Source organism: Clytia hemisphaerica, unplaced genomic scaffold (assembly GCF_902728285.1).
Source record: "Clytia hemisphaerica strain Z4C2 unplaced genomic scaffold, Clytia hemisphaerica genome assembly, whole genome shotgun sequence".
Classification (NCBI taxonomy): Eukaryota; Metazoa; Cnidaria; class Hydrozoa; order Leptothecata; family Clytiidae; genus Clytia; species Clytia hemisphaerica.
The window spans coordinates 981,459-1,109,068 of NW_027103627.1; the positions used below are offsets into that span (position 1 = coordinate 981,459).

A 127,610-nucleotide genomic window follows, 5' to 3' on the forward strand; every position below is an offset into this window, starting at 1 on the left:
GAGGTCCAAGATTTCACCATATTTTTTGAATTATGATTCTGAATTTGAAATCCGTTTTTCTATATCTCTTACCCATGCTGGCCCTGGCACATTGAATAGCTTTTTTGTGATGTGATCTCTTTTTCAGATTAAATCAGTTTTTCATGCTGATTCCGAATTTTTATCCTTTGGCCTGTTATTATGAGACCGTTTTTTTGTCCAAAACCTTTTAAACCGAGGAAAATTGATGTTTCGATTGAGAATTTTTGACTTAATGAAATTTAATGACAACAACTTGTTTTTAATCAATTTTTGATGCTAACTCCAAATTTCAAATCAGTTTTTGCGTATCTTCTACTCCTGGCCTGCTAAAAGCCCGACCACTTGAGGTTCCTCATTTAGAAAATATCGCAAAAATGTACCAAAATCAATATTTTTGAAAAGAGGTTCATCATTTATGTCAATACAAACTTTTGCAAGGTCGAAAACTTAAATTTACGACATTTAATTTTGGAAGAAAATATTTTTTGTGAGCATAATCTTTAACGATTCGTTGAAAAACAAAAATTCATGAGAATTTTTAACGAAAAATGGCTCAAAATGACTAATGTTTCTTGAATCCAATAGAAAACAGTTGATTTTTGACTTCAAAAAGGCGTCAAAGGCTAAAAATATGCTGAAAAGATTTTACAGTTATTACGATTTTGAAGTTTATAGATTTTCAAATGTTTTTAAGTATTTTTCGCGGGCATAAACTTTCTATAATTACTCTGTTAAGAATTTCCAAAAAGACATTAACTTTCGCGAAAAAGACCGAAATTCGCGAAATTGGATCAATGCATGGTTAGATTATTTGAAAAGATTTTACTTTGCCTGGTTGCTTATAAAAAATGTGTACTTGCCGACGGAAATCGAACAGAAAAATAACTTTTTTCACCGACTAAAATTATTTTTTCTCCTTCTTCTAAATTCTATTAAAATGATGATAAATTACAAAATATACTTTCAAATAATTCACCCAAAAAAATAGAGACTAAAAACTAGAGATTTTTTTCTTATCATAATAAAATTCTAAATTCTTAATGATAGAAATTTTAGTAATTATTATCATGGATTGTGTATAATAATGTAAAATAAATATGGAATTTTATAACAAATATAATAACTGTACAATTCAACTATTTGAAACAATTTTTTGAGATTAAAATCAAAAAAATAAACCTATAAATTTGGGAATATCTCGTATTTGTCACACATGTGTCTTAAAAAATAAATGGGACATATTGAAAATTGATAAAATTTGCGATTCGAAAAAAATTGTGCATGACCAACCAAATCAAATAGGAGAATTTCATGTTTTTGATAAGCGCGAAGACTCTCTATTTCGTAGCTCCATTGTTCGAGACGTTCCCATATTCGATGTAAAACCGCCAACTGTATTTTGCTTCCATGTGCAGGCCCAACATTAGAAAATTTCCTTTTAATGTCGAAATATTTGAGAGACACTCAATGACAATCTAAATAAAACTAATAAGAATAAAAACTGCATGTACCTAACTGAAAAACAGGTCTAACCCTTTCCGAACAGGTGGCAGATAAAGGAACGAAACTTAAAACCTTCAAAGTTATGAATTAGATAAGTCTATTCGGAGCGTGTTTCTGACTAGAACATCGTCTCTCATACATCACTCCTCTTTGCAAAAACTTCTGTGTTTACATTATAACCTCTCATTCGGAAAAGCTTAGAGAAAGGCCAACAAATATAAAAACTTGACTGAATTGAAAAATCGACCGCATCAATTTCAACGACATCAGTCAATAGAATATATATCATTTGACTCGGTAAATTCATTTTAACGTGTGTGATTCGTGACATAATCCGAAAGCGTAATCCGAAAAACAAGGTAGCACAACAACGCCAAATTTTTCACAAAAATGGAAGAGCGTAGAATAAAGATCTTACTTGAAACTAGCATCATGAAAAGTGAGCCACATATCATTCACGTTATTTGTACCTTAATGATGGTTATTTTTCTTATCGAAACTAGATGCACATTAACACAAGGTTATGGAGAAGTGAGACAAATGTTTAAGGCGCAGACTTTTTAGCACAAATTTACTAACGATATGTGAATCTTATACTACTTTAAGGGCAGAAAGTTTCGCGGGAAGAAAGTTTCACGAAGTTAAAAGTCGCGAAATTTAGCGAATTTAAGTTTCGCGAATTATGGTTTTAGCCGAAATTTCACAGATAAAACTTTCGCGAATTCATATAAAATTTACCTTTTTGGTAGACGATGTTATCGTCCGTTACAGTGATAGTAAAGGCGGCGGGAAAAATGGCGGTATGGCGTTATGGCGATATACGGAAAAAAATCGGCGGGAGAGTTTCGAAGAAAGACTGGCAACTCTACCGACTGTAAACTCTTTTCGGCAAAAAGATCCGTTTACGAATTTTCTTCGGCTTTGGGCTTTTTTCTTAGATAGTGATTCGTCTTAGACTATAGCATAGTCTACTTTTTTGGTAACAAAAACTCATAAAACACGCAAAAATTTAGCAAACAGTGAAAAACTGAGTAGGAAAGTTTATTTTTCGCGTTTTCAGGTTTAATTTCTTACCTGACAGAAACTTTTGCGAAAAAGGATCAAAATCGCGAAAAACGCGGAAGTTTCTGCCCGCGAAAGTACATATATGGCCGCAGAGAAATGAGCTAAATTCAGATTGCAACATCTCTAACTCAGCTTTAGTTTAGACGGCCCACTTTTCGCCCTACCTATTCTAATTGTGAATTAAAGTGGACACAAAGTTAGCTGTCTACAGTAATGCATTACGATCTTTTGACGTCTTTTAACGAATCTTTTCCGAGCAAGGATTTTACTTTCTGCCACTTTTGGCCAAGTTTAACAATTAGGATGGGCAGGGAAAAAAGTGGACCGTCCAATCTAGAGCTAATAAAAAAAATCATTATAAACCATCAACTTTGGGTGGCACCAGTTTTGCCTGCTGTTCTTGTTCGTATTCTGCATCTTCGATATTGTTGAGAGCGGCGTGGATTCGGAAATTTAAACGATTTTCAAAATCATATCCTGAGAATCCATCCTGTTGAGGAGAAGGAGTAGAAACTATTTAGACCAATAGACCTTAATCACCTTGGTAATGGTTTCAAAACGAGGCAGTCTTTGCACTTAAAACAATTTATGAATAGACAAAATACCTTCAAGAAATCAACTTTAGCTATTGAGCCTTGAAATGGAAAAAGTTTTACTTGACAAATTAAGTAATAGAGTTTAGTTTAGTTTTGACTATGAAAATGCATTAAACTGTGTGAGTTTATTTCACGTGGATAGCCCAGTAATCTAAGAATATAGAAATATAGACAGTTTTTCGATCGCCCAGCCGGCTTGGCTATCTATGAATGGAAGGAGCGAGGATTAGAGGCGTTAAGTTTGAGGCACTGATGCATTGACCTATTTGACCATCGCTCCTTAGAAATATTCAGTAGCTGATTATGTATACCTTAGCTTTGTATAGCAGTTCTTTTGCTCTGTCAATTTCCTGAAAATAAAGTATATTATTTTGATGTAGCAAACTTTGATATCCTCTGTTGGTTAGGCGCGATATCTTAGGGGGGTTTTTTCGAGAAGTTTAATAGCAGGAAGCAAAGTGTTTTCAATCCCAATTGATTTAACTATGTTGAACTGAAGCGAGCTTCTTCAAAAGTCGGGGTGTAAAAGTTATTGAAGACAGGGCCAAATCAGCAACACCCTGCTACACAGTCCGTACATTTTGCTGAGTCACTAATTTCCATTTGCATATGATTCCCCTTGAAAATCCCCTTATGTATACTCTCTATATTCGAATATCTCTCTCTACTTCGAACAAATATGATTCCCCTTGAAAATCGAATTAGAGGGAGTCAACTGTATACCAAAAAAAGTAATTTCAAAAAAAATTTCAGGGATATCAAAAGTCGTACGTTCATATTAGTGGAGTGTGTCATTCCCATTTCATACATTGCGTACGGGACAACGTGAGCGTCCGCAGGTTTGCCATCCGGTTTACGCGATGCTATCTGGAAATACTGAAAGAAAACAAGGGTTTTTCTAGGATAGGTTACTGTCCCAATATAGAATTAAACGCAATATTCATAGGCCATTTCACAGTCGAAATGGATCATGGGTAATCAGGACTGATTGCACCTCCATAACAGGTTTCTGTTGGCTAGACGCAAAAATCTTCTAATTTTTCAAAACTTTGGACCAATAGTAAGTCGTCATTAGCGCGCAGTGGTCCTGATTACTCATTATGCTTTGCGAATGTGAAATGGCCTATACGTGAACTGCAATGAGACATATAAGACAAATAATGAAAGGGTTTAAGGCGTTGCAAGTGACCAAACAAGGGAAAGGTCCACCCTCGATCCCAGGTCAAACTTCAACGACGTTTTCGTTATTTGTTAGTTTTAGCCCTGGTCTTGACTTTTTTTAAAGGTTATATAATCACGAAAGGTTTATGTCATGTCTTTTATAATTAAACGGAATAACGTCTATTTATGGAGCACGGTTGCAAATAATCAAAGGGTTTAAGGCATTGCAAGTGACAAAACAATCGACAGTCCCACCCTTGATCTTAGATCAAACTTCAACGATGTCTTTGTTTTAAACGGAATTGTGTCTATTTATGGAGCACGGTTGCAAATAATCAAAGGGCTGAAGGCGTTGCAAGTGACAAAACAATCGACAGTCCCACCCTTGATCTTAGGTCAAATTTTAACGATGTCTTTGTTTTAAACGGAATTTTGTGTTTTTATGGAGTAGGGTTGTAAGAGAAGGAAGAAAACGTTGACAAACCTGCATGGACGTTTCTCTTTCACCATTGACTTGATATAAAGAACCCATGATCAATAATTTCAACGGTTGCATTGAAGGTACACCACAGCTTTCAAGTTCTGAAAGATCGCCATTTGAAAGTTCAATAACGAATTATGACAGAATACAGAAAAGACTCTAGTCAGGTTTTCAAAAGCTAGATTTCCATTATATAAATAAATCAGAGAACAAGTGATACTTTATGGACCTAATTCGATGATCAACAAAGCCATTTTTGGGGGTAAAAATCGAAATTTTATTCCAACGGCACAAACCTGATATATTTTGCCCCTCTAATTACCTGATCAGGACGCGGGTCCTGTACACAATACCGTAAGTTGGTCTAATTTCGACACCCCCTTCTAATTTCGACACCCTTCTTAAATGTAGGAATGATAGGAAGGTCTGGATTATTGATAGACAAAAGATTTCTTCCACTTTGATCGCTAAGCAAAGAAAATAGTTTCCATCAGTTATTCCGACCGTCATTTTATTCCTATCTCTGGAGAAGGGTGTCGAAATTAAAAGAGGAATGTCGGCTATAGGCAAACTTACAGTATAACTTAAACAAAAAAACAAACAAACCTTTTAACATTTCTTGTACAGTCTGTGGCGAGCATTGCGGTAACGCGTTCCAAAGATATAACAATTCCAAGCCTAGTATCGCATATTCATTACGGGTCGGTTCTTTCTTTTTGTACATTGTTGCCTGTAGAAAAATGTCAGTAAAAGTCCATTGTACTTCAGATCGAAAATTGATAATACAGGTTTTTTATGAGAATACACAAGATTTTTTGAGACCTTTGGATTTTCTTAACTTTCTGAGTTTAAGCTTAAAAATTATGTGGTATAGCTTTGAAAAAGGATTCTTGGGTCGAAGAACCACATGAAATTTTGAAACATTTTTTGAAGATAATTGTTCACTTCATGAAATACAGATAACGAAAACAGAAATGGTGCTGTTTAAATTTCGGTAATTAAACACTTTTTTATTGAAAATCCTGTTTGTAAGGATTGGTAATCGACGTCACCATCATAAAATGCCCAAAAAGGGGTCGACGAGATGGAAGAAATTTAATTCTACTGTTGACACTCTCAAATTCAACTTTTTCCAGGGGACTAGATTTTCTTCAAATAATGGAGCAAATCGAATAGCAGAGCGTGGAATTAAAACTGTATTTTTTACCTTTCTATTCAGGAAATTTTCTAGTTGTGTTTTCCGCACTACGAGTTTGGGTACTGACTTCAAATATTCATATGCCACTCCACTTCGCCCTAAAGCTCCTTCCGTTACTTAAAAAGAAAAGCAGAATGTGTACAGTATATCATAAGATGAATTATTATAGTCGAATTATTAAAAATCCATAATGACTCGCTGGAAAGATTAGAACAGAAGCATAACTCAAACACAACCTTTAATAAACCCTATCATTTAAAGGTGTTTTGATTTTGTATCCGCTGAATACAGTTTGTTTACAAATTTCGCAAGCACTGTTATGTCCCTTTAAAGGTTTCCAACCATTTAATAATATTAAGGTGACCCCTTAAGTTGTGAACACGAGTTTGTAGTTTTCACCACAGGCAGAAAAAACTATAGATCTCATGCAGCTAATAGAATTTAGCTCGGAAATGAAGATTGAAATAAGTTTAGGATTCCTACACCATTATGCCCCCTGAAACGATTCCAGCAGTCGACCTGGTTGACCTTTCAACCCCCCCCCCTCAGACTAAGGGTAAGGGTTTCAGCAATGGGAAGATATATAAACAGACCAATAAAAAGAAATAGGTTAGTTTAATTAAAACACCTACCTGCTAACAGATAAGTATAATATGCTTCTGACCAACGAGATTGCTCCTTCAACCTGCAAACAGAAGAAAGATAAAAACTCTACAACCCATCAATAACACGTCCACCGCCCAACCTTTTTCAGAAATCAGAAATTGAACCTTTTGGAATTTCATGGAAAGTTTGACTTTCAGAGGCTGCTTGCCGATGCCGCAGTTTTGCTTTATATACCTTAAATTTATACAACAATCGATCCAAAATTTCACACAGATTTCAAAAATTATTATAAAAAGCAAGCTAAAGTTTTTGTACCAAAAGCCGTGTCCCTTTGAAGTGCTGCCGGTATTTTGATCCCTCTAATACCGGCAGCGACATTACTAAGTCATTTCCAAGGCATACTTCAAAATGCAATATCATGAAAAGGATTGGATGCAATTTTCGCAAATTATTTTCTCTCCATGCGGTGAAAACCGTTAGGTAATCCATGTGAAAATCAGGATGTGACAGAAACTCAGTTAGCAAAGTCTTATACATTGGAGTCTCTCGAACCTCTATTATTCAAATATCTCCTTAACTCGAACAAGTTTTGTGGTCCCTTTGGTTAAAAATGCCGTATAAACCTTACTGCACAACTCGAAATTTGCGTCACTCGAACAAATTTCAATTCCCCGTGCGTGTTTGAGTTATGGAGACTCCACTGAATATGAAATTCAAATATATGCTTCCATATAAACAATACGCTTTACAAGATCTTACTTTGCAAAACATGGTGCAGCACTTTCCCATTCCAATCGCATCAAGTGGCACCATCCTATCAAAAAAAAGAAGAAAATTGAAAATAACTCCAATTATACTCACACAAAGCGATAGAATATGTGTAACCATGTGATTATCCCTTTAATTTACCAGACCTTTTCATAAATTATGTCACGAACAATGGATATATCGTTTTCAGAATATTGCTATGGTAATTGATTCCGAGGGTGTAGTTCATAAGAAGTCTACTCTATTATAAAATGTAACACTGAAAGACTCGAGGGATAATAACCTTGGTAATGGTTTCAAAACGAGGCAGTCGTTGTACCTTAAAGGAAGAAATTTTGGCGGGAATTTAATTTGGCGGATGGACGAAAAAACTAAATTTGGCGGGAATTTAATTTGGCGTTTGCTGAAAAATTTATCCTTAAAATGGCGTAAAAACAGCAAAAAAAATGCAAAAACACCTTAAAAGAGATCATATTTTCAAAATGTTTAATTTGGCGGGAATTTAATTTGGCGGATGGTGGAAAAAAGAAATTTTGCGGGAACTTAATTTGGCGGATTTCAGTCAAATCCGCCAAATCCGCCAAATTTTCTTTCCGCCCAAATTTCTTCCTTTAAGGCACTCAAAATAGTTCGTGAAATGTCTTAGTTGAATACCTTTATCGTAATGACACAGTAGTGCAATTTCTCTCTGTTCTTTTGATGTTTCCATTGTTTGATCCAATATCTTCAATGCTTCTTCCAGTTGGCCCTACACAAGTGAAAAAAGAGAAGTTTTCTTTAGCTTGTTTTAGAGCCCCTTTCTAATTACCTAGGGGCAGAATGGTGAGGCCACATTATCATTTGCCGTTGTCAAGTTTATCAGACATGTGAATTCTGACTTCATCTGTCGATGTGTGTGTATTGGAAGGTTTTATCAACTTTTTTATTTTTCCCATCTTTTTACAAACATAATTTAAATGACCAATAGCCAGCAAGGGACTCACTTTTTTTAAATATCTGGCAAAAAGAGTGGAGAACGCATGTCGGGTATACCCGACAATGAGAAATAAAATAGAAATACGCATGTCAGGTAAACAAGACATTGGAGCGGGAAGGCGGGATGAGCTATGTATGGGTGGGCAAGGCAGCAGACAATACAAGTTTCCAAAGGAACACTGACCCAGGTCGGTCATTATTTCAAGTGAAGAAAATATTTCGACTTTAAACTTACCCTCAGCCGACATATTAGAGCTTTAAAATATAAGAAGATGGCTGAAGTTGGGAATTCTTTTTCAGACGCGTCCAGAATGACCGAAGCCTCTGCTAAACCTAAATGTAAAAGAAAAACATTTGATTTAATAGGGCAAATCACTTTCCTTCTGACAATATATGACAAACTATGATTCTTGCTTCATAACAAAAACTATTTGGGTGATGCAAGCAGTCAACGATTACTGGCAAAGGAAACAGTCTACCAACTTAAATGTCGACGAAACTGTTGAATCATTCTCCATAAATAGAACAAGCACGGGGATCACAACTTTGTTCGAGTCAAGCAAATTTCGAGGTCACTTGAAGTAAGCGTTAAGGTTCGGGAGGACGGGAGGAAAAGGTTCACGCAAAAGGGCGATTTTTCATATTTTGAAACTGTAACAAGCCGTTTCATAGGCTTCTGCTCATTATCTAACGAAAAAGGTTTCTATATCTATATCTATAGAGTGCTGCAAATAAGATCATCATTTTCAGTAAATAAGAGTTTGGTACAGGCTAAATCCGAGTGAATGTGAAAATTTACCTTTTTCGATATTGTTTCCGTCCAGTGCACAAAAAGGTCGAACGACTGTGTGATACCAAAGAAGTGTTAATCTAACGATGAAAAAAAATTGATTCAAAAATTAAATCGAATAAAGAAAATCTTTTCTTGTGGTATGGAAAGGATCCGCACTTTATGCTGACATAGCAGAATTATTACAGAATTTTCTCAAAGTTTGTGCTCACACTGATCGTAGAAAGTTGTACTTTCCCTTTGTTTTAAAATACTGAAGATACATTAAATGGTGTCCTTATAACTACTTTTTATGGAAAAAGGAATCAAAAATATAAAACGGTAAAGAATAAAATGACTCAAAAAATTCAAAAATACCCCTTAAAATGTATTAAATTTCTTTTGCTTTCGAATTATTCCGTCATTTGCCCGTCAGTTTATAGGCTTTCAGAGCCATTTCTAAGGTCATAATTTACAAGGAAATAAACGTGTTCTTATAAAATCAGAGAAGAAAAACAAAGTACCTTGCTATTGGAGCCTTCATATCTGTACTATTACTGGAAACTGTCAATGCATCCAAACCAATATCACGGTTAGCTTGGAAGCCGAACACTTCACAAACTTTTAAAAGGGCTGTAGGAACGATGGAGAAAGCGACTTGAATGAGCCCGTAACCAAATGATAGCGCGGCTTCCAATATTATTTTATCTTCAGCGGATACTTCAACGGGTGATGGAGTTCTGCTGCTTTTCTATTGCCGGATAGATAAGATAGATTTATTAAGCACTGCTCTTGTCTTAATATTGAATTTTTCAGTTTACATCATCGCATGAAACAATGGAGAGTTTCGAAAAGATTCTTTTATTTGAAATCTCTATTGATTAACTTCTATCGTTAAAAACATCTACTATCTATATATTAATAGCGGTATTCTGTATGTCGTTTTGTATGTTTGTCTGTTTTACTTTCGTTTTCGCACGCAATGTTTTTGTTCTTCCAAAAGATAACTTTTAGTTCTTGCTCCAAAAATTTGTTTAACGATATTCGCGCCGTTTTATAAAGACTTTGTTTTGATTGATAGATTGATAGATTTTTTCTTTCTTTTTTTTTGTTTTATGTTTTCGAATGTAATTAACGACCTTATTTGATTTGAGACATTCGAATTCTTTTCAAAACAAAAGAAAATCTTTTAAACAGAATCTGTTAAAGAAAAGAACAAATATAAAATAAAACATAAGAATCACAAGACAAGTTTGTTACAGCAACATTAAAAATAAATTCAAAAGGCGGTAAAAACTAGAGTTCTTTCTTCGTAAAAAGGGACCTTTAAACATCTATGTCGATAATTATTTTGCTGTAAATCTAAGTCATTGTTGAATTTGAAAAGTTATCGAAGTTATGACGAAGTTATTTGATAAAAAGCAACATAAAATTGCGCTATCACGCTTTTTTGTCTGCGTGTCCTAGCTGCCTTCCGGGGGGACTATGGTTGCGAGCTGACATTCGGCCCTGCCCCTCGGACCCTTAGCAGAATAAAGAGGAGAAGAAACAAGGGAAATTGTGTGCATTTTAATTAATTTTTTGGAACTAATTTGACCAAATTTCTATCTTTCTGGGGGCGAAAAGTTGAAATTTTCCTATTTTTCCGATTCTTAGTGGGACTGAGGTTTGATTTTCCGATTTTTCAAACTGCCATTTTTCAAAAAAGGCACCCTTAAGGCCGGCACATACCCATACCCTTCTCTTGCCTAAGTACCCCCCCCCCGGGCTGCCTTTTTTTCGACGAATCTCGTGTCATGTCTATTATTTCACTCCGCTTATCTTGACATCAAAGTTTTCCTAAACATCAAGAACTACGGCAAATATAACGCGAGCGAAGCGAGATCTGCTTTCTGATCATTTTTGCCACAAAAATCTTTTTCAAAATATGGTTAAAAGATACGTCACCCGGGAGGGATAAAGTCAAACTTTGAAGAGAATTCTTCCCTTTTATTTTGATTTCATCGTGTTTAAGCCACCTTCCCAACATCCAAAGGACTTTAAATGCGTTCAGCAAACAGCTAAACCAGCGTGCGACGCCGGTCACCGGCTAGTGTTTATTTAATCTTATTAATAAGCGAATTCCAAGTGGGGTCACTGGTGGCAAACATTCTATTTGCGTAAAAGAACGCCTCCACAAAGTTTCTTCGACCACGGACCTTAACCTAAAAAACAATACCTTATTCTTTTTGTTCTTTGATACTTCTGGATCAACGCCGTGAATTTCTCGATGACATTTTTCATACATTTTCCACGCCCGCCGCATGTGGTATCCAGCTTTGACGAAGTCTACAACACCTTTGGAAAAAAATAGATAGATCATCATCATGGTGGGTTAGTGTAGCGGATATCAATATCGTCCAGGAGGTCGATTCCCACCAATGTTCACAGGTCTTAAAAGTCACTGAACTTGTTACCTAGTGTTTTACACAGGATTAGCTGACACTGTGTGTCATTGTCTCGCAAGCTGGCAGATAGTATAAATTGCAGCGTAAAATGATTCTAACGAGACGACTTCTAGTCCACTCAATACAGAACTACAAATGACATGATGACTGGCCTCTATTTACAGAGAATGTGTAATGAACAGCCTAGAAGTAACCTTATTAAAAACATTCTTTGAGATCCGGCTTGTGATATAATGACCAACAGATTTTGGCTTGATCTACCCAGTACCCCTCATATCATATGGTTCGGTTCGGCCCGGGCGAAGGTGAATTCACTTGCCAAGCGAATCACAGTACCGAGTGGAAATCGAACCCCGACCTCCCACATGGCAGTTAAGATTGGTAAAAGCTGTATAATTCAAATATATAACAGTCAGCGCTGAAATCAAAGACTGCTTTAGGCGTACAAACTTTCGCAAGCAGAAACTTTCACGATTTTCGCGAATTTTGGCCCTTTTCGCGAAAGTAAATGTCTTTAAAAATTCTAGAAAGGGGCATTTGCGAAAGTTTATGCTCGCGAAAAATTCTTGACAAAATAGAAAATCTGTGAAACTTCAAACTTTGAATAAAATGTAACTTTTATGGCACTTTTTAGCCTGCTAAAAGATAATAAGTCAAAGGACAAATGTGTTTCAAGCCAATCCAAGAAGTATTTGTCCCTCTAAGCCATTTTTTCATGTGAAAATTCTCAATTTTACGTCTTGATTCGCGAAAGTTTTTTTTCAATCAAATTCGCAAAAGTGAATGTTGTGAATTTCTGCTCGCGAAAGTTTGTACAGTGTTTGGTAGACATGAGAAAATAACGGACATGGAATATTCATTTTTACGTAGCGTAATTTCGCTAACATCCTAATGTGTTACGCCAATGTGTACATGAGAAAATAACGGACATGGAATATTCATTTTTACGTAGCGTAATTTCGCTAACATCCTAATGTTTTACGCTAATGTGTACATGAGAAAATAACGGACATGGAATATTCATTTTTACATAGCGTAATTTCGCTAACATCCTAATGTTTTACGCCAATGTGTACATGAGAAGATAACGGACATGGAATATTCATTTTTACATAGCGTAATTTCGCTAACATCCTAATGTTTTACGCCAATGTGTACATGACAAAATCGTCTCTTTGAAAACCCCCTAAAGTAAAAGTTACTTTATTTTCATTTTGACGTCAAATAAAAACTGAACGGATGTGTTGTTAAAAGATGTAAAGATGGCGGAGAAAATTCAGGAAAATCTACGAAAACAACCGAATTCAGCATCAATTTACGACCTTTGCAGCCCATCTGAATGTGTTACAAGTGAAGAAGGAAGATCCAAAGGCACACTTGAATGTAAAAAGTGCAATCGAATCGTACACTACATTTGTTCAAAGCTCCCCGTCTATCAAATCCAGTTATGTCTAACATACAAATCGAGAGCTTTTGTCTGTCAAAACTGTGTCGTGATCACCCCTGATCTATTGGAACGGGTCAATTCATGTGAAACATCAACAGTTTCAGGATTCCGAAAGGAGATAAAAGCTTGCGAAAATATGATGAAAGCCCAGGACGTAGAAATCACTCAACTGAAGTCCAAAGACGTTAATACAATGATCAGCGAAATAAAGGATAGCTTTGAGACCAGAATGGCAACGATCGAAAAGAAGATGGAAGACATCGTTGAGAAGAAAGGAGAAAATAGATCACAAAGCTACGCAGCAGTCGCGTCGAGGCAAATCGAGAAAAACATAGAAAACGTACTTCGAAGGGAAAAACAGGAGGAACGACAGATTCAATCCACGGCGTGCAATCTAATTCTTCATGGTGTTGGCGAATCCACTGAAGATTCAGAGGAGTCAACCAAAATCTACGACGAAGAATATCTAAATGAAACAGTCTTACCTAAGAAACTAAGCTTAAGGAATATAAAGATTGAAGAAACTCAAAGAATCGGAAAATTTTCGAAGGAAAAGGAAGATGAAAAACGCTATCGACCAATAAGAGTCCGATTTGCAAACGAAGAAGACAAAAATACAGTGTTAAGAGCAATCACTAAAGGAGAAAGATTGCCCTTCCGTGTGACAGAAGATCTTACGAAAAATGAAAGGAAGACAATCAAAGAGTGGTGTATGAAAGCCAAAGAAATGAACACGTCACTAAAGGATGCAAACTTTAAATTCAAAGTCAGGGGGAGCCCTAGGAAAAAACTCTATTTTAAGAAAATTGTAAACCGAACAAAGAGCGGTTCATAGAGGCCCATGTGCTCGCACGGTGGCCTGCGAACTTGTATAGCATTATTGTTTATAATTGATCAATTCCTAAATGATAAACCAGCACATCCAATAAAGATAATACCTCAATTTACCGTTATCAAGATTGAAACACAACTAGGACTTAAAAGGTTCTTTTTAAGCTCACGACAGGATATTTCAAGCACAGATAAGATAAAAGGGTCTTAAAACAAAAGAAAAAAGTGCGATTGACGACTTCTTCCCCTTTGGAATTCAGTTTTGAATGAGAAATAAGTTCATCCAGTTTCCGCGAAAGCAAAGTCAATGAGAAAATAGATAGGAATCAGACTGAAGAAATCCAACTATCTGCTGTCTCTCTTTCTTTACACTTAAACAAAAATAAAAGATGACCGCTAAATAAGAACTTTTTGATGACAAAAACATCATCATTACATAATTGTAAAAGGGACTAAATAAAATGAATTATAAGAAAAGGAAAAAATAAAACTGATTGAAAAGCGAAAATATTTCTCACTCGTTTTTTAGATTGTTTGTTTGAGACCTTTTGAATTACTACTCCACATAAAATAAGTGATGTATGGAAGTTTATTGTTAATGGTAATATTTGGCTTGTAGTGGCGTTGTGTCTAAATTCCAGTAAAGGATTGGTATGGTTAAAAGAAATTTTTTTTATGGATAGCTGTTTTGTTTTGCTGTTTTTTTTTCATGATTTCTTTTTATTTTGACCAATCTTATCTTAAAACCATCATTATCAATATTATTGGTCGACCCTGGGAGACATTTCAAAGGCGATTATAGTTTAAGGAATTTAAAAATAAAACATTTTGGTATAAAATAAAATAAATTTTTCGATATGCTTAGGAGTTACATTTAAATGTCGACTCACTATTGGACTTCATTTGCTTTGTTTTAAAAATTGTTGGATGATACCTCAAAGAAAGATGTTGACTCTCCTTAAAACTTTATCTGACATTCGTGTTGGAGTTTCCTCCCACACGCAAAAGCTCTTAAAAAGGTCTGCAAATTTTTCAACATCTTAAAAAAAGGTTTGGATTACGCATTTTCGCCAAACGGACGTTGTCTACCCGAAGGAAGCCTAACCCATTGATTATTTCATCATTTTTCATGATTATGTCTCGCTTCTGTTTTATTGAACCGTAAAAAACTCAATTTCCGAACACACCTATCTCGGTGCTTCGTTAGTGGCGACGAAATTTTTTGTATTTTCCAATGTGAATTGAGGGTTGTCACCTTTCTTGTACCCTCAATCCTTCCCTTAATAGCTGAGCACCAAGCAGTGAGGTATCAAGTATAATTTATCACCCTCCTCGGGAGTGTCGTTTACACGTTTTTTTTTATAAGAACGTCAAAAAAAAAGCCTTCGGATGTTCTTAGTTTTTTGGATTTGAAGCCTAAAAATGTTCTTAAAATGTTCTTATTATCAGCATTTTTTAAGCATTTTGATGTAATTTCTTAAGGAATTGCATGTTTTTAAGTCTCCAAAGCCTTAGTATGTTCTTAGAATGTTCTTAAATTTTTGGGCCTCGAAGCCTTATGTGCTTATATAGTTTGTTGTTATAAAAAAAAACGTGTATATATTTTCAATCCATCTATAAACGACTACTTGGAGAGACATTCAAAATAAAAAGAATTCAAATACAAATATTACTTACTCTGTTTAAGAAACATCAAAAAGGCGAGAAATAGTTCACAGTCAGCCCATATAATCATCCGTTCTATCCTTTCAACTGGGCTCCATTTCTCTGACGGTTTCTTTGATAACACTCCTTCATATAGACTGTCAACTTGACACATTTTGATGGTTCCTTTCAAACTATTCAATGCTTGTGACATCTTTTCATCTTCGAAAGTCATAGCAGCCGTCTGAAAAGGTCGAGAGGGTTAGACGAAGTAAATATAAACGGATATTTAGCCCGTGAAGTTTTTCCCTAGCGATAACCAGCGCGGCAAGAATTATAACTGGGAAATGCTAAAAAATCGAAAAATTCAAAAGTTTAAAGTCTCAAATTTAAATCCAGATGTATTATGTCAATTAAGTCATGAGACTTCAGTGCAGTTTCTTATAACGTGATCCATCCATTTCAACCTAAACGTACAAGACCCCTGTTCGTCTGGCTGACATTTTCTTTTAAACTGAAATAAACTCACAATGAAGTCAACCAAGCTTGCTCCTGCTGACAAAAGTGGACTGCATGACCTATATCATGATAGAAAAGAAAAATACATGGTGGATGTTAAAAAATACGTTCTATGTTGATGACCCTCAACATAGAACGTATACGTAAAGATTTTCTAAATATTTGACACCCCCTCTCCCCTTGTACGCAGAGGAGTTTTATGGAAAATATTGGCCTTTACACCTATCAAACCTTGGCTGTGTGGTCGGCTTTTGAGGGGTCTGGTAATGAATATACAAGGAAATGACGTCAAAACTCGTTCTCTGAGAGAATGTCAATGCAACGTCTTCACACATTTTGACGTCATTCCTTCCTGATAAACTCGAACCTAATCTCCTCACTTTTCAAAGATTGATAGGGTGTATATTATGTTACATTTCAAAATAAAAAAAAGGAAACTAGCCAAACCTGAATTTTTTGAATAATTGTTGAGCATGGTTTACACCACCGTTCAATAAAACGTTAATCCCTTCACGTGCAAACCAATGTGCATTCATTCCTGGTGGTAAGGGAATCTCATTTGATTGACTGTCATATTCTCGTTCCGATTTTGCTGCGTTTGCCATATTATTTGAATTGTTTCTGTTTTCTTTAATTTTGTATTTTTATCTACCTTCACAAGGTTTTATTATTAATCTCTGTTTGACAAACAAGAAAAAACCTTTCAAATATGATCCACAAAACATTTTCAAACGCTTTTAGCGCACCATTGAATGTTCAAATTATATTATAACCATTAGAAATCAGAACTTGCTTTTCCTGCAGTCAAGAGGAAAATAATGAGCGACATTTTGTTGTTTTCTGTCTTCTTTTCAAGGGACACTTTCTGATTAAAAGTGATGGTCTGAACAGTAAAACTATTGTAAACCGATTAGTTGAAATTAAAGTAAACTTGCAGGTAGACTCAAACCTTTTTCCAGACTTTTTAGAGATTAGAGCAATTGGAAAGTTAGCCAACTGGATGGTATAAATTATGAGAACCAGAAAATTGTTCAAATTGTAAAAAAAAAACAAATGTAGAATAATTCTATTCCTGGCATGTTATTGCTATGAAAAGATCGTTAGATTTAAAACATCCACAAATTTATGATAAAACACAAAATAATGATCAAGTGCTGGAAAAATCATAACATAAACTCGAAACAAACTTTACTGCAGCTATTTGAAAACACCAAAATGATCCATTACCATAATTCAGTTAAAATGTCACAAGAATTATTTTAAATCCTCCCATTTTAATCCCGTTTTATTGACCGCTAAGCCATGGATGGTATTGCATTCTTGTCAAACAAAATGCAATTAGTCTGAAAAATCAAATAATATTTTCTAAAGTTATTTTATATGAGATGGTGCATCTCGATATCCAGGAAAATCAAAGACTTTTTGTTTTTAACTGTCTGTATCACTGAATATCAAAGATCTTTAATGAAACTGATAAGAAATAAATATTATCATAAAATTATCAAAACATAAATAAAGAGCCTTTCCATATATTATAACACAACATCTCTTTTTTCTCAATTTTATCATAAAATGTCTTGAAAAGAAATGTCCCAGAAAATAAAAAACATTGAGATATGATGAATTATTCAAATTTTATACTATTATAATTTTAAGATGTTCTTTTTAACCCTTATACTTTATTGCAGTTCATGAACAGATTTTTTTCAAGGTCAAGGACCAAAAATTAGGAGTTAAAGTAAAACTGGATTTAAAAATCAGTTTTAAAAGTCTGCTATTCTAAAAGATTGGCAATAATGTGTACATTTCCAAAGCATTGCTTTTGTCTTGATTGGAAAAAGATATCATTGAACAAAGCATGTTGTTGAAAAGATAATTCCGAGTAGTTTGATTTCAAAGGATTAGAAAATTTTCTAAAATTTGAAAATGAAGATGAACAAGCTGTCAAAAAAAGAAAAATGCTCATATAAATTAGAAAATCAACAAAAAAAGAGTTTGAAACCCAATCTGAAATAGAAAAGATAATTTCTAGTAAAATTAAACTAATTTGTTGTTTATAAGCAAAACTAACTAATATTATCTACATATTCATGATAGACGATAGATTCATAGATTAGATGCCCTAGAATTATTTTAGTCATAGAGGTTGAGGCTATCTGTTTCATAAGAAGAGGGGTGGATTGCTCGTACGTCTTTCCAAAAATCCCAAACAAATTCCAAAAATCAAAAATTACAACTTTTAAACGAATCAAAACTCATACTATTGCAATTTTGTGTTGATTGAATCACAAGGGCCCTAAAATAAGTAAAAATGACGTTAGATCACAGGAAAAATCTTTAAATCCCAAGCCTGGGAAATGGCCATTCTTAGGATGGGAAATTGTTTACTAAATTGTTTAAAAATGTATTTGATCATTTTTTGAGCATTGGCTCGATAGCTCCAATTCGTTTGTCATGTATTTGCGCTACTTTGAGAATCCCGGCACTTTTGTCACAACAGTGGAGCTGCACCTGAGAGCCAACTTAACGACCTCAAACCCGTCTCACCAATCCACTAAGCCAATGCGACGTAAGTCCATTGCGAACGAATGAGGCTGCCCTTGCAGGACGCCTCACCTTAGCTTTGTGTTACACACTGACCGAATACAACCATAAAATGTTTTGGTTTAGATACAATCTGAACACTTTTAACTAAATAACCACTTATGGTTTTTTCTTGAGCATACGTACATTTTACATCCCAAGAAATTCCAGGCCTGGGAAATACCCATTTTCTAGGTGGGTTTTCAAATCTCTGATTTTTTGAAAAATAAATCCAACTCTGAAAATGACCATTTTACACCCTGAGAAATCCCAGGCCTGGGAAATGCCCATTTTCGAGGTGGGAAAATTTGCATAAAAATTTTCCCAGGATTGTAAAATGACCAAAATCACCCCTTAAATTTAATCGAAATATGTAATTGTTAAAAAATCTCAGCGCTAAAAAAAATCCCACTCCGAAAATAGCCATTTCCCAGGTCTGGGATTTGAGATTTTTTCCTGTGGATATCAAAAGGGTAATAAACTTTTTAGTTTACTGAAATAAATTTCTTGCTGCTCCAGGAGGTGCTATCGATGATTACCAATCCAATGAGGGGTCAATCATTGCTTAAATCTTTCTCAAACTTAAAATGTCGGATTTTTCAGGTTTTGATGACGTCGTTGGACCCCAAATGCCCATAATTTTAGCCAAAGTTGCCCTTAAGCCTTCTCATTATTATCAATAAATTTTTCGATCTAAAGAGGGGTTAGCCATCTAATGTATTTCTCATCATTATTGAAAATGTCAATAACTTTGCAACTCCTCTTCAAACTTGAGATATTGCATTTTGAAGTTTTTCCCAAACCTGTGACGTCATTGGATCCCATTACCTCCAATGTTGCCAACAGTCAATTCGGGAATTTGGGATTTTTTGTGGTCATTGGGTACTTCACACACCATGGGTCCCAAAAAAACAAAAAACGTAAATTATTTCCATGAAAAATGAGTGTTTAATTTTGCCAAAGGTAAAGATTGACTCTACTGTACAACAACTTCTTCTTAAAAAACACTAATTTTCCCTTGACGACTTCGGCTATCCATTGAAATTGAAACATTCCAAAGGCTAGGCAAGGGAGAATACTGGCAAGAGAAAAAAAACTGAAAAAAACTGAATTTCATTTTAGGGACCCGCATTATTGTGAATTAACATGCATGTGCATTTGCCAAAACAGTAACACTCCGCTCTCTATATGCGTAATTAATTTGGAATTGGAGAGCACTATCCACAATCAAAACAACTGCACGCGCATATTTTGCTGTTCTCCTTACACTGTTTGGTCTCTGGAAGTAAACAAACCCATTTTGCCTATGTTTCCTTAGGGGAAAGTTGATATTTCTGTCCTACAAAATCCTGCCAAGTTGAAGCTGGAATTCCAGCCCTAATCCTAGCCGCTTGCAGGTAAAAAAAAGCAATGGTGAAGTGGGCATTTTCATAAAAAGTTTGAATTACCAGGAAGGTGTATTTATTGGGATAAAACTGCATGTAAAAAGAAATCCTCAAAACCTGAGAAAAAAAAACTCAAAATAAAACTACCAACATATCATTCCAGGTTTTTTTAATTCTACAGGGAAAGATGTGAGTAATTGTATTCATCTAGAACGTTACCGTCTATGAAACTGCCTTTTCTTTTATAGAATTTCTCATCTGAATTTGAACCTTTCTAGGGTTAGTTCAGACAGGTGGGCGTAATTATTTGAAGATTTTGTTTTATTGCAATTCAGACTAAAATGATAATCACAAGCAATCTTTCTTCCTTGAAACTTTAAAGACTTTAAGGACACACTCACCAATCACCACAATTACGACGACCGTTATCTGATCCATCAAAGTCGGTTGCCTTTAGAAAATCAAGCTTTTCTGTTATAAATATCTTTTAAATCAAGTTCTAAGAGTACAAGCAATTTATTCTTTCTTTTTAAATGCAAGCAAAGGAAGTTAGGATGAGGATCTTCCTTTGTAAATGGATGGGAGCTGAGAAAAAGAGATCATTTCGGCAAACAGAAGTTTGTGGCGGCGATTCCCGCTTGGAATTCCAGAGCAGTATCAATTAGACAACAAAGCCAGAGGTGACGAGGTAGGCTAAGGCTGCTCATTAGCAAACTCTTTGCTTGGAGAGAAAGAAAATGGAGGGAAGATTTAGCAGACCGTTCTGAATTTCCCTAAAACAAAAGCTTCAAAGAATTCTGCCACACCAGCTTGACCTGGCTCAATCTGAAATTAATCTTTTGGTCGCCGTCGAGTGCAGACGTGTTACAGATTTTTTCAAAAACTTTGATTTCTGGATTTTTGGATTTTGGATTTTGGTTTTTGAACTTGATTTCAAACTTTGCTTCTAATTTTTGGTTTGTTTCCTGTTTATCTCGACACATATCTTCTTGGATCATTGTATGCAAAAGAATGGATGAAAATGAGACTAGTTTTGAAAAAGAAATCAGACAGACTGAAGCTTTCATCGACAAACAGTTCACAGACGCTCTGAAAATTGAAGTTCTTGATGAAATAAAGACATTCGTCTCAAGAAAAATAAAAGATGAACTTGAGTTTCTGAAACCGTTGAATCATGAAAATTCTTCAAGACATGAACAAAGTTACCATACTGAAGAAAAATTTATTGACCACTTGAAAAGGGAGGTAGAATTTTTAAGGAGGCAGCTTGAAAATCGGGATGATATCATCTACACGCTTCTACAAGAAAAGTCCTCTGTAAATCAAAACATTAAAAAAGACACACAAAATGACGAATTTCTTTTACCGAAAAATCCTATTAAGCCTATTAACAACGCTCAACTTGGAAAAATAACACTTGATAATCGATATGATGCACTTTTCATTCAAGAAAATGATAATGAGAATTTAATTGCTTCGGAACAAAATGATAATGTTACAAGGCGTAAGTCTCGCAATAATAATAACAAAAAGAGAAACTCTGTTAACAATAATAATGATAACAGAAAGACTGTTGCGGTTGTTGGTGATTCAATGATCAAATACATCAAAGGTTTCAAACTATCAAATAAGTCGAACAAAGTTGTTGTGAAAACTTTTCCTGGGGCTAAGGTGGATTGTATGAAACACTACATTAAACCAACACTAGATAAAAAGCCGGATGCTGTTATCATACACTGTGGGACAAATGATCTGAAGCTAAAAGAGCCTGAAGACATAGCAGAGAACATCATAGGATTGACGAAAATGGTGAGCGAAGAAAGTAAAGAAACTTGTATTTTGGTATCTGGCATTATCCCAAGAGGTGATGATTTAAATCGAAATGTTAAGAAGGTTAATGAAATTCTGCAGAAAAAGTGTAATGAATGCAATGTTGGCTTTATTGACAATGAAAATATCGACCCTGAAAGACACTTAAACAACAGCAAATTGCATTTAAATGTACATGGAACCAACGAGCTACAGAAAAATCTACAATATTACATTGATTGTTGACATGACCAGCATGAACTAAATGGACCTAGCCTCGATGGTAAGACAAAGTCTGTGAATCCTCTCGAAAATCTTAAAAATGAAAGTGGTATCCTTTTTACTTATCTTAACATTGACTCCTTGAGGAACAAAATTGAAAACGTCAAAGATAAAATCCTTCCTTTTGTAGATATCCTGTGTGTCGCCGAGACAAAGCTCGACTCCTCTTTCACCGAATCTCAGTTTTTTGTCAAGAACTTCAAAAAACCAATACGACTTGACTTTTCCAAAAAGAGTGGAGGTCTTTTGCTTTATGCCAAAAAAGATCTGCCACTTCGACAGCTAAACGATAACCTACTCTCGCAGGGAATCGAATGCTTGACGCTTGAACTAAATTTGAGAAAATCAAAATGGCTTATTCTTTCGATTTATCGAAATCCAAGCCTTCAAAAACTTAAGCCTTTTCTTGAGGAGTTGACTAAAGTTCTCGATCACTACGGTGCCTCGTATGAAAACATTTTAATCTTTGGCGATTTTAACGAGGAGATATCAGATAAAAATATGTTAAAATTTTTAGATTCTTTTTCCTTAAAATCTCTAATAAAAAAACCGACATGCTTTAAATCAGAGAACGGTAGATGCATTGATTTGATCCTTACAAATCGGCCCCTTTGCTTCAAAAAAAGTGGTTCCTTCGATACAGATCTCAGTGATTACCATCATTTGATATATAGCATGTTCAAAGCTAGTTTTAAAAAGGCCCCGCCTAAAGTTATAGAATATAGATCTTTTAAAAATTTTGATGAAAAGTGTTTCCGGTCGGATCTTTGTCGAAACTTTGATTGCGACTTTTCAGATTTCGAAACTTTTAGCAACACCTTTGAAAACATTCTTGATACCCATGCACCAATGAAAAAGCGAACCATCCGGGGAAATCAAAAACCCCATATTACAAAAGCTGTTCGAAAGGCAATTATGGTTCGCACCTTCTACAAAAACAAAGCAAAAGCGACCGGAAACACACATTATAAAATTTTATATCGCAAACAAAGAAATCTTGTTGTAAATTTAAATAGGAAAGCAAAAAGAAAGTACTTTCATGATCTAGGGACATCGCAAAGCTTTTGGAAATCAGCGAAGCCCTATTTTTCTGAAAAGATCCAGAATCATGAAAAAATCTTTTTGCTTGAAAATTCAAAACTGATAGACGATGAAGCCACCATCGCTAAAATTTTTAACAACTTTTTTGTAAATATCGCGTCAAATCTTGGTCTAAAAACTTCAGATTCCAATCTTCCCACAGACCTTGAGATTGATTCGCTGTCGAACCATCCAAGTATTATACGTATCACTGAATCCATGTCTAAAAACAAATCTTTTTCCTTCAGTGATGTAAAGCCTGAAGACACACATCGTGTCATACTCAAGCTAAATCAAGATAAATCTGTCAGCGGTCCTTTCTCAGTGAAATTAATAAAAATGGTTTCTGATATACTGTCAGAACCATTATCAAAACTCATAAACCTTGCTTTCAATTCATGCAAATTCCCCCAAAGTCTTAAGAAGGCAAGGGTTACTCCTGTTTATAAAAAGGAAGATAAGTTTCTGAAGAAAAATTATCGACCAATTAGTATTTTACCAGCTTTTTCTAAAATTTATGAGAGAATAATTCATAACCAACTCTCTTCCTACTTCGATGACATTTTCGATTCAAGACTCTGCGGGTTTAGAGCTAAACACAGCACTCAGCATGCATTAATACAAATGATTGGTCAATGGCATCAAAGTCTTGATGGGTCCGGAAAGGTGGGGGCAGTTTTGATGGACCTGTCGAAGGCTTTCGATTGCATTGATCACAAACTTCTGGTTGCAAAGCTCAAAGCCTACGCAATTGATACAAAGAGTCTTGAACTATTGCAAAGTTATCTGAGTAATCGCTATCAGAGAACAAAAATCGGCTCTGAATACAGCGAATGGCAAGAGATCACTCTAGGTGTTCCACAAGGCTCGATTCTCGGGCCTCTTTTATTTAATATTTTCATAAATGATTTATTTCTTTTTATTGTAAAAGCTAGCATTTGCAATTTTGCCGATGATAATACCTTACACTCGTGTGCTGAAACTCTTGCAGAAGTCATCTCGAATCTAGAGTTTGACCTAGAAATAATCTTAGACTGGTTTTTAAACAACTACCTTGCTGCAAATCCTGGTAAATTTCAAATGCTAGTTTTAGGAAATCAGAATATTCCTATAGAAATCACTGTCAGAAATGTAACTATAAAATCTACGAATTCTGTTGAGCTTCTCGGTATTACCATTGATAACAATCTCACTTTCGAATTACATATCAATGATCTTTGCTCTAAAGCTAGGTCGAGAGTCTGGAGTCTGAACAGAATTCGCAATTATTTAAATTTTGATCAACGAAAGTTGATATTTAACGCTTACATCATGTCAACATTTAACTATGCACCAATATTTGGATGTTTTGTAATAAAACTACATATGAAGAAATCACCAAAGTCCATAAACGGGCATTGAGAACATTACTTTGTGATTTCATAAATGACTATGAGGTTTTATTGCAAAACGCCAAATGTAAAACGGTTCATGAAATTCAGCTTTGCTTTCTACTTTGTGAGGTTTACAAATCTGAAAATAAATTAAATCCAAAGTTCATGCAACAAATCTATATAACGAAGGAAATAAAATTTAACTTCCGAAACAAAGTTTTGATGACAATACCTAAGGCTAAGTCTCAACGTTTTGGAACTCAATCCTTTTTATTCCGAGGAAGCCTGATCTGGAATCAAATCCCAGAAAAAATTAAGCTCAAACCATCAATCGATTCTTTCAAATCCTCGCTGAAAGAAATAAACCTTACAAATGTTTGTCTTTGTAAAATATGTATATAAAAAAAATTTTTTATCTTATATATTCTTTATTATAGTATTGCGTATTTCTCTACAGTTGGTATTAATTAGTATTTTATTATAACTATGTCAGACCAACATTAAATAAATCGGAAAATAAAAAAAAATAAAAAAAATAATCCAAATGCAATGGGCAATCCTGAGAAAGAAAAGGCAGTTTCAAATATACAGTGACATTCTGCTGAAAAACTAAAAAATAAACTTAAAATTTCACCACTTTCTTAAAAGTTTTGAAATGAGATGAAATTAAAGTAATTTTTTATTCATATTATACGTAATAGACCTTTTGTAGGATAAAATGTCATGTTGAAAAAAGGTCACATATCAAAACAAGGTATGTTGACTTACACACACAAAGTTACAGCAACAATGAATGAACGACCCATGGTATATAGTATGGCCCAAAATGACCTTTTATTTTCTTTTATTTTATTTATTTATTTTTTTTTTCTTTATTGAAACATAAACACAGGGTACATTACGAACATATAATACAAAATACTACTAAACATTAATATAGTCCCTCCCTCCGCTAGAAACTTAAGTTATATCGCCAGAGGCAAGGCTATGAAGAAAGGAAAAAGTAAAACAAGGTGTGACGTGGAGAGAGCTATGGTTGTAGTAGACTAAAATAACGCACCACTGAACCTTCCAGATTCATGGATATATTCAACGACAGAAAAAATTATAGTTTGATTTAAAATTAAAGTCAAGCTTTCATCACCGTATAATAAAAACCGACAAAAATAAGAAGGGTTCAGTGGGAGGAAAATAATACCTAAGTCTTGTAGTTTGTCGAATAGAGATTGTCTCGCAAGGGAATATATAGAGCAGTGCAGAAAAAAGTGCTGAGTATTTTCAACTGAGTTAGTTCGACAACCACAAAAAGGGTCTAAAGTATCACGAAAACCATGCCTAAATTTGTGCTCGTTCAGATGACTGAACCCTACCCGAAGTCGATTTAGAAAGACTACACCTTGATTGTCAGAAACATCAAAAACACGAGATTGTTTGGGTCTCAAAAATTTTAAAATTGCATTCTTAAAGGTCTTAACAGAAGGTAGATCTCTTATATTCGCGCCCAGGACATTCCACTGTGATATGCAGTAAGGAAAAAAAGTATTACGAAAACGCTCAGTTCGTATATTAAGAGGATAAATAGGATTTCTTGTTCTTATGTTAACTGGCTCTGTAAGCCTTGCTGGCAGATAGTTACGTAAGTAAGACGGAGCTTGGTTATTTATGATTTTATAGAAAAATATCATTCTTCTGGCAAAGCGTCTGTCAGCAAGGCTTTCAAGGCCAAGTTCAGAGTATATTCTCTCCTGAGACGTTCCACGAAAGCAACCTGTGATAGCTAAGCAGGCATTATATTGAATGGATTCAAGCTTCTGCACAAAAGAGGCATTTCCTGGGCGGTCATATATGATATCACCGTAGTCAAGATGAGGTCTAATGTAAGATTTATAGATGGTAAGAAGAGATCTTCTAGGCACATGTTTGCGAAGTCTGTTAATAAGGCCAATACCTTTATTGTTTATTGGCCTTTTTTATCTTCTCCTCAAGATGGTAATCGAAAGAAAGTTTTGAATCTAAGATAAGACCTAGATGTTTCTGGTGCTCACTGACAGCGATGTTAGTGTTATAGACCTTTTTTTAAAGAGGCAACCCTGTTGAATAATTATGTAGTCCAGCATAAAAACAATGATACAGCCATGCATAATTACTGTTTCATGCATATTATAATAATTATGCATGGCTATATCATTGTTTTTTTTGCTGGACTACATAATTATTCAACAGGGTGGCCTCATTAAAAAAAGGTCTATTGAAGGAGATTACTGGAGCATTAGCAGGAGTGATTCTGATACCAGTCTGGAAAGGAGGGAAATGTTACGCCGGAGCTGCGCCAACTTAACTTGGAAAAGCCAAAGGCAACAGATCTCAAATCTCAAATCTACGCCGGACATATCCGGCGCACACGTCGCAATTTCCAGACTGGTTCTGATACCTTTTATTTAATATTATCTCAGTGAAAAACCCTTGTTCAACATTCGACAGGACCCTGCCGACGCACCGGACTGTCCGGTGTATTTGTCCGGTGGCAAAAAGTATCCTTTCGCTACACCGGACGTAATAAGTCCGGTGTCAGTCCGGTGTTGCATACAGGGAATTTTGGACGCCGGACATTTATGATAGAAAAAATTAAGAAACACCGGACGCACCGGACTGGTCATGTCCGGTGTTTTGATTGTCCGGTGGGAAAAAAATCCTTCTCCGACACCGGACATCCGACTTCCTTAAGTCCGGTGTAGAAATTGTCCGGTGGTAAAAAAAATTCTCTTTTACACCGGATTTTCGCGTGTCCGGTGTTCGTTAAGTCCGGTGCGTCGGCAGGGTCCTCATTCGACACTCTAAAATCTTTTGTTTTCGGACAAAAGTGACGTCGGAAAAAAAGACTTCTATATTGTGGATTTATTTTATAGATTCGGACTATTTCACTGTCGGACTAGAAAGTGTCAGACTAGACATGCAACCGTTCAGAGAACACAAACAGAGTTAAATACCTCAAAAATATCATACAGGTAATCTACAGTACCCTACTCCCCTTTTACATCCTTAAAATAACCTACAGATTAACGGAACCAATCAATTGGTATTGTATCGAGAAAGTCTGCAGGGTCAACAAAAAAAAAGATCGAATTTTAAAAGATGGCTGAAAGTAAAGATCCTCACTGATTTTTGGAAGTTGGTTTTAGAAAGGAAAATTATTGGTCCTTCGAATTGCACAGGCACATTTCAATTCGTCTAAAAAGTTACAGGAGAGATAGTAAAAACATATATGATACCTTCTTGGGCCCAAAAAAATACCAAAATTAATTTTCCCAAAGTGACGTTTGATCTCCATTTTGGTTTTTTGAGTGATTGTTTGGTTGGTTGTTTTGAAATCGGAAACTGTGATTACGTCATAAAATTAGAATCCGAGTTCCGGATACTCTAGAGTTCAACCGGGTGGTCTGTTATATTCCGGGTCGGGTAGTCCTGACTCTCTATTGGGACAAATTTTACCTATTTTGACCAAATTATGATCTTTCCGAGGGTAAAAAGTTGAAATTTTCCTATTTCTCCGACCCTGAGTATTAGTGAGTGAGACTGAAATTTGATTTTCTGATTTTTCCGACCCTCAGCCGGATTTGGAAACTCGGGTGAGTTAAGGGCTCTTGACATACCCAATTTTTCGATTTTACACCAACTTCAATGGCAATTTCTACATTTCGAAAAGATTAATGTATTGCTTTTTTTGCATGTCCGGTTAAACCTACCTTTATAGAATTTAAAAATCGAAAAATTTAAATGAAAAAATTAAATGAAGAAGAAAACGAAGAGTTTTTCGAAGAAGAGTATTTCACATTTCAAAGCCCTAATCTCGGTAAAAATCAAACATTTTGGAATTTTTTTTGGTTCAGGTGATGTATCTATTTAGTATCTAAAAATACAATTTCGGAAAATTTTTGTGGAAGTATCTATGCTCGAAAAAACCTCATTTTTGGCAATTTACTTAAATTCATTTTTTCAAAAGCAGTTTGTTCTTAAACATGTCAAAGAAGCGAAAACATAAGGTTTTATTTTCAAATTCTGAAATTGATTTTTCACTATGACCAGAGCCCTAAAGGAAAGTCCAAAACCTATTTCCCGATTTTCCCACTGATTCCCGTTGTTCCTTAACACTCGCATATATATTATCTTTTGAGCTACAGTTTGACGCTCTCTAATCCGATCTTCAAGGGGGATTAGATTTTCATCGAATAAGGGAGCTTATCGAATAAGGGAGCGTCGTTTATGAGAGTTTCTTGTTGACGGGGACTTTAGATTCTATCGAATAAGGGAGCCTGTCGAATAGTAGAATGTCGAATTAAAGAGCGTCAAACTGTAGCTCAAAAGAAGCGTATTAAAGAGATGGTTACGGAAACTACTGGGTCAAAAATTTAAACTAAACCGATTTCAAGAAATCGGTCAAATATTAAAGCAATCAACACCAAATCCTTTCGATCATCATCATTAGTAATTCTCATCTTTCAGACACAGCTGTTTCATTTCAAGTTTATATTTCTATTTGGTTAAGTTGCAGCTAGCTTTAAAGCCCATTTTCGCTACTACGCTTTCAATGCGTACCCTGTCAGCATCATGGATTAATTACCCAATCCCACATGGTATGGTTTGATTGACCCGGGTAAAGGTTCACACACACACACACTTGCCAAGTGAACCGACTGCGAGAGGGAATCGAACTTCAGTCACCCAAGGTCAATGACCACTATACCACAGCTTCTCTTCTGCTTTAATTTCCCGTAAAGTTATCGAACATGAATCTCTTATTCCTTGGGAATTTCCAAGTGATTCGTGACTGATTGAGATATATTCCAATAACCAAATGAGATCAAAGCTAGCCGCAAAGAATGTTAATAATATATCAATTTGAACGTCCACAATAATTAGTAAGTAAAATAATTTGCAGTTGCCAGGGAAGTTGCACAAAGTGAAATATCGACAGCGCAATTCCTTTTTACATAAGAAACTTAGAATTTCAGCAGTATAGACTATTTTTTGCTTAGGTACGTTTAATACGAGACTAATTATGTTTAATTGATTTAACCAAAATCACTGAATACCCCAGATTACACAGCCCCAAAGAGTAAAGGTTATTATAAGAGAGAGATCGGATACTTTTATCTAAATGTATCAAAACTAGCGATGTGTGCTTTTGAATATTAATAGCAGCCATTTTGGAATTTAAATATGTCATTAATTAACAGATCAGCATGAACTTGTTAATTGAAAGCAAAAAATAATATCTCTTAATCAAAATTATCAAGCTGAAGTAGATTTGTCTTGGTTTAAAATAATGAGTTTCAAATTATTCGACAGATAAATTTTTCTTTGAAAAAGAAAAGAAATATTTGTGTTGTATTGTAAGTTATTCTGGGTTTCTCTGTTGGTGTGTCTTGTAAGCTTTTTTACGTTATATTTCTTGGTGAAAAATATTCGGCTACATCAAATATTGGTCGGTAAAAATCTCGTCATTTGCCAATAATTTCGTCACGTTTAACCAATTTTATCGTCAGTATTTAAATGAATTGAGGCTTAAAAACGCCAATAAACTGAACAATTTTTTGCACCGCTTTAGTTTTTGTGGTAATCTTTACTGTCGTTAGTAGTCTTTAAAACCAAAATTTTGCTTAAGTTAGTGTTCAATTTCAAACAAAAAATTGTTCGACGATACCAACAGATATCGTCACAAAGTGTTTTTTTCGTAACTCGTTTACCGATAAATTATATGAGGTACAAGGAATTTCAGGAAATCTACGACAATATGAGAGGAAAACAATCTTTTATCAAGCGTTTACCCACGGGGCAAGCGAAATCTGTTTTTTTTGGAACGAAATGGTGGAATTTGACGAAAATTTTGACGGAATTTCTGAAATTAGGTCCTCATTATAGTGTAGAAAAACGGAATTTAGGAAAATGTTTTATCAATTTTGAATAAAAACTGTGAATTTCAAAGGCACTTTCGGTGTCGGATTTTTCTTTTCAGACGGTTTAACGGATTTCGGTGAAAGATTTTGATTTTTGGGTACCCCCTGAAACTTAAACCTCAAAAACCTCAAACTAAAATTTTATTTACACTCATCTTTTGGAGGTAAAGGGCCTCTACATGATGAAAGCGTGACTTTTGGTGAAATACTTAGAAATCGGTTGAACATCTATCTCAATGCAACACTTGTCACAACGGGAAGCAGTATATCTCAAATGAAATATAGGAATCTTCAATAATTGAATACAGGGATGAACTAATCGGGCCTGGCGGAACGACCGTAAAAGTGGGGAGGCTGAAGTCTGCCCAGTTTCCCAACTTGCTAACTAGCCAACCATTCTTTGCCCACGGAAATAAAATTAGGGTTTTTGACTATTAAGAAAGGCCTTATTCCTTTTTTTCTCTAGCAAAAGATTGGATTGTCACTATTATGGGTTTATATTGCACCAAAAGATTGGGTAATGCTTCTGCCTATCAGTCTAAATCTTTTCGATATCCGCATGAACAAAACGAAGTGTGACATTTTCGTCACAACCATGGTTTTCATATGATAATGAAAATGTGTTAAACTAAAGCAACGATAAAATATCAGAGATTGCATAAATGCAGTTTTCTTTTATATCAATACGAAGATCTAAGAAGGAGCCCACTAGAAAAGAAAATGGAAGTCTTTCTTTTTGAAGAAAGAAAAAAGAGACCAACGCCTAAAATTACCACCGGATATTCAAAAGAAGTGAAAATGGATAAAAGGACGTCAGTGACCTACTGTTCCAGAAAATAAATGTTTGGCACATTAGGGAACGATAATTAAAGCTTTGCCGATCTAAGTTGGATTGATTTGAATTTGACACACGATAGTAGAACAGTTCACGATGTTGAAACTAATTTTTGGTCTAATTGTAGCTAATTCTTGGGGCTTTTTTCTTCTATTTTGAAAGAATAACTTATTAATTGACCTTCTAATTAGACAAAGGGACATCCTTCAAGAATAACTATATAAAATATATAAACTGTTCCCAAAAAAAAAATGGTTTTCCGTAGAATCGACATCTCTCTTTAATTAATTCCATATGGTTCATTCCATGGTTCATTTCTAAATTTCCAACAGCTTTGGTAAAAGATTTGTTGTTGTTGAAATGTAATAAGGTTTTTGTCTTCCTTGCTGGAAAGAGGTTCGACTTTTTGTCGTGCGCCATTTTCCAGGGGCAACCGAGCATACTGTGACACCTCTGTAAAGCATAGAATGTGGCTTGGCAGGGGGGTTCAATTTTCAGCGGGGACAAAAATTGGAGTATAATTCTCCACTGGGGATGATATCTTTCCAGTGGGTCTGTGAGAAGGGGGTGTGAATGAATAAACTATTTGGATTTTATTCGTCTTTCAGGAATACCAAAGAAATTCTATAAATATGTTTGGTGGATGTAATGTTACCACCCTGGCAGAAACAGATCAAATCGATATTCCGGAGATTTCGAAAGCGTTCTTCGTCGTTATCTTTACACTACTATCAATAACAGCATCCGTATTGAATATGTTGATCATTTATTTGTTTCTTACTAATCGTTCGTTGAGGACAATATCCAATAAATTTATCATATCACTAGCAGTTGGTAAGTGTGGTTTCTTTCTAGTTTATCAAAAATATAATCACCTCAAATCTCGGGGAATACCTATTCTGAAACACAGACCTCTACAAAACTGTATGTAATATATATTAGCACAAATCCTTTAGTGGATACCAGCAGCCTTCCCCTTAGCTCACCTTTTTAATGGTTATGATAGCTTTTGTTCATCCAAATGCTAGCAGATTTTCAATTTTATCTCGAGAAATGTCTTTAAAAAAAACGAGTGTCATATATTCAAGGCTAGTCTAGAATGCCGAATGAATAACTCAGACAAAATATCATCGTATTACGCAGATCATAAATGACTAAATTATTCTACAAGGCGTAAAATTAATTCTTATCTTCGTTCTTTCCATTTTAGGAGATGTTTTGATGGGTACACTTCTTGGTCCGTCCAAAATATTTGCTTTGCTCAACATTCAAGATTGTTCGTTAAAAACTCTCGGCCAAACAGTGACATCCACAATGGCTGTATCAGGAGTGACCATCGGTTGTATCGCTTACGATCGCTTCTTATACGTTAAATCGATAAACCATTATAATAATAAGCGAACTCAGCAATATTTAATGATTCTGGTCATCGTACCTTGGTTCATGGTCTTAGTACTACTGGCAACGAAACTAGCCTCTGAGCTGAGTAATGCAGTCATGGCTTTATGTCTAGTTCTTGGAATCTACGCCTTCATTATATTTTGTTATACAAAACTCATTCAATTGTTACGTAAGAGTGTTCAAATAGCTGCTAAAAACGAGACTACGACATCAACGACTGCGAATACGGAACGGAACTTAAAAATGGTCAGTTTTGTTAAACTTATCCTCGTAACGGCTATTGCTTTTACATTCCCAATAGTTATAAATCGAACAATGCATATCATATATTTATCCATGGATAAGAACTGGATTTTCTACCAGCGCCGTCAGACCCTAATAATCCTCATCACGCATTGTTCGTTTATACTCAATAGCTCTATTAATCCAGTATTATACTGTTGGAAACACCAAGGCTTTCGTAAAGCATGTAAAAGAACGTTTAAGAGGCAAGACCAGCAACGAGTCCGATTTGCACGGACGCCGAAAATTTATCCATTGGATAATAAGATGGATGGAAGATTAGTAGCAGAGAACTCTCAAACATCTTAAAATTAACATAATGACAGCACTGAACTTGCAGAACATTATGAATTGGGAAACAAGACAATATTTGTATGAAACAAATTGGTGAAATTTGGAAATTTTATTAGACCCTGATTATACCAACGATCTGAAAAGTTTTTTTAATAAGTCCTTCCGAAAATTTTTAAGCCTTCGGATGTTCTTATCTTTTTGGATTTTTAACATGTTCTTATTTTTGCCATTTTTGAGTATTTTTGCCCATTCTCCTGAGAAATTGGGTGCTTTTAAGTCAAAGCAAATCATTAAGATGTTCTTAACTTGTTCTTAATAATATTTTGACCATCGAATCCTTATGTTCTTATTATCATACATTATGTTATACCACACAGGTTTTTTCTGAATTCGAATACGATAATTATTATGGAATACCCCCGCGAAACCCATGCCTGGATAATAAATATACTTGATAATCATTTTCTAGTCAAAATATTAAGGAGGGACTTTTCTAACTGTGCACAGTTGGTTATACATAAAGAAATGCAAATTTTGTAGGAAATTAAAAATTTTAATTAGAATTTTTATTAATCGAAATGAAATTTTAAGACTCATTTTCGTCACGTCTTGTATGCTTCTAAAAAATAGTAAGTGTTTCTAAATCATCTTCATTCACATGGTACTAGACCAATTTATATAATGGCAGAAGAACTTGATTGAGTCAAATTCTTCCGCGTGTCATTTTTAAGACAGTAGGCGAAGTTAAGTCATCGTAGTGCAATAGTAGGGCGTTCGGCTACGGCGTGCAAGTTCATGGATTCAACCTCCGACCGTGTGTCATACCAAAGACTTAGTACTTTTTTTATAAAAAATGAAAAATGACCCAAAATAATAGGGTTCTTCCACCTAAAAATAAAATGTTAAAAAAAGTTAAACAAATGAAAAGTTTAAATACCTTAAGTGGATAGATTTTGGCGTGGACTTAATTTGGTGATTGGCCAAAATGCAATTTTTGGCGGGGATTTCATTTGGCCAAATTCGCCAAATTCGCCAAATTTAATCCCCGCCAAAATTTATCCATTTAAGGTAATAAGTTAATTTTTAGAATATAAAAAAAATCTTATTTTAAGTTTTATTTACAAAGTTTATTTCCAAGAAGACATAGATAGATCAGATTGTACATAGTGCCAAATGGTACTTCAAGCCTTTCCGCTTGAAGTTGCGTTTCTTTTCTGAATTTCAACGACTAGAAGCTATTTCCCTCAAAAAACGTTGTTTAATTTTACAACTTTTTTTTAGGTTTTTGAGAATCCATCCAACTTTTTTGACTAAATGATATTTCATAGTAACATTGAACACGGGAACATATAAATAAATGAGCATTTCTAAAAACGCAATAAACAGAAAGAAAAATAAATGCAATCACGCACGGGTCAGACATACAGAATTCTGTATGTCTCTCCTTACGATTTTAGGTGAAGAAAAAAAGGCGTTGGAAGAAGCTTCTAGTCGGTTATTTTCCTTTTCTCTCATGCGCGCTGAATATTTAATTAGTGTTTACATTATTTGATTGACAGTTTTATTATAAGGTTATAAGTAATAACCGACTGGTTTACTAAAGTCTATTCACGATAAGTGTGCACTCTTTTTTCTTTTACCTATAACTTTTGAAGGAATTCTTCAATCTTTATAAATTTGGTATCGTTGGAAAGATATTAGTGAGTGGAACAATTTGAAATAAAAAAATCTTTAAAAGAATTCTAAAAATGAAGATGAAAATGAAGAAGAAAAAAATGAAGATCTTATAGAAAAGTGCTATAACTTTCATTTTCACTGGAGAGATTCTTTGATCTTAGGAGATCATCACTGTGAAAAAATTTCATTAAAATATTTATTCAATATAAAGTTATGATACAAAGTTAATAAGTGGTTGACCCCAAAAAACAGCAAAAAACTGCAGAAAACAGCGTTTTTAGACGTCAATCAGCTTATAACTTTGTTTGATATCTTTTGACTGAATGATTATTTTTGAGAATTTTTTTCACAGTGATGACGTTCGATGATTAAGAATTCACTTCAGTGAAAATGATAGTTATAGCACTTCTTTACAAGATCTTCATTTTTTTCTTCTTCATTTTCATCTTCATTATTATAATTTTTTTAAAGTTATTTTTATTTCAAATTGTTCCACTCACTAATATCTTTCCAATGATACCAAATTTATAAAGATTGAAGAATTCCTTTAAAAGTTATAGGTAAATGAAAAAAGAGTGCACACTTATCGTGAATAGACTTTAGTCTAGTTTGATGGTTATCGAAAGAAAAGACTTCGGCTCGCCTCCAACTACGCAGGAGGTCGCAGACTTATCTACTATTCGACATTGATATAGACGAGTGTTGTGGTAGTCATCTCTCTAAGTGGTCTGAATTTGATAGCTTTTTGTTTTTGTTTTTTTATTTCTTATTCCGTATGGTTCATTCCACCTATGTTTCCTATGCATCCGTAATTCAAGATCTTATATCTCGATGTTGATATTAACCTGAAATTGATGTTGAAATATCATCATGGGGTACACTTTAAGGGAACTCTGTTTGATACATTTGGCAAGATTTGTTGAAATTCATCAGAATTACTTATATACACCCCTGTCTCGCAGCTCCGGTGGAACTTTTTTCCTCAGTGGGGATACAAATTCCTAATGAAATCCCAATCCGAAATTATCGTCAGGTTTTTCAGTGGGGCTGGGGTCCCAGCGGGTCTGTGACACACAGGGGTGTTAATACACTATACTTCTTCATAATGTTCCAAATTAACCCATTATTTTTATATGCTCATTTTTAAACAAAACATAATCGACACCTGGAGTAGCACAGCGTATGAATATGTAACAACACTGTGACGACGAACCCCTTTTCTATTTGGCAGATTCCGCAAATACAAAAGTTACCATGACAATCTTCACCAAGATCTTGGATGAAGGTTTACCAATAAAATTATTGGGTTTTGAACCCGGTTGGGGGGATTCGATTCGAAAGGGCCCAAAATTAGGCCTTTGAAATCAGACCCTTACAAAAATTTATCCAAATTTGAGTGAATTTGGGCGAAAAATCGTCCCTTACGGTTTTTTAGAAAAAGTTTCAAGGCAAAATGTAGTCAAATTTTACAAATTTACGCCATGAGAGTGTACCTCTTCCTATCTTTGCTCATTTTGACCCTTATAGTGCACTTTGGAAGCAAGGGTAAAATGTAAAAGGACCCTTAAGAGCCACACGTACGGTCGGTGCCCCCCGGGGGTTTTGAATTAGCTGTACGATCAATATAAAGGGAAGAAATCCAGTGCTAAGTGAGACTCTTTCTATTTCTATTGCTATACCCTAGTCAGATGAACCACATGACCAGAAGTTGGAATCAAAAGAAGAAGGAGTGAAAAAGCCATTGATGTTTGAAATAAACTTTATTGTTAAATCAAACAAAAATTGTTCATAGACATTACTCTTTCCATTAGAAACATCGAAAGGGCCATCAAAAGCAATAAACATGGTTTCGAATAATATATGTCAGGATCTTCTTTTTCGTTTAAAATAAAAAAATAATTGGAAAAATTTTCGTCTGATGATTAGGTTAAAAGTAGATTTTTTTATGATCTTGTGAAGGTAAGTTTTGAGGTTTAGATTATCATAGAATTGGAAAAATAACCGGGAGGGGGGGGTGCTTAGGCAAAAATGGATGATGGGTATGTGCAGACGGTAAGGGTCGGTTTTTTCACCTTTCAAAGTCTCTCTAAGGGTCGGAAAAATCAGAAAGTTTTAAATTAGTCTCTCTAAGGTAAGGGTCGGAAAATTCAGGATTTTTAGGAAATTTTTTGATTTCCAGAGAAAAAAATTGAAGTAAAGTCTCTCTAAAGGGTATGACTTTTTTCAAAAATCAAAAAAAAAATTGTAATAAAGTCTCTCTAAGGGTATAATTTTTTTCAAAAATCGAAGAAAAAATTCAAAAAGTCTCTCTAAAGGGTCACCTTTTCAGCAAAAATCAGTCTGTAAAGGTCGGCTTTCGGAGTCCCATCCGCACATACCCCTCATTCGCCAACCCTAGGGGGGGGGGTACTAGGGAAAAATAATGACATCCCTGTTTCAAAGATCCCGTGGCACTCATCCCCACCGAAAATTATGGTTATTAACCTTATTCTTTAAAAATACGAGTAAATTTTGGCTGGACTGTTCTGAATTTTTTGAAATTTTCAGGCTTAAATGTTCTTATGATGCTTAAAACGCTTTGTTTCTTTACTTAAAAACTTAAAATGAGTTAAAATCAAAGTTGAATAAAGTATTGTCTTAGTAATTTCTGAAATCTGAGGTTCACATTGTTCTTAATTTGTTCTTAGGTTTTGATCAATTTTCAGCCTCCTGTTCTTATAAAAGAAATGTGTAAATATGAAAAAATAAGTAGAAACAATTTCATTCTGTTATAAATAAACAGACGCTGATTTCACTGAAAAATTGTTCTATCTTTTATAGATTAAAATAAGGAATTTTAAACACCCCTTCTTACAGACCTAATGGGGGAAAATGGCCAAAATATCGTCCCTGGTGGAAAATTGTCCTTCAACTTTTTATCCTCACTGAAAATAATCAAATAAACCAATCTCACTGAAAAATGTTATGGTATTTTTCCTATCCCAACTGAATTTTCTGGTTTGACAACAAAAGATTTTAGATCGCTAGGCATAAAAATATGGGAATACCAACCCCCATCGTGTTTCATTCCGTTATTTTTACCCCTACTGGCTGAAAAAATCATACCAGGTCTGTGAGAACTGGGTGTCTTTAATAAAATAAACAAAAAGTTTAGCATGATTCAAGTTCCATATGGATTTTGTCAAAATATGTTAATGGAATGGTTTATACTTCTTCTCCTCGTGTTAGACAAACACGAAATTCTTTCTTTTGTTTTTCATTTAATTGTTATCATATAAAGTGAAACTTTTGCCTTAAAAGCATTTATATCGGCTTGGGCCTGATTTAGCGGGCCTCTCTCAAAAAGTTCAATTAACTCACTGGAACGAAACCTAGAGAGGGAGAATAGAACATATTATGGCCTTGCTTGAACGCAGTATAGTGTGAGCTGAAAAAACATAATCGAAGGGGTTTGTCGATTGATTAATAGAAAATCCGTTTCTAATTTATCTCAAATTGCGCTTTTAGTTTACATAAACTATTTGCAGCTTGAAGTGACCAAGACGATCGAATTTTTGCATATCTATCACTAAATTGGGAAATTGTTAAACCTTTTAAATAAAGAAAAGAAAAACAGAAAAATAATCTAAAAATTATTAGTTATTTAAATATTTTGATTGTAGCTATGGTCCTAACTTCTGGTGTAAAAGAAAGCACGAGCGACCAGATGGTCTTGTCTCGTGACTTTTTTCATGTATTCCGTTTTATCTAACAGGTGACCTTGCAAAAAAAAACTCAAAAATTTATTTCACAACTCGTGGAGACTGCACGGGACAATTAAGGTTTGTTGCTGGGGCTGTAAAGTTTTCTGTTTAAAACTAGTCTTACAAATACAGGCGGAGTGCAGAGGGCGGCTCATAGGTAAAGAGACTCTTTCTCCCTGGATTGTTCTACTTACCATTGATCCTTCTCTTAATCTCTGAGCATCAATCATAGATCTATCAAGTACCATTTTGGTCTTTGGTATGAACTGAAACATCCTTAAACCACATAAACATACAACATAAATTTAGGCCTTGGATCCGAGGAAAGTCTACTACCAAACTGTTAAAATATTTTTCTTTCCAATTTTCAGCTTGTTTTAGAGACTTAGAAGACGAAAGAAGACGGCGATTTTAACCAATCACCGTCGGCTAATATGGCTGTATTTATACGCTTCATCTTTACCATCCCAGCGTTGCTTCATTTCGTTGGAATCATACTTTTATACAACATCCGATCCTTGACTTCACATAAAACACATTTTTGGCATCTTACAACATTGGCAATATCCGAAATGATCTATTCGACCACCTTAACAGTTCGATATATGTTCATGGAAGATCTAACTGTCTTGTACACGATTATCGTTGTTAGCGATGCTGGGCTTTTGATTTTTATCGATCTTATCATGCAGTTGATACTACTAGATCGTTTTTTGGAGATTTTCCTCAACATCAGATATCCAGTATATTGGTCTGTAAAAAAAACAAAAATTTGTATTCTGGTCTGCATTTTATTATCCATAATACCAGTACTAAGTGTAATGGTGTTGTACTGGCTTGACTTATCGACTGTTTTTGGCGTCCTTGCTGTCTATCTTTATCCGTTCATAAGCTTTGCTTTCCTCCTGACGTCATTTCTAACATATGGTTACATCATCAAAAATATATTACGTCATTTAAAACACACTAATCGCGTTCAATCGACCGTGAGCCGAGAAAGTAACCTTGTCGTGGAGCAAAGGATGAGACGCAGACTACGCACTAGTATGATCTTGCCGACATTACTCATTGTGACGTATCTAGCTTTCCGCGTTTCACCCGCGTTATTGTATTTCTACCGCGGTTTGAGAAAACATTTTCCAACACAAAAAGAGATTTTGATAGCACAATTATTGATGTTTACAGCTTTAGTATCAGACGCTCTGATTTATCTTTTCACTTACAAACCGATACATAAATTTCTACGAAGAGTAAGGGATAGACAACTGAATGCTTCATCGATAGTCAGCAGATGATAAACTCAACTAAGGTTCATACCAAAGGCTATTGGCGAATCTTCAACCTTTCTCGCTTAAACATAAATGGTGTAGATTGAGCCTCTTTTTGCTTTTGAATTAACACTTTTTTGTTTTCGCGTTTTACATTTTTCAAATTCTGGCTGTAAGTATCACTTCCAATCCAGCGTTTGTATGAAGACTACGTGGGCCGTACAACTTATGTAGGAAATATAATTTGCTTCAAATCCTACGTAGGGGTTCGGCTATTATTGGATAAATTCATAAAACTACGCTTACCTCGTTTTCAGAATATTTTCATGGTAATTGATTTGCTCACTCAAACTCGAGGAATTCGATCACCTTGGTAATGGTTTCAAAGGAAGGCAAAGGCATTCGTAGTACTCCGGACTAGTCTCGAAGGGGCTAGAGATGAATCTTCAACCTTTGTCAAGCAAGAAAAGTGAAGCCTTAAGAATGCCCCGCATTTGGAAATCTTATTTGAAAAACACACGGGTCACGTGTTCAGGATGGGAAATAAGTGGCTTCATTTTTTATCGTTGATGAATTTCGGATCCAGCCGCTTCGGGGCTTTGAAATCAATGATCGGGGTGATGAATGCCTAACAGCGGCTTATTAACTGGTTGAAGTAAAAGCCGGTCAATACAAGAAAATGCGCTATTTTGATTGGTTCTCTAGCGGTCAATATTAATACAATAATAACTGGTTTGGAGGTAGCCTGTTAGACGAAAACCGCTTTTTTATCGCGATTTAACGTCTGTTACTTTTTGCCGTGGAATCGAATGTTCTTGGACGGGAAAGTCCGTCCAAGATTTTCTCTTCGGCGCAGCTCATTTTGCCGTGACTTTGGACAAGCTGCACTCCATCGCGTGTGCTTTTTTCGTTTTTTAAGAAGTCGCTGCATTGCTTCGATCGGTAAAGTTCAAATAGATTTTCGAACTTTCGAATTTTGTTATTCGAATTTTGTGATTCGAATTTTGAATTTTTTTTTGAGAGAACCAAAATCATTTGTTTTGAAAAGTTGAAACCGAACGAAAAAGAAACAGTATCAGTGGATGGAGGAGAAAAGAAGATGGAAATCCTTTTTTTGCATCAACAGCAGCAGAGTTGTTGGGTTATTTCCATAACAGGATTGAAGAATCCCAGAGACTGTAAACATTGAGAATGAAAATTATCAAATCAGATTAGATCCTATCCTACCTAGAACCATAAGTGCTGCAATCCAATGATGATTGAAGACGAACTTGTACTTTTTGTATGCTTTGGGATGGCAACGAATATTTTTTGGATATGGCATGAAACCTGGAAGAATTTATTTTGTTTATTCCTGGCCTATTCCAGTGGAAAGAAGAACTGTTTGTTTGTTATTGTTTTTATTGGCTGTTCGATGTGGTCTCTATCTGGTCGCTAGTTTGAAAATATTCCATTAATAAAATGGTGGAAAGTAAATTGACATATGATTGAAAGTAAAGTAAAATTTGATTGTATTCGATTCGAAAGTTTGCTGGGAATGGAAATGAAAAACTTTCTTCACAGCTGTCTTCACCAGTGACATAGACAAGTCTTGACAATTCTGGACAATTGCCAAAACTTGACACTATTTTTATGATATTATTCTAGAATTTTTACATTTTAATGTGAAGAGTTTGGTCCTGTATAATCAGAGTTAAAACTACTAATTAATTTTGAGATCTCGAGCAGATTTTAGATTTGAATTTCTCAACTAGATAGTAAGCCAGTAAAATGTGGAGGTTTTGCTTCGAATTGTGACAGGAATCTACCTAAATTTTATTAGTTTTATCTAACTTTCCTATAAATTTATATTTTTAAGATGTTATAGTCATTGAGTTTTATTACAACTTTAGAACTTTGCTAAATTTTTTGGCAAATACATTAATGATATATTTCTATTATTTGTACCTCTTAATCCTGAAATTGCACGAGATCGACTCATTTCCATCAAATGATAGTCTTGGAATCCTCATTATTTTTTATTTTACATCCCTGTATCAAAAACTGGCTATGGCTAGTGTTGAGAGTTTTCTTTTATTTGATTTTGGTTGCTTTTCTCTACAAGGAAGAAAACCTTTTGAAGAAGTGGGATTATCTCATTACCTTTCTAAATTAAGAGCCTGTTGACAATACCATTAATTGGAGCTGCTTGAAGACTTTTGGAAACTTTTTTGCTTCTGTAGTTCTTTCGTTATAATAGGGGTGTATCAAAATAATTTCAAAAAAAAACATTTTCAGCTCACCAAACTCCATCCCGATCCCGAGGATTCTTTTGTTTTGATTTTAATGCACGGAACTAAAAAATTGAGACTAGATTGAACATCAACGCACATCCTCTCCTACCTATTCGATTGTTCGTTCCAGTCTTTATTTTCGAGTTCCGTGTTTTCCCGCCCTTATGCACTCCGCACGGGATCGACGTCACCCTCCACCACAGTGCGATAACTTTCGACAAACGCTTCAAAGTGTAACTGACCATAAAACAAAGAAAAAATTTGGTTTGTGGGAAGGTACTAGCTAGTTTGGAGGTCAATACAGTAAAATATTGACCGCAGCCGAAGTACAGACCGAGCTTGGGAGGTCTGTGCGCAGGATAAGGTCAATACGTAAAATATTGACCTTATCCTATGCACAGACCTCCCAAGCTCGGTCTGTACTTCGGCTGCGGTCAATATTTTACCGTATTGACCTCCAAACCAGTTATTATTGTATTAATATTAAACAATTTTAGCGCAGTCTTGAGATAATATGAACACAACTATTTATATCAGTCTCAATGTCAACTAAGCAAACATGATCTGTGCCAAATGTAGTTTACCTACGTATCCTAATAAAGATAAAGCTGTGATAAAAATATAAAGTTTGGTTCCTTTTCCTCCTGGTGGTGTGATCCAGTGGTCTTTTGTGGAAGGGTTAGTGTTTGTAATGTTTTTATTGTTTGTTTGTGTCACCTGATTATAGAAAGTCATCGTATTTCTTTGTCCCCAATAGGCTTTCGAACCTAATGACGCCATGACGCCCAGATTAACGTATTTCACACAAAGTTGAAAGGCGGGCATCTACTTTTTTTCTCAAACCAATCGTCTGTAACGAGCTGTAATGCTAGCCAAACAATCTAGCTCTGACTATTTTATGTTATACTGTTGCTGAGAGAGCTAGCTAGATTACACCTACACATTCTTTATTTCTCATAACATAACGACTATGAAGTGTCATAATTTTAAACTTTTTTTGAAAAGTTTTTGATCTTTTCATCTCTAAAATATTCTTTGGTGACGTGATATAAAGTATTTCCCAAAAGCCATTGAAAACTGCAAACTGTGCTTGTTATAAACGGGTTTTCGTCGCCAGGTTTCCGGATTTCTGTAATGCCAAGCCAAAAATTAAATCTAAAACAGAAGCTTACGTTATTGATCTTCTTTAGGATCCAAATGCATGTGAATGGTCCGACTAAGCTAAGAATATGACATCGAATCCCCTCCTCTCCCCTCTAATCTAATATCCAAAGAAGTTGAAGTAGAAATCTTGAAAATGTCATTCTCGCCCGAAATTCTGCAAAAAAAAACGCTAAAGTAAAATATCAAGAAAGGCCAAAATATTCCGACCACCATATTGTAGATATTCAATTATCACGATCAAAATTAGTTTGAAGAAGAACTTTGCAAGAAGAAGATTCATGTGAAAAGACCACACTAAGACACTCACCTATCGTCAACTGCTCTAACTTGGGACGATTGGTCGAAACATGGGACTGTTGATATCTGGCCTGTATTTTCACTTACTATTAAATCTCTTTGACAACAAATTTGTTTTGATAACTCCACCAAGTTTATCAATCATACTTTCTGTCATCTGTCATGACATATCACGATAACTTTCACTGATAGCGCGCCCTTTTTAACTTTTTTGCTTTCATTCAAAATGACCGGACACCGATTGGAGAATTAGAGAACGCCCGCCGCCTAACCGCCTATCGCCCGATGGGATTAACAAATACCGAGTGTGTGTAACTTGCCGCGTGAGTGACGTCGAGCGATCAATCGTTTTGCCGCTAATTTGGTCTTCTTCGTTCCACTACGGATTTTTTTCCTATTTCGATTTAAAAGCCTACTCGGTGCGGCAAATTTTTTTTCCGTAAGCGATCAAAGACATCCAATAGATAATTTTCGACGCAAATTGAGTCGAAGGTCTTGGATAGCTAAAGTATGATAGATTTCTAAGTCTTACAGGTCTTTGATAGTTAAATCAGACCTTGAATGGCTATATGCTTCCACGGGGCAAAACAGGTAGGTCTTGGGTAGCTAAATCAGGTCTTGGATAGCTAGATTTTGCGCTAAAAATTTTTTGGACGGAGGTCTTTGATCGCTTACGGAAAAAGAAATTGCAATAGGATCTATTTTCTATATGTTTCCAAACCACTCTCCTGCGGCAATTTCTATTTTTTTATAAGAACTCTTTATTATAAGCACTTTTCCCGCGTTGCTGTGTCCAAGGAAAGACAGACGCTTGCTAGTCTAGAAAACCTTAGCCTATACTAGACGTCGCCCGCGTTTTTTTACGCAATTAACGTCCAGGGTCGGATACAGGAGGTAGGCTATCTTATTCATGGAGAGTAATTAGTTTCCATATAAGGTAATACGATAATAAAGTGCACTCTCCTCCATTGGTTATAGCCTCCCTCTGTATTCAAGCCTGACGTCTATTCCACTTTGCGACTTTTTTTTTTGTTTTGAGCCCGGGTTTTCGGGCTCTAAACATTCGATTTTTTGACGTCACTCTTAACTATCGAAGCTCCTGCAGTAGCAAAATCAATTGTAAAAGGGGTTACGCACGATACGAAAATCTCGTGTTCGCAAGCGAAAGGTTTTTTACACTACATACCGTAGGATTGCTAAACTTCCTTATTATTCCCAACGAAACGTTCCGATCGCTAGTGTACAACGGAAAAGGACCAAAACGCCACAAAAGTAGATTTAACACCGATTTTAGCCGGAGACGCCTAGAAGCAAAAAGATCCCGGAGACGGGACAGGCATGTTTTCCCGGGAATGAGCAAGTTAGCCATTTTATGATACAATTTTAAAAAGTTGTACCCAGCCGTTTGGGTGAAACAATTTGAGGCATGATTTGGGCTATTTTCACGATATTTGCATGGTGAACAAACCTTTTTTGGTAATTTTCATGATCGTCACGAGAGCAAGGGAAATTTCTATCAATGGGCTCTTCCAGTTAAAGTCCATTATAGGGGGGTGGACGACAGCAGAATTCCGAGGCAAAATGTTTTTTGGAAATTCCTGGATTTCCGATACAAAAGCAATTGAAACTCCTGGATTTCCGATACAAAATCAATTTTTTGGTGGAAAAATCTGGAATTTCCGATACCTTTTTCAAAACTTTGACAAATTATGTGGAATTTCCAAGAGGGTTCAAATAAAAAATTGAGCAGAATTTCCGAAGCACTTTGAAAAATTGACTGGATTTCCGAGTGCTTTTTTTATCTGAAAATTCCCGTCATCCACCCCCTATATCAATTTTTTTCTGGAAGAGCCCAATGCATTTTAAACATGTACAAACTCTGGTGAACCAAAAGAAATTTGATTCTATTTTCAAAACAAACTGCTTTTTTGAAGTTTTTTTAACTCAAATATCTTAAAATTTCAACCTAAAATACTTTTTCTCTTTTCTCGTTTTCTTAAATCAGGGGGTAATGTATATCTACAAAAATTGATCTTGTTCATCAAAAATTGAGAATATTTTACAATAAGAAAACCAAAGGAAAATTTATATTTTCAAAATAGATGAAATATTTTGCATATACTTTCATATATAAAATATTGGAAAAAAGGTTTAATATATAAAATATTGAAGAAAAGGTAAAATACATAAAATTTAGAAAAAAAGGTAAAATATTTATAGCATCCAAAAGTTATATTTTTTGAAATGCATGTCAAAAAGTAAAAAACTTTCAAAACAGGGAAACAATTTCATAATTTCAAACATACACTTTTCTTAACCCTTTCAGTCCCACGCGACCGCACTGCGGTCCCTTTGGACCCGTCGTTTTTTCCCAGAGGATTTTTCCCTGATTTATTTTTTAAATTGTGATGTTTTGGCGGGAGATAAAGAGATGTCTTTAAACAGCTTTCAAAGAAGATAAGATAGCGCGTCGTGTGCAAAAGACCGCGTAAAAAAAAGCTTGTTTGAGTAAAAAGTTTTGTTTACAAAAGTATTTACAAAGATTTTTGCAAGCAAAATCTGTAAGGCCGAAAATGGAATTTTTTACAACTTCTATCAATCATTATGATTTTTCTATGAGGGCTAGTCAATCAATTCTTTTTTCAGTTAGTAGATACTGTTGTGCTAAACATTTATCAGGAGAATGAATGGGTTTAAATCATTTTTTCATAAAAAAAATTACCATTGAATGGCAAAAAAATGCTGTTTTCAAATTTTTTTTGGCCTTTCTCTGGTCACGTGACACGCTGATGACGTCATTTTGCAAATTTTTTTCTATCAAAATGATCCTCATACTATAAGTGAAAAAGGGTAAAAACTTGAGAGGACTAGGTTTAGTGATTTTAGAGATATTAAAGCATGAGTAAATGCATTCAAAAACTCGTTTTACGGCTCTGGGAAAGTAGCTGTGAAAACTCTGGGACTGAAAGGGTTAATATAAGAACAATTTTATAAGAACAACAAGGCTCAAAATCGCCAAAAAATAAGAACAATTTTTAAGAACGATGCTGAGCCTGAAACTACTCAATTTCAATCAATTTAAGGGTCAAAGTAATAACAATTGGGTATAATTCCTAAAATACCTGACTTACATCCTATTAATAAGAACATGATAGAAGCTCAAAGTGCAAAAAAAAAAGAACAGTCGAGGCTCAGAAAAATTTTACTGGTTTTTATATAAAAAATGTGTAATGCAAAAGAAGAAAAAAAAATCTCATATATACCGTACTGGGAAACATTTTCATAATCTGAAAGAACGTCAAAAGGAAAAAATCCCCTAGCAGAAGGCATTTTGTAATTTTCGAAAGCATGCTGCAAAAGCAAAAACTGTCACATACAGTAATTGGCAATCATAATTTCCAAAATTTCCAAAAAGAAAAAAAGTCTTCATGCCAGGATATTGGTTGAAAAAACGGCAAGTACAAAACGCCTACTACCTACTACTTAATACTTACTACCTACTACTTACTACCTACTGTAAAATAGCTCAAAACGGCTCGAAATTACCTTTAAAATATTCAGCATGTTAAAATTAGCAAAATCTGAAACTTTGGTGGTAAAAAAGTTAAAACTTCTTCTTTTATCGTACTTTGAAGACTTCAAAATATTTTCTCTCTTTTATTTTGTTTATGACTTTTTCCCGCGCTTTTTCTATAAAGTTTACAGACGCACTTCTTCGTAGAAGAGAAAAATATTTCCTTCGCACACTTATTTATTCATGTCAGTTTTATTTATAAGAATCGATCAATCTAAAAAGTTAAAATACTTTAAGTAAGTAGAGCCCTATGTTTCACTTGGTACTAGCTGAAAATCCTTTGACATGTCTTTGAAATTTATTTGACAAAATGACCCTTTTGAACCAAACTATTAACATGGTCGTTAAATATGACCTTTGTAGACTTTATTTTACCCTATGTAGCAAAAATTCTTATTGTGCTCAATAAGATGTTTTCAATATCGCAAGGTAGAAATTTTCAGTAGGAAAATACTACAAAGAGCTGTTTTAGAGGTGTCAATTTGACCATGTCAAAGTATTGACGAAATGAAATTTTTGATAAAAATATTAACACAGTTAATGAATATTAAAAGCTTCGCAAACCAATTCCAAGAAATATTCATAGGATAGAGATAGATTGACCCCCTATTTATATTACAGAGCCTTTTTTAGACATTTACGTGTATTCTTCTTATTCTTATCGTCTTATAATAAGAGTCATAAGAGGGAGTATGTTTAGGAAAAAGGAAAGTTCTTATAATAAGAGCGAATAAGAGTCATAAGAGAGAGTAGGTTTAGGAAAAAGAAAAAATCAAGATAATGGCCTTTTGTTTTATACTTCAGTATACTTATATGAGGCGAAGAGAATATTTACTCACTACGTAAATATGCTAAATATTCTTTTAAATAACACTTTTTTCAAGTAAATATAAAGCACAGACTTGTGTGTTAGCATTCAGATATTAGAAAAACGGCAGGTACAAAATGCATAAAACATAATGCATATTGCATAATGCATAATGCATAATATTTGAAAAATATCAATTTTAGAGGCTATAATAAGGAGAATTTGAAAGATAATACTTTCAACAAAACAAATATACCATTTTCTACCAGAAAATAAAGGGTAGAAAGCTGTAAAATTGAATTTTGGATGATAAAGAAAATCCATGATCCTCTGAAAATGCTCGTCGCCATTTTGATTTTCATAGTTGTATTTTACAGAACGTAGTATAGTGTAGAAAAAACACGAAAATATCTCCTCCGTATATTACTTTTCTAACTCAAAAACGTAAATTTTAAAGCAAGATCTTTCTGGGTTTTCTCAGAGATTTTTTCGAACAATTGCTAATAAATTTCAACGGATTTTCCCTCTTACAAAGCATTAACCATGTGATGCTTTTTGTTAGATAAGCCAGTATCCAGCCAATATAAATTAAAGAGCTTCATCCGGAAGCTAGATCAAAGAAAATAGACTTTGAATCTTTCACATTCGAATGCTTTATGTGTTTTTTTTTTATCTGATCTGTTGCATCTTCTTATCATTTATATTGATGGAAAACCCTATGTTGTTATGATTCGAATATTTTCTCTTTCATTCGAATTCGAAAAGTAAATATTATGTCTGGGGAAATCCCTCTGATTGGAATGTTTACAAGAAACTCTATCGTAAAAAGGTTTTCTCGGTTTAAGCCTCTGCAAAGGAGAGTTTTAGAAAATATAAAATCGTTCTGTAAATTACACAATACTATTATGCATTATGCAATATGCATTATGTTTTATGCATTTTGTACCTGCCGATTAGAAAAACCAATTTTTTTAGAATAGAGATTTCGAACAAGCGAAGGAGAGTTCTGGTCTGTAAAGTATACAAACTGAGTAGGTAGTAAGTAGTAAGTAGTACAAGGTAGTAAGTATTAAGTAGTAGGTAGTAGGCGTTTTGTACTTGCCGGTTGAAAAAATGTTCATTTGAGGCGAAAATAAAAAAATGTGGCCTTTCTGGAAACCAACCGGGTGAAAAATAATAATTTTCTGATCTGGCCGCAGACTATGGGTTCATCTATATACCCTCATTATAAAAAAAATCAAGTTGGAGCATTTAAGCTATAAAAGTAGTTTGGTTAGATACTCCCACTTGTAGATCAAGAATTGTTTGTTAGTTAATAGTTGATACATTAGTATATTCAGGGCTTACTTCATACTGTTTGTACATAAAAGTTATTGTTAAAGTTCTATTTCAATGATCTTATATATTACTTAAGTCATCAAAAAAATCAAATAAAAAATTTTTTTCTGGCCGGCTGCATCAAAGCTTCTTTCTTCCTGCATTCCGGAAACACTACATTTTTTTTTATTTTTGCCTGACAGCAAAACTTTTCTACATTTTTTAAATGCATGTGGAAGAAAATGTCAAGTTAACGACAAACATTTTCCACATTTTAAACGCACAGGGAAGAAAATGTCCAAGTTCACAGCAAAAATTTCCACGTTTTAAAAGCGCGTGAAAAAAATGTCCAAATTCACAGCAAAAATTTCCACGTTTTAAACGCATGTGGAAGAAAATATCCAAATTCACAACCAAAAGTTTTCCACGTTTTAATCGCACGTGGAGGAAAATGTCCAAATTCGCAACCAAAGGTTTTCAACGTTTAAAATGCATGTGGAAGAAAATGTCCAAATTCACAGCAAAAGTTTCCACGTTTTAAACAACGCACGTGCACTGCAAGAAAATGTCCAAACTCACAACCAAAAGTTTTCCACGTTTTAAACGCACATGGAAGAAAATGTCCAAATTCATAACCAAAAGTTTTCCACGTTTAAAACGCACGTAGAAGAAAATGTCCAAATTCACAGCAAAAATTTCCACATTTGAACCCACATGCAAGAAAATGTCCAAATTCACAACCAAAAGTTTTCCACGTTGCATTTTTAAAACATCAATCATCAATCAGTAAATTTTGCTCTGGGTTTAAATTTTTACATCAAAGCTAACCAGTTCATATCCAACCACAACCATTTACTTGGGTGTCGCATATACCATATCTGACCATCATCATAAAAAAAGTGAGTTCAAACTTTTTTGATGTCGCAAGATTTTTCAAATATAGAATGGTCAGATTCATCCACAAATATTCAGTCAACTGCCTTGTTAGAATTTGTGTAAATACATGGGCAAAATTGAAGTTAATTTGTTGTGAAAGTTGATAAAATATCGACCGGATAAAATATCCTGTTTTTCAAGAAGAGATTGCATCAATCTCTCATGCCACAACCAAACGAAACATCAAATTCAGATGATTTGGGCTATTTTCGCGATATTTGCATGGTGAACAAACCTTTTTTTGGTAATTTTCATGATCGTCACGAGGAAAATTTCTATCAATGCATTTTAAACATGTACAAACTCTGGTGAACCAAAAGAAATTTGATTGATTCTTTTCAAAACAAACTGCTTTTTTGAAGTTTTTTTAAGTCAAATATCTTAAAATTTCAACCTAAGATACTTTTTCTCTTTTCTCGTTTTCTTAAATCAGGGGGTAATATCTAGGTAGGTAGTATATCTACCAAAAATTGATCTTGTTCATCAAAAATTGAGAATATTTTACAATAAGAAAACCAAAGGAAAATTTATATTTTCAAAATAGATGAAATATTTTGCATATACTTTCATAGTATATAAAATATTGGAAAAAAGGTTTAATATATAAATTATTGGAGAAAAGGTAAAATATATATATTGAAAAAAAGGTAAAAAAATTATAGCATCCAAAAGTTATATTTTTTGAAATGCATGTCAAAAACTTTCAAAACAGGGAAACAATTTCATAATCAAACATACACTTTTTTAATATAAGAACAATTTTATAAGAACAACGTGGCTAAAAATTGCCAAAAAATAAGAACATTTTAAGAACAATGCTGAGCCTCCCTGAAACTACTCAATTTCAATCAATTTAGGGGTCAAAGTAAATAAAACTGGGTATAATGCCTAAAATACCTGACTTACATCCTATTAATAAGAACATGATAGAAGCTCAAAGTGCAAAAAAAAAAATGTAGCCTTTCTGGAAACCAACCGGGTTAAAAATAATAATTTTCTGATCTGGCCGCAGACTATGGGTTCATCTATTTAGTTCATTATAAAAAAAATCAAGTTGGAGCATTTAAGCTATAAAAGTAGTTTGGTTCGATATTCCCACTTGTAGATCAAGAATTGTTTGTTCAGGGCTTACTTCATACTGTTTATACATAAAAGTTATTGTTAAAGTTCTATTTCAATGATCTTATATATTACTTATGTCATCAAAAAAATCAAATAAAATTTTTTTTTCTGGCCGGCGCATCAAAGCTTTTTTCCTTGACCCGCATTCCGGAAACACTACATTTTTTTTATTTTTGCATGACAGCAAAACTTTTCTACATTTTTTAATTTATGCATGTGGAAGAAAATGTCAAGTTAACGACAAACATTTTCCACATTTTAAACGCACGTAGAAGAAAATGTCCAAATTCACAGCAAGAATTTCCAAGTTTTAAACGCACGTGCAAGAAAATGTCCAAATTCACACAACCAAAAGTTTTCCACCACCACGTTGCATTTTTAAAACATCAATCATCAATCAGTAAATCTTGCTCTGGGTTTAGATTTTTACATTAAAGCTAACTAGTTCATATCCAACCACAACCATTTCCTTGGGTGCCGCATCTACCATCTGTATCTGACCATCATCATAAAAAAAGTGAGATCAAACTTTTTTGATGTCGCAAAATTTTTCAAATATAGCATGGTCAGATTTATCCACAAATATTCAGACAACTGCCTAGTTAGAATTTGTGTAAATATACAGGCAAAATTGAAGTTAGTTTGTTGTGAAAGTTGATAAAATATCAACCGGATAAAATATCCTGGTTTTCAAGAAGAGATTGCATCATCTCTCATGCCAAACCAAACGGTTTGTGTAAACCGCAGGTTACAGGTCGCAGGTTGCAGGTTACAGGTCACAGGTTACAGGTCACAGGTTACAGGTCAACAAAGTGCAGACCGGAAAAAAGATAATAAGATCATAACATATACATATAAACATAACATCAATACATAACGCATTAAATTACAAAAAAGTAATACATGCTATTTAGATATTATAAAATGACAATTGAATAGAATAACAACCTAGTGACACTTACTTACAAAAATAATGACAAAATCATAAAATATGATGCCTAACAAGACAAAAGCACGAAAAATATTTATCATACGACATGTGATGTGGATGGTGTGAATGGATAAAAAATGGTACCAAACAGAAGCTTGCAAGGTCCCTAAGAGAGTGGTTTTAAAAGGATGGAACTAATTAATTATTCAGTTATTATTTTAATGTCTTAATGACAATTTTTGACAAAAATATTAACAGAATCATAAAATCTGATACAAGAAAAGACAAAAACACGAAAAATATTTATAATACAGAATGTGATGTTGATAGTGTGAATGGATATAAAACAGCACCAATCAGAAGCTTGTTAGGTCCCTAATAGAGTGGTTTTAGAAGGATGAAACCAATTACTGTAATTAATCATACAATTGTTTTATACAATTTTAATGACTTAATGACAATTTTTGACAAAAATATTGACAGAATCACAAAATATCATGTCTTACAAGAGAAAAACACCAAAAATATTTAGCATACCGAATGTGATGATAACAATATGGCTGGATATAAAATTACACCAATCAGAAGCTCGTGAGTTCTCTGAAGGTAGTTTTACTTTAGAGCGATGTGTTTTATTATATGTATAACCATCATATAACATTACAAACTACAATATGTAATATACCTGTTATACGTATAATATGGTTTCAAATATTTTCTGGTCTGCGTTATACACGGCGCAAACTGCGAAAGATCGATAAAAGCACATGGTTTAATTTTGATGTTTGAAATGGTTTTATATGGATGAAATTGCTTGAGAATTATGTTTTTGATAATTCTTTGTGTTTTCCAAACATTTTCCTCTGCAATGACATTGATTAGAGTCAACCTGTCATCACTGACCTGTGACCTGTAACCTGTAACCTGTGACCTGTAACCTGCGGTTTACACAAACCGCAAACCAAACGAAACATCAAATTCAGGAAGGAATAATAATAAGAAAACTTCATCATCAACCATTTCTTGTAGCAGTCACACAAAACTCATGATCCAATTCAACTCTTTAAAGCATAAAAACCAAAGAAAAATAGCCAAAGAGCGGTAGCAACCAGTTGTTTATGAATTTTACTCACGGCAGACATCCTCATCCTACTTTTTGACCCGCATTTTCAAAATCTCACTGTGCCGGGTGCATACTCGGCGCCTTGGGCCCCGCAGGGTTGCTAGTAACGGCTCGAATTTCAGTCAGGTTAAAAAAGGGGTACTTTTACCCTATTATAATAACATTACCCCCGTCCTTTTTGTCATTCTATAAGTATTTACAAATTTTGTATTCTGCCGTGTGAGTGTGGCACAACGGTTAGCGCGCTGGGTTTCTGAACAGAAATTCTTTCATTTGGTGGGTTCGAATCCCGGTTGGGTCGATATTTGGAGAAATTCATAGAAAAGTTAGTAGAAGTCAGAAAACACAGAAGGTCAGAAAATAGAAAAGGAGATAGAGAGATAGGAATTGGAAAGACAGAAGGGGGTATGAGGATGTCTGCCGTGAGTAAGATTCGTTGTTTATTTTTGCCGCCATTTTTGTTTTGACTGTTAAAAGGCAGTATGGTCCGATCAACAATACGCTTCCGAAACGAGCGACGTTTCCCGATCGAGAAGGATACTTATATTTTCCCGCGACGTTTCTCGAAGAAATGACGTCTTCATCCTCGTATAAAAATACTCTACTGTTTTTGAAGCCGGAGCTCGATTTACAAAGAGATTTGGAAAAAATCCATTACGTAATGCTTCCAACAGACAGTCGGGTGCAGGCGACAATTCTCCATGTTCGGACTTAAGACAGTTGCACACGACGACGAAAGTCTGAAATGGAAACGAGGCTAAAAAAGCTGAAAAATCGATTTTATCACCCCGCATATCAGCTTTTTCCCGCGCTTTTGCCAAAAGAGTCGCACTCCGCTCGCTTACGCTCGCTCCGTGCGTAAAAATCCTGGTTTTTAGTGAGGTGCTCGCTAGAAAACCTGGGCTCAAAACATTCGAAAAAGTCGCAAAGTGGAATAGACGTTAATTGCGTAAAAAAAACGCGGGTGACGTCTAGTATAGGCTAGGGTGGGTGCGAAAGGGAAACTGTGTATTTTTTAATACGCCGTTTATTAACTCAAATCAAATGATTTTGGAGCTTCGGTGAAATGGTGGCCGAATGGGCCATTCCAGAATTTGTCTGTAACAGGGGGGCGGACGACACAGGATTTCCGAGGTCAAAAGTTTTCACCAAAATTCGAAATTTCCAAGGTGAGAGAAGAAAATGTATGAATTTCCAAGGCAATTGAATTAAAAAAGGCGAGAAAGAGTGGAATTTCCGATGCATTTTTCAAAAGTACATGGATTTTCATCGGAATTTCCGACCACCACTGGAAAAGAAAAATTATTTCCGAGGCTATAAAAAATTAAAAAATGCATGTCGTCCGACGGGGGGTAACAAAAATTTTCTGGGATGGCCCAATTGCCGTGCCATGTTTAGTTAGAGCAGTTGTGACGGTACCACCTAGACAATGCTATCGTCCTTTAGGGGGTCAGTAAACACGGGAAAATATATATGTGCAGAGTCAGTGCTTCAGGACGGTTTACGGGGAAAAGGGATGGTAGAGTTTGGAACAAACTGTAAACGCCTGTTAACATTTTGTCGTATACTTTTTGAAATTTGTCGTTCTAAAGTACGGTAGATCCGCACACCACCTGATATGATAGGCTATTTCCCGGAAATTTTGCCGGACTTCATACTGACCCATATACACTTGCCGAAATATTTATTACTTTAGCGTGTAAGGAAGTGTAATCCAAGCTTAGCTTCAGCTGCTGGCTGATGCTGCAAAATTTAGGAATCAGTCATTTTACTTTTTTGCAAGCTTTTTTAACATGCATGCCTTAAAATGAATGACCTACCTGGCTGGTCATTAAATTAAAGGTTAAATCAAAACAAAAATGGTAGAGTAGAGCTGCGAGCAGAGCTGTGTATTTCATTTGTTTTGAAATTTTGCTGCTTTGATTTCATTCATTCATTTTGGAATATTTGATGGCATACTCTCGGGTGCCTAATAAACGTACATGTACGTTTATTTTTTTCGTATCAAATTTCCCGCCTGTACGCACCTTATTAGGAACTGTACGTTTATTTATTCTGAAGAATTTTCCCGCCTGTACGTTTATTCCCTCCTGTACGTTTATTTACTTTCACCCAATATCGCCCAATTCATACTGCAAAAATTAGTTATTTTTTGTTCAAGTAATAAGATATGTTGAAAGGCGGTTAATTACATTTGAACGTATCGTGGGAGATTTCGAGGGTTACGCGAGTTAATGGGCCATTCCAGTTTTTATTTGTTACCCCCCAATGGACGACATGGAATTTCCGTAGCAAATTGGTTTCAAGAAAGTCCGGAATTTCCGTAACAAATTTACAAAATACCTGTCGAAACAGTGAAATTCCGTTACTGTAACCTAAAAAAATCATGGAATTCCAATACTTAAATGCAAAATTAAGTAAAATTCATGGAATTCCGATACTTTCTCTTTAAAGTTTGCCTGGAATTCCGTGCCAAAATTTATTTCAAAAATTGATGTCATCCATTAGGGGGTAATTTTTTTTTTCTGGAATGGCCCAATTCGAACGTTTTGCTTATTTAGTACTTGTCATTGATCTATAAGATACATGTACTTAAGTCAGTCGTTTCGATCTAGATGTTCTCCTTTTGAAAAATTGGTAGATTATTCCCTGTACGTTTATTTCAGCATGTACGTTTATTTATTTTAGCTCTGATTTCTCGCCTGTACGTTTATTTCAGCCTGTACGTTTATTAATTCCAATTGTATTCTCTCCCCTGTACGTTTATTTTGGTCTGTACGTTTATTAGGCACCCGAGAGTATGATGCAAGTTTCCCTCCACTGCAATGATGCAAGTTACCTGTTGACTTCACGGTGGCTAAATAATCCTGTGATTAACCGCTAAAATGGCAATAGACCTTTTTTTAAAGAGGCAACCCTGTTGAATAATTATGTAGTCCAGCATAAAAACAATGATATAACCAAGCATAATTACTGTTTCATGCATATTATAATAATTATGCTTGGCTATATCATTGTTTTTTTTGCTGGACTACATAATTATTCAACAGGGTGGTCTCATTAAAAAAAGGTCTATTACAATTAGTCAGTCAGGATTAACTGCCTAAATAGGAACAAATTTTTCGATTTCACAAATATTCTTATCTCTAGGCTAGGATATAGGTACTTATCTAGGCATATTTTTTGTTCTAAGGTTAGAATATTTTAGAGATTTTTATTTTACACTAAAACTAAAAAAAATCGCATGTATCAATTATTATCTATGTTTTCATTTAGGTATTTTCTAACTGTGTTCCAAATTTCAGAAAGATTCATCAATGCAGTATTGAATACACTGTTTAGGAGTGTCGACTGCGCACGTGTCAATCCAATTTTCCATTGTTTTGATTTTAGCGACCACGGAAAATTCACTCTCCTTCTGTAAAAAAACGGTAGGTAAACATCTGGTTCTCATAAGGAAACATAGCAGAAAAACGGTAGGTAAAGAACTCATTTTAATCATAACTTCTTTTCCTCTTCACTCTTGATGAATTTTTGTGAAATTTTCAGGAGAGATTTATAAAATTATCATTGATTGATATCATGTTCAAATATCTAAATCATTCTCTTTAAAGGAAAGAAAAAAATTCACAATGTTTACATTCCTCTTACCTTTCACAGTACTAAAGTGCGCATTTTTACCTACCATTTTTACCGGCCTCTGCAATGGAGTACTGTGAAGATAGAGCGAGACTCCTAACGGTGTATTATTGCATTTTAAAGTTTCCAGGCAGATTCCACTGCTTATTAATGGTCTATTTACACATCAAATCCCGTTTTTTAGTAAAGAGAGCCTTAAAATGTTCCTATTTAGGATATTTTTTACAAAAGCTAAGATTTTCCACCCTTCCACCCACCAAAAGTGCTGATTTTTGGAAAAAGAAACCACTTTGCATTATTACATCTAATACTCATAACTTGAACATGCAACTTTGTTTTGAAATGAAAAATTTGGAGAAGAAAGAAAATGTTCCTAACTGAGAATAAAAAATATGCCTAGATAAGTACCTAAATAATAACCAGGAGGTTTTTCTACTTTAGTAATATTTACGTTAGTGAATGTTTGACTGAAACGATATAAAGAATATATACAATGAAGGTGATATATGTCTATCTCCCCCCTAGGTTCAAAATGTCCAACATAAAGATAAAATATAGGATCATCTTATCAGTCCTTTCTGTTATGATCCATCGAAAAAGAAAAAAAAATGAAACAGGGCTGGATCATTCTTTCAGTCCCTTGTTATTATGATCCAGCAGACGACGTAGGGCCAGAGGTAACTTCTGTGCTGTTGTGGGTGAAGACAGTTCTCTGGCTGAACCAACGTCTCCAGGGTTGCCGGACGTCGGAGTCGGAGGCAGAGTTTGTACGGGCAAGTCATGAACGATGGAATCCCTCGGAGGATTGACATTGGGTGTCGATGGGGTGTCCCCTGGAGTGGATCGAGGTGTTTCCATCGGGCCATCAAGTTTTGCTGGTCGGATGTATTTGAAGTCATGAATTGGATGGATGTGTGCAGTCTTCTGGACAGCTGGGACGAATTTGTGTAAGAACCGTCGATTGCGATTTGTTGGCAGACCAGAGCCGTCCATTCGAACTGTGTATTTGTCAAATTGATGAACTTCAACAACTTTGCCTGTTTTGTCCCATTTGTGTGGGTGGGGTCCACGTTGGTTCTGGACCCTAACATGGTCACCAATTATAAGTGGCGGGAGTTGTTTGGTGTGTTCGGACCATCGTTCAGAAGCAATCATATGGCGATGACGTAAGGCGTCTTCTCGTTTGTTCAAAGTGTCCACCCATGTGGGGTGGGGTCTGTAGCGTCCAGGTTGAATTGGGATGAAATCTTTCACAGGTTTTCCGAAGATGCACAACGCAGGTGAGAGACCAGTTGATGGATCTGGGCAGTTGCGATATTGTAGTAGTGCTCTCTGTAGTTTATCTGTGTCCAAACTACCGTTGGGGCCAGTGTTGTCAGTGATCAGTCGTTTTGCTGTCTTGACACCAATTTCAGCTCTGCAATTCGAATGTGGGAAAGCTACCGAAGAAAATCGTTGATGGACTCCCCAGTTCTTCAAGAATGTGGTGGTGGCGTGTGATTTGAATTCTGGTCCTTCATCTGATGCTAGCTCCTCGGGGATACCAAAAGTGGAGAACTGTTTGCGAAGACAATCTATCAGGCCTTTCGATCCTTCTTGAGTGCGGTCAATGGTTGGCCAATTTGAGTATCTGTCTACTGTTATCAGGTAATGTTGGCCTTCATACTGAAAGAAGTCAGCACAGATAAGTTGAAATGGATATTCTGGAGATGGTGTTGGATATGGAGGTGAGCTTGGTTGCGATGGAGCGTTTCGGTTGCAGGCATTATAATTGTTGCGTTGTTGTTGAATATCTTTGGTGATACCTGGCCAGAATACTGATGACTTAGCACGGGATAGCATCATGCCAGTGCTTTGGTGGGCTGCATGAAGGGAGTCCAGGGTCTGGGCCCTAAGTGACGGTGGGATGATAATCCTGTGGTTGTATAACACGACACCATCAACGTAATGGAGATCACTTCTGTATTGATGGTATTGTTGGATGTCTGGTGGAAGGTCCTCTTTCTTGTTTGGGAATCCATCTTCCAGTGCTTTGATGAGATACATCATGGATACACTGCTTTGTGTAGCAACCTTCACCATGTCCCATGTAATTGCTTGAAAGGCGGATCCAATGGACAAGATTTCGTCATAATCGTCATCCCCAGTGTCTTTAGGTGCTTCACCAACTGGGTATCTGGAGAATGCGTTTGGGATGATGTTCTTCAGGCCAGGGATGTGAGTGATGGTGAATTTGAATGGAAGGGTCTTTTCTTTGAGGTCCCTCAGACGAGTGTTTGGGATGTCATTTAGAGATCTGTCGCTGAAGATTTTGAGAAGGGGTTTATGGTCGGTGTTCACAATCAGATTTGAGCAGCCAAGGGTGAAATATCTTGTCTTTTCCAGTGCATCAGCAACCGCTAATGCTTCGCCGACTATGGGGTAGTAATTGGATTCAGATTTGTTTGTGAATCTACTGCCAGTCAGTGTGATCTTCCATCCATCATGACAGCAACCAGGTTTCGAGCCTTCACATTGGCATTGCTTCTGCAGGAGCCAGTAACCGACGCCTTTCTTCGACCAATCAGTAGCTAAACACGTTGGCTTGTCCTTGTCGAAAATGGTGATACCCTCTGCAATTTGGTTGACAATGAGCTGTTTGGATAGTTGGAACGTCTCGTCCAATTGCTTGTTCCATTTGAAAGGTGTGTTTGGACGAAGGAGGTGTCTGAATGGTTGGAGTATTTCAGCGGATGGGAAGGCATAAGACACTTGATTGATCAAGCCAAACCATGATCGGATATCGTGGATGTTGCGAGGGGTTGGGAAGTCCTCAATTGCTTCGAAGAATCTTCTACACGGCTTGACGTTGTCCAGAGTTATTTCAAAGCCAGCAAACGTGACACAATCTTGGGCGAATTGGACTTTTTCAGGATTGAGTGTGACACCATTTCTCCCCAATAAATCTAAGTAGTCAACAGCTTGAAATAAACTAGCTTCAATGTCATTTGCCCAGAGTAGTGAGTCATCGATGCATTTGGTCTTGTCTGGGACGTTCAAGACTATTTCATCCAGTCTTCTGGTATATCCGTCACCAGAAGCGATGTAGCCTTGGGGTGCAACCTTGTATCTGTATCTTCCCCAGGGGGTGATGAAGGTGGTCAGATGACGATCGTCTGGTTCAAGTGGGATGCTGTGGTAGCCACTTCAGCAATAAAAGACAGTCTTCTTCTTTCCGGAGGGAACAAGGCAGGCATGGTGGAATGGTGACATTGTGTGATGGGTCTCCCTGGTGACATTTGCATTAAGCGCCTGGAAGTCAACGGTTCTCCGAGGTGTGCCATCCTTCTTTGCACAGACCACCATTCGATGGCACCAGGTAACGGGTTCCCCGACTGGGACAGGTTCTATTACCCTCAGCCTTGTATCTTGGTCCAATCCAGCTTTGACGTCTTCTTGCTAATGCAAAGGGACAGGCACAGGAGTGTGGTATGCTTTTGGTGTTGCAGACGGATCGATCATCAGGTGAAGTGGCTTGGTGTCTACCATTGGAAGTGGTTGATGGCTGCATGTGTTAAAGGTGCTGGAGCGATAGTAGCTGATGAGCCAGTCTTGTAGCTTGGACCTGTTTTCTTCAGTTGCTGGGAAGGGAAGTTTCGTAGGTTTTGCTGGTTGCAGCTCCCTCTTTGGACAGTCGCTGTTTGATGTTAGTGCACTCTTTGGTGGTCGGGATGATGTGATGGATACTTCTGAAGTAGGATCAGGTGAGCTTGTCGGTCCTTCATCTTCTACCTCTTGGATTGCACCAACTTCACCAATCGTGGGGAAATCGTTTGATATGATCCCAAGTTCGACACACGCTTGCTTGCTGAGGAAGAATCTGTTGGTTACTTCAGTTGCGTAAACCACTTGTCTTGTCTCTTTGGTGTCACCGTTGGCTGAACGTCCCTTGATGAGGAGGATGGCAGCTCCAAGGATTGGCATAGAATTGTTGTTGGCCGCCTTGATTTTCATTGTTGCTGGTATCAAGTCTTCTTCTCCAAGGCCAAGTCTTTGCAGGTGTTTGATGCTAATGACACAACTCTGGCATCCTGTGTCAGCCATTGCTTCAAATGTTGATGATGTGTGCTTTTTCTCATCTAGATGGTACCCAAGTCTTGAGTAATCTTCAGCTGCCACCGAGACAGAGAGCTTGATGCATGGCTGTTGCTGGGAATCTCTCTTGATCCATCTGTCAGTGTATAAGTGGTGGTCGAGAGCAGTGGATGATGAAAGAGCATTGTTTGTGTTGGAGGTTGTAGAACAAAGGAAAGATTCCAATGCTGATACTTCAGTGGTTGCCTTGTTCTTCTGTCTACAAACCACTGCCAAGTGATGGCTCTTCTGGCAGTAATCACATGTTTTGTTGAAGGCTGGACACTTCATCTTTCTGATGGTTGATGATGAGTTCTTTCCGTGACCCTTCTTGCCGCAGTAGTTACAGGACCCTTCTTTGACCTGCTCTCACTGGTTTCTTTTGTATTGGCTGATTCCAGCTGCTTGGGAGTCATGCAGTTTGTTGGCGGAGCGTCGACCAGCTTTTTTCTTTTCAACAAATTGAAGGACTTCCTCAAGTGACATGTCTTGATTTTGGTCACTGAGAAGATCAAGTTGGATATCATTGTCATATAGTCCTTGAACAACTACATCACGCAGTATATGGTCACTGTAGTTGATTTCACGCTCGCATTGGCAAGTGAGGATGTATTTGCATATGCCAGCTTGTCCTTTGATACGTGCAGCAAAGGACCTTATTGGTTCGTCACGGTCCTGCTTCATCTCATTGAGTGTCACTCTTGCAACCATGGTGTTTTCTTCGCGGACAGCTAAGCTTTTGATTGCTGCAATTACTTCCGCTTGTGTCTTTGTTGTGAGTGTTCCCCCAGAAAGGCGAGTGAGATCCTTTCGGAGTTCGTCATCGCAGCATTCGAGTAATTGTATGACCAATTCTGGGCCAGTGATCTTGGTGGCTGTGACGTAGTCTTGCCATCGAACTGTGAAGTAAGACCAATCTTCACTGGAACCGCCAGTTGTTATCGTAGGACGTTTCACTTTCTCAACACGTGCAGTTTCTCGAACAGCGAGTCCTTGTTGGGGCGTGTGGACACCGGATGCGTGAATCTTGAGAAGTGTGCTTGCAAGATCAGGCTCAGTGTCTATTGTCGCATAGTCACATTCAGGAAAAGGGCATTGGACCACAACCATGACTCAAGGTGTCAGATTGTGTAAGATAAAAACTCTCTGACCTGTGTAGTTCGGGGCTAACCCGATTTGTGAATGTGTTTTTCTTGACAGGTGAGCGTCTAATGTTGGTCCAGACACCAGAGTGAAAACGAAACGTCTCGGTGTTGCACAAGCAAATAAGGTAATAAACGTTATACCTGTATAGTTCGGGGCTAACCCGATATGGAGAAGCTTTGGGTGGCAGTTATAGCCGGTTGTGCTGGACCAAGTAAATGCAACCACAAAGTTGTAACAGCAGAGTTGCCAGTTGATGCGATATAGCAGAGTTGCCAGTTGATGTGACGTAGCAGAGTTGCCAGTTGATGTGATGTAGCAGAGTTGCTAGTTCTAGTTGGAGTGTGTAGCAGAGTTGCCAGTTAATGAAAAGTGAGTGCAGAGATGCAAGACTTGTGTATAGCCAGTGTGTTGTTGGAAGCCAGCTGGTTGGGTATATTGGTGACCCGATCGTCGAGCTGAGCTTGCCTCTCAGACAAGGCTGTGTTGAGATATTCCTCCAAGTCAGTTGATTATAAGTCAAACATAAATGATAACCAGGAGGTTTTTCTACTTTAGTAATATTTACGTTAGTGAATGTTTGACTGAAACGATATAAAGAATATATACAATGAAGGTGATATATGTCACCCATATATCCTAGATAAGAATATTTGTGAAATCGAAAAATTTGTTCCTATTTAGGCGGTTAATCCTGACTGTTAGTTACTTACTTGTTACTTACTCTTCAAACAAAAGTCTCTACAACCCATTAAAAATTTACCAGCCAGGAATGTTCTACATTTGTCATGCTTGTCAGCCCAATTACAATACCAAATGACAGTGACGGTGACAATAAAAGGAAAAAGAAACAGTCAATTGGTAGAGGTGCTCCTACATTAAACTCAAGCGAAAACAGACCAGCAGAACAGACACAGGAGCAGACGCAGACAAAATTTGTCGCTTTTTTACAGAAATGGAAATTGCAAGCATGGACTTTGAGGAAAAGAATGCAATTTCTCACATCCAAAAATGTGCCGGAAATTCACCCAACATGGTACTAACAAACAACAAAGAGGATGCAATCTTGGGAAAAAATGCAAGGATTTCCATCCCAAAATGTGCTTTGAATTTGATTCCATACGCAAAGGTGAATGTCTTAACCCACTTAACAAAACCTGCCGCTTCACTCATGTGAAGGGAACCAGAAGAGACCCTGTTCTGGCAGTGTAGACCTAAAGCTCTAAACCAGCATCTAACAGTCTAATAACATGAAAACCAGAATATGATTCTTCAAAACACAAGTTACTCTGCGGTGGAACATTATGATGTTCTCATTCGATAGGTCTTTTTGCTTTTCTTTTTTGTATAGAGATGACTTGAAAAGATCGCTCAGTACTCGACTGAATGGGAATCAAAACTATCTAAAGTGCACTTACAAACATCAATTTGTCAGGTCTAACAAAATTAATAACCACACTGTCATCATTGACAATAAATAAAACAAACAGTTTTCTGTCAAGAGCCTTGTAAACATTCCAACAACTTCCATCAAAATGATCTATCACAGCTCAGTCTACCATTTTTAGCGCGGTCCGAGGATTGAGTCGAGAACGCTCCGCGAACTCCTGCGCGGGTGAAAAACTTTAATCTGTCACTTATTTTCTAAGCCGAAGAGTACGCGAAGTGATTCTAGCTTTATGATAGTGCCGCGGGTCATCAAGGGATATAGTATTCAATTATCATTATCCCTTTATTTTCATTCCTGGAACTTTTGCAAAAAAAAGGAAAAGTAGAAAAGTTGTATTTTTTACTGCTCTATTCACATACTGAATCTGACTGAATTTGAAAGTTCTTAACTATGTGGCGTTTTTTGCAAACTTCAAAAAACTGATTTTTGTCCCGCAAAGGCGACTTTGGCTTAAATAAGTGCTTGAGTGCAGCATAGGGTACAAGGTCCAAACATGCGTTTCTCGTAATTTTTGTGTGAAGAGTTACCGTAAGTTGGTCTTATGTCGACATCCCTCCTCTAATCTCGACATCCTTCTTTAAAGATAGGAATAATAGTAAGGTCAGAATCGCGGATTGAAACTAATTTTCTTTGCTGAGCAATCAGTTGAGGAGTCCATTAGTGATTAAGACCTTCCTATTATTCCTATCTCTAAAGAAGGATGTCGAAATTAGAAGAGGGATGTCGACATTAGACCAACTTACGGTAGGTCTACACTGTCTGGTAAAAAACACTGTATCACAGGTTCAGAAAAAGTGTTTCAGACAAAGTGTTTTCAGGGTTTTCGGGACTTTTTAGACAGGCTCTTTGTCAGTTTTTGGTCCGGCAATTCCTGAAAAATGCATGAAATGATTTTTGATATTCAGGTAGAAATGCATCAAAAAAACTCTAGCACAGTAGTAGGATTTGAAAATAGTGCTATTTTACCCCTACCCCTATTTTTTAAAAGATGAGAAAAGCAGCTTACTTCCTAATACTTCAACAATAAATGTATTGCGGATTTCAGGTTTGAAAGAAGATTCTTTCCAATCTATTTTCTTCAAAGGATGTGACTTCGAGTGTTTTGATGTGTGAAGGCTCAACTTTTGACTTTTGAAGACTTTATGGTAATCAAAACTAACAGAGAAAAGAATGAAAAATATGCTTATATACAGTCTTTAATACTATTCCTGGACTATTCAAGAAAATGGTAAACGAATAAAATAGTTAATTTGCACTTTATTACCATTTGGATATCAGAACGTCCAAACATTTCTTGAAAGAATTATTTGTCCAAAAAGGTCATATTCATCAGATCCAAGAGGTATTCTATCAATGGGGAAAGAGAAGAGTATGCTTTGCCTCACCCAATGATTGGCTAAAATATAAATGGCTTGAACCCTTCATATCATGGAGCCAAATTTGTTAAAATCACTCTTCCAAATTACTGTTGGACAAAAGTATAATCCCTACTGGCTTTCGGTCGAGTCTATCCCCTTTTCTATAAGTGCTAGACATGGGAGATCAACAGACTACAGGCTCACCTTTTATCTTAGTGAGTTTTTGTCTCATTCTTAAATCAAAACTTTTCTTCTTTTTAGAGTATCAATGATAAAGTAACAATTACAAAAGTTATTCATAAGAAAACGTTTGACATGAGTGAGAAACAAGAGGTAGATTCGTGTAGAATGTCAAGAACTTATTTATGACACGTATGACATCATCAGAAGCATCCGTGATCCTGAGAAGTCGCAAAATCTTGAAGAGCTAAATGTTGTACAAGAAAACCTTGTCACAGCACACCGATTAGATGATGAACAATTTTTGATCAATGTAGAATTTGTACCGACTGTCCCACATTGTACACTTGCGACGTTAATTGGTATGATATTTTATAAAAGAATTGTGTTATATATATTATAATTGTGTTGAGTATAATCATTTATATACATATATAATTCTATGTTGAAAGTTTTTCCATCTCAGCAGGGATATGTTATAGCGGAGCTGGATAACGCACATTTAAAAAAGCCTTGTTCCATCTCTGTCCCTGACATTAAAATTTGATATGAAATTTAACTTTTTTAATTACAAACTCGTGAAATTTGGATTTCCTCTTAGCCAATGATTCTGCTGCTGCATTTATCGTTCACGATAAAAAACTTTTAATTATCAAGAGGGTATGTAAAACATTGGTGAATGACAATTTAGAAAAATGAAAAACATTGTTTTCAATAGTAAAGTTCTAAGAAGTTTCTTCACTAAGATTATAAATAGTACTTTTTCATTTGAAATACCGCGCTACACCGCGGGGTGCCTCACTTTCTAACTGATATTTTCAGATAGCAAGTTGGTATGTCTGATTATGGAAAAAATTTCAAGTCAATTGAAACAATATTTGTCAAAATATTTACATCCGAAATTTTTAAAGAGAAATCATGAAAGCTTCTCAAATTCATAACACACGCTGATAAAAATAGATTTCATTTACAAGGAAGCTTGTGGAGTATCTTCTACAAATATTATTTTGATAAAAAGTGCGAACATCATAGCAAAATATGTGCAAAAGTACTGCATGAATAGACCTTTTTTCAAAGAGGCCACCCTGTTGAATAATTATGTAGTCCAGCAGAAAAACAATGATAAAACCATGCATAATTATTACAATATGCATGATACAGTAATTATGCATGGCTCTATCATCGTTTTTATGGCTGGACTACATAATTATTCAACAGGACGTCCTCTTTGAAAAAAGGTCTATACTTTGTCTGCTTCATTTTTCTTATAAAAACAGAACACTCAAGGGGACAGAGATGGATTTCTATTATTAACAGTTTACAATAGAAAAGACAAAGAAGCAATCCGCTAAGGAATTCTCGTCCTTCCTCCAGCTTCGCTATAACATATCCCTGATCTCAGTGAAGTATATAAAGAGGCTAAGTTTTCCGTCTCAAAATTCTGCATAATTCAAGAGTATGTGCTAATTTGCTGTGTCTGTGTGAAAACCATTTTTCATCTCAGACAGAAAACCTGGCTTTGACCACTGATAATTTCAAAGTCTTTTCCAAAAGAATTGGCAGTCTGTACATTTTGATACATTGCTATTGAAGGAGAGAAGATATATATAATTAAAAGCAATACCCTTATTGGAACTAATTTTCGCGGGTTTTAATTTTAGCGTTTTTAGCGGTTTTTCGTCAAAATCGCGAAAATTTGATCCTGCGAAAAATTTTGAGAGTTGAAAACCGCGAAAATCCGCGAAATGCAATTTTTCGGATATTTTTTTTCGACCGCAAAAATTAGTTCCCGCGAAAATTAGTTCCAATAAGGTACCTCGTTGAAAAGATCATCTTAGGCTGGTGATTGTAAGACTTCAATATCTTTCGAAAATTGCGAGAATGAAGATGAAAAAAGAAGATGGAAAAATGAAGATTTTTTCTACTTGACCTAAAACATTGAACTTCACTGATTTCAAATAATATATTTTCAGATTTTTTATATCTTATTTTGATCTATTAGAGCCCTTAAAAGCCCTTCATGGACCCATTTTGGAGGGCTGTGTAACTTTTGATGTAAGAAAGGTATAAAAAAGATTGAAAATATTTATTAATCAGCGAAGTTCAAAGTTTCAGAAATTTATGAATTCAAAATATTTTTTTCGTCATCCTTAAAATCGACCACTTTTATTGTCTTTCCTACGAGGTATTACTATCAATTTTATTTAATTTTATAAAAAAAATTGAAAATATTTATGAATCTTTTCTCCTTCAAAACTGCCAATTTTTTTGAACAGAATTTACATCTTTGAAGAATTTTTTGAATCATTTATTGAGAACCTTTATATATCGAATTCTGTGAAGGACTCAGTTCAAGCTCATTTTAAAATAAAAATGAGATAAACAGCTTATTATTTGTTGAATTAACGCCATAACAAAACTTAAATGTTTTAAATTTACCACCCATTCATAATCAAATTGGTCCAATTCTCTACCTCTATCTTTAAGGGTTATGTATTCGTGTAAAGCTGCATGAAAACTTGGTGCAAAATTATAAGGTATGTTTTGTTTTATAATAATTTATTTCATTTATACTAATTTTATTTACATACTGCGTGGAAGGTTTTCTCAAACTTGCTGTCTCTTAGAAGGAAAAAAAATTGAGACAAATGCTCCATGGAGTAGATAACTATTCAAAACATTACAGGGGAGTTAATATTGTTCGAGTGTTTATGAAAGCCATACTGGGGCTCATGAGGTCTGATCCTGATGATATACTTATAATTCCATTTAAAACCTAAAATTGACTTTATAACTGCGAGTGATTACAACATGATCAGACATGCTTCATAAATGAATCCCTATGAATTCCAGAAATCAACTGGAATGTCAATTTTGACATTTATTTCAGTGGTGTTGTAGTGTTTAATTTTAAGATAGTCACTGCATTTGATTATATGGATTTCATTTGTGTAGAGACCCCTTTTTTCAAAAGAGAGAAGTTTTTCAAAAAACTCTCAAATAAAGCCCAAGGACGAAAAATAGACAAGGAAGGAATAAATTCTCAAAGAAATCGGCAGCTTTCGACTTTTTTGTTTTCTTCTTTAGTTGGATATCAAAGTTCAAGAGGAGAGTCATCATCAAGCTGCAGATGGTAAGATCTCATCCTTTGTTCTCACATACAATTATTTTTAATATGCAATACAGTACACCTTTCCCGAATTGTTTGGTATTTTTCGAAGGTCTTCAAACCATATTGAAAACTATATATTTGTATTCCTCGTATAAAGACAAGTGCACTGAAAATTTGAGCTCAAAAGCTTTTTTCTATCAATTTTTATGACTGTTTTTGTTCACGGTGAAATCCCTTATAAAAATTAAAACATACAGCCCGGCCTCGTTTTCATGTAATTCTTTTGTTTATAAAGAAATTTCCAATCAAAATAACTCAAGAATCGGAAGTGCTTTCCTCATATTTCTTTTTTTATTTGTTTAGTTTTGCGACATACAATTTTATGAAACTAAATAGAAACATCCAAAGTCAAAAAGCCTAAATAACAATTCGGCAGGTGTATTACTAGTACTTAAAAACTCTTTTCAGGGATCAGATAGAAATACGCGTTTTGATATGAAAGCTATGGCTATGTCATAACCATAATGGTCAATTTTGAATATGTCTTTTCATTTGAAAAATTTCCATTTATTTTTTATGCTACTTGATATAATAATGCGTCGTGACTTGACTTCAAAAGACATTTGAAATAGGACTGACGTCACACTCGGTGTGTCTTCACCGAAAATATCGATGCGTTTAAAAATGGCTTTACTTTTATTGAACTGGGATTAGAGATTTCAATCAAAGTTTAGATGGTAGATTCAATAGGGTACATTCATTTAGAAGGAACTGCAGCTTGAGATTACAATCTGTTTACCTTGTGTTTCTTTGCTCATTTGCTCATTTGAGCTATATGTATTGCTTAGCAACTAGTTAATACATACATATATGCACGCTTTTTATAAAGAATGTTCGTGGTAAATTGACCAGTAGATTAAGGGCTGTACTGACAATTTGATCTTCACTCTTTTTCTTTCCTTCTTTCAAAATCTGCTTAGAATGCGTACGATTTATGAGAATGATTTTTTCTAATAGAAGTTAAAAATATTCAAATGATTATGGAAAAACTATTCTTATAAAGATATCTTTAGGTCATATTCAAATGTAATGTGTGAATTGTGCCACGAAGCTGGCAATTTTCCACTCTACAGAAAAAAAGCCAAAAGATCGCGTACCTCTAAACCCTCTCAATTCAAAAGCTTAAAATCATAATGACTGTTATTTTGAAACAAGGGCAACAAAGAAGGTCGGTTTTCTACAGGGTAAAAGAGGCAATTTAAAAAATTCTTTACCGAGATTTAATTTTCATTGAAAATGATCATCCAATAAATATAAGTATTCTTGGAAAATGTATGGAAGCCCTCTGGAAAAGGGCAAAATTTGCCCTTGGAAAGATTCTTTTAATACCTTTAAAAGTGAGCTTTGACGAACTAAAATCTTTTACCCCCTAAAATATTAGAATAACCTTTTTGGAACTACCTGGAGGTCCTATAAATTAATAGTCAGGTAGAATTGCATAACTACCCAGACAAAAATGGTGTAGAGATGAAATTTTGCACATAGGTCCAGGAACATGTCAGGAATCACCAAAAAAAAGCCCCACCCCCAGGAGGATGGGAACACCCTCAAATCCATAATGGCGGACATGGTACTTTTTTCTACAGTTAATCAAGGGGGACCCTTGATAACTGAATTTTAATGGTTTTCAAATGTCAAAAATAACTAGACAGGGAGATTCCTCTCGATGAGTAAATAAAGAAAATGGGTTCACTTTTGAAATTTGGACCACGTGGTCCCGAGATATGACCTCTAAAGTCAAAAAAGTGACGATTTTGATGACGTCAGCATTTTTACTGAAGGCGATAAATTGGAACATCAACAAGCTCATCATGTAGCCCTGATCATGGGCTTTCAGAAAAATATATAGTTTAATTTGTTTAGATCAGCCGTTGGCGAGATATGACGATTTTAAAATTGTTTAAAACGCTTATTTTTGCTGAGTCAGCACTTTTTTTCGATTTCAAAATCGTCATATCTCGCCAACGGCTGATCTAAACAAATTAAACTATATATTTTTCTGAAAGCCCATGATCAGGGTTACATGATTAAATCACTGACATTTCAATTTATCCATCTCAGTAAAAATGCTGACGTCATCAAAATCGTCATTTTTTTGACTTTAGAGGTCATATCTCGGGATCACGTGGTCCAAATTTCAAAAGTGACCCCATTTTCTTTATCTACTCATCGAGAGGAATCTCCCTGTCTAGTTATTTTTGACATTTGAAAACAATTAAAATTCAGTTATCAAGGGTCCCCCCTTGATTAATTGTAGAAAAAAGTACCATGTCCGCCATTATGGATTTGAGGGTGTTTCCATCTTCCTTGGGGTGGGGCTTTTTTTTGGTGATTCCTGACATGTTCCTGGACCACTGTTTAAAATTTCATCTCTACACCATTTTTGTCCCGGTTTTGGTGGTTTATGACCTAATTCTACCTGACTATAACCTTTGTTCGTTCGTAATTTCTGATTTTCGGCACAAAGAAAATTTGCCCAATATTAGATTAAATAACAAATAGATATAGTAAGTACCAAGAAATTTGTAAGTGCATAAAATGATAGAGTATATATTACCATTTCTCAACCATCATAAAAAGCCTTGCCATTTTTCAAGTGCCTTTGTTTTTATTCTTCAAAACACCTACCTTGGACAAAAGAAACTTAAAGCCTGCTTTATATTCTACATCATGCATCAAGTTAACAGCTATAAGACTTGCTGATAGAACGATTAACATAATACCCACGATAATAACCAAAGTTGGGTATACACTGTCAAAGGGGGTGTCGTATAGATAGGCCCATATGAATTCAGTGTTCCTGAGGAACATTATAACACCGATATTTAAGCATTTAAAACTTGCAACTTCCATGATTAAACCAATGAAAAAAACAACTCCTCCAATCATTACAGTGCCGTAGGAAGCATTTTCATATCGGGGGGGGGGCTGAAGTTTAGTGACGCCGCGAGGGCCAACCTTGGTTTGGCCCGAGGGGGGAAATTTTGAAAATTTGAGCTCTAGATTGCTTGAAAATGCACTCAAAACAAAATACTTTCGAGAAAAAACAACATAAAACTTTGCATTTTGCAAAATAATCATTTTTGAACAAAATATTGGGGGGGGGGGCATAGCCCTCCCTTGCCCCCCCCCCCCCCAGTTGCTACGGCACTGCATTAGAAATAAAGAAAACTTGGCTGGTACTTGTGTCAAAACAAAGTCTGTTCTGAAGATCAGTTGAACCAGGCATAACACAACAACACTAACCAAATTGATATAGAAAAGTGCTTTTCTAAGGTCTGTCTTTCCAGAAATCTTCCGTGCAAGTACACTATAAAGTGAAAAACAAACAACTGCTAGAAAACCTAAAGAAATCCCTATGTTCCACGTTGGTGTTCGAGTTAATTAGCGTCCGCTGGATATTTTTTACCGCGTTTACTTTCCCTCCAACGGACCCACTTTACTTTCCCTCCAACGGACGGTCTCCGCTTGTGCGCGCTGCGATCGCACCTTTTCGCTTCAATCCTTTTTGTTTGGAAAAAAAGATTACGTCATAAAAATGTAGCTCACGCTTGAAAAAAAAGTTGACTACATTTCAACTTTTTTCAATCGTTACGTCAGATCGCGCCAATGGAATTGTTTCATTTTTCCTTTGACCAATAGCGGGGAAGCTTTGCTCGAAAAAGTGCGATCGCAGCGCGCGCAAGTGGAGACCGGCCTTAACGGACGATAGCATCGTCTAAAACTACAGTAGAGCTAAGCGGTGGTCAATTTCTTTTATTTATTAGTTACCAAACAAATCAACGATAAAGAACGAACAGCAGCTGCTATGGAGAACCCCGATCTCATGAAAATCGTTTCTGAATGTATTCACGAAGAATATTAATGAAGGAGATGGGACGAATTGTCCATCAGCTCTGGTGATTGCTGGCTGGACGTCCCGTCAGCTGCGATAAGAAGATTCAAGAGAGTATTAAGGATGAGAAATGTAACTAATTATCCATCAGCTCTGGTAGTGGCTGATTGGTAGTTGCCATGAGAAGATTCAAGAGAATGCTGGTGATGATTGGTTGGATGCTCAGCGAGTTGTAATAAGAAAGATTGCCAATTTGGAATAAGCAGTTGGCGTTGGTCGGCTGGTTGGGTGTTCAGTGAAGAGAAAATTGCCAATTTGGAACACGCTGTTGGAGGCTGTTTGGCATAGTTCACCTTCTTGCTCATGCCCACCAAGAATGTTATTTGGATGTTAGATTATGATGAAAAGAATGCTCAATGGGAGTAAGTTAACGACTTGGATGGCTGGTTAATTTATTATTTAACAGACCTGGCATAGTGTACCTGGACTCTCCTATGATTTTCCACTGACTGAAGAATGGCCATTTAGAGTAATTGTTCAAAGTTTTCCATGCTTGCCTGTATCCATAAAAAATGGTTGGTTTGTTGATTGACTGTTCGACTGTTCAAAACAGACTTGGTATAGTTCATCTTACGCTTGCCTGCATCGATGCTGATTGTTATGATTGTTGATTAGTTGATTGGTTGTCAAGACTGTATTTTTGACCTGACATGCATGATTGCTATTGGTCAAGCAATGAATGTAGATACTCCATATTTTACGAGTCTTATGGTTTTAGCTTGACTGAAGGTTCAGGGGTATTTTGTTGCCTGACATGGATAGAATGAGTGTTCAGATGTGAGGAGATAATCTGCAGCTACTGAGGACCCTAATTCAATGTAAATGATAAATGATTAGATTCCAAATTCTACTTCACTACCTAATGACAGTAATTATGCTAAGGATTTACTGCAGAAGATCCTTGAACTGCAAATAAGGTTTTATTTATTTGTTCTCTACTTAACAAGTTCTTCCGTCTCAGACGGATTTCCGTTTTATTGGAGTATAATAAGAGACTTTTTCGCCCTTACAATTTAGAAGAATTCAGCATAATGTTGAAAATAGGGCTAATTTTCGTGAGACTAAAAAGTTTTCTTTGTCCACTGATTTAACGTTGGTATAGGATTCAAATATGTTTTACCTTGGGTTACTGGATTGAAGGTTCAATGTTTTCAGAATTATATTTGCTGATCAGAAACAACAAACAATGGTTGTTCTTAGTGGATCAGTTGTTCACTTATGAACGTAATGAATAGAAAGTAATTTTGAAAATTATGTATATATTTGTGAATTTTTTTTTAAAATCGAATTTATTATTATAGATTTTTTACCAGAATTTGTCTGAAAAACTAAAATTGAAATTACAATCTTCTAGATCTACAAATCGAAGAAAAAATGATCTATTCTTTTTTATTACCATTTTTTCGATGCTTTAGTGATTCGGCGCAATATTGAAGTGGTTATTCGCCTCGCCTTCCGTGGGGGTGGAGGATATAGCGTTTTTTAAAACATTTTTCAAAATTACCTTCAAACAGAGCAAAATTACCCCAAACAGAGCAAGTTTACCTCCATGACAAGGTAAGTTTTGTAGATTATTCACTATCCCCCGGACACTATATCCTCCGCCCCCCATGTACGAACATTTTCTGGAAGAGCCCAATGGTCTTTTCCAGAAATAATTTTAACCCCCACTGTTGAGGATAATGATTTTTCGAAGTATCGAACCCCCTGGATATCCTTCTTTATTAGTAAAAAACCCTGGATATCCACTCTTAAAAATATGCTCAACCCCCTGGATATCCTCTCTTATAAAGATGCTTACCCCTGGATATGGTATTTTTTACTTGAAAAGACGCTTTATATCCGCTCCCTTGTAGATATTTAACCCCCTGGATATCCAATCCACGTTTGAACAAAAATCGCTAACCCCCTGGATATCCGACATCCTCAACAGGGGGGGGGGGGCACGGACTATTTCTGAAAAAGCCCAATGAAACTCGTATATATTTTCTTTGTTTAGTGAAAAAAAAAAGAAATAATAATCACTCTAACTTACTCACTTGGCAATATTGATGAAAAATTATGTGCACGAACTTGCTGGGATGTTTGCACAAATAAATTATGAAGAAGGTTAGTACCAAATATTTCAATGAAGATCTTTTTTCCCTATACACGTTTTTTTTTTATAAGGAACCTTAACTTTGCTCTGAGCCTGGAGTTCCTTATTTTTACAGAGAATTTCAGCCTAAAAGTTCCTTATCGAGTTCCTTATTTACATAGCTGCTAAGTTTGGATAACCATCTATTACTGTTCCTTAAAACTTGTTTTCTTCTTCTCAGCCTGAACAGTTCCTTAACAATTCCTTATTTTTTGGACCATTTTCAGCCTCGAGTTCCTTATAAACGTGTTCCTTATTAAAAAAAGAAACGTGTAATTGAACAATATTTCAATAAAGATCTTTTTTCCCTATAATTGAACAATATTTTAGAAGAAGTCAATACTGTATAGTCAGTTTCTTTAAGAATCATAAGGATTTTTTTTACCTGTTTATTATTAACTATGTGGACCCTGAAGCCCAATGCTCCAGATTAAAAATGGGTATACCTTTGACATAACATAGGTCATTTCACAGTCGAAATGGATCATGGGTAATCAGGGCTGATTGCGCCCCGATAACGGTTTCCAAAAATCTTTCAATTTTTTTTTTTTTTAAACTTTGGACCAATGGTAAGTCGTTATTAGCGCGCAGTGGTCCTGATTATCCATTATGCTTTGTGACTGTGAAATGGCCTATTTGCGAATCTCTTTTTTCTTTTCTCGATATTTAAATTTTGTCGTTGCATAATTGTTTGAATGCTCGATACATCTGTATCTACACTTTTTTTATAAGAACAATAAGGCTCAAAAATGCCAAAATATATATAACATAATACTGAGTTTTAGGCAAACTGATGGTGAAAGTAGGGTACAAAGTCTCAATATTTCCCTAAAATAAGAACATGATAGGACCAATTTGAGACTGAAATATCATTTGTGTAATATTTTGAAATAAAATTCATATCTTTCTCTTTTTAATTAAAAAAAAACAAAGCAAAACAAAATGGAAAAATGAAAATACTTTTATATAATATTTAACAATTATATACAATTAACAAATTATGTACAAACTCGGCTTGAATATGTTTTTACAAATAAATAACTAATTCTAAAAAAAGGGACATTCGATAGCTTAATAAAAATCTGTTCTTCAAATTTATCAATATTTCATTCCACCAAATAAGACTATTTATTAGGCGCTGTTAGTCTGGTAGAATTAGTGAAGAAAAGCCCTACCTTTAAATATCATATATGGCTCAACACTCTGACACAGAGGTTCCTTATGGGCCCAAGAACAGCGAAAAAACTTGCAGTCGATTTGAAAGGTTTTGGACACTTTGATGACGTTAATTTTCCGTACAAACTCCTGCAAACTATAAGTTTCCAAAACGTTTTCAAAAATAAATTTTGACTGTTTTATCTGAAAAATCATGAAAAGTGGATAACGAAAATTGTGTTGTTTTGAAAATTTCTTCAATTTGACCCACTTTAATGGTCCCAATAGTCAAAAATTAATCTGTAATATTTACTGGTGACGTCATATAAGCTATACAGTCAAATTGTCATTGTTAAAATAGGCTCAAAAGAAGGGACCTTCAAACGTTCTAACTGAAAGTGGTATAGTTTATAATGTTTCGGCGAATAGATTACAAGACATTTAAGTTTTAAGATCAATGATTTTTTGCTGAGTTGGCACATTTTCCGATATTTTAGTTGAGTCAGCAAAACTTTAAATATGTGAAAGGCGTGTATTTTGGTCGTTATAAATGTCAAAAACACAGTGAACATTAAATTGTAGTCTTTGGGGTTTTTGAACTATTTTAAAAACATGTCGCGGATTAGACCCAAACCAATATCCACGAAACCCCTAAAATCTCACGTAAATTTTCTCTCGGTATATAAAGTATAAGGATGACACTTAGATTTTCTTTTTTAGTAAAATTGAAAATGGTCGTATGTGGCTTGGTAAGCAAAAATGAAGTCATATCAATATGAACCAACCTAACATGCCGGATTGTCCTTCCTTCAACTTGTTAGCAACAGAACAACCCTCCAAAGCCTTTAGATGGCTTTAGTATACGCGATGTGATCGCACGGTGGTGAGTCTCTATTATGTATATATTCTTAATCCTTGCTTAGATCCTTATGGCTTTAAATGTTTTATCGTAAGAAAATCCTGACTATACATTTGCCATGCATTAAGGTCGTATTTCCTTATTTTTTGTGACTTTTTTATTTCAGTGACGTGACATTTGGGTCATCATTCATTCAGTTACTGTAACGGTTCCTTCCATATTACCTAATCAATGTCTTTATTCCAAAAGAAAAACATATGGTTTTCACTCTTATATCTCTTCATCACACACATAACTTTTTCTCATCTCTCATTTGAAGGTGTGAGCGTCCATTCCGGCAGCTTTGGCAAGATCAGGAAGTTCATTGTTGTATCCTTCTTTGCCAGTCAAGAAAAAGGTAACGATTGTTCCTTTACCCTGTGAAAAATGAGTTTAGCCAATTTAGCACTTACTACTGATGAACACTTATGATTATAGAATATCAAGATAAAATAGCAAGAACAAAATTTGAAATTAAATGCACACGTTTTGTTAGAAAATTTGAGACGCAGCCTCTCTTGTTATTTTTGTCTAAATTTTTAGGCTTAACTTATCAAAAATTCCGCTTAAAAAAGCGTCTTGAATTAATTAAATTAAAAAGATACCCTATTTCTTCTTCAGAAAATAACTTCTTCCTTACCTTCATAGGGACTGGTCCTCGTTCTTCAAGCTCATAGCCACTCAATAAATCGAGGATTTCTTTACACTCAGGACTAACGTGTATTCTCAACGCCAGTCCACTGGATTCCATACGACTTGCATAATTCACCGTGTCCCCAAATAAACAGTACCTTGGCATTTTGAGGCCGACCACTCCAGCGACGCAAGGGCCTAAAGATAAAAAGGTATGCATCTCTAGAATTAATCTACTTAATATAACGCTTGAAATATCTAGAGTTCGAATTCCTGTCAAAAATAATTATACGTTCATTGAAGAGCGTCTGTGAAAATTTAAGAACTCTTTCATACATCAATTAAAGTATTGTTATATGATTAGGTGCCAACTCACTTCAGAATAATGTCATGTTCAGACATTACAGTTTCTTATCGTTCCGGTATGGTTCTGTTACGGTGGATCGAGAGTGTTCATATTGGTTTCGGAACTTATCGGAGCAAGAAAACGGAGCAGTACCGTTCGGAAGAAAATAGTGGAACGAAGCCGTTTCGATCTGTTTTACTTTGTAACGTCTTTATTTTTGACGTTTCGAATTTTGACGTTCATTCTTGTTTCGGAACCGTTTCGTTTCAGAACGATATGGAACAATGACGTCTGAACATGGTCTAAATGTATTAAAAGGCTCTTTAAAATAGAGCACTGGCTGGTGGGAGCCTTGAAAAATATCAAATTCTAAATCGGGATGCAATCACTCACCGGTGTGTATTCCGATTCGGAGTTGCATTTGTAATTCGGGTTTATGTTTGACTCTAAAAGTTCGTACGGAAGACAAGAGGTCGAGAGACATTGTAGCGATTTCGCCTGCATGACGCGAACCATTACGGACAGGAAGACCGCTCACAACCATGTAAGCGTCCCCTATAGTTTCAACCTAGAAAAAAAATTGGGAAAGGTCTACTAGTAACAATTTATTCATAATTTACGAAATTTGATTGTTCGAATTTCGTGAAATGAATAAATGATTCAGTTTTGTGATTGATTGCTTTTGGTTTGTTGACGAACCCTATTTCTTCTCTTCTCTGCAACCACCGAGAAAGGTTCAATATGCTGATTTAAAACTCCTCAAAAAGGAATCGTTTTTAGAATCTGAAATGCTTAGAAAAATAGATACATATTTTAACGAGGAAATACATACAAGACAGTGTGTCCGGTATAAGTGGATCAGTTTCTATGCAAGAAACACTTCATCCATTGTTACGTACAGTTGACTCTCTCTCTAATTCGATATTCATTGGACCAAAAATTTCGAATTAGAGAAAAATTCGAATTACAGAGAGTAATCTAAACCTTTCCTCCAGCTGAGGGGACATTTTAGGATTAGAGTGAGTTGAGTGTATTTTCTGGTATTTTTAAAAACGGAACATTTGTATTTGATTTAACCTTTTATCTGCATAGTTTTACAACAAAAAACTTTTAGGTGAAAAAAAAAACAACATATGTTACCTTGTAAACATCATGTGAGTCGATGATATTATCAAAACAACTGTATAAATCATTCAACATTTCCACCACTTGAATGGGTGTACTTTCTGAACATAACGATGTGAAGCCGACGATATCAGAAAAGAAAATGGTCACCGCATCGAATTGTTCCGCTAATACGGGTTGCCCTTCTTTCAACTTGTTGGCCACAGAACTGAAATGCAAAAGATAATATGAAGTTTATGTATTTTTGTTTTTCTGCAATGGAGACAGTTTGCTTCTGATTTGTGAACGTACTTTTACAATCCTCGATTTTACGGGTTAAAATTGCGGTTATTCTAAATCTCTTTTTCTACAATTACATTTTTCTGAATACAATTAGAAAATATTCTGTTTTATGTTGAATAAAGTTAGTCGCGTTTTTGCGTATTGTAGAAGTCGAAGGTTACGTAGGCTCCATTTTCGATAGCTATTTACCCAAAGGTAGGGGAGGGCGCCCCTCTTTCTCCCTGGTTTGCTTCACTTCTCTTTAATTTCTTAACATCAAGCAGATAAGCATCAAGTACTATTTCGCACTATGTACCTAGTCTTTGGTATGACACGGTCGGGGGTTGAACCCACAACCTTGTGCACCTTAACCTGATGCTCTACCTTTGCACTGCAGTCACTTACAAGGGTAGCATTTTGTACAAAAGTTTTTCTGTTTTGACTTTTTCCTCTTCCAGCTGTCGAGTTCGATCGGCAACGATATCTTCCAAATTGTTTGTATATTTCTCCATCATCATTAACATATGGTCTATCAAAGATCCTTTCCTGAAAGGTTGATATATTAGAGAGATAAATGAGCAATATTAGAGAGATAAGGTATATCTCCATCATTATTAGCATATGGTCTATCAAAAATCCTTTCCTGAAAGGTTGATATATTAGGGAGATAAAATGAGCAATATTAGAGAGATAAGATATTTCTCTATCGTTATTAGTATTATGGTCTATCAAGGATCCTTTCTTGTAAAATGTAATATTGGGGAGAGAAAATGAGCAAGTTAGTGACATAAGATAGTTAGGGAGATAAAAAGGAATATAGAATTTGCATCACTTACATTCCAAAATCTCGATTGAGTTTTTGAACGGTTTTGGTGATATCTTTTATTTGGCACCTTTCCTCGGGATCTTGCTCCCAGCATCTTCTCATTAAATTATTGTAATCGCCAGGTGCTCCATTTCCTTCCATAATAGTAGGTCTAAACGGTTTCTCATCGTTCCCTTTCGATCGAACCATTTCGATGATGTCTAAGAGGAGGACATGACACTTTGACGTTCAACTGCTGGTATAACTCTCGTTCAGAGTCGATATTTTACATAAATAGCCTAGTGATCTAGGACTTCTGGACAGTATTTAGATTATTTTCACAGAGTCAAAGGTCAACCGGCTCGGATATCTATACATATTTCTTTACCATAAAATGAAATTGGTAGAAGTAATTAGCTTATGACGGGAGTGAAGTCTATATTCTAAGTTACAGACTCGTGAAGTTAGAAAGATTTTACATAAAACGGACGATAGCATTGTGTATAATACATCCCAGGATTTCCCGATTTTTAAAACTTCTACCTCTAGGTTGTAAATCAGATTGTTCCATATCATAATGGAATGGATCATCACGGACGCTGATTTCGTACAAAATGATCCCATAACTGTAAATGTCTCCTTCTTTGCTTGGCGCCAAACCATGGTTGCTTATACGTTCAGGTGCTTTCCAAAATTGTTCTGTAAATGAAGTACACACTTGACGAGATAAATATACAGCCTTGCTGGCCTCGTTTTCAAATGAAATAATTATTTCAAATGTTCAAACGACATTAAACACATGTATATGTTTTCCCAAAAAGACCGTAAACGCTTGCAAACATTAATTATGTCTGACGACGTGGAAGAATCGTAGCAACAAAACCAGACAAAACCTTGAGAAATTTAGCCCCCGGACATTGTGAATTTTGACCCCACCGGACAAAGATCTCACCCCCGGACAAGCATCAGTTGACCCCCGGACAAGCATCAGTTGACCCCCGGACATTCAAAATCATCCCTAATCAGAGCAAGTTTTGCAGATTTTTTACTACCCTCGCGACAAATTATCCAATATATCCTCTCCTACACCCCCCATGTACAAAAAGTTTCTGGAAGAGCCCATTTCGAAAAGAGTGTATTTCAACATAATTTTATTAGAATATTACGAGGAAAGATACAAAATTTTTTGCTTTAAGTGTTTATCTCATGTATGTTACATGGATGTTATTTTGACCTTTTGTGCAAGCTGCTGCTCCAAGTTGTTGAAGCTATAGAAGTTATTTATTTTCCCAGTTAGTACCGCTTTGCTTACGATTGACTTATTATTTCGTCTGAGAACGTGGCTATCAGAAAATATTCAAAGGTTTTATAATCAAGCCCTACTTACTTTTGTAAGCTTCGTAAGAATTATCGGGTAACGTCTTTATCCCCGATTTGAAATGAGTTAATCCGAAATTGGATATTTTACAGACCCATCGGTTGTCAATCAAACAATTGGAAGAATTTAGGTTGCCATGCACTCCACCGTTCTTGAAAATCTCGTTTAACCCCTATAATATAAGGAGAGAATAGTTATGGGTTTTTGGGTTTCTTTCCTCTGTCTTTTAAGGGTATACCGGTCGAAATAATGCGTCCAAATGCGTAACAACACACAACGGCCCTGGGTTTGCCCGCCTGACAAGTTGAAACTATCCTTGTGTACCAATGCCGTTGGAAAGAGACAATAGCGAAGTTTCCCAGTGAATGAGAAAGTTTAACTATCACTTGAAAACCCTCATTTTTTTCCCGTGATACCAATCTCGTACCCAGAGAAAGACTTCCACCACTTTTTTATTTTACTGATGGACACCTTTTCCATGAGCGCTATCAGAATCATAACAAACGAACAAAAGGGACTGAGTTCGAATTTGGCAGGTTACCTTAGCAATGTCATTGACGAATGATAAACGGAACGTCCAATCACATTCGATATCATCGTTTTGAAGGACATCTTGAAGACTTCCTTTCTGGCAAACATTCCACAAAACGTGAAAATCCGGTCCTTGTTGAAAAACTCCCAAAAAAGGATTGACGTTTGTGTGGTTGATGTCTTTTAGCTGAAAAGTGAAAGTTGTCTTCCAAGTTTTAAATTTAATCGAACCTTTATTTTACAAGTGGCTAAGTGTAGGAGCAGGTTATACAATTGATGCCTTTCAGATGAAAATTGAATGTTTTAGGTTTCAGATTGCCAGACTATAAGCTTGATGTCTTTTAGTGTTTAGTGAAAAGTTACAGTTGTTATTCCAAGTTTCAGATTAAAGGGTTATAGAAAAACTATCTACTACTTCAAAGAATTTATTATATAATCTACAGATTCAAGGAGTATTATGATAAACTGTAGGCTACCGTACTTACAACTATCTGTCCAAAGCCCGCTTAGAAATCTTTCCAAATTTCCAAAATTTTGTCAAGTTGGTACGTTGGAAAGATAGTCGTAAGTACGGTATAGAAGCAAGAACCTTTTAAGTTTTATTCCTTACCCTTTTTAATTTAATGAGTAGCATCTTGGTTAAATCCACTTTGCATTTTTTGATGGTTTTCACAAAAGCTTTCTCGCTCCTCCATATGACCACTTTCGATTTCCCTAAACCTCTCAAATTGATGAAACCGCTATCACGTGTCATGCTACTCATCTAAATCGCGAAAAAAACCCGGAAAAAGGATTAAAATATTTCATCTAAAAAGATCAGTATATCCATGACATGCATCATTCCAATGTCTTCCACCGACCCAACGGCTGGTTGGTTTAAATTGACGTATTGACTGATTTTACGTCACTTTCAACCAATCAGTTCTTGAGTCCGTAGAAGACATTGCAATGGTGCATATCATGAATAGTTAGACTGGAGTCGTTTATAATCCATGTAATACAGTAATATGGGTGTTATTCAATAATCAGTAATCGTAACGGGATGATATTAGTTTGTACAATTTCCCTTCCATTATTTTTTATTCGGGAGGGGGGGGGATACTTGGGTAAAAATGGGTACGGGGATTTGCCGCTGGGTCAAGGTACCTTTTTACACCTCCATCAGTCCCACATAGGGTCCATTTTTCAAGGGAAGGGAGGAACCCCTCCGGTTTTTTTGTTTTTTCTACTTATTTCTGAATTAGTCGTCTAGCATGCTAAACTAATATATTGTTTGATATTTACGAGCCTTTTCTTTCGCCTAGAAATACTTTTGGTGAACAAATTTATCTTCAGCGTGCATTCTTTTCTCCCAAAAGTTATTTTCATTCAGTACAGTTGACCAAAAATGAAATAAAAAAACAACTGAAATTTACCGCAGAAATACGACTTCTGAATGATGAGTTTTCTCCACCGTATGAAATTTCTTTGGAATCGATAACAAGACCTTTACAGAGCATGCTCATCTCATATTTCCTCTTGCTGTCAAAAGAAAAATGTTTCTAGTTTAAAGGATGAGTTTAGGTCTCTAGAGAGGTGGTTAATCAGACTGGAAATGTTGTCCGTTAAGCTAACCAATAGCGAATTTACGTGCACTTTTAAGGACGGTGGAGTGACTGAAGTGATTTGAAAAAACTCACAATTTTGACCAGCAAGATTCGAGGATGGTGGTTACAATCATCCTCAGTCAGTCAGGATGAAGTTTACCGTCTCCGCCGCAAAAAAAAAACACAGATACATAAACTCGCTAAGGCAATACACTCTTCTCGAGATGCATGAATTAGAAAGAAATGATAGAATATAAATAATTAGGCGCAATTAATGTGAAGCTCACCACTTACTGTTTTTAGCACTGTGGTAACAACAGCAGCTCAACCGAGCAGCACTGATGAGTCGTGGAACGAAAGAAAGAAATACGTGTCTACAGATAGCTATAGAAATAATGGTAAAAGAATTAAGGAAGTAACAAAGAACTTACTTGTGTACATAAAGCCCAATGAAAATGATGAGAATGAAAAACATGGGAACAGCAATGTATATAGCCAAGTAGTCGAAATCGTCCTCCTCTGTAAAATGAAATGTTAAGCTTATGCGTTTAATCTTTAAGACGAATGTTACATTTTCAGGCTAGATTTGAATGGTTTATTCCATGGCTATGTATCTGAAGCCCGCCGGCACGCGATCTGAGAACTATCGACCCTTAAAGGACCGCACCAAAGGTAACGTCGCTTACCTTGAGTGCCCCCTTGCGCGTTCTAAATTAGTAATGAGTAATTTTATAACAAATTATCAATTCTGCTCACACAACGCTTTGTTCGAAAGGGATGTGGTCACATATATATTGAGAATTGAACCTTCGAAAATCTAAGGTAAATTAGAAAACAACATGGTGATTCGACTTCAAAACTGGACATACTTTCACTTTCACAGGAAATCTGTGAGCAGTTAGCCTGTCTTGTATGTAAGGGAATATGACAAACTGGATAGGCTAACTGTTTACAGATTTCCCGTGAAAGTGTGTCCAGTTTTGAAGTCGAATGTTCAAATCTCAAATATATTCGAAACGCGCTGTTCACAACCAAAATTGAAAGAGATGAACTCGCTCGGACACGATTTCTTTTACATGGGAAGCCTGATCCAGTCAAATAGTAAAAGATCAGTGGATGTGGTGAATTTGACGATCTGACCTGTTTGTTTAAGCAAAACAATTAGAACTAAGCTTACCGACAATACAGAACTCGTTATGAAAACCACATACAGGTACATCAAGTGGTATCTGCGTTGTATTACCAGGGAAAACGAAAGTGATATTTGCATCTAATTCACCAACAGCATTTAAAGGGTCATATTCATATAAATTGACTACTGTTCCATCAACTACGTTTGAGATGTGAAAATCTGGGATCCGATCACCTTGTGCATCTAAGTGGAAAGGTCCTGTATAACCTGTACGAAAAAAATTGAAGTTTGAGAGGTTTGCTCCTTATTAAATCAATTTTTGATTTCTACATGGCATTTTGATTGTCCCTCTAAGTTTAAACCGGCTTTTAAATACCGTAAAAGGTTTTGTGTATATTTTATTCAACTTTTTACACATTGTCAAGCCAAAGTCAAAGAGAGGCCTATTAAACGGCCTATTAAACGGCCCCTCCTTTCCTCAATTTTTTTTTGTTTACGACTTTTTTCCCACCCCCGGACTATTGCACTATAAATCTTAATTTATGAATTTCTAAAAAATTCAGATAATAAAAAACCTTATTTGGGGTATTCTGGAGTACAATTTCCAAATCAGATCCAATTTCCAAAAAGAATGTTCATTGGGCACCTGAGAGTTACTGTGGCAAGGATCTAATATTTTTCCTTCGCTACTCTTTACACCAGAGTGTAAGGTCTTATATATAAAGTCTTGCCTATAAAGTTTTACCTTATAACGTCTTACGTATAACGGCTTGCGTATAACGTCTTGCGTATAACGTCTTACGTATAACGTCTTACGTATAACGTCTTAGGTATAACGTCTTACGTATAACGTCTTACGTATAACGTCTTACGTATAACGTCTTACGTATAACGTCTTACGTATAACGTCTTACGTATAACGTCTTACGTATAACGTCTTAGGTATAACGTCATACGTATAACGTCTTACGTATAACGTCTTACGTAAACGTCTTACGTACAACGTCTTACGTATAACGTCTTACGTACAACGTCTTACGTATAACGTCTTACGTACAACGTCTTACGTATTACAGCTTTCGTATAACGTCTTACGTATAACGGCAATAGGCAATAATAAATATAGATTTTCATCGGAAGCACTGGTTTTAATCTTACCATTAAAAGTTGTGTTCAGAACGGTTTCATAGATTAATCGCGAATCGTTCAGAGTTGAGTTCGGGTTTTCTTTTAAAATACGGTCCATTGCCATAGCAACCAACCACACTGCATCATATGTGTAAGCGGAATTAATCGCATTCGGCTGAAAGAGATAAAAGTGTACCGTATTACTTCGAATAAACGCCCGGGGCGTTTATTAAATTTTTTTCGATTTTAGGAGGAGCGTTTATTCGAGGGGGGCGTTTAAAAGAAGGGGGCATTTATTAAATTATTTTAGTCTAACGTCGAATATTTTGGGAAATCTACTCTTTATTTTAGTTCTACATCAAGATTTCAGTGCAGATTTCTTTGGTTTGGGTGACTAAAATTGCATCAAAACTACTCTAGTTACAAAAAATGACTAATATCTTCCTTCAATCCCAATCAATACTTGTAATAAAATATTAAAATCACAAGTTTCTAATAAACGCCCCTCCCTTAGAGGGGGCGTTTATTCGAAGGGGGCGTTTATTTGAGGGGGGCGTTTATTGAATAATTTTCCTTTTAGGAGGGGCGTTTATTCGAGGGGGCGTTTAAAAGAAGGAGGGCGTTTATTCGAAGTAATACGGTATTTAAAGTTTCTGTCAAGGACTTCAAGCCTGTAATAAAAAATGAGGACTTAATTCTAAGAGGTGCTGTCTGACTTTTCAATCAGCTAGGAATTTATGGACTTATTTTTAAGCAAGGCCAAAAATTTGGACTCGATACTTTCTTTATTTGAAAAAAATTGCAAGAGTGATTTCGTTTGAAATCGAAATGCTAAGAATGTTATCACATGGTATAGTTATGTTTATAATTGAAGGTTTTCATGGCATTCGGGGCCCATGCCGGGATTTGGAGAGTGAATGGGGCCAAACAAAAGAGACTGGGGAGGTGCATCCGGTTTGCGTCGACGGTAGAAAATTTTGATTTTGATCTCCTAAAATTTGACTGATTTTGGTCAGAAATGAAGTTATTGAAAGTATGAATCGTAATATTTCAAAGATACAATTTTATTCGAAAAAAAAGTTAGAGGGCCTGAAACCCCAAAAGTAATGTAAATATAGGCTAAAATCAGGCTGTTTAGAGCAAAATAAGGGACCTTTACTTTGAAAGCTGAAATTTTTTTTAAAAATTAATAAACGGGGTGGGGTCCTAATAAGGTCCGGGGGGGATTGGAAAATTTTCGAAAAATTAACCGTTTATTTGGAACCTAAGAATAATTTTCAATCATTACAAATGATAACTTACGTTTTTTAAAGGTAGAGATTCATTATAAGGTGAAACATCCCATGGTGCATTATTCTTCATCAATTCAACATCTTGCTTAAACGCAGTGAATTGTGGGTTATCTTGTTCACTTGGATATACAGCGGAAACAGTGATAAGCCCTTGTAAAATATCTTTCCTCAAAAAGTCAAGTTTTTCATCGTCCGTATTACCGGGTAGATTATGTTCCGGTAACACTTGGAAGAAGCTGATTTTGAAGTCGATGGTTAGGAAAGCGAACCCTTTTTCTTTGGTCAACAAACCACGATGGTATGCGTGTATTAAAAATTCGTTGAGTGCTCCTTTGTCAGTCACGATGAAGAATACTGAAATAGAAACAATACTTATTATTTCTTAAAAGACTGTTACAATACTGGTCAAGTATTTCGTAGATTTTCAAAACTTCGAGTTTGGGCGAGAATGAGGATTTCAGCCCTACCACTTTAAATCATTGGGTTTTTCGATTTTGGAGGGGTTATTGGCTCTCAGGGTATATTCTCAGCCTTGTCTGACCAATTGTGATCCTGTATAAGGTCCTGATTTCCTAAGGTTAATGGTAAAACTTAGTTGAAATTTTACTTTCCCACCATGAGTTAAAGCGATTAAATATCCCCTTTTGTGCCAGATATTATGGCCAGCATTGTAGATACACTTATGATATTATCTTTACAAAATTGGTTTCTGTAAATCATGCGACCATAGTCAAGGACGATTCAGAATGTTGAAATTTTTCGCTACTTGCCTGAAGAGAAAATCCCACCTTTAGATACTTAGTTTTCCCTTCTTTGCAAAGAAGGACATCTTGTGTAAGTTTCACCTTAAGGATTCCTTGCATACTCTTCAATCTGTGACTAAATATTGTGGCAAGAACTCCCTTCCCCCCTAGTATAAATGTTGATGGGTAGAAAGGCTGCCACTATGCTCAGAAAAAGCTCACATCAACACTGATATTAGGGGGGGGAAGGGATTTTTCAAGAAATTGCCACATATTTAGTCACCGATTGTAGCTGAATGCAATAGCTTTAGACTACTATCCCATAATGCATTTTTATCTCTCACCTCTGCATTTATCTTGCAAGTTTGCTAGATATTCTTCTTTTTCTTGAAAAGTTGTATCTTCATCATAAAACCGTTCGCGATGTACTGTATAATTCTGTGTCAAAAATTCTTGTCGTAGATTCTCAGACACAAGTGTATAAATTTCATGAACACGCTCAATAATACAGACTTGACGCCACTTCATTCGTTTCGTGATCGCCGTAAGGGCCTTAGGTGCCCAGGGTCCTGTTCGCGCGAACGGTTTTGTACGCGCGAAATATGGATAATTGTCTTTATTTGATAATTCAATCGAAGAGCAGGAATAGGAAATCAAAGGGATCTTTTTATTAGTCGATAACAAGCCAGCTGAAAGACAACAAACGGAACAGGCGGGTCCAATCATCGCCTTAACGCCCGCGTTGTAAAGATCGACTGCCGCCCCAATCGCCATACTTTCATCACATCCTGAGTCAGCAAGTTTTACATTCAAACGAGTCCCATTCAAAATGGTGTCATCATTGTTAATATCATCCAATACTTTAACAAATCCTCCTTTGATATTGTTCAACTTGAATGCTTTAGATAGTCCAGGGTGCAAAAACCCAATCGTAATTTCTTGTGGAATGCCAGTTGTTAGATTAATATATACCGCCAGCAGTATGAATAGTGTTCTGATGTTTCCATTCAGTCTCCTGAGTTGTAGGTTTTTCTTCATCTTTGTTTTTATTCTTGGTCTTTAACAGAAAGTTAAAAAAAATCACTCAGATCAAAACACAGCTACATCCTTTTTTATATAAGAACAAACTATATAAGAACGCAAGACTTATATGGCCAAATTATTAAGAACAATTTAAGAACATTTTAAGGCTTTGTGGACTCTAAAACACCCAATTTCTCAGCAATATACACGAAATCACTCAAAAATTATCAAAGATGAGAACATTTTAAGATCATTTTAGACTTTAAACTCAAAAAAAGCTAAGAACACCCCAAAGCTTCAAATATTTTGGACATTTGTAGGCATAGGTTTAGATACTTCATAAAAGTCAAACAGTGTGCATTCTCTAATTCGAACTTTGATAATTTGAATCTTTCTATTATTCGAACATATATTTAAGACCGAATTCGAACTGTATTTCAGGGCCCACGGCATTGGGGGGGGGGGGGGCCACCGGGGCCTTGGCCGAACCACATTTTTTCAAAGTAAAAAGAATATTTACTAATCAAGCCAAATTTTGTTTAATAACAATAAAACAAACCTGTTTTAGGCAATATAGAAGGGCTAAAATTCAAAAATTTTCGCCCGTCGACACCAACCATGGTGGCCTTCGGTGGCCTTCCTTCATCAGTATATCATGGCCCTATCACTTTCAAAGTAGTGCCGCGGCCCCTGTATTTTCGACAGATCCAGTCTCTCAATGGTTTAGAATGCCCTCGTTTCCATCGGGAAAACCCTATAGATTCATGGAAAATAGGGCAGACTCCAACTTTGATTTTCCCTTCCGAAGTAATGCCGGCACCATCTCGGCAAGTCTTAAAATAACAATTTAAATCTTGGCAAATAGTTTCTCATATTTAGGCATTTCAAAAATGCCTTTTAACCAATATTATAAAAAGTAACATTACATAAAACCATCTTATTTTCATTCCATAGGTAATCAGTATTTCAGATCAAAGACATTTTAAGACGATTTTCTCTTTTGCGAAAGCTTGTTAGCATAAAGGTATTAATATGGCCTTTTTATCAATGGTTTGATACTTTCGTCTGGTGCAAAAGGGAGAGAGCAGACTTTTAGAGATCTTATTATTGTCTATTTCTCGCTAAATAAACTGCTAGCTTACGTCAATGCAAAGCCCCACTCCAGTTAGGAGGCTGAACCCACAATGTAGCAGATTGCTCCACTTTTGTGCTACAGTCGCTAGAATTTCACATAACGCTGCTCATAATATAATATATTTTCTGCTCAAAATTATAAATTTCATGGCAAAACTGACTGTGACTATATAATTAAGTTGGTGATATATGTATATAGGTACGTTCAACTAAATTTTACAAAACGTTTTCAACTGAGTTTAAAATGACAATATTGGCTTTAAATACTGTCTATTTATGTTTCAAAAAAATGTCGCCTATTCTCAACTTTATTTAAATCCAGGAATGATTATAACTTAAATTTTCTTTTTCAGTACCTAAAATTGTATATTTTCTCACCCAAGCGACGCCCCGGAAAACGTTCATTTCAGTGCTCTAACTGGTCTAACATAAATGTCTAAGAAAAAATTTAAATTAGAGAAGGAATTAAATTTCTATTTTAAACAAAGTTTAGTTGATTTAAAATTAGAAAGAGCTTGACGAATCAATTTTGGCGGATGAGCAGCCTTTTTCTGAATGTCTTTTCGAAACATGCTTTCAATGTTTTGCTGTCATTTTATGAAAACAATACACCTTTTCGACCGTAACCGCCAATTGCCGCCCGGGCATTTTTTTGTCCGTTTTACCACCCTAAAACCGTCCCAGTCCTTTTTTCGCACCTATAGACAATAGAAAAAGGTGTCAAAAAGGATTGGATCGAGTTTAGGGGGCAATTAAATAATAAAGTGGCACGCGCCTGACCGCGCGATTACCGCGCGATTACGGACGTAAAGGTGTATTAAACAAAATCTCGAAAAGCTCAAATTTTCCGATTCTCAAAAACGTGCGTAAAAAAACTAAATACAATAAAATCATTGGTACCTTTTACCTCAACCCCCACTTATCCCCCACTGAGTTCTCCTTCTGAAATTTCAAAATATCCTCTAATCTCAAAAAGTATTAGTGACTTTAAATATATTCATAAAAAACAAGATCATTTTCAAAGCGACATTCCAAAAAATAAAAACGGATAAAAAAATCCCAACTTTCAAATAGATTTTATTTTGAAGAAACAGCTAATTTTATCCTAGATCTTTAATTCTCCTACTTTGCTATCTAGACGAAAGAAATGTATTGAATTATTTTTCCTTGCCCACTGTAGGAGGTCAAAAGTTCGATTTCACTCTTTTCTCGAAAAGTAATTATGATTTTCTCTAACGACCTCGATGTCGGTCAATTGTTTTTTTCTAACCTTACTATATAGCATCGAGTTTAAAGCCCCGACGGCGTTAGAGAGGAATGGGAAATGGAGCCACTTATTTCCCATCCAAAACGTGACATTCAAAATAGAATCTGTCATCTGGTTTTGGAAACTGTGCTGGTTGAAAAAAAGCAAACGCTACCTTCAACCCATTGAGTTTAAAGCCCGATGGGCTAGAGTAGAATCTTTAAACTTTCCCAGGCAAGAAAAAGTGAAGCCACTTATCTCTCTCCAGAACGCGCCTAGAACGCGCCGCAATCGTAACAACGGATTGTATCTAGCGCTTCCTTTGTTTTTGAGGACTGCATTTTTTGAAATCTAGCCTTAGACTTTACTTTCAATCCGGCGTTTGTGTAAGAACCACGCGTGGGCGTTCTGGATGGGAGATCATTGGCTTCATTTCCCATCCAGAAGTCTCGAGTCTAGCCCTTCGGGCTTAGAAGTCAATGGTTCAACCCGTCATCCGAGAAGCAGTGTAAATCTCAAAGCTTCACTTTTCCTTGCTAAACTCTTCGAGCATCTTTGGGGGAAACCCATAACGAATTTTTTTGATAACTTTTGAAATATTCAACGGTTTTCTAATGTTCACAACGTCCATTAAACGTTAGAAACAATGTTGTGTGCCCGTGCCATCTTCGAAGTTTGTCTTCTAAATACATCTTAGACTTCTTTAATTTGTTTTTAGGTTTTAGCTAAATTTCCGTATATCGTTTATAATTTCCTTTCCAAACAAATTTCCAGAAACAGGAAAAATTTTCGCGTAATAGTTTACAAAACATCTTAGTAGTATTCTGTGATTTATCATTTTGAAAGTTTATCAGAAAAACCACGGAGTTTTTCATAACAAATTATCAATATTATCGAAGTTAGATTTTAAACAAGATCAAGTTTTCAAAACTTTGACAGAGCTTTAAATGAACCAGGAACAGCGTAAAACAAAAACGGACATCACAAAAATATTATAAAATCAGAAAGAACTATACAACCTATAGAACTTGTTAGGCAGAGTTCATTTCAATTTCAAAACATTTTTACTGTTCTGAGGTTGATTTCCTGTTGAGGACCGAAACGTCTATGAAATAAATAAATTTAAAAAAATGAACAACAAGAAGCTTCTGTCGTCAACAAATTTAAAAATACTAAAGGATTGACTTGTTCGAAAAATATATAAAATCCGCTAACATCAAACTGCAATTATTTGATTGTGAAATATTCCGAAATTTCATTTTCAATTTTTTTTCACAAATAAGTTGACACAAAATTTAAAAGTTGTCAGACCCATCTTTAAAAAAGAGAGGAGTCGTAGCACATTTCTTTCATGGTGAAAGCTTAAAAATATTATCGAAAAATCTCAACAATGACTTGATAAAAACACACCTTAAAAAACAAGTGTTACAGAATATAATTCTCTTCACGAATAAAACACCCGCTGGGACCCTAGCCCCACTTGAAAGTTTGGCAAATTCACTCCAAAATCATCCCCACTGGATTTTTTAACCTCTGTAACAATAGAATTTCTATCCCCATCGGGATTTTAATTGGAATTTTTATTTCCACTGAGAAATAAAGTCCCACCGGGGCTGTGAGACAGGGATGTTATCCCGGGGGGGGCACTGGGTTTGCGGACTGACGGTATGTGCGGGCCAAAAATCGGCTTTTAAAATTGCACCCTTACAGTGCAGCAAAAATCAGTGAAAATCATACCCTTAGAGTGCATTTTCCCCAAAATTTTCTATCTTTTTCGTGCAAAAAATGGTCAAAATTCTAGCATTTTTGGTCAAAATATCTAGATTTTTCAAAAATGTTCTGAAATTTCTACCCTTACAGTGCATCTCTAGTTTTTCCGACCCTTACAGTGCATTTTAAACATATTGGAAAAGGTACCCTTAGGACCCGCACATACCCGTCGGTCTTTTTTCCCAGCTGTCCCCCCCGGGGATGTTATATACGAGAATATAGTTGTAAATCTCTGAATTTCCGCCAGCTATGGACTGAGCACCTGTTATGTAATAAAATGGGTTCAGTTTCGGAGGGCATAACGGGCAGTTGGGTAACGAGTATGTACATGCTGTACGTTACTTTTTCACTACTTAAAAATCCTTCAAAGGGTTACAAAAGTTTGGCCGAAATGGGCTTCTAACGATATACATAGAGTTTCGAAATTCCGAAATAATTCTACAATCGACTCTTTCCATCATCAAAGAAGAATTTTCTTTGAATTATTGGAAAGTATTTCATGCGGCCTCCGAGCTGAGGGGGACAAATGTTCTAATTCAAATTACAGAAAGATTTAAATTGGAAAAGTTCGAATTAGAGAAAGTTAACTAAAGGAGAGTTCTTCTTTGGCTCGAATTATGGAAAAAGATCAGGAGAGAATTAGGAAGAAAATAAAGATTTTGCCCCCACTAATCTCTTAACTACTTGACTGTTAAGGCTTCTCATGATAAAGAGAATGTGTCAGGTTTCAAAAATACTAGTCCATCATGTTGTTTTCCATTCTGGTTATTAACCACGGGATTCGAATGTTTTGAAATTAAAACAATCGAAAATCGAACGCATAACAGAAAAGCAACATGGCGGATACGTCAAATTTAAAACTGAAGACACTTTCACGGAAATTCTGTAAGCAATTAGTCTATCTAGTCTGTTAAAGGAATATAATATGATAATATTTGTGTCTGCTACGTTTCTTCGCTTGTTCTAATAGTTAAACACTTCTAAACTTTTCAAGATATTGAAGTTTACCACACACTGTATTAGTTTCTTGTTTTCTACACTATTTTCAAGCTTATCAAACAAAAAATCGTTTTTTTCACATATCGTATACTTCATCAGGCTAAGCAAAAAATTATCATCACATCTTATCGCTTTTCGAAGGAACCATTATATAATAAGAGAGGTTGTCGATAACCTAATACCTGAAACTACATTTAAGTCCTAAAAGTATAATGTTAAGTTTTGAGAGTTTTTCTTATAAGGAAAATGTAGAAAAAACATAATTTTGATACAAACTGAGAAGTTTCAATTACAAAAATTACAATTTCGATGCATATCACCAAGTCAAACCATAGAGACAAACTAACAAAGTCAAAGCCGAACCTAAAATATTATGGAAGCGCTACTAAGTAGAAAATCTTCCTAAAAATGAATTTGCTAATGAAAAAATCATACGGCGGATATTTGTAAGATACTTTAAGCTTACTACTTCTTCTAAGTTGTAATAACACGCTTAACATCTTGATAAAAACTTACAGCTTTATCTCTTACAGTGACTCGAATATATGCCATAGGATGGGTAAACTTTCCTGTTTTCCCAGGAAACATTCTTATTGCCACTTTTCAACGGATTTGGGAAGGTTCAAAAGTGACCATAAATTGCAGTCAGAGGATCATCTGGCTACGGTTCAAAAGGTTGTGGGTTCAACCCTCAGATGGGTCATACCAAAGATTCCCAAAATGGTTCTTGATGCCTCATCTCTGCTTGATACTTGGCAATTAAAAGAAGGATCAAGAGCTAGTGGAGAAATCCAGGGAAAGGAGTTGCGTCCTCCCCTACCTTTGGGTAGACAGCTATCGAAAGAGGAGCCTTCGGGTCACCTCCGACTGTGGCCACAAACTTTCTTACTTACTTACTACAAGGTCGTTGCGTTGCAGTATACTTCGCATTTATACATTTCTACTTATATGTTTTTTATAAAAATGATTTTGCCGGATTGCACGGAAACAACAGCGGAAAGATCCCAAGAATGCTTTCCTGGCAATGAGAAATTCTAGCCATTCTTCGTTAATTTTCGATGTAACCGAAATTAGAGAAAGAAAGTTTGACGAAAGAATTTCAAACCACCACACTTTTAAAAGTACCTCCCGCCAAGTTTAGGTCTTAATGCGGTTTCAGCACTGTTTTCAACACAAGTTGGACTGGCATTATACACCATTCTTTTAAAAAGAGCAATGAAACACCCCTGTGTCACAGACCCGCTGGGACCCCAGCCCCACTGAAAAATTTGGGTGGACAAAATACCCTACAATTTCAACCCCACTGGGAAATTGACTTTAATTTCATCCCAATTCGAAATTCAATGCAAAAATTAGCTGTCCAAAACTATCTCCACTGGATATTATATCCCTTAAACTGCCCCATTTTTTAAGGTTCGACCTATTTGCCACAGAAAAAAAAGAAAGTAGCGATTTTCACTTCGTTTTCTGAATAATATACGAGGCCAAGGACTATAATTTTGAGTTGAACATTTTAGAATAGTTATTTTTCAACATAGAAAAGTTTGTAACTATTCATTTTTTTCATTTCAAACCACCTAATACCATGGAGGTATAAAGAAAGACAGGAGAAGTATGCTATTGTAACCAAGCTCGCCCTACGATTAAAAAAGTTACGATGTATGCATGCTCATAATCTCATATACCGTGCATTTTTAATGAGCTCTTTTGTTGATAGGTTAAATCTTATTGGCTCATTTAAGCTTTAGAAATTAGATGAGACGAGATTCATTGTTTCTGACATCAGTGTAAGAAAATATTTGGACTAAAAAAAGGCCTGTAAACTTGGCAATCCTTCATCAAATGATAAGATTTTTCGATCAATGTTTTCTTTCAGGTGAACTCTATTGCTTGATACTTTCCTCCAAAATTCTCCAGCGACTTTATGTCTACAAATTGAGTCTGAAATCGTGTGTGCTTATAAAGAACTTTTCATTTTCTGGCTTGAGAAAATATCTTTTCAAAACAAAATTGAACGGATAGCGAAATGGAACATAAATTTGTTTCGTGGACGAAGTTTTATCTAATTTTCGTATATTAAAAGGCTAGAATCTTCAATACTGATTATTAGAATGTTCAGAGCAAACTTGAGTTCTACTAAAAAGTCTTATTTCATCGGGCGAGCTTAGAATTTCTTTTGATACATTTTATAAAAGAAATCAAAAGGCTTTAACGACCAATTACCGACACATTCAACTCCTGTTTTCTTTATACCTCTATGCTAATACAAACATCTTGTAAAAAATGATAAATTTCGGGCAAATAGGTCGAAATTTCGGATGTCAGCAACCCGACAATGGCAAGGAAAGGGTTAAACTCGGAAACAGTAAAATTTCTATCCCCATTGGGATTTCGATAAAAAAATTTATCCCCACTGTGGGGAAAAGTTCCACCGGCGCTGTGAGACAGGGGTGTAATGAAACTCAAAAAGACTAACAGTAATTTAAAAACGAAGCTAGAATTGCCTTAAACCTGAAGGGTTTAAAATGAATCAACATTTGGCATGTAGCAATTTTATCCTAAAATAAAAAGAGGATAAGAACAATTTGAAACTCAGAGTTCCAAAAAATAAGAAGAGACTGAGCCTCATTAAAAACAAACATATTATGAGAATTTTACGGTCATTAACCAGTAATGTGCACCCATTAACTCTTGTTTTTTGACCTGCCCAAATAAAGATTATTTCTACTGCAAAAAAAATCTTGAATTTTATACTTTTTTTTTCAGACTTTGAGTTTCGCTGATTTCAATTATCTATTAAGGTTTTTCATATTTTTCTTAGCTTAAAGTTCATCCATCCTAAATGGGTCTATTTGCTCATTTTTAGCCATTTCTAACGTTTTTCGGATAAATACTTTTTCAATCAAAATGAAGTATTTTTAATAATTAGGCTCATCCAATCCCCCTCCTATCCCTCCCATCTCATATCCTTTTCACACCTTTAAAGGTTTTGTTTTTACAAAACCCGTTCATATCAGACACATATTTCATATCAGGACAGTGTGCCTATTGTTATATTATGCTGATATAATCAAAAAAAAAATTCTTTTCCTCTTTCTGACCAATCTTGCGCCACATCCGTGTCAATCCCATGTGAAAAAACTTGTGAATTAAAATTGATGAGTAAGCAAACTATATCACTCTTATTAAAAACAAAACCTTTAAATCAACCTGTTCACACATCTTCAATCAAATGCGACATTATACACCCTATCAACCTTTAAAACGCGAGGAGACTGAGTTCGAATTTACCAGGAAGGATGAAGACGAAATGTGTGAAGTTGTTGCATTGACATTCTCTCATAGACAAAGAATTTTGACATCATTTTCTTGTAAATTCATAACCAGACCCCTCAAAAGCAAAACGTGCCGTTTAGAGTTGATAGGTGTATATTGTTGACATCCCTCATCAGCAAGTTTGCTTTTAAATCTTTCTACAAATTAACAATTATGATTTCCAACCTTCTTAACTCTCTCTCTCCACCTTCTCTTTGTATATGGCTGAAGTTCAATGCGGCCATATACAGTTATATAGCCTTATTGTGATGCCCACTTTTTGTATTTTAATGTGGTATATTCCCTTAGTTATAAACCAAAACCTGACAAACTTTGAATTCTGCTGACGAGATGAAATTTTCAAGAAATTGCCTTCAGAAGGAGAGCTTTCTGCCACCATTTTTCTCAAACAAATCCCATTTCGCTCTCACCCTTAGAGAGAAAAGCCTTTATAGACCATAGACATAGAGCCACTTCAAAACAATCATGAAATCAAATCTAAATAGCGTGTAAAAAACAACTAAAAAAATATGAAAAATCAATTTTTATCCTAAATTTTGAATAGTGTGTTTAGGTTACCAAGTAGAAAGGATTGAACATATTAAAATTGATTCTATTGGGAAATTGATGAAAAAGAAATTTACGGTATCATCAATTATTAAAATTTTCATCTTTTACTTGAATAAATGTCAATGTAAAATCCCCCAGTCCCTGTTCTTGTTCCTATTTACTATGCTTTAATTATTCAACCGTCGAAAACGATCATTTTCACTCTTCTATCGACTCACGCTGGGCATTTATGCTTAGACTATTTACAAATCTCTCTTTTTCATTTTTGCTATTTTTCGTTTGTGATGTTTTTCCAAGCTATCTCCGATGTTAAACTTAGAAATACTTAAAACATCTCTCTGTTTCACAGTTCCGCCAGCCTCCAGGGATTTGTTAGCAAGCGGTGATAAACTTAGGGAAGTGTATTTATATAAATTCGAGATGTTTTTATGATTCAATTTATCCGCATGTTTTATTTAGGTAGTCTAAGATATTTACTGGTTTTCCCTTAAAAATCTTACGTTTCCTCAGAAAATACAAGACGACTGTATGAAATCGAGGTCTGTCTTTGAAAAAATCTCAAGGCAGGTTTCCCTTAGGAAAGACAAAAATAACCTCCTTGGAGATGTTTGAGAATAAGATTCTTCTTGGAAAATACAAGATGGATCTTAACCTGAAAAAAATACAAAGGTGCTCCTTTGGAAAATACAAGAATCATTTTCCTTGGAAAATACAAGAAATAGTCTTCTCTTAAAAAAAATACAAGACCCGTGAAAAAATGCGAAGATGATTTTCCTTCGAAAATACAAGAATGATATTCCTTTAAGAATACAAGAATGATATTCGTTGGAATATACAAGAATGATTAACCTGTAAAAATACAAAAAATATTTACCTGTTGGTATTTTTCGTTAAAAATTGGATTAAAACTGTAAAATGGAAAATAATAATGTACCTAGAAGCTCCAGATAATCTTTTATCAATCAAATATCTTTTATTGAGTTATCTACACCACCATCCAATCTATTTCACATCCATCTCGTGTACAACACACATAAAAATTATGAGATAAACTGCTATGTCAGCGCTAGAGGAACTAATAATACTATTTCCGAACTACCATGTGTTGTCAGGTTGCCTACATACAGTGCTTTAACAAACCATGTTAAAAGAAGGATTATTTAACATTTAAATCATAATTAATTCTATTAGACTTCATTGATAGAGGTATAAAAAGGTATACATAGAGTTGTTGTATGTACTAAGATGTCTCTATTTATGTCCTAATACAATTTTAGAATCGACCATCTTCACCAACCAACAGTCTGCCAACCAAACTCTAATAATAAAGATAATTGATCGACTTATGATATTAATACTGATTAATCTACAAAATCTTTTATCCACCAACTTCAATTCACCTCCACGTTTTTTCATGAGAACAAACTATATAAGAACACGAGGCTTCCATGGTAAAAATGTTAAGAACAAATTAAGAACATTTTAAAGCTTTATGGACTCTAAAATGCCCAGTTTCTTAAGTAATTGCACAAAAATACTCAAAAAATGGTAAAATTAAGAACATTTTAAGAATATTTTTAGGCTGAAAACTCAAAAAGTCAAAAACATCCGAAGGCTTTAAAAGTTGTTCTTATAAAAAGCGTCTAATGTTTCTGCATTCTTCATCCATTCATTCATTTATTTTTGACTACTTATGAATTTCTTCCTGGTTAGCATTTGTCTATTGATGTTTTTAAGAAATACTCAACTATGCATGAGAACGGATGAAATCTTAGACTCAGTAAGCAGGAATAATTATGAATGGTTATCTACAGAGGGGAAGTATTTTTTGTTTGGAGATGCAGCTGGCTCATTGCTTCCACGTGTCTTAACTTAATTCTTCCTAAATCTTTTTTTACTTTATCACTAAAACTTTTCCGGCTACGATCCGGTTTTTCTTATAAAACATTCGCCAAGATAACAGTCTAGTGTAGCTTACAAGCCTGCTGTGTTTGACATTTTCCTCTGCTTGATTAAATGTGTAGAGAGACGTGGGTGATGGGATTTAGAGCTATTCACAACTGTCTAATTTTGTATTTCATGATCGCCAAAAGAACAGCAGACAGTTGTTTCTCAATACTGCATGATAAAACATGCAATATATATTTACGTTCAGGGAATGACTGCTCATAGTGTGTGTATAAAGACCGGTCTCCAATTTCGCGCGAAAATGAGCGAAAACTTTTTTTTCAATCGTTTTTGCCTTCATAAAAGATTACGTCGTTAAAAAAGTTTCGAGCGAAAAAATAAAAAATTGAAAGAAGTTTACTTACTTTTTTACCTTACTTTTTTTAACCATTACGTCAGATTTGCCCAATGGAATTGCTTCATTTTTCAACCGACCAATGACCACAGTCGCAAAGCGTAATGAGTACTTAATCAGGACCACTTACTATTGGTCCAGAATTTTGAAGATTTTTGCGTCTAACCAACGGGAAACCGTTATCGGGGTGCAATCAGTCCAGATTACCCATGATCCGTTGTGACTGTGAAATTGCCTATACAAAAACATTAAAAAGTTTTCGCGGCTCATTTCACGCGAAAGTGGAGACCGGCCTTAAGTTAAATACGTGCGGTAATGATCCTTCCACAGGTTCACCTTCGAATGACTGTGTTTTCAATAAAAGTTTTGCTTCCAAGATGACACCCTTACAATGCATAAGGTAACTTTGGTCGGACAAACAGAATGTCCTCGAAGGCTCTTCGGGGGCTAGCTCTAAATGCAGATTTGTTCGAGTTATGGAAAATTCGAGTTATAGAAACGTGTTTAAAAGGCTTTGTTGCCTGAAGGGACTAGGAACCATGTTCGAACTATTCGAGTTATAGAAAGTTCGAGTTATGGAGACTCTACTGTAATGTAAATAATGAACTAAGAAGCACGGCACATAATGTTGTATTAACATCTTTTTAACGTCCACTAACGTCTAAAGCGACCAGTGACAGTCCAATGTTAGCTTTTACTTTCGCCATAGTCTCTTACTGTGTGACATATGCTTTCACTATTGCAAATGCGTCCATTGCTATTATGTAGTCTTTGTAACATTGTTTCACCACTAAATATTGTATCGAATCAACGTTGTATGCAAGATAGCGTTTGAGATTGCTTTGAAGTTATTCTCGGTTCTGTCCTGTTGTCATATTCTCCTTGTTTTCAACTTCAATATTTATTAGTACCTCTTCGTTCGTCGACCATCTACTTTGTGTGTTTTCAAAAGTCAGTCGCGTGGTGTTCACTCGGAAAGATTGCTCTTCACCAGGTAATATTTTACTGCAGTAATGAAAGATGTGCTGATCGCTAGTTGCCATGGTAACCAAACTTTCACCACAGTTTAGAGTTGAATTAATGTTGAATTTTCGTATAGTGACTGTTGCTATGGCTGTTTTGTTTTCCTTAGCAACGATATGTACGTTGACTGTGCAGTGTTGCATTTCAAGCAAAGGATTATGGGAATTTAGAAATGTGACGTTTGCGGACGATGACGTAGAGATGTTGTAACTGCACTTATCTGTGAAAAAATGATTGAATATTTATTAAGTTAATACAGTTGCTTGGAAGGTGTTATTCAGCAAGCCCCACCAGTACCGTTGGGAAACCAGTAGATCCGGCGAGAGACTCGAATACCATTGACCATGGCATCAGATTTGTTGAGTTTATCAATGTTTATGGTTGACCTGTCTCAAATGACGTCATCATTAACGGGCTCTATCTGCTAGGAATGGGAAATTTAAGTTTTGTTTTTTGAAGATTAAATTTATAATACAGTAGAGTTTAAATAAATCAAAGATAAGTTTTGTGAAAATTTCGAGTTATCGACACTGATTATGTTGAAGTTTCGTGGTTAGTTAAAAGGGCCAAACAACTTGTTCGAGTTTAAGAAACTTAGTTTATAGAGGAGTTTAAACGAGTTAAAGAGGTTCATGAAAATTGGGATCATACAGATTTAGCAGTAAAAATTGTTTAGGTATGAAGACTTTCAAATCTACTAAAGTTGCATCTCTCACCCGAAAATAACTACTGTGAGATCGGCTAACATGCATAGCCCTCAAATGAATGACCTGTCTGGTCATACAAAGTTAAATCAAAGCAAAAATGGTAGAGTATAGAGCTGCGAGCTGAGCTGCTATTTCATTTGTTTTGAAATCTTGCTGCTTTGATTGGTCAGCCATTTGATGGCTATGCAAGTTAGCGGCATTGTTTTGCGGCTTTAGAATATTGTAAATACAACTTGAATCAAACAAAAGTCGTTTGTTTTCAAAATACCTTCGTTAATGATCTTCTTAAAATCGGATAATCGGGTTTCTTTCGGGTTATATTGACATCTGTTCGGTGCTACGCATTTTCCAATCGGACATTCATTTTTGCAGATAGCTGTTGGTTGAATAAGGAAACGATTTAATAATAACATGATAAAAGTTTCGATTTCCTTTTGTGCAACTAAATTTCGGAAATAGCGAAGTGCAAATGGCTCTCGGTACGAGGTTGGGCATTTTCCCAGCAAAGGTGTTAAGTCTTACAAAGGTTATACTGACTAGCAACCAAATCTCGTAAAAACCCCTCAATTATTCACATCCTTAAGTGGATAAATTTTGGTGTGGATTTAATTTGGCGATTGGTCAAAATGCGATATTTTTGGCGGGGATTTAATTTGGCGATAGATTAATTTCGTGAAATTTTGCGAATTGGAAATCTTCTCACACTGAAATGGGTGAAAATTACTCAAAAATATACTAAAAATTTGGGATGTAATTCTCTTTATGTTAAATGTGGCGGTGATTTAATTTGACGAATTGCCGAATTTGGAAATTTTGGCGAGGATTTAAATTTTGGCGAATGAATTCTAAAGATCATGACTCCGTAAGAATGCCCACCACAATCGCAATATCCCTTAGAGCAGAGCGTGGTATGCGCAGAATGGATGAGTTATGTTGAGATTAAGGGAGTATATGCCCACAAATAAAGATAATTGAGTTCAAAAGCTTAAAGCTTTTGATTGTAAAAAGAATGGATGAGTTTGATTGAGATTAAGGGAGTGTATGCCCCAAAAAAAAAAAATTGAGTTCAAAAGCTTAAAGCTTTTGATTGTAAAAAGAACAGCTCTGAAATTTATAGGCTAGCAGAATCATAGGCGGATTTAGACAATGTCGAACTTATCAGAGGAAGGGATTGTAAAAGAAATTCCATTATCTTTTAACGAGCGTTGCACTCCTTCGCATGTTTCCGACATAGTTGCTCTATTGTTTTGAATCCGCCAGCAGAACTATATAAGCAAGTCAACCAACGTAGAAGTATTTCACCTTTTGTGCAATGTTTAGAATCAGGATCTTCTTTGGTGTAACCATAGCAACAATAAAGAATTTGCTTAGGTATCATTCTCTTTCTTGTTTTCTTTACTGGACCCATCCTGTTGGAAATAATAAAAATGAAATTCAAACAATCTCAAGGATCTCTGGGAAGGCTACGCAGCTGGCACACAACATTGGTACAACGTTCATCTAACGTTATATGGACGTTGTGAGCGTTAGATAAACGTTGAATCAACGTTGTATTCCAGCTGGGTAGAGGCCGATAAATGATCCTTACGGTCTGTCTAAAAATAATTGCAATCAAAATTGGACTGTTCTACAGAACTGTTTCAATCAGAGTGAACGGGAATTCTCGATGTTGATATTTTAAAGTTTCAAAATTTCCAATATTTTAGCATATACTTGTATATTTCCTACTCCATTCGATCCTTACTGCAATTTTAGGCTTCCAGGGCTAGGAAAGGGCTACGGTGACCTTCGAGCTATCCTGGCTAAACGAGTGTTCAGTTATGAACCCAGCTGGACCAAAGCGTTGCTTCAACGTTTATCTAATGTCGATATAACGTTGAAACAACGCTGTGTGTCAGCTGGGAAGAGCCTTGCTAATTCATACTCTGTTTATTCCCGCAGCACCCACCTGTAACCAGTGCACCATTCCTCGTCCACACAATAGCGGCCCCAAACCAGCCATCCACAGCAATATTTGTACGGAACCGGTCCTTGGGTTGTATACGTCATTATCCCCATCCTACGTACGTATCGCCGACAAACGTTTGTTCTGGATAAGGAATAAAGATGGGTTTTTTACATTAGCCTGCATTAAAAACTAGTACCTCACCAAAAACCAGGATTTTTCAATCCTGATTTCATTCATGATTTTCGAAAAATGAAGCCTTTCGATTCTTTTGCTATTGTGGGCACCTTCGAAAGTTTAAAATGACGTCAAAAAATCGAATATTTGGAGCCTGAAAACCCGGGCACTAAACATTCGAAAAAGTTGCAAAATGGAATAGACGTTTACCTAGTATAGACTGATTAAAACTCTGCTATGTACGCAATTTTCCTATCGGAGTATTAATGAGCCCTCCCCCCCCCCCCCCCAGCGGACCTTCAATTCACGCAATCACGCAAATTTTCTCCCTAAATTCACGCATTTACGCAATGTTTTTTCGCAATTCACGCAATTTTTGTTCACGCAAAAGCTTTCCAATTCACGCATTCACGCAATTATTCTTTAATTTTAAGGCATTCACGCAAGTGAAAAAGCATTCACGCATTCACGCAAACCGCTGGGGGCATTAATATAGTAGCTAGTAAGATAGATTTTCAAACACACTCGGACGAATTATTGGAAACAAGAAGATGCACATATTTTGAGTGTAACACAACAATAAGTCAGATTTTGTCACACCTATAAGTATAATTATATTTGTTAAAATTGCTTAACTTGTTAATTTGTCAGCTGTCTAAGTTAACGTCATTGAAAGCCTGCAGAAAATACTTATTTTCCATTTCAAAGATAAGACGCGACTTTGAAATTAGGTGTCCAATGAAATATACTTGATAAGAAATTTCTGAATTTCAATAAACGTGAGGGTCCTAATAATTTTCGCGGGGGTTGGAAAATTTTCGAAAATTAATAAGCTTGGGGGCACGTTTATTAGGCACCTGAGAGTACTGAATTGATTTTATATAACCCGCAGTTCTGACTGCAAAATTGAAGACGACAACAGTGCTGACTAACCGTCATCCTCAGTCAATCACGACTTATAGATACAAATCAGAAGCTAACTGTCTCCATTGTTGAAAACAAAACAAATACATAGAGTCCCTAATGTTTAAAAAAGTATGGACTGCCAAATTTTTTTAGAACATACTCTAGAGCTTACCCGGAAAAGGAAAGTGTAGGGTCATTCATCTTCATCAGTTCTGCGTCTTCTTCTGGCGTGTTTTCTTTTCGCGAGATCGTCTTCAAAAATTCTTTCATATTGAATTTCTTTGTGGATTTCATTCTGTTGTAGAAACCCTCAGTTGTGTCCAACGATGATAAGATATAAATGAAGAGCAGGACGATGGAAGATTTCATTTTTTTGTTTGTTTGTTTGTACGCCGAATTTTTAGTGGATGCTAATTCATCAGATACTTTATCTTCGTACTATCCTCAATTGAATTTAATCTTAAATATCTTATGAAATGAAATACAATTATTATCATTATTCAAGTGTCAAAGCTATGAAAAAAGTATTAAGGGCACCACTGAATTTTGCTTCGGAACATCAAAAAAGAACGACAAATAATTTCATAGGGAACGACAAATTTGTTCCCTCGAGAGTGGTTTCCAAGCTAAATCATCGTTATTGCAAAGATATCAGTTTAACTTTTGATTGGATAGCAGGGTGGTGATAGAGAGGAGCTCGTAGTTTTTAGCCCTACAAAAGTCAATCTTCATTCAAATCTTTCAAATGATATTTCTAGTAAGAAAGGTCCAATTCTTCTATAAATTTATCCACTGTTCCACTGGACCTAGTTCAGCCAAATTCGTCTAGAAAATTAGTTTAGTCTTTTGTTGGCCAGGATGCTTATGCAGGGTTCAGACAGACCCTGAAAAACCTGGAAATATGATAAATTTTCAGAAAAATCAGGGAAACTCAGGGAAACCCAGGGGAAAAAATTTTTTTTCCCAGTCTGCTCAGGGAAACTCAGGGAATTTTATTTTTTGAAGAATGAATGGAAAAAACAGATTTAAAAGTTTTTTTAGTTTTAAAGTGTTTATTCATATGCAGTATTTGTAGCTTTAATTTTTACCTTAGGTTTACCATTTGATTTGTGTGCCTTTTGTTTAAAGATACATCTCTTTTGACTCTGCTTAGTTTTTATGGTTTGCTTGATACTCAGGGAAAAAATAGGGGAAAAATAGCTAAAATGAGGAATTTCTCAGGGAAAAAACCTTTGAAAATTGATTAAAATTCAGGGAAACTCAGGGAATTTTATTTTCGAAGGTCTGTCTGGACCCTGTTATGAAAATAACTTTAAACGGGCTTGACACATTAATACGTTCCCTCACTTCTAATATCAATTTTATCAATTTTCTTTCCATAACTTTCGACTACAAAGAATAATAACAAAAAACTGCAGCAATGCTTACCTGATGTGCTCACTCTCTTTTGATAATAAAGTAGTGCATTCCTTTTGGTCAAATATTTTTAATGTTTGATTGATTGCCACTTATGAAGCCTTGCCCATTTTTTGAAATAATCGAAATATTATTTTTATGAAGTGCTATAGAGATCCTCCCACGATTGACAATAAAAACTTAAAGCCTGTGGCACATGTAGAGAAGTTCACTCTGAATCACGAAACAAAGACTTTTGTTTGCTCTTCGCCAAGAAAAATATTGTTTTTGTATTAAAAATGGTACCCAAAAGATATCCTCGGATAAGATTTCCGAAAATTTTAACTATAACAATTCGAAAATTTACCAAAATTCTCTCTTAAGGGTGCTTGAAACACCAACTGAATTCTCTTTAGTTGCTTTTTTTTGAGTCAAGGCTGAAAATTAAGAATAACAGCCGAACTTTAGCTAAAATTAAATTGGTCTTAAAGTTTATGTACAAATTCCTGTAAAAAAATCATCCATGTATTTAATGTTGGCTTTATCTCCATTGACACGACGATGAAGATGCAGTGAATGGTTTTGTAGTTCGAATTATTTTAAACTTTCTTCAGTTTTAAAACGAATCCTTCGCTCGGCTCCCAGTCTCCGCGATTCACTTCCAAAATCAAACCCTCGCTTTCATCAACAATCAATGCTCTTTCGGTTACCGGCTGAATGGTACTGCAATAGACAAAGATGTTTCGATCTTCAAAGCTACGAAGCGCTATCATGCTTTGTGCGCATGTCGTCTCGTTTGCCATGTTGAAATGTCGGAAGGATATTTCTGTTTTGTTTTGACTACTCAATTTGATTTTCCAAATACAATTTTGTATTTTGAGGAACGGGTTTTTATTTTCGGCTCCGTACATTTTGATCGATGTTTCGGTTTGCTGTTGTGTGGATAGGTCTATCTGATGGATGCATTTACCTGAGAAGAAAGGAATTCTTCGATGAAAACACTGAGTTATATTTAAACCCAAGTGCTAGAAGTGAATCTAGTGAATTGGCATTAGGTCCAGCAATTTTTGAAAATTTTCATTATAACGAAACATAAACACCATTTAAATTAAGCCTAAAACAAAAGGAAAACGCGGGTCACTTCTAGTTTTACACCCTTCAATATCTTTGAAAATCTTTTCAACCCAAAAACTGTTGGTTTCATTGAAAACCCTTTCATTACCTGTGTGAGTAGCTTGTTTCAGTTTATGTGTGATGTATTGACATTGGTTGTATCCGACACATCGACCAACCGCACATGTCTCTCCGCATGATTCTAAGGGATGAAATTCAAACTGGATAGAAAGAAAAACAACTTTTACCCCGATCCCTCCGAACATAGTATAAGAAAGCCGCGGCTGGAATGATGACGCTATTGTTTGTGTCGTAAACGGATGTTCTATCTGTGTCTCCGTGGTTTATAAGAACTAAGTCGAAGGTAACACAATCCTTAACCTTAAAAGTATTCATAATATTCAATTGAAGAACAATTACTTTTCAAGTCTCAATTTTTTCTAACTATCCTCTCTTATTACCTTATTTGAAGTATATTTTTATAAATTCCAAATAAATTTTTATAAATTTAGGACCAAATAACACACATTTTATTAAAAGAACTAATTTTCAAATGTTAGACTTTGAATGTTTGCTGTCACCTCAATACTGTTGTTTTTTGAATGGAATTTTCACAGAATGCAGCTTGAATATTTATTTACTAATACAAGTAATGATTTTTCAGAAGAATCAGGAAGGCATTTCGAGGCACTCAATTTTCTTCAAGTTCTTAAAGCGCTGACATTCTGACGTTCTAGTACTTTTAAACCAAGAGTCTTTTTTTTTACTTTGATGTTATGAATGCGTGAATTATCAAGAGATTTGAGTTTATGTGCAAAATTACGTCTAACGAGGGAGTTTGTTAAAAGTCAAATTAAATTGACAATGGAAATTGTCACTGAACCATAAAAAAATTCGTTCTTACGACATAGATAGAACAACAGAAATTCAGATGTACTCATTCCAGCCGCGGCTTTCTTATACTATGCTCCGAATTAAAGTTTATGAAAGTACATGGACACTTTTTGGAGGGTGGTTGGTTACCTTTTAAAGTAAGCAATACCAAGTAAATTTCACACCACTTTGTCATTGTAAGAAAACCTGTGATTCTTCCTTCTTAATTGTAGAACGGTAAGCATTGAATATGAATTTAGTACTCATTATTTTCATACCCAAGTTAGTGCGGTCAGTCTACTTTCCTTTAGCTAGATAGGAAAATGAAAAGCGAATTGGTAAACAGGCTGGTCTTTTGTACCATCATGCTTCAAAGGCTAATTTTTCACAAATGCGCTTCTACACTTGTGTTTTCGTTACCAGTCTCTTCAAAAGCTGACCGCACTGCTATAAGACCGTATTTATACTACGGTTTCGTATCGTTCAGACATGGTTTCCGTTACGGATCGAATGTGTTCATATTGGTTTCGGAACATTTCGGAGCAAGAAAACGGAGCAGTTCCGTTCCGATAAAAATAATGGAGCGAAACTGTTTCAATCTTTTTTGCTTTGTAACGTCTTCTTTTTTGACGTTTCCAATTTTGACGTTCCAACTTGTTCCGGAACCGTTTCGTTTCGAACGATACGGAACCACAACGTCTGAACATGAGTTGATATCCCAATTGGTACACAACGTTGTTTCAACATTCATCTAACGTTATAGACACGTTTTGAACACTAGATAAACGTAAAAACAACGTTGTGTGCCAGCTGGGCAGGTATCGAACTTTTGTAAATCGTGATAAACGAATTGAACATTGACCAATCTCGTATCCAGGCTCACTTGTACCACTTTTTATGTTATTGATGGACGTTGGTACAATTGAAAACCTACCTTTAGTACAGGCTCGCCAAACACGTTTTTTGCAATAATAAGACTTGCTCCTGAAAAACGAAAAAGAAAGATTTTTGGTTCATTAATGAATTCTAAGATTCTGCAGGGGGGGCTACATTGCACGACACTTAACAGTAAATGAAAAATAGTACCCTTAAGGGGTCACTCACATATCGATTTTTCCCACGACTAACGTCAAAATGACATACTAAGTCTAATTAGAATTCAATCAGCCCCATAAATTGACGTTTCAATTGATTTTCTTAGCGTCACTGCCTCTGACCCCCACCCACCCCCTTGCATCAATTTGTAAACATTAGTCGTGGGAAACATCGATATGCGAGTGGCCCCTAAATGCCAATAGGGTTTAGAGTGAAAGAAGTTTAGGAAGCTAAAGAACGGGGCATGAAAATAAGATAAACTGAATGACATTATTTATACAAACTTTTATTATTCCGTAACAATTATCGCATTATCATATAACACCTATGTTACTGTATTACACACTAGAGAAATTTTGAGATGACTTACGGTACAAAATAGTGATGATAGTTATCAACCCATTCTTCTTGACGGCGTAAAAATGCTTCTTTCTCCTGCGTCAGTGTTTTTTTAACAGACACGAGACAATCATGTGGAACAATGATCACGAAAAAAAGCTGAATCAGCAAAATCCATTTCATCTTTCTTTATTACCTACAACTTTAAGATATATTTTATAATAATGCTATTATAGTTTACTTTCGTCTTTTGTTGACTCTCGGTTAATAAGACCTCCCCCCCTCGAAGCAAGAATACCATTTGCTTAAATGTACTAGTCGTTTTTTTTACCTTTCTCTCTAAGGGTATCAAAAACAACATAAAGCTAAGATAGTCTTTCAAAGGGTCGTGATTCCCCCCTTTTTGGTCCTTTGAAAGTTACGAAAACCATGAAAAGTGCAAAGTATTTCTAAGGTTTGGAAGTTTTCGGAATTTTTCTTCGTCAAGGCCAAGGTTCACTTTTTAGCAAAAATTTAGTCTCCCTAAAAGGGTCGCTTTTCGGAGGTCTGGTCCGCATAGACCCGAAATTCTCCAATCATAGAACTCCCGCTCTCCGTGAAATGACACTGGTCTCTACATTACCAGGGGTCAACTGATATCAAATCTCCCCAAACATTTCTTTACACCACAGCCCACGTGAAAAGCACACCAAATCCTCACACACATGAGAAATATCAAAACTTAACACTAATGCGTCTGAGAATATTTTGATTATAATAACACTTCATATGTAAGCATGACGTGCAAATATAATTTGATTCTCTCTCCACTCCTGTGAGTCAGTTTTAATTAGACCCTACTTACACTAGAATATATATGCAGTATGCAGTGCTGACGAGTCCTAATAAGGATGAAATGCATATGCTGCTCTGCCACCTAAATCTCCTGAAAGAAGATAGTTGGACAGAAATTCTTTGAATTTCTTCACATATATATATAGTTCAGTATACCCGTTTTCACCTTTAAAAATAGAATGTGGTTCAAATTTGGCTGAAACTGTTCTACTTGAAACATCATGAAAAGTAGATAACAAAATTGGGGCTGTTCTTTAAAATCTTGTCAATTGGACCCACTAAAATCCACAATATTTCTGGTAACATCATCAGCTACTCAATAAGCTTTACAATTTTCGAATCGAACTCAAAGATGAGCCTTGAAACATACTAACTGAAAAGGGTATGGTTTATAGGGCTTCGATGGCAAGATATTGGGATATTTGGGTTTAAAATTTTCAGCTAAAATATCTTACAAATTCTTAAGGTTAAATGTACTCAGCAAAGAAACAAGAATCATTTTCGTTTCTGTATCTACTTTTCTTGATATTCCAAATTAATAAACAGAGGGGGGGCGTACGGGGGTCGCAGACACCGAAATACCGACGCATATTTCTTGGATTACCGTCAACACCGACAGCAATATTTGGTTATAATCCTTGTTTTGTCACCGCATGGCATGTTTGACACCGAAATACCGTCACTTTTTTCTTCAAACACCGAGAGAAAAAAGAGTTAATACCGTCACACCGTCAAACCCGTACCCCCTCCCCAATCAGTCTAAATTTATTTGAGAAAAGTTTTTAAAAATCTTGTTTGCAGGGATTTGAACTGAATACTGACGTCATCATAAAATGCCCCGAAATAGATCCAAAAATTATCTTACGACTGCATGTTTTCTGGTGTTTGAAAGCAGAAGCAGAAGCCTCTGCAACAAGTTTCAGACATGATTTGTTTCAAGTTAAGCTTTTGAGGGATATGGGAAGTTTGAAGACTGATCGGTGATGTGTTTTTTGTCATATGAATTACGTACCGTAGTCTAATGCAGTACTTTTTTTTCGGGACACTCTTGTATCTTTGTTTTGTTGCATGAAAACATTAATTTCGACGGATTTTTGATAATTTCGACCTTTTAGGTGACTAATAAACGCCCCTTCCCGTATGAAATTTAACTTTTTTAATTACAAACTCGTGAAATTTGGATTTCCTCTTAGCCAATGATTCTGCTGCTGCATTTATCGTTCACGATTAAAAACTTTTAATTATCAAGAGGGTCTGTAAAACATTGGTGAATGACAGTTTAAAAAAATTAAAAACATTGTTTTCATTAGTAAAGTTATAAGAAGTTTCTTCTCTAAGATTATAAATAGTACTTTTTCATTTGAAATACCGCGCTACACCGCGGGGTGCCTCACTTTCTAACTGATATTTTCAGATAGCAAGTCGGTATGTCTGATTATGGAAAAAATTTCAAGTCAATTGAAACAATATTTGCCAAATTATTTACATCCGAAATTTTTAAAGATAAATCATGAAAGCTTCTCAAATTCATAACACACACTGATAAAAAGAAAAATTTCATTTACAAGGAAGCTTTTGGGGTATCTTCTACAAATATTATTTTGATGAAAAGTGGGAACATCATAGCAAAATATGTGCAAATATAGGGGGTGGAGGATATAACATTTTTTGGTAATTTAATTGAAATTGACATTGTGACTTTCAATCCCCCGGACAGCAGGTCTAACATCATTCGACCCCCTGGACATTCAAAGTTACCCTCAAACAGAGCAACTTTACCCGCCGGACAAGGCAAATTTTGAAGATTTTTCACTACCCCCTGGACACTATATCCTCCACTCCCGTGTGCGGACATTTGACCGAAAAACTCTACGGTTGTTTTCTTGTCAGTAAAATTAATCTCGAACGTTGTCATGGATTGAGTTTACTGTTTATAGGCTGCCATTTTGAAATTCGAAACTCAAAACTCGCTTTTAGAATTCTTGGCATGTTAGATCAGATGTGCTTTAAACAAATAGGCTCTACGTGGTAATTTTTTGACTCTGTATAAGCAAGTCACAAAATTGGACTCTAAGGCACTCCGCCGTAGAGGGGCCGAATATCTCACCCGCTGTTACATTGCTTTTTTCTGTTTACTCGACAAACTTTGTAAGTAAGCGCTAAAATAAACATGAAACAATCTAATGAATTTTTTTTAGTGCCTTTCCTTCCTTAAGTGGTGTGACGTGAAAAGTTTTTATAGCATGATGACTTACTTGTTAACAAGAAAAATTTACAACTAAATGAAGTGCGATTTTTGTTTGGTTTGAAATTTCAACGATTTTTGTGGAATAAAAATGGATTGGATGAGAACTTTTGTCAGTTTCTTCCTTTTGTTAGGTATGTTGATGTTTGAAATTGTAGGAAATCAAATCTGACCTAAACCTTGATGAGCGTAGTCTGATTCCGACCAGGCTCAAACTACTGGGTCAAGCTGGAGTTTTTACAAGGTTTTCGATGATTCGGTTGGTCGTTGAATCTTGAGACAAAGGATTTTATTGCTTTTTCTAAAGAATGCGTCATCTCTATTATTTCAAATGACCAATTAGTGAAGTATCTTATAAAAACTCCAGCTCATCCCAAACTACCGCAATATCAAGATACCGCCATATTTATCTCTGGTTTAAACGGCCCCCTTTTCGCTCTGCCTATTCGAATTGTATATTGAAGCCAGTAGAAAGTTCAAAAGTCGATGTAATAACTTCTTTTAACCTTTTCAAGCTAAGATGCTCACTTTTGCCTACTCTAACAACTAGTAAAGGCAATACAGAAAGTTTAAACTAGAGCTTGTCGTTTTAGGCGCTTTTTCGGATTCCTCCACTTTTGAATTTGCTGTTACGGGTCACACCCTCCTTATAACGAATTTGATTCATCGCAGTCAGGTTTATCAAAAATCTGTTGATAACGATCATTTTCAGTGGATTTATCCGAATGCAGAGTTTTCGTTATGAAGTCGTAAGATTTCTTGGATAACGAAACGAAGTCTCAAAGTTTACAGATGGTGTCTACAAGTTTTCTATATATATATATCGAGTAATTCTCGAGGTCAACAATACTCTGATGATCAAGACTTTTGTCCCTTTACCCCTTTTATACTCAACATTCTTCTATATACAAACTTTCATCATCCAATCTTCCTGTGTCCAGGTATCATCCAAGAAGTCACAGCGAGCGATCCATACATCTCTATACAACTTCAAACAACGTGGAAGAAATTTTGTCTAACTTTGGGAATTTTTAGAAATGAGTTGTCGAAACTTACGGAGATAAAAGTCAACTTGATAGTGGTCATCAACGCGGACCAAAACTGTTTGGATGGTGGAGATAAAGACAAAAAGGTTGAATTCGCTTCTTACTAACTATACTCTCTGAGATCAAATGGCTCTATTGTTTGAGAACAATATGATACTAAGCATAATGCGAGCCTGATATAGGGCTAGACACTTAATTATAAAAAAACATGTAGCGAGTTTATTGTTCTGAATCTTTTGGGGGGTCCATCGATTATACAAAATGCATTTAAATAAACACTTTACGTAAAAGTTCACGTCGTATCTTTTCCACATCTCTACAGGTATTTGCTTACGTTAACGTTATGCGGGATGACGGGACAACGGAAGTCAGTTCTGAAGACACCATAAAAGTCAGAGACGCGATCGAACGGAGAAAGACAATCGCAAGTTTCAAGGTCAGAATGAATTCAATTACCTTATTGGTATATATTTTCGCGTGTTACAAATTTTCGCGAATCGCGAATTTTTTTCGAAAAAACGTGTTTCGCGTGTATTAAATTTCGCGATTGCCGACTTCTGGAAAATTTTCGCGTGTATTAAATTTCGCGATTCACTAAACTACGTATTTTCAGAAAGTGGGAATATAAAGCAAGAAAAAGACTGATTTTGCTTGAAACACAACGTTTTTGATGTAAAAATACTAACAAAATACTAAGAAAAAATTTTTCGCGTGTATTTAATTTCGCGATTTTGTAATTTTGAAAAAGTTAAACAGTATTAAATTTCGCGAAAATTGACCAAAAAACTCGCGAAATTAAGTACCCGCGCAAATTTGTAACACGCGAAAATATATACCAATAAGGTATTTGCGAGTTATTAAAAGACTGAAAAGGCTGTCTTGAGACCATTGACGTGTCTACAAGTGGTCTCCTCCCAAAATCAATAAAAGAACCTGACTAAGTGACTGACAAGGTAAATTAAATCCCCGCTAACATGGTGTCAGCCCCCCCCCAGAAATCTGAAGGGCACCTAGGCCAGGTTAGTAGAGGGGGGCTAATGCCTTGCAATTCTTTGGGGTTACCTATTCATTAAGGGTACCTAGCTGTCTTGATGGAGGCTCTGGGGGCTGGTTATATTTTCCAAATCGAATATTTCAAAATATTTCAAATTATTGAATTTTTTAATTGAAATTTTTTACTGATGCAAGTTACCCGATCTAACGGTAGCATAGAGAAGCTAAAACCTCAGGATAAGAGTATGCAAACATGGATAGCTAGTTGTGTTTTTGGCTCTGTTTAACCGTTTAACACTCACACTCATAACTGATTACAATCTTCTGGTATACAAAAGAACAAAAAGTGTCAATTCAAAAAAATTTCTTTTGGCTGAATGGGGGTACCTAACTCAAATCAATTTCTCAAGGGAACCTAAATTGCTGGGGGCACCATGCTCAATGGGGGCACCTAAAAAGTGGGCTGAAACCATGGCTAAAAATGCAGATTAATTCGCACTTTTGAATACATAGACTTGTATGAGTTTCTTTCTTGAAACGCTTTAGGTTGTCAGTGTGAATGCGCACAACGTAGCTTCCAAAGCTTTCCATTTCACAGAAGGAACTATTCTCCTTATCATCGGCATTGTATTGGGAATCTATTTGATTGGTTATTTCCTAATCGTAAGTTCACTTGATTGGTTATTTCCTAATCGTAAGTTCACTTGATTGGTTATTTCCTAATCGTAAGTTCACTTGATTGGCTACTTCCCAAACCCTTACCAAGCCCCTTGATCACTGTCTTACGGTTCTGATAGCATTTAACAATAGACTTAAAAACTCTAACCTCTATAAATCGAAAGCTGAAAATGCCTTATAAGAGAATAGAGAAGAAAAGCGGACCCTCTGATATAATCGGACCGGGCCGTATCCCGGGATAGATTCCTACCCCTATGTAGGGAAATTACAGCGCTTACCAGACATTGTACTCTGTGTTCGCGACACATCAGAGCCGTGCTGTATCGATGATGATACTTGCATAATACGGGAGAATCTTTCTCGTAGATATTGAACATATGAGTACCATCACCACACCACATTCAATGTCCGGCATATCTCCCCATACTCTTGCATCAGAATGATGGTACCCTTTTCCCCTCACATATTATGGGTTGACCTTGCAAGGTACATTCACTTGCCAAGTGAATCATAGCACCAGTGGGACTCGAACCCTGACCTTCAGCACGGAAGAAGAACGATAACCACTACACTACTGCGCCTATGCCTTATAAACCTTACTCTTACTCGAAATCCCCTTAACTCGAAAAAATTTGTGGCAATAAAAATAACGCCGCGAGAAGGTCAGGAGCTGGCAAAGATTGGAGTTTTTTCGAGCACTATAGAAAATATAAGCTTTTTATTATTTCCATTTCAGCTTGGCGTTCAATCATACAGTTCAAGTGATCCGAAAGACAAACCTCTATCGTTCATTTTGGCCGCTGAAAATAAACATTTCGTAGATGGGATCAAAAGACACAAGTCTACGCAATTCAACTTCTCAAGAGTTTCAAACAAGAAAGTCCATATTATAGAAGACGTCCCTGCATCGTGATGGAATAAAATGCATTTGGAGAAAACTAGTCTATTCCGGGAAAATCGTTTCCGGAGTCTGTCTGATCCGCTGAATCAAAGTTCTGCAAATGTTAATACTGTTTTGGTTAGGCTGCACGCATCCCCTCTGATATGCTTTGATATATGGGAAATGCTCGTCGTGTATAATAGTCCCGTCCGAGAGTTACCCCCGCCTTTATGTTTTAGAGCTTGAGAAGCTTGAGTAGCTTGATTAGTAAGTTTTAACGAGAAAGCTTTAAATTTCATTAAATTTGAAGGGCTAGAGGTTCTTAACCTTTTTAAGAAAATTGAAACTGGTTGTCCAAAATTTGATATACGATGAGCGTCCTCTGTATATCAAAGCCTATCAGAGATGACACGTGCAGCCTATATTTTGGTTGAACTTTTGGGAGCCAATCGTTGATTGATCACGTCAAAATGTGCTGACAAGATCTTTTTTGTTGGGATTTTGTTTTACACTCGAATACTCATGAACATTTATGCTGAGATGTTTAGAGACGATTTATCGCCCATCAAAATTTCAATAAATAAGATAAAAAACAATTGATGATGCCAATCAGCGAAACTTTTTATATTTTCTCAATGGCTTGATTTCAAAACACCTTTTGAAGTGTGGAAAAATGAACAGAAGATGAAGGACACGTGGTTAAATTTTTTTATGTTCAACTCAATAATTAAGCGAAATGCTCCTAGATTTTTCCATGGGAGGAATGCTCTAAAACCATTCGAGGAACCTTAAACATTCAGGGTTCTTTATTGGGAATGTTCAAAACTCCAGTGGAATGACTTCAAAATTATTAATGACACCCATGTGTCACAGACCCAAGATTTTGTCTCCGGTTGAAAAGATAACCTACGATTTCCACCCCACTTGGAAATTAACCTTGATTTCATCATTATTTAAAATCAAATGGACAAACTTACACTCCAAAATCATCCCACCCGGAACTTTTGGGCTCTGAACAATAGGATTTATATCCTGATTGGGATTTCGAAAGAGATTTTTATCCCAACTGAGGCAAAACTTCCACCAGTGCTGTGAGACAGGGGTGTTTAATGACTTTGAGGTGATTTAAGTGTATTTTTCCAAGGGAGAGCAAGTGGGTCTTGATACTATGATGATTATGACTGCCTTTTTATAAAATATTTGTCACACCATTACACTCCATGGTGAAGCAACTATTTACAATGGGGGCCGTCCACATAGTACTCACGCACTAAGGGGGGGGGGAGGAGGTCTTCTCAAAAGTGTATGCTTGCGTACAGGGGGAGGGGAGGCGTCAAAGGAAAAATGTACGTACGCAGAGAAAATGTTTTCATAGCCCTTTTTCGCTTGTTTTTTATCGACTTTTACGCTTGTTATACGCATCAAGGAAAAGAAAAAGTTTCTTGATAAACATCGAGTTTCAATTCCGTTATGAAATAGGTTCGAACCAAACGATTTGAATTCGACATTTTCTTCAACCAAGGGGGGGGGGGTGAATGAAAAAGTACGTACTTACCAGAGGGGGTAAAGCCATTTGTGTACAGGGGGAGGGGGTACTCGATTTTCGATATTTTAGTGCGTACGTACTATGTGGACATGCTATAAAAGGAGTGATAGATAGGAAATTCGCCCCCGGGAAAATCACCCCCAATTAATTTTGACAAACATCGACTTGAAGAACTGCTTGAGCAATCCTAAGTGATATTTTCGTCTATATCATTTCTAACTGCCTATAAAAATAATGTTAAGGATAACGCTTACCTCAACTTTCAAAATATAAAGATACGTCCATTTTAAGGTTTTAAAAAGCCGCAAAAGAAACATATTGGGGTGCGAATTTCCAGAGGACAATGTTCCTGGGGAGAAGGGTAAAATTCACGGGAGCAAATTTCCTAGAATCAAAAGGGGACACACCTCTTTTTTTAGACTTTTTGTGAAATTACTTTATTAGTTTTTTCTGATTTTCTTTTAGAAGACATGATCTTTAAAAAGTGGTTGAAGTCATTTTTCTCGGGAATTTATTTTTGGCCTTAAAAATCGGACTTACGTTTGCTTTTTGGACCTACCTCCGGGTGCCCCGGTGGAGGTCCTATGAATTAACCTCTGTCTGTTCGTTCGTTCGTTCGTTCGTTCGTTCGTCTGTTACCAGCTTTTCTCGAGATTGGCTCATTAGTTTTTTCTGATTTTTTGCACAAAGATGCAAAATGGCAATGGCCAAAATGTGACGGAGCCCGATTTTCGAAAAAAAATCATTTCCGGCCGAAAATGCCGGAAATATGCCGGAAAACCCGGTTTTTTGGCATTTTCTCAAGATTTCATCATTAGTTTTTTCTGATTTTTTGCACAAAGATGCGTGTTAGCAATGCCCAAAACTTGGCCGAGTCCGATTTTTGAGAAAAAATTTTTTCCGGCCGGAAATATGCCGGAAATATGCCGGAAAAACCGTTTTTCTGGATTTTCATTGGACTTTTTCAATATAATTGGTTGTTTTTTTTTTCATTCAAAAAACATTATTAATAGCAATGCCCACCATTAAGCATGTTTCAATTTTCAATAAAATTGATTTTTGAAGCCGGAACTTTCTAAAAATCGCCGGAACAGCCGATTTTCGCCGGAAAAAAAAAAACCGTTTTTTTTTTCTTGAATTTCTTGAGCTGTACTTTATATTTTTTTTCATGAAATTTTGCACACTGATGCAAAATGTCAATACCTAAATTGTGACAGAGCCCGATTTTCGAAAAAAAAATTCAATTCCTGCCGAAAATGCCGGAAATATGCCGGAAAAACTGGTTTTTTGGCATTTTCTTGAGATTTTATCATTAGTTTTTTCTGATTTTTTGCTCAAAGAATCGTATTAACAATGCCCAAAACATGACCTAGTCCGACTCTTGAGAAAAATATTTTCCGGCCGAAAATGCCAGAAATATGCCGGAAATCGCCGTTTTTCTGGATTTTCATTGGACTTTTTCCATATAATTGGTTATTTTTTCATTCAAAAACATTATTAATAGCAATGCCCACCATCAAGCATGTTTCAATTTTCAATAAAATTGATTTTTGAAGCCGTAACTAATTTAAAAGTCGCCGGAACAACCTATTTTCGCCGGAAAGACAGTATTTCTTGAATTTCTCGAGCTGTACTTTATATTTGTTTATGAAATTTTGCACACTGATGCAATATGACAATACCTAAAATGTGACAGAGCCCGATTTTCGAAAAAAAAATTTTTCCGGCCGAAAATGCCGGAAATATGTCGGAAAGATATTTTCTCGAATTTTCATTTTTATTTTGTTCTGATTTTTTGCAGAAAGATGCGTATTCGCAATGCTCAAAACATGGCCGAGTTGTATTTTTGAGAAAAAATTTTTTTCCGGTTTAGTTTACTTATATTTCTATGCTTTTCACACAAAAACATTATTCATAACAATGCTCATTATCAAGCATGATTCAATTGTCAATAAAACTGATTTTTGCGACCAGAACTTCCTATTTATTATTTCCCTACAACCCTTCCCTCTCCGCCCCATCAGCAATCAATGATGAATTTATTGTGTTGTGTATTTTCGCTAAACGCTATATTTTCTGACTGATTTTTTTCATTTTTCTTTTCGCATTGCTATCTAACTTTAATCATCAGGTAGGTCCATTCAGCATATTGCTTGTTTTGCTTATTTTTTCCTGATTTTTTGCACAATGATGCAAAATGAATGATATGGAACCCGGTTTTCGAAAATCTTTTTTATTTGAAATCTTTTTGGGCAAATTTGTACCTAAAACTGCCTAAAAATAGGGTTTTTTCAACTTCAGTCTTCAGTCAGAATCTAACAATGTCTGTATGTCTGTATGTCCGTCCGAAAACTTTGGGGCAGCTTGAAATTTGGCACACTTGTTCCTTGGGTGAATATCTGGGGGTCTACGATCCGGGGGGGGGGGGGTACTTAGGCAAATGGAGGGTACGGTATGTGCCGCCCTTAAGGGTACCTTTTTTGGACTTCCAAAGTCCCGCTAAGGGTTGGAAAAACCAGAAAATCAAATTTCAGTCCCACTAAGGGTCGGAAAAGTAGGAAAATCTCAACTTTTTACCCCCTGAAGGATCGAAATTTGGTCAAAATTGTCCCGCTAAGGATCGTAAAATTACCAAATTTTTCCTTGGTTTTCTCTTCTTTAGTCCCGGTAAGGGTCCAAAGTCGGGCGGCACTCCCCCTGTCAGCTCGCAACCCTAGTACCCCCCCCCGGGCTACGATTGGGCCTATGAATAATTTGAAGCCACTGAAGTTGAGCACAGTGCGTTGCGCACGTTCGACTATTTGTGCAATGTTACTTCATTGTTTTTTTTCAAATTTTTGGCAGAAAGATGGAGGGCAAGGCAAAAAGTGGCTGAAGATTTTCTTTGGAACTTTTTGTTAGCTGTATCAGATAATAATTGCTAACATGCATCTTAATATTATCAAGTTGAAGATTTTGACCAGTGATAGATAATGGCAAATCAAATCAAAACTCTATTGTTTTGATATACAGAGCAGAATCCATTAGAGGGCTTAGTTTAATGCTTCATAACAAAATCAACCTCCAAACTTCAGATTACACTGGTGTTTTTCCATTTCATCATATGGATATTCTTAACTTTTAACTTAAAAACCCAGCCTATGTCGAGTGAGTAAACGTAGTTATCGATGAAACCCAAATTCTCAAGGGAAAGTAATTACGAACTTGTTGCTCTCCATGGGAGAGCCTCGATAAAAATTTAATGACTTTCATTTGGAGATCAAGTTAATGACCATACGATGGAGAAAGCTATTAATTTTTTGTAGGCGTTAGATTCTTTTTATACTTTAGAACGGAATCTTTTTTGCAACTTTGGAGATAAGGTTGTTGAGAGTTGACGATGTCAACATTTTTTGTCTTTGATTTTATGTTTGATGAACAATATTGATAACTTTCACTGTCACCTTGAAATTGTGGTACAGTGTTCTTGAGACGTTTTATACACAGCATTTATGCAGTCGCACGCTGGTAAGATAATATTTCATTTTATTAAGTTTGATATTTTTGCCCTATTTTCTAGACTTAGAATATTTGGCTTGTCAAACAATATTTTCTATTTTCACTGAGATTTGTGAATATTTATTTTATCAGATTGAGGACAACTCTTGATTTGATTTTGTACAAATTTTGATAAGATTTGTGACCAAAGAATTTTCTTTTGTTCTTAGTTTGAACGCACTGTTACAAACACGTCACGTACTGACTCGTCTCAATTCGCTGTTCCCACAACATTCAAACAGCAGACCGTATGATATAAATGAACAAAAGAGCAGCCGCTAAACGAATCGATTTAAGCGCCCTGCATAACCACAGGCAAACGTGTGCCCTTAACCGACCGTCAACTATGGCAGACGAAAAACAAGAAGATGGCAAACAACCCATCGACCCGGTGGACTTATTCGTTGAAGTGGAAGTCCTGAAAGATGATATTGGAGATTTTGTGGACGAGATGTCATTTGATGTAACTCCAGCACGTGAGATAATCGCAACATTAAAGGAATTGAGGTCCGAGTTTAGGACCAAGCACACCAAGATAAAATTATTAATTGGCACTTCCAGGTACAATACTGATTACAAACGAGAATTCGATGACGTCATCCAGAAGATCAAAACTGGTATCGAAATGTCCAAGGAACTCAATCAAAGAAGCAGCAACCCAAAGACCATTCTCAACCACCAGGAGAAAGTCGAAGCTTTTCCAAGTCAACACAACCCTCAGGATTGCAACAGAGCTCGAGTCCGAATGGTGTGAGTCCACCATTCCAAAACTGACTGATGACCAACTTGAAGCTACAGGATAACCAGAAGGTCGGCAAGAAATTGGAAAACGGTGACCCAGAACTACCAAGAAATCCTGAATACCCTGCTGCATCTGGTGCAATGAAGAAGCAGTGAAGAACTTGGTAAGAAATATGATTTTTTATTTCTAAGAAGACTGACTTTCTGAAGGGACCTGGAGAAAGAAAGTGGATCAAAGGGAGCTCAACAAGAGGGATCTAATCAAGGAGGGGAAGCTGAATATCAATTTGGCAAAATTTTCTGGGTCGATTCACCTTTGGACATCTATACCTTCCAAACTGAGTTCGAGAAGCTTTATGTTCGTACTACAACTAAGAGAATGCTACCGGACCTTTTGATTAATAACCATCTATCAGAGCCAGCATTGTCTCTGGTTAAGCATGTTGATAAAATCTCTGAGATCTGGGAACGATTGAAAGCAACTTATGGGGACACCAGATTTCTTTTGGCCAGGAAGGTTGCCAAATTAGACAATATCTCTCAGCTGGGGAAAACCAAGGACCCTGAAAGTTGATTGCCGGAATCAGTCAGATCATTAGCCTGATGAGGGATCTCTTAAATTTGGCTTCCAAGCACAACATTGAAAAAAACCTATTTTACGGGGAAGGTTTGGAAAAAAATCTATCGTTTAATGGGGAATGCTCGTATGACCCAGTGGCTGAAGGAATCCTGTGAGTTAGAGGCCAAATGAGAAAGTCCTATGGAACCAACTTCTACTTTTTCTCGAGAAGGAGCTTAAAGTTGAGCAACAGAGGCTGAGATTCTGTGGGAACAATGAAATCACCCCCAGGTCCAAAGGGCGGAAAAAGGCTCGTGTGCATTTTTTGGGAAAAGCAAGAATGCAAGAAATGTTTATTGTGTGGGGCAAAGGATGGGGAACATGATCATGTTCCACTGGATCAATTGGATCCAAATAATCCAATACTTTTCCTGTCGTGCTTTTGCTGAAAAAACACCCTCCCAACGATTCTCGATGTTCGAAGGAAGGGATTTTTGCTTCCAATGTCTCTACCCTGGGGCTGACTGGAACAAAGGGAAACATGCCAAAGGGGAATGTCAAGCTGAATTTATATGTCCACACCCTTCACCAATTCTTATCCAAAAAGAAGCCGTCTTACTCTGTGACGACATAAAAATTCCAAGGATAACGAGGAATTACTGGAACGATATAAGGCAAATGCATGAGAAATCTAGCTTACCGTCCTTTTCCAGAGAATTAAATTCATTTCACGCGAGCAGCGCAATCCTTACCTCTGAATCCATCAGCCAGTCGCTGAGAAAATGTCCTGCAACCGAATGTCTGTGCAGAATTTGTAGAATCCAACGTTGCTGATCAGAGGAAGATATCAAAGATCGTGGAATCTATATGCTCCAACAGATCAAGCTTCCTAGCGACTGTTCAACATATTCTTCGATTCAGGCTGCAGTGATTTCCTGATTACCGAGGATGCAGTTAATCGTCTGGTTCCAGTGCTACAATGCTGTCAAAAGTTCCTGTTTCCGTTGGGGAATTGCTGGATCAAAAACAATATCAGATCATGGCTGACCGGATTAATTCCCGTTATCTACCGGGAAACATGCGCAGTTATCCGGACTTGCTTACCGAAACTGACGATGATCCGCGATATCACTATGTGATGCGGAGAAGTCTTTTCTGAGCGGGGCGCATAGCGAAATATTCCCAAATTACCAAATCTGCCGGTGGCAAAGTCGTATTGATGATCGGCATTCCTACTTTCGCTATTTCCCAAAACTTTATTCCAATCACAAGGGTTTTATCCATATTCAAATCAGTTTTCAGAGTCTGATGGAACCACGGTATCCTGCGTCCACATGAATCATTTTCCCGTAATTCGATGCTCTCTGTCAGAACTTTCTATCGGAACTCGCCTTATCCGCGACTCTCGATTGTGGAATCCCCAACTAGCCAAATTCCCTCCTTTGATTGATCATACAGCTTATCGATCAACATCTGAATCTTGATCTGCCGAAACGCAGGTTCACAGATAACGTATCGGTACGCGTGCCGAAAATTGCAAGATTGCAATCCCATGAATCGATTGAGGCTATTAGCATAAAAGAGGAAGTGAGCAAGCCATAATAATTATCCGTATCGATTACACGTGCACGACCGCCAGGCTACCGTTAATGTTCGATCCAGTAAAGCGCCTCCACCCAATAAATCGGTCGCTTTGAAAGTATACAGCCAGCAGATAAAAGCTTAACAATGCCACGAATGCCCAAGATAGTCGGATGTTTGAATCAGAAGCAAAGTGCAGAAACTTGGATTCGTTGATTATGTGAATCTCCCTCTGATGTCCAGTTGATCTGAGAACAATCCTGTCCAAAATTTATCCGTGGAGGGTAGTGTGGAAACCCACTCTATCTCAACCCTTGCCGTTAGTCTTTGATGCATCTATGGTTACATCATCAGGCTACAGTCTTAATATATTCGCTAAAGGAAAGAATGGTTTGAACAAATTGCAGAGATCGCCATTCGTTGGTTCAACACACCAAGTTGGTATTCCTCAGATATCAGCAAATGGACACTACCATTCGCGACCAAAGAGATTGGTCTTGCAAAATATATCGGCATGAGAATCTCGCCCCACAAATCCCTGACGAAAAGGTGATCAAACACTTATTTATGGAGTGAAAGCCAAGTGAATCAACTGAAATGGGCTTAGAAAATTGCTGACATCGAAAATTATTTCTGAAACCAGTAGATCAAAAGGACATATACGTTGATGATTGCATTAGTGGTGCAGCCTCCGAAATGGCTAGTCAAGCTGATGAAATGGAGTTAATCGTCAATCGTGGTGGTTACAAATGAAAGGCATTACTTTATCCGTGAGAATCCAAATGAAACTTGTCTGAGATGGCAAGTTCACTGGTTGTTGCTGGACCAAAGGTCCAAAAACATTTATTGTGAACATGAGAATTGAATTTGCCAAACGCAAGTGGGAGGAAACCACCTGTCAGTGATATCAATTCAGAACGATTAACCAAACGCCATTTGTGCCCAAGGTAGGAGAGATATAACACTTCTTGAAATGACGCCAATTACAGCAGATTCAAATTGACCTTCAGAATTAGTCATCCACAAGCTTGACTGGGATGATGCGATTCCAAAGGACTGAGACCAACTTGGATAAACAACTTCCAAATGATGCAAGAGAAAACAGTTTACTTCAAGAGATGTGTTGTACCTGAGGATGCCGAATCATTACGATTGAAACGATTGACACAGTGCCAGTTCAAGTATGCCGCTCAGCCATCTATTCAAGGATCAAAGGGTAGTGGTGATTACTGCGTCAACTCTGTTGCCAGGTCAAATCCTTCCTGATTCATACCTCCCAACCAAGAGCTGAGATGATTGCAGCTCTACTCAACAGTCAACCATGAGGTCGTAAAGAGATCACTTGGAAGCGTCATAAGCGTCTATGAAACTTTGTGGCAGCCAAGTTGTACTGCACTGGATTGGAATGATAAAAAACCTCAAACAATGGGTTAGGGGACAGAGTGATTGAGATCGTCGTTTCTCCAACCATCTGACTGGTTACTATGTATCATCCAGACATGATTGCTGACTTGGAACCAGAAGAGGATGCTCATTGGGAATATCAATGGATTCTGATTGGTTAACGGATATGAATGGATGTCGAAAGATCAATCTGAATTTCGTCACTCCAATCAACAGCTTGAACTTGATGCTCCCAGATAACAAAGCCACAAAGAAACATACCTCAGAATCAATTCTTGAGTAACCAATCAGTACCTTCTGAAGTTAAAACTTCGATTTTTTACAGTATATCATTGATCCAAACAAACACTCATACAGAAAGATCAGGCTAATGAAGGTTATGAAGTTCACCGCAAGATCCTTTACGTAAAAGTTATCCTTCCAAACTGAAGTCCACCCCTGGTGCAAAGTTTGTATCGACATCTGAACGACAAAGCCAAATCTTACTACTTCAAGAAATGCACGGCAGATGCAACACTTTCTGCCAAAGAAAAAGTATGAGAAATTCAAGGATGAAAGATGATTCTCATACACCGGAAGAGTCTTAACATGTGACAACTGTTAGGAAGATTGACAAAGGCAATGAAAGATCTCTCATCCACAAGCTTCTGCGTCCCTTGGTTATAAACATCACCTGTGCATACGCCATTGTTAAGACGTACACTGGAAGACCAGAAGGCTCTGGGGATAGAAACAACTTTGAGAGCCGTACTCAGACATGCTTACAATTGGAAGTTAGATCAATCATCAAAGCTATCAAACATCGTCCTAGATGCAGTACCTTGAGAAGAAAACTATCGAAGTTGCTATGGGTCCAATTCCAAGCTCAAGACTCACTGTGCTCCTGCGTTTTACATGTGTCAAGTTGATCTATCGGTCCATACAAAGATTTCTCCACACAACAAACGAGCACGATCAAAATCTGGCTTGTAGTATTTTGCTGCTCAACTACCTCGTCAACTTCAATTAAGTCATGGATTATTCTACACCTGCTTTCTTACAACCCTTCGTTTCGCCAGTGGCAGGCTTTCAAAGACCCTCTGTGACGAAGAAGTCAATTGCTCAAGGGTCAAATATGAGACTGAAATCACGGATACTGTGAATCAGCTACATCAAATGTGGAAGTCGAATTCACTCATGTCCAGAGTGGCCATAATTTCCATGGGAAATGGAAGACGAATTCAAGAAATCAACAAGTCATTAGAACGAAGCATCTCCAATGAACGTTTCATTGCTTCAATGGGAGACTTGTCTCAGATTGCCAATTGCTCAACAAAAACCTATGGATCAGAAATGAGTTTCAGATTTCGAGTCGATGGATCTACTCACCCCAACAGTTCGCTTAGACGAAACAATGAGCGAAGCCCTGAAGGAGAGATGCTACAACAATTCACCAACAAATCTTGGATGCCAACCAACAGGTTCGACGCATGGTTTGAAGTTGCTGTCAACTCATGTACCCAAGCTTTTGTCACAGGAGAAGTGGTTCCTTCAGACAGACCTCAAAAGGAGATATCGTGCTATTTCTAAGCACGAATCCAACATCAACAACACCTTCAATATGGGATGATTACAGTGTCCACAAGGCAAAGATGATGTCTCAGACAACAACTGTCAAGTACAAAACCATCAGGAAAAAGCATTTCGACTCACAAACGCGCCATTCGTTCACTCGTTCCATCAGATCGTTTGATGAGATTGACATTATGAAAGAGCTCGGTCAATGGCTGCACTCGCTGAATCTCGTTCCACTGGAGCAACTGATGATTCGTTGCAGCTATTCCAGGTGATGTTTACTTATTTTCTTACTGTACATTACTTATACTACTCGTGTTCGTGATTTCTACAAGAGAGTCGACGCTTCACATCGACATTACAAGGCATCAAATTTGACATCGGTGATGTTTACAATCGTGACTGAGCAAAGCCAACGTTATGCATGAAGTCTATGTT

At 36.0% G+C, this 127,610-nt stretch overlaps 6 protein-coding genes, 2 long non-coding RNA genes and 1 pseudogene across 8 annotated transcripts; 3 read left to right on the top strand and 6 right to left on the bottom strand.

Moving 5' to 3' along the window:
- Window positions 1-2,504: 2,504 nt before the first annotated feature.
- Window positions 2,505-16,714, bottom strand: LOC136802521 (tetratricopeptide repeat protein 39C-like). Its single transcript, XM_067059260.1, has 16 exons — window positions 16,479-16,714; window positions 16,042-16,090; window positions 15,546-15,756; window positions 11,362-11,480; window positions 9,668-9,894; window positions 9,174-9,244; window positions 8,610-8,707; window positions 8,054-8,147; window positions 7,391-7,445; window positions 6,658-6,710; window positions 6,035-6,141; window positions 5,434-5,557; window positions 4,831-4,928; window positions 3,957-4,061; window positions 3,497-3,535; window positions 2,505-3,079 (listed from the first exon to the last, which is right to left on the bottom strand). Exons 1-16 carry the CDS (start codon window positions 16,634-16,636, stop codon window positions 2,945-2,947), a joined length of 1,743 nt encoding a protein of 580 aa, XP_066915361.1. The 5' UTR covers window positions 16,637-16,714; the 3' UTR covers window positions 2,505-2,944.
- A 15,250-nt stretch (window positions 16,715-31,964) lies between these two features.
- LOC136802542 (neuropeptide FF receptor 1-like) lies at window positions 31,965-33,324 on the top strand. Its single transcript, XM_067059278.1, has 2 exons — window positions 31,965-32,166; window positions 32,543-33,324. Exons 1-2 carry the CDS (start codon window positions 31,965-31,967, stop codon window positions 33,322-33,324), a joined length of 984 nt encoding a protein of 327 aa, XP_066915379.1.
- Window positions 33,325-57,805: 24,481 nt separating this feature from the next.
- Window positions 57,806-62,431, bottom strand: LOC136802543 (uncharacterized; annotated as a pseudogene).
- A 961-nt stretch (window positions 62,432-63,392) lies between these two features.
- Window positions 63,393-73,394, top strand: LOC136802544 (cytosolic iron-sulfur assembly component 2A-like). The gene is made up of 5 exons (XM_067059279.1): window positions 63,393-63,566; window positions 65,583-65,787; window positions 67,913-67,962; window positions 68,513-68,558; window positions 72,365-73,394. Exons 1-5 carry the CDS (start codon window positions 63,393-63,395, stop codon window positions 72,460-72,462), a joined length of 573 nt encoding a protein of 190 aa, XP_066915380.1. The 3' UTR covers window positions 72,463-73,394.
- A 2,915-nt stretch (window positions 73,395-76,309) lies between these two features.
- On the bottom strand, window positions 76,310-88,696 carry LOC136802522 (atrial natriuretic peptide receptor 1-like). The gene is made up of 16 exons (XM_067059261.1): window positions 87,987-88,696; window positions 86,910-87,253; window positions 85,638-85,782; window positions 84,525-84,746; window positions 83,779-83,866; window positions 83,177-83,282; window positions 82,372-82,524; window positions 81,772-81,948; window positions 81,240-81,402; window positions 80,396-80,551; window positions 79,884-80,073; window positions 79,453-79,593; window positions 78,802-78,994; window positions 78,055-78,229; window positions 77,323-77,513; window positions 76,310-77,060 (listed from the first exon to the last, which is right to left on the bottom strand). The coding sequence occupies exons 1-16, from the start codon at window positions 88,678-88,680 to the stop codon at window positions 76,953-76,955; spliced, it is 3,246 nt and encodes a 1,081-aa protein (XP_066915362.1). The 5' UTR covers window positions 88,681-88,696; the 3' UTR covers window positions 76,310-76,952.
- Window positions 88,697-100,811: 12,115 nt separating this feature from the next.
- On the bottom strand, window positions 100,812-103,815 carry LOC136802527 (uncharacterized). The gene is made up of 4 exons (XM_067059264.1): window positions 103,680-103,815; window positions 103,034-103,140; window positions 102,000-102,107; window positions 100,812-101,244 (listed from the first exon to the last, which is right to left on the bottom strand). The coding sequence occupies exons 1-4, from the start codon at window positions 103,787-103,789 to the stop codon at window positions 100,850-100,852; spliced, it is 720 nt and encodes a 239-aa protein (XP_066915365.1). The 5' UTR covers window positions 103,790-103,815; the 3' UTR covers window positions 100,812-100,849.
- Window positions 103,816-104,931: 1,116 nt separating this feature from the next.
- LOC136802529 (uncharacterized) lies at window positions 104,932-106,430 on the bottom strand. The gene is made up of 2 exons (XR_010846020.1): window positions 106,188-106,430; window positions 104,932-105,227 (listed from the first exon to the last, which is right to left on the bottom strand). It is a non-coding gene; the product is annotated as an uncharacterized lncRNA (long non-coding RNA).
- A 946-nt stretch (window positions 106,431-107,376) lies between these two features.
- On the bottom strand, window positions 107,377-109,779 carry LOC136802530 (uncharacterized). The gene is made up of 3 exons (XR_010846021.1): window positions 109,606-109,779; window positions 109,075-109,124; window positions 107,377-107,469 (listed from the first exon to the last, which is right to left on the bottom strand). It is a non-coding gene; the product is annotated as an uncharacterized lncRNA (long non-coding RNA).
- A 2,840-nt stretch (window positions 109,780-112,619) lies between these two features.
- Window positions 112,620-116,547, top strand: LOC136802545 (uncharacterized). Its single transcript, XM_067059280.1, has 5 exons — window positions 112,620-112,787; window positions 113,595-113,785; window positions 114,022-114,135; window positions 115,239-115,355; window positions 116,107-116,547. The coding sequence occupies exons 1-5, from the start codon at window positions 112,745-112,747 to the stop codon at window positions 116,281-116,283; spliced, it is 642 nt and encodes a 213-aa protein (XP_066915381.1). The 5' UTR covers window positions 112,620-112,744; the 3' UTR covers window positions 116,284-116,547.
- Window positions 116,548-127,610: the final 11,063 nt, after the last annotated feature.

Excerpts from the sequence above, each read along its gene's own strand:
- LOC136802527 (XM_067059264.1), bottom strand. The coding sequence starts at position 103,789 with ATGGGGATAATGACGTATACAACCCAAGGACCGGTTCCGTACAAATAT. Across the intron at positions 103,141-103,679 it reads GAATGGTGCACTGGTTACAG|GATGGGTCCAGTAAAGAAAA; the intron begins GTGGGTGCTGCG and ends TATTTCCAACAG. Across the intron at positions 101,245-101,999 it reads TAAGAAGATCATTAACGAAG|ATAAGTGCAGTTACAACATC; the intron begins GTATTTTGAAAA and ends ATTTTTTCACAG.
- LOC136802542 (XM_067059278.1), top strand. The coding sequence starts at position 31,965 with ATGTTTGGTGGATGTAATGTTACCACCCTGGCAGAAACAGATCAAATC. Across the intron at positions 32,167-32,542 it reads TATCATATCACTAGCAGTTG|GAGATGTTTTGATGGGTACA; the intron begins GTAAGTGTGGTT and ends TTTCCATTTTAG.
- LOC136802522 (XM_067059261.1), bottom strand. The coding sequence starts at position 88,680 with ATGAAGAAAAACCTACAACTCAGGAGACTGAATGGAAACATCAGAACA. Across the intron at positions 77,514-78,054 it reads CCGAATCGGAATACACACCG|GCCCTTGCGTCGCTGGAGTG; the intron begins GTGAGTGATTGC and ends TTTTATCTTTAG. Across the intron at positions 77,061-77,322 it reads GAGGACCAGTCCCTATGAAG|GGTAAAGGAACAATCGTTAC; the intron begins GTAAGGAAGAAG and ends CATTTTTCACAG.
- LOC136802544 (XM_067059279.1), top strand. The coding sequence starts at position 63,393 with ATGGAAATTGCAAGCATGGACTTTGAGGAAAAGAATGCAATTTCTCAC. Across the intron at positions 63,567-65,582 it reads ATTTGATTCCATACGCAAAG|ATTCGTGTAGAATGTCAAGA; the intron begins GTGAATGTCTTA and ends AACAAGAGGTAG. Across the intron at positions 65,788-67,912 it reads TACACTTGCGACGTTAATTG|GGTTATGTATTCGTGTAAAG; the intron begins GTATGATATTTT and ends TCTATCTTTAAG.
- LOC136802521 (XM_067059260.1), bottom strand. The coding sequence starts at position 16,636 with ATGGCAAACGCAGCAAAATCGGAACGAGAATATGACAGTCAATCAAAT. Across the intron at positions 11,481-15,545 it reads TTTGATGTTTCTTAAACAGA|GTGTTGTAGACTTCGTCAAA; the intron begins GTAAGTAATATT and ends TTTTTTCCAAAG. Across the intron at positions 8,708-9,173 it reads CGGAAACAATATCGAAAAAG|GTTTAGCAGAGGCTTCGGTC; the intron begins GTAAATTTTCAC and ends TTTTACATTTAG.
- LOC136802545 (XM_067059280.1), top strand. The coding sequence starts at position 112,745 with ATGGATTGGATGAGAACTTTTGTCAGTTTCTTCCTTTTGTTAG. Across the intron at positions 113,786-114,021 it reads GTGGAGATAAAGACAAAAAG|GTATTTGCTTACGTTAACGT; the intron begins GTTGAATTCGCT and ends ACATCTCTACAG. Across the intron at positions 115,356-116,106 it reads TGATTGGTTATTTCCTAATC|CTTGGCGTTCAATCATACAG; the intron begins GTAAGTTCACTT and ends TTTCCATTTCAG.